The sequence below is a fragment of the Equus asinus genome, chromosome 23, assembly GCF_041296235.1.
Source record: "Equus asinus isolate D_3611 breed Donkey chromosome 23, EquAss-T2T_v2, whole genome shotgun sequence".
Classification (NCBI taxonomy): domain Eukaryota; kingdom Metazoa; phylum Chordata; class Mammalia; order Perissodactyla; family Equidae; genus Equus; species Equus asinus.
Genome location: NC_091812.1, coordinates 23171627 through 23315805, shown reverse-complemented (window position 1 = coordinate 23315805; position 144179 = coordinate 23171627). Strand labels below are relative to the sequence as shown.

At 43.3% G+C, this 144179-nt stretch overlaps 1 protein-coding gene across 3 annotated transcripts; it reads right to left on the bottom strand.

Moving 5' to 3' along the window:
* Positions 1-57230: 57230 nt before the first annotated feature.
* Positions 57231-141308, bottom strand: TLE1 (TLE family member 1, transcriptional corepressor). 3 transcript variants are annotated; one of them, XM_014835886.3, is made up of 20 exons: positions 141166-141308; positions 140285-140385; positions 138764-138827; positions 138608-138652; positions 114888-114950; positions 113198-113302; positions 100859-101063; positions 100108-100124; positions 87979-88095; positions 84343-84396; positions 83750-83902; positions 82257-82401; positions 81028-81218; positions 79620-79696; positions 65572-65821; positions 63630-63877; positions 60423-60570; positions 58933-59083; positions 57979-58055; positions 57231-57837 (listed from the first exon to the last, which is right to left on the bottom strand). In XM_014835886.3, exons 1-20 carry the CDS (start codon positions 141187-141189, stop codon positions 57730-57732), a joined length of 2343 nt encoding a protein of 780 aa, XP_014691372.1. In that variant the 5' UTR covers positions 141190-141308; the 3' UTR covers positions 57231-57729. The 3 variants fall into 3 exon arrangements, with proteins under 3 accessions (XP_014691372.1, XP_014691373.1, XP_044623562.1); XM_014835887.3 differs by having other exon boundaries at positions 113228-113302; XM_044767627.2 differs by lacking the exon at positions 140285-140385 and having other exon boundaries at positions 141166-141303.
* Positions 141309-144179: the final 2871 nt, after the last annotated feature.

Here is a 144179-nt window from a genome sequence, read left to right as displayed (position 1 = left end):
CTCTTGTTGGGAGAAGGCTGAAGACACTGAAAACTTGTAAAGCAGGAGAAAGAGGATTCAAGGAGGAAATCCAGGGGGGATGCTCTCAGCCAGAATCAGGAGCATCCCAAATCCACTAAACTCAGCCCCACCAGCGATCATAACAGAGAAACTACTGTCCGAGTCTCTTGGGCACTCTTGGGATATGTACCATCAGATTTACCTGATTCAACACAGGACTAATATTTTTGCTTGCATGATGATGTCATTTAACATTTTACCATGCTTTCTTTGCCTCTAACAGACAGTTCAGTAAGCCAAGAGATAATTTGGAAAGGGGTGGTCCTTTTCAACATTAAATTAGCCTAACCAATCTCTCAGCAGGTCATCCTTCTCTCCCACAGGTTCTAGAACCAATCAGAGTGAGCAAGGAAGTGGGTCACTCTGGAATCGCCTGAAGTGCCAAAGGCAAGGAATGACCTTGCTAATTAAGGAATTACATTGGCTTCTGTGGCTTCCATGAGGAAATAGAAATCCTCACAAGGGTCCAGACGAAGTCACCTAAAGACCTTTCTCACATCTGAACCAAGAAAACCCGAGTCTTAGTTCTTCCTTTTAACTGTTAAAATTTCAGTAACACCTCCTCAGTTTGGCAAATTTTAATTCAACCTTTGCAATGATTCAAATACACAGGGCTAATGTTGCCCCTTCTACTGCATACCAAGTACGGCAGAAGAAAAATAAACCATCACTCACTAAAGAAATTCACCTGTTCTCAATCACTCTTAAAATTATTCTTGTGCTCTTTTGCCTACAGATAATATTCTAATTCTAAATGTTACATATATAAGAACTAAAGTAGACCCAAGAGAACTTTTACTTAGCAAATTTTAGCATGTATTTGCACCTAGAACTACATGTTTCAAAATACATGTACGTATAGGTATATACGCAAGATCAAGACTTTTGAAATTAATTTAGATGATCTTTCTCTCCTCATTTCTTCTTATTCTAAACAGACAGAGGTATCCTACATATAATATTTCTTCTGTTTTTATATCTGTCTCACCCATAATTCGTTGAGGTGGAATAATAATAATTCTTTAAGAGAAAGAATGGAACCTGAGAAGCGCATGAAGCACCACAGCTTCCAAAATGTCTGTAGAAACATTAAATGTTTCTTGAGGAAATTTCGTAATACATGTGAAAACGTGTCATGGGGCAGGGGCAGGATGGGGATAAGAGCAAGGGAATTAGGCACCCCCCCGACAACATTGTCTAAAATGATACATTTTTAATAATTACAACTATAATAAAAACAGAGAGGAGGGCCAGAATGAGATAGAATCCATTCATTAATCCATTCAACAAATGCCTATGCCAGACATTATTCTCAGGTCTGGGGCACATCCATTAAAAAAAGTTGCTGCCCACTTGGACCTTATGCTATAGTGGAAGAAGACAGACAGTACATAAACCAATGGGAAGAATGAAGCAGGTTAAGGGGAAAGAGGGTAGTGGAAGGAACACACTCTTTAGGTAGAGTGGTTGGGAAAGACTTCAACAATGAAGTGGCATTTGTGTAGAAATCGGAGTGGAGTGAGGGAGGAAACCATGAAAATGGCTTCAAAGAGTACTCCAGGCTGAGAAAATAGTAAGTGCAAAAGCTTCAAGAAAGGCCAGATCTTACAGAGCTTGGTAGGCTACTGTAAGGACGTCCTATTTCATTCCAAGTCTGATGGGAAGCCATCTGAAGGTTTCAAGCAAAATAATAACACAAACAGATTTATGCTTTAAAAGAATCATTCTAGCTGCTAGCCAGAGACCAGTCTGGAAAGTGAGAAGACTGGAAAAGAGAGGCTAGATGAGGTCACTGACATGCCAGAGACTATAGCAACTTGGACTAGAGTGGTAGCAGTGGAGATGGTGATAAATGGTCACTATCTAGATATATTTTTAAGGTAAAAACAACAGATTTGTCAATAGAATGGATGTGGAATATGAAGGTAAAAAAGGAGTCCGGAACGAGCCCTTGGCTTGTGGCCTGAGCAACTGGACAAACAGAAGTGCCATTTATTGAAATGGGGAATACTGGGGTCACAAAGGTTTGGGCTATGGAACTCAAGATTTCAGTTTTACACTTTTTAAAGATTTTATTTTTTTCCTTTTTCTCCCCAAAGCCCCCCGGTACATAGTTGTATATTCTTAGTTGTGGGTCCTTCTAGTTGTGGCATGTGGGACTCCGCCCCAGCATGGCTCGATGAGCAGTGCTATGTCTCGCCCAGGATTCGAACCGACGAAACACTGGGCTGACTGCAGCGGAACGTGCGAACTTAACCACTCGGCCACAGGTCCGGCCCCTCAGTTTTATACTTTTTAAGGAAGAGTTGCAATTCGTTTTCCAAGAGGAACTGCCAAGGAGGCAGATTGGACATGAGAGTTGGAAAGTCAAGGAAAAGATCTGGACTGGAGATATAAATTTGAGAATCATTACATTATAAGTGGTACTTAAAGGTGTGGACTAGATGTGATAACATCTAACAGTAAATAGAAAAAAGCAAAGAAATGTTAAGACTGAACCTTTGGATACACTGACATGTAGAGGTCTGGAAAATGAAGGGTGTCTCACAAAAGAGTGGATAATCAAGGGTTGTCCCTGAAAGCCAAATGAAGAAAGTGTTTCAAGAGGGAGTGATCAACTGTGTCAAATACTCTAAGGGGTAGAGTAAGATGAAGATTGAAAATTAACTATGGAATTTGGCAATGCAGAGTTTTCTGGTGACTTTAATCAGAAGGATTATGGTGGGACAACAAAAAGAAAAATCTGCCTGGAATGGGTCAAGAGGATAGTCAGAACACAATTCCTCTATGTGTTTGTTTACACCACCAACCAAATGTATGGCTCCTACACATATGTATGTGCATGCATGCATGCGTGTGTGCACACACACACACACTCCTGGTCCTGCCTACAGGCTCATTCCCCCTGATGTTAGAATGTAACTCAATTTCTAGGGTCACTAACTGCTTTGTACCATATTTCACATCAACCTACAACTTCACACAGTTACATTTTCATTTGACAATTTGGAATAAGTTCTTAATAAATGGTGTCAGAAGATAAAGAGTCTTGAGGCAACTAGAAAATATAGTTTCCATGGAGGATAATGTTCCCACTAAAATAACTGCTCCATTCAGTGTGGCATGGAGATGACCTCAAAGATCTTAGTGTCATTACCCTGTTGACTTTGCTAATAAGGGTAAACAATTTTCTTTTGCAAGCAGAAACCACAGAAACTTCTCTAGCCACCAAAAGAGAGGCAAGCTGTGCATGCTAAACTAAGCCTGCTCCTGCCTAAACACAGAAGTGATCTATGCATTGGTCTGTGTCTAACTACAGCCAACAAATTAGAGGAGGACATGTAAGTGGACTACTCCTGTTCTTACCAAATGAGTTGTTCAATGTGCTGTCCCTTATTTAGGGTTTCTGAACTCACCAAAGGAAACACACATCAGCTTTCAGCCTTGGGAACAAAAGAATAAAACACACAAGTCATCACTTTACCAAGCGGGATAAGCACTGTTTCAATTAATGTGCTAATCTCTAATGAAGACAGCAGCCATTAGTTAAACAAGCAAACCATTAGAGTAGGAGCGGAAATGCCAGTGCATTCACGGAGCTACTGATGACTGCTAGATATTAGTCACAACCAACAAATCCTGAAAAGAGATTAGTAATGTGGTCTATTTCTAAGACTGAAAGCTCTATTACTACTAAATGAAATTGAACATATCTACATTAAAAGGAATGAACTGGGTCTATCAGTATGGCTGGATCTCAAAAGCATAATGTTGAAGGGACAGGGGCGATGCCTGTGAAAAATGATATAATTTGATACCATTTATGTACATTTCAGAAAGCAATCCCTAAATAATATTATATATTGGTTATGGATATATATAGAGAGAGTTGTTATAGAGGTATATAATGACACACACCAAACTACTGATGGCGGTTGCTTTTGGAGGTGCTGGGAAGGAAAATGGGAGGAAATGATGGCTAAATGGGAAATTAACAGTTAATTCTGGGTGGTGGGAATATGGGTGTTTGTTAAGTTCTCTTTTATACTTTACTATATTTTTTTAATTTTAAAGAATGTTTTTAAATAAATAACAACACTGAGAACCTACATTGTGAAGTTCTCTGGGTAGGAAGGAATTGTGGAGAACCTCAGCCCATGTAGAGAGAGGATCCAGGAGTGGCCACATCATCAGTCGCCAGATTTGCCTGCACATTGCCCTCCACACCGCAATTACTGCCATGCAGCCCGTCATTTCACAATTCACTTATTCTGGGATGAGGTGTTCAGGGAGTTTATGACAGAGTAACAGGTTAACTGTAGAGAACTATTGGTGGTCCAAGTTGTTTATGGCTCTCAACCCAGGCAGTCTTTCACGAGCAGCTTCTCGGCCAATCATTCAACAACTCATCAGGACCCATCCAGCCACCCTTTCGAGCACCAGGGGTGGACCACTCTGACTCCTCATTAAACAAGGATTGCAGGGAAGTCAAGGAAACTTAGCAAGATGAAGACTTTTTGGTGGAATCCAGAAGCAGTCACTGAGTGAAAGCCAAGTAGCAAAGAAACAGCAATGTCTGTTGATAAATCAGACTCAGGAAGAACAGTAAAGTATCAATTATGTTAAAATCCAAATTATCATTTTGGTGAGTGCAATTTGGCATCCAGATGGACCACACAAAACAATTCAACTCTATTTAATTATTTAAATATCATTTTGCAAATCACTTATTTGGCAAGTAGAGCTGTTTAAAATCTAGTGTTTTATAGGAACCACATTACAGTTTTGCTACACAGGGAAAGACATTCTGTAGTCTTTGCATCATTTATAGTAGATAACTCTAACGTTTCACTGGACTTCACATTCCAGCAAGGAGGGAGGAAACTAATATTTGCCAAGCTCCTTATATGTACCAGGCCTTGGACTACATGCTTTCCCCACACCATCTCAATTCATCCTTGCAACTGTATAAGATCAATATCATCTAGAGATTCATTCTAGAATCTAAAGATTCTACCGATGAGAAAACTAGACTTCAACTGTTGAAGTCACTTGCCCAGAGTCATATGGTTGGGAAGTGGCAGATCCAGATTTCAAACCTCCATTGCTCAGCATCATGTGTAGTCATCACAGTAAGTGGAAATGGAAATTCTGTGATATAAATGAGAGGCTTTTATGAGAGAAGCTGTAGAAATTTGAATTCTTTGGCTTGTGAGCCCCTGCCCCCAATACTCTATGGACTGTGGAAATCTCCCTAACTGAGATTTAGGAATCCATGATTAAACTTTAATAAGCACATGAGTCCCCTGGGGATCTTGTTAAAAGGCAGATTCAGATTTAGCAGGTCTCAGATGAAGGTGAGATTCTGCAGGTCCAAAAAGCTCCCTGTGATAATGATCTTGCTGGTTCATGGACCACAGTTTGAGTAACAAGGAGTTGTAGAATATTTACCTATTTTCAGGTGAAGATGCCCTTCAGGGACAACCTTCTGCTGATGAAAGTCATTAAATCTTGTTTTAAATGACAGGATCTCATCTTCCAAAATTAGCCTTTTTTTGAAGTCAGATTTGTATCTTGCAGAACATCCTTAAAGGATGACTTCTCTACAAAAAGGGCTTCCCTCAACTTCCCAAGATTACAGATCTATCATTTCACCAAATATCCACCCAAACTCTGTGTTCTCTTTTTCTTCAATACATCGCACACATTGATTTCTCAGTTAAATCTCCAGCATAAGGAATAAGCTGGTTTCATGATGGACTTTTTACCATTGGTACACTTTGCTTGACGTAATAGAGGGACTGGTTAAAAAGAGCAGCAGGTATTGGACAACTCTAAGCATTTTTTAATAAAATCTGTCTCTATTATCTCAATAAAATGATCCAAGACACTTAAGGATTCTTTATAGACTTTTTTTGCAATATCACTTTAAAAATAACACTGAAGTTTAAGTATTTCAAACAGCATAAAAAAGGACTACATTCCAGCCACTTCTTTTTTAATTTAACGCTGAGCAACTTGATGCAAATCTTTACATACATGCTCTCCTGCAATTAAAAAAAGAATGGTTGTCATTCTTATCCATTCTGAGAACATCATCCTTCTCTAATATCCCAAAGAAGGTAAACATATTGCTTAATTATAATCAGGGAGAAGTGTTAACCTTGATTACAATTAAACCAAATATCATAATTTTTGGCCAACATGCCTCTGCCACAACATGGCGAATGATAAATAATTCTGCTCCTTGAGTTCACCCATTTGATTAATTGGAGTGTATTCTGTGGCTAATGTAATCCTGATAGATCTACCAGAATACCTGCCTCATTAAAATTTAAACTTTTACATTAAGAAATTAAAGAATATTACCTTCAAAATCCTCCAAGAATAGTGAATATTTTGTTTGCCTACAGAATAATCCACTCCCTCTTCTTCTGTTAACTACTCAATTCTCTTTAGATATCCATATCCGGACATAATCACATCCCTTCCTGCCCCATGAAACCAATGTGCTCTGGAGGAAACCGACTCCATCCGTAGCCAGTCAGCCCCAAGCCAGCAGAGCATCTCTTTCCCTGGGCAGAGAAATTAGTTCGGGGATGGACTCCTGATCAAATTGGAGTCAACAACATAGCAGAAACAGGTCGTTGTCACAATCCAGGCAAGAAACTTCCTGACTCCTCAGAAGGAAGATTCAGAAGGAACCCTTTCCCTGTTCATGGCAAGTGTCAATGAAGCCATCTTTTTTTAACCACGAGGGGGAGCCAACCCTTGTGATGAAGCTGACCCCATGACAGGGAGCAAAAGTAGAAACTACATGCAGGTTGTTCCACAGGAACTACCATTCATACACACTTTCCATCTTCTATTCAACCAATATTCCTCTAATTGATCTATGAAGACATTTTGAAAGCCCCTTCAGATGCCTTGCTTTAGTTCAAAGTACGCTCTGCCACATTTCCCCTGGCACCATACTCCAATATATCTGTCAAAGAAGGAAATGAGGTTACTGTAACGATGACCCAAACACTTCCTTTTCTTGGAACTCCAGGAAATAAAATAAAGCTCATAATTCAATAGTTTGCAGAATCTCTCTTCCTCTTTCTGAAAACTGGAATGGCAAAATGGCATTTGCCCATATCTGATCTTCCAGCATACCTCATGTTTGCCAAGATTAGTCAACAATCTCATTTACAAGTTCTTTTTTTCATATGTTGAAATATAATTTAAAGAAAAACATGTATTTACAACAAGGGAGTTCTTCAATCTCCCTTTACAATCTTTTTGCCCATTTTGGCTCTCTCTTCCCCTTTGACCACAATTCTAATTAAGGAAAGATTGTTATTTTCTCTCCTGTGTTAAATTTGATAAAAGTTTCTTTGTCCCAAAAAAGAAGTTCAGAAGTAGCTGGCCCATGACAGGTATGGCAGCTTCATAGTCACCAAGCACTCGAGTTTCTTTTCTCTTACAGCTCAGTAATCTTTAGCAAGTACATCATGGTACAAAGTAGTTAAGAGCACCAACCTTCTTGTCCACATTTCAAGCAGCACAAAGGCGATAAGGGGGACAGAAGAATGTGCCCCTTCCTTTAAAGGGCTGCATTGACTAATTTATGCTAGATTATGTTATGGCAACAAACTCCAAAATATGAGATGCTTAGAACATTTTTTTTCTCTCTCTCCAGTCCTCAGATTCATCTCTCACCACTTAGACTCAATCCCCATGTGGGATTGTACCTCCTCTAATCTGACTCAATCTCCTAGCCCTCCATGACTCCCTAACACCCTGAACTGTGCCCTTTGGAGCTCAAAACCCCCTGAGCTGGTGACCTCTTCTCAGGAAGCTGTCTTCACCCTCTTGCTCTCAGTGGAGCTTGCCGGCACCCTTGAAAAGTAGCCCTTTGAAGCAATGGATGTTTTTATTCTCATACCCAATATTCAACAAGGCTTGAAGATGAGCAGCGTTCCCCCCTTGCTCTTTATCTCTATCTCCAAACTATTATTTCCCCCATCTCTAAAATCTCCCAGTTACATGGAAATGTGTTATCAAATTAGAATATCATGTTAACCTACCCTTGTTGCAACAATCTATCTTCCACTGGCTCCCATATTAATGTCCTAGACTCTGTCATCGCCAACTAACGTACTGCCTCCAAAATTTCCATTTCAAGCGTCTCACTTAGATCACCATCTCTATTCTTCTTGCCATCCTTCCAACCATCCTGATCGAATAATTCTTCAACCTCTCTGGGACCTTCCATCGACTGCCCCAACCACATTTCCCTGTCTGTTACATGCTTATTGCCCCCTCACCATGGTTAGATTCCACAATCCATTATTAGACTGTTTCCCTTGCATAGACCTGCTACGTCCTTATACCTCTCTCCTTCTGTCTTACACACCCAGCAAGATCCCAATCCAACCAGGTGCCTGTATCCCAGCAGCTGAACACGGCAGGAGAAAACCCCTCAACTGCACTGATGGCTCACTGTTGAACGTGTGTGCAAAGCTCAAGCGGGGTCTCAGAATGGCCAGACAAGCCTTAGTCAACAGTTTCTCAAGCAACTTGCTCTCCCACTCTTCAGAAGGCCCACTTCACTACTTCTCCTTTCTCTGCAAAACTCCAACGAGTCCTCCCTAGTCCTTTTCAGCTTGCCATTTTTTTTTTTTTGCTACAAAAATAGAAACAAACCAAAAGGTTAACTGTTATGACAATCCACCCCAAAATTTCATTGAAAAGACCATGAGAGCTCTGGAGTCTGAAAGGAAAGTAGAAACACACGTGGAAAATAAGACAGCATCAGCAACAGACTGTATCTTCTTTATAGCCGTCTCAAAAATCAGGTCTGGGGGCCAGGCCTGGTAGTGTGATAGTTAAGTTCGCCCACTCTACTTCGGCAGCCTAGGGTTTGCGGGTTCGGATCCCAGGTGTGGACCTAGAAGAACTCATCAAGCTATGCTGTGGTGGCATCCCACACAAAATGGAGGAAGATTGGCACAGGTGTTAGCTCAGCAACAATCTTCCTTAAACAAAAAAGGAAGATTGGCAACAGATGTTAGCTCAGGGCCAATCTTCCTCACACACACACAAAAAAACCAAATAAAACACCAGCTCTGGTTCGCTGTGTAGGACTCCTCCCCCGAGCCGGAGGCCCAGGGCATATGGAGATTAACACATGCCTAAAGTTACCAAACCTGGACTCCAGTCTTGCTTCCACCAACCTTATGGCTGCAAAAGCCTCCTACCCAAATGGAGAGGATTATCCACTAAATTCAAGGCATGAAACTGCAGAGACATTATTTTCCTTATAAAATGGTGCAATCAGCTTCTAAGCTTTATTTCTCTTAATGTATGCAAATGAATGGGGAAGTGGGAGTGGTTTAACTCTTCTGTAAATCTATTTGAACTCCTTTGGGGAAAGATGTAAATAAGTAGAGCTACATGTTCATTGTAAAGACACAGACACGATATTATCATCATTAGTAATAATTTAATTATATTAGCTAATCGTTATTAGATTTTTACACATCCACATGAAGGCAAATTTTGTCTTCCTGCTATCTCCCCATTAAAACAAAAGAATAACGCTATCCTGGATGATAAGAATAATGACTTCACCTGTCAAAATAGATTTATATCTTGAGACTCAGACAGACTCTGCAGCATGTTTTTGCCAGGAATATTCATCTGTTCTTTTTCTTAGGGAAGACAGAAAGCAGATTTCCACCTCCACTCTTGAGCCTCCCTCTCCAATGATGCTCGGGGCAACAACCCTTCAAAATTAGGTACCAATCAGTGCCAATTCCTTTGGTAACCATTGTAATAACATTAACATGATGAACTAATGAGATATTAATGCGGTTGTAATAGACATTTCCATAGGAGTTCCATTGTAATTGAGTAGGTTAATAATCTGCCTTAATCTGTGCTTGGCAAGTGTAATGCATGATGAGTAGGGAAAGGCAGAATTTTGATGACTCTCAGCTTGTAAGGTGTTTACTCTTTCAAAATGGAAAAGAAAGATCTGCTTTTAAAAGCAGGTGCAGGAGAGAACATGGGAGAAAACTGAGCCCAGAGCGTCATAACTCTTATTCCTCAAGGCGTCTAAATGCATTTTCTACATTTAACTTTCTAAATGACAATAGGTGTGGGGAATGGATATTTAAGATCTTTATTTGTATTCAATATGCATCTGGTAGTTGATCCTTTATTTGACTTTTAGTCTATCAATACTTAGCAATTATAATTACAGATGGCAGAGCCTTGAGAATTCAACAATGGTACAATCAGCATTGCTTTTAAAGGAAAGAAACACCACACCCACCCTACACACACAGACACAAAGATACATACACTTACACACGCACACACATAAACACAGACACAGAGACACACATACATACACACAAAAATACATGCGTACACTCACACACACACAAAGGAACTTCTATTGTTTGAGAGAAATAAAGAAATACAGTCAAGAACTTAGAAAGAAATAAAAAGGAATGCAGTGATGAAAAAGAAAAAGCAAAAGCAAGATTGAAAAGCCAAGATATTCAGAGTCTTTCAACTGGATTCAAGAGGACACCTGCAAATAACCCTGGTTTGAACTCTGCTGACAGAGAGAGGAGCGAAAAGAGCAAGGCCTTTGTATGATTATTTATTCCAGCAAACAACACCACATGGCAACTCAGAGCCTTTCTATTCCCTGAGCTAATATTTGGAAGGCATTGTATCTCCAGGGCAAATTCTAAGTGCTCCTCCTCTCTCTAAAGTAAAGAGGAAAGGGGGAAAAATCGGAGGTTTCCATCATCCAAGGATAAAAAGAAAATATTGATGAAATTCAATATTGAACATTGTACAAGGAAGGTAAAAAATTAAGAGGAAAATGTGATGACAAGCTTTGCTTAGCAAATACAAATGAAGGCTATGTACACCCATGTGATTTTTTTAAGGCAGACTGTTGTTAAATTAACCAGCAAGATTTCAAAATCTCCTTAACAGTGAATGTTGCTCCCAATTTTATTCAAGTCTTAACCCCCTCTACATGAGATCTACTTTCCTGGACAGCTCCAAATGGTTTCTATTCTACCCAACCCAAATACAAGAAGGAGCTGGCCTTCGGATTCACTAGCTGCCTCACATCTTCCCCAATTCCATTTCCAGCTGATAACTACAACGGCCCCATTTCTCTGCTTCCCTTGGAAGAACTAACTTCCTCAGTGTGACTTAGTACCTTGTGTCTGCCTGGAACACAGCTTCCAGAGTTTTCGCTTTGCTCCCTCATCATAGCCAACCAGCAATTACTAAAGTGGATTGTCCAGGTTCTGCCTCTAGTTTCACCCAGCATTTCACTACTTACTAAACATTTTGACCTGCTTGTAAATCTGACACCAGTAAGAGTTTTCAACACTGAGGCTTTTGGGGAATTAAACAGGCAGAGCAGGTAGGAGAAAGACCATCATCAAGGGAATCAGAGGGCCTGTTTTCAAATTTTGATTTCTCCACTTAATACCTTATGTTACTTCATCTCTCTGCATTTCAGATTCCTCATATGTAAAAATATCTACATCCGTCTCCTAAAGCGCCATAACAAAATAGCACAGACTAGATAGGTTACAACCAAGGTCAATGTGCCAGCAGGATTGGTTTCTGGCAGGACCTCTCCACCTGGCTTACAGATGGCCACCTCCTCACTGTGTCCTCACATGACCTTTCCTTTGTGCGTGTGCAGAGAGAGAGAGTTCTCCAGTGTCTCTTCCTCTTCTTATAATGAAACTAGTCCTATCAGATCAGTCCACACCTTTATGACCTCATTTGATTTTAATTACCTTCTTAAAGGCTCTGTCTCCAAATACAGCCATGTTGAGGGTTAGAGCTTTCAACACATGGATTTGGGGAAAAAGCAATTCAGTCCCTCATAACAACTACCCTGAAGGATTTCAAAAACTCCCAAAGTTTTCACCCTCCATTATGGAAACTCCTGCCCTAAAATATACAGAGTGTGAGAGGAGAAAGAGAAGGCTAAATCAAGGAAGCATTGTTTCAAGGAACACCTTTGTGAAGAAGAAGAATGAAACTTAGCTCGTGTATTTTCACTGGCTCTTATTAGCAAAGATTCTATATTTATCAGAGATAACTAAATAATGGATAATTTTATTCTTTTCTTGTATTAGGAAACATTGGGATAACCATAGTCCATATGGCCAGAATATGCAGAATTATAATTTCTGTCCCTGCCATTGACTAATATGGTCATTTTGAATATTACAATTTCCCTCTATTTTTAGAGGAAATCAAATATTGCGTAATAAACTACAGTGCAAACAAAACTATGTTATGCTTCTTGACAATTATAAATAACCAGATCAACTCTAATCAAATTAAGGGAACATTTAATGTCTACTGAGTCCGTTAGCTGTGGTGTAAGGTAAACAGAATAAATAGAATACTCTTAATGAAAGACACAGACCATTGCTAGCTCTGCCCATACCCTCTTCGGAATGGACATGGTGATGTGAAACAACTTGGGACCCTCAGGAGACTAGACCCAGGGTGGATGCCTAACCCAAAGTTTGCCTAATGCTATGTTAGTCAAGGAAAGGCCATGCTTCCCACATTTTCCCAGCAACAGGGCCCATAAGGCCGATCTGTTAACTCTATTTCCTGACAGACCCACTGAAATCTCATAAGAACCTTCTCCTTCCTTGGGCTCTTGAGTGAGTTTCTATTCCTGCAGTCAAGGGAGCCATCACTACCAATTTTGGGTCTGGGACTACAGCTTTTCTGTGCCTTTCAATGCCACCAAATCTAGGAAAACACTCCAAACCTGAATGTCTCTTAATTCAGTGGCTCCTAAAGGATTATTTGATGGTATTTTGTTTATCAGATGTTACGTTTCTTATTCAATTACTGTTACTCCACAGTCAAAGTGTGTGGAGACATCAGTCAGTATTGAGTCATCATAACAAGATATCTCTATTTGCAAAGAATTTGTGTTAGCATCTGCAGATGAATTCACCTATAAACATTAAAATATACCTTGAGCTAAAGAAAAACACTGGTTAATGTTTCCCAGCAGAGAAAAAGGATCAACAGATGAGTTTAAAAAACAGGGCTCTTATCCTTCATTGCGAAGCTTAATCAAAGGATGCTGAAATGTAGAAGAGGAAAAAACCCAGAGCTCGGAATCCCGAGGGCGAGACGCTGGTGTCTAATCTCGCGATAACTAGCTCTATGACCTTGGGCACTTGTCCACCGGAACTTGCCCTTTCCTTATCTTTCTAATGAGGATAACAACACTTTCCCAAGCTGACCAAGTCATTACTGGAGGTCAGTAAGGCAATAGATGCACAGACGTGCCTGAAGAGTTAGAAGACAACATCAACAGCAGATTTTAAAACATAATATATTATTGATTGGTATGAGTAAAATTCTGCCTTGATTATTTCAAAGCAGTGATTATGCTTCCACTTTGAAATGCAAGGATGTGACTTTAAAATGTATGGAAATGTCCTTTTATCTAACAAGTCTCCACTTTGATATGCAAAATCTACTTATGAGAACCAGCAAGTGAAGTCTTCTTGCAGCTCTCAACCTCAGGCTTGACTTGGACCTGAGTTGGGCATGACTTGGATGTGAAGGCTGACATCAGTTTTCCTTCCTCATCTACACTCTCCTTCCAACCTTCCCATTTCAATCTTAAGCATTATGAGGATAGCAAGTAGACCTACCTTACTTCACATTACACGTTCAGTGCTCAAAAAGTCCTAGGTGTTCAAAAAGTACTGTTGAACAGGTTCGAGATAAATGAATAAAATTTCCCTGAAAATAATTTCTTCTTGTGTGCAGACTATACTATCACAACACAAATTTTCTCTTCCCGTCATTTTTATTTAGGAATCCTCAAAATATCTTTAAAACATATATATAGCATGTGCATTTATTCCTCCAACTTGATTTAAACTGTTGATGTCAGGAAATTGGTGTTTGTTTTTGTACATTCTCTCCATTGTCTTTAATGTAGTATATGCTCAATAAACACTGGCTGATTGGTTGAATGATAACTTGAAAAGTTAGTGAAACAACTGACAATTCATTAAAAAGTGAAGGTCAAATCAGTTGTGTCATGAATTGACTGATCAATGCCTCAATCTTCTAACACCCAAATAAATTCTTCTCATTTTTAAGGAGTAGTGATTTGAACCAATATGTCCATATGGGACATTAGGAGAGTCACAAGGTTTTTAATTCTTAGTCTTCTTGTTTATATGTTACATTATTTTATTACTTACTCTGTATCGTCAAAACCTAATTTGTTTTAGTGGGGAAAGGATAGCAGAAGAGTACGTAAGAGACGCCTTTGGGAAAAGTGGAAGGAATTAACTTTGAGGTTTTCTAGTTTGAAAAGATTAAAAAGTATTCCAAAATAAAACAAGTCAGCATCCTCAATGCTGGAAAATGACAGTGACTAAAAAAGCCTTTCCACCTGTACCAGGCCCGTCCTCAGTCTCTATCCCTAGTGCCGGGTAACTCAGAGATGTAATTTATGATGGATTCACAAACAAAATGGTCAATGGTTCAGCACAAACCAAACATGAGCAGACACATTTCTAAACCCAACCGTCATGCTGCTTACACAATCTGTTGATCCATTGAACAAATATATGTTGAAAGATTAAGCGGGAGTTGACTGCCATTCAGGAAGATAAATGTAGAGTAGACTCATTTTCCGCCTGACTTAATGCCTAAGGATTTGTATTAGAAGGATGTTGGGGAGGGGGATGTCTGCAGGGGACGGGAGGAAGGGAAATTCCAGTCACCCAGATCTTTAGAATGAGATTATCTCGCCAAGGACCTCACACGGAGGCCTTTTCCAGCCATCTTTCACATCCTGGACCTTCTTTTCCCCTTATTCTTTTATTGTGGAAATAAACAAGTACTGCAGGAGCACTTGCCTTGGCTATTCAGGCCTTGCTGATGGAACGATAGGAGACAGAATGTTTTATACAGTGCAGTTTGAGATTTAAAAGGGGAGAAAAGAGTCAGGCTGTCATAAAGGCACATTGTTATCCAGCTGTCTCATAAAAGGGTTGTGAGCCATTAAGCTACAGAGAGAAGTGAAAGCCTGAAGCTAGAAACTCGGTGTTCCTGCTGGTGGGGCCAATGCCATCCCCGGGCAGAGAGTGGGGCCAGCCTTAATTCAGTGCCTACTTGTTGACACCGTCCTCAATTTAGCTAGGAGGCCAGGCTTCTGGAATTGCATTTGTCCAGCTTGGGTGGGCTGAAAAAGATAGCCCTTCGCTGCTGTTGATCCTGTTATAGGTGTTTGAGCTTCACAAGAGAGCTTTGTTAGAAAGAAAAAGAAAGAGACGGGAAGGAAGAGGGAGAGAGAAAGAGGGAAGGAAGGAAAGAAGGAAGGGAGAGAGAGAGGATGGGAAGAAGGGAAGAAGGAATGAAGGAAGGAAGAGGAAAGAAGAACAAAAGAGAAAGAACAACCATTTGTACAACATAAATGGAATTTCCTTGATTTGTAAACCTGGGACATGGCTACAATACAATAATGCAGTCCTGCTGCTTCCCTGTTTAGCAAGCTGTGAACAATTTTCAGAGACATCCAAGAACTCTGGCCTGGTCGGGAATGCATTCAACAAGAAAACCACTGAGCACGGCAAAAAGAGATGGATCTTGACCTACCGAAGTACATGTGCCAATAAATGCACTGGAAAGCAATTCACTTTGATTCAACATTTATTGAGTGCCCATATGGGTCATGACCCGGGAGTAGGAACCACACAAGCTTACAAAAGACCTGGCTCTTGCCCTTGCAAAGTGCATATGCCAACAAAGACCATGTAGACAGGTGCAGAATGGTGCTTAGATGTCCAGGGAGAGGTGTATTTCCTTTTGTATTAAAGAATAAGTTGAATCTTCTAATGGAGAAAAATTTCAGACAGGTGCTAGATTTAAGCAGTGCTGTGAAGAAGTAAAGGGAGATGAGCATAGACAGTTTCACGTACACAGGGTGGACATGAAGGCTAAAGAAGGAACAGCCTTCAAAGTAGGCTAAGAACATCTTTATTTGCCAAGCAAAGTGATGAGTTTGGAAATCAAGAGGGTGTTAGATAAAAATGACTGATGAAAGGTCTTGAAAGTATTTTTAGCTACTTATGAGCCCTTGTTTCCATTTTTAAATGCATTTAGTGCATGATGAAGCATTGCTAAAATATAAATGTACGCACATAGTTCTCTAATTCACATCTTTGAGTTCTCATTCTTTTTACCTTTTAATTGTGTTCCTTCTCATCAGATTTCTTACCAAGTCATCCCAGGCCTCCAGGTTGAAGAGCTTAATGACCAACATCTTCTAGCCCACTGTTTCAGTTTCTTGTTGTTTTTGTTGTTTTATTTCACTGGGAAATTTTGCTGGGATTTAAAATGGTGCCACACAACGGGTGAGTTTGGACCATTCTTACTTTGGACCCCATCTTCTCCTTGGTGACACGGTTATTAGCTTTATCATTCATGAGCACTTGACTTCCAAGTAAAACCAACCATCTAACCGCATAAGTCTCGGTCAACAAATTTTAACTTTTGGACCAGTGAGTCTGCACTCCATTTTATTCCATTTGCTTATTTTAACCAAGTATCGTTAACTTTGAACTGTTTAATCTTAACTATCCGATCTCTCCTCTTCTTGGCTGGCTAGAACACAGCGAGCCAAAATGTTAACTACAAAGATAGAAAGGAACAGACACTGAAACTAATTAATTCACTGGAGATGGTTTGCAGTCTAAAGAAAATATGACCATCTGGGTAAAGTTATTGTAGGTTATGAATTGAGCATTCTGTTTGGTTTGGCTTGGGCTGGGGGGAGTTCTCCCTCTTCTCACCCTTTTACACTTGTGTCTGACAGCACAGCGTCAGAGATTATTATTCTATGAGTAGCTCTAAATCTTCTGCAAGTCTACCCCATTGCACAAGCAAATCCATGTGAATCTTGCACATGACGGAAATTGGAAAGCATTCTCACATATATTCATACAGCTTCCTAAACGTATTTCCCCTCTGCCCTGGAGTGCACAGGGAACATACTGTATGGTCCACTCTCACCAGACCCAATCGCCTCAGGTCTAGGTGAGCAACTCCATCTTAAAGAACCTATGTAGGTGAGGATGAACAAGCTTACAGCTAAGCATAATCTGAGAGAGTCTCTTCACTCAACATGGGCATGGACTAATACAGGCTCTCCTGACTGATTTGTGGCTCTCCCAGGGGAGGGTACAGGATGAATGTGGGCCCAACTCTACTTTGGCAAAAGGTTATACGGCCTGGATGCCCCTCAATAAAGGAGTCCAGAAGGATTAACTGGTCACTGGGGGATTTCAAGGAAAGGAAAAGTTAATGATTCTGCCACAAAATTCTATTCTGGATTGAAAAAAGAACTCTGTTTTTATCCCCTAAACCTAGGAGAAAGTCCTCCAGAATAGCAAAACTAATGGTAGCCAAAGCTAATCGAATGCTCTAGAAAGCATTTTATTCTTTCCTAATGAAGCTCCCTGTGTATGATGACATTTTCAGAAGGAGCTAAAAGCTATTTTGCCAAAATTAAAAGCTCAGTGAGAAAATCTGCTCCAAATACAATGGTCTGCTGGATTTGAAATATTGGTCCAGAGATCAGCCCCAGGGTGCTGGAGAATACCTGAATCAGCAGAAGGCAGGAGCAAGCGTGAGACGGTATTTATTATGTCTCGAGCCGACTCTGTAGGTCACTGCTGACTTCTGTTTACTCTGCGCTGACCCTTCACACTCCAGAGCAGTTTGTTCAGCTGGGTCTACAACCAACAGCACACACAGTATGTCATCTGCTGGGCCCTGCTCTAGCCAACTGGTCTACCCAAGGAAAGAGGCAGTACGTATATATCAAGAAATGTCCATCAACCTGCAGTTCTCTGAACTGTCTGCTTCTTGCTTTGCACTTTTGTACTTAGAAAAATTTACATGTCTTGGGATACTAGTGTAAAGCATGATCCTAACAGACTGGATTTTTAACAAAACGATTATTTCCACTTTACATTATGGTAATTGGAAAATGAGCCTGTAGAAACAACCCTGTCCACAGGTCATTATTTCACCCATCTCAGTTAGGATGTTTTCAAATACTGAAGTGCAACATAATACTTTTTGTAATGGGCTGTGCCAACTCTTTTGCAGAGGATTCTTTGAGGTCACCAAGCTGTGATCGTACAGAAATCACGGGCAGTTCTTTTACTCTCTGAGGTTGAGTCTGTGTTCTGACTTACTGAGGTCTGTTTCTTGATTTTGGACCACCCCAATCATTTTACCCACCCACTCAAAAGCAGAAGATGCCTCCTGTTCTTCCTGAATGTGAGAGTTTAAGGACACTGTCACAAGAACAATGTTTTGTGAATTTTTTAGGCCAAAAACAGTCTCAGACATGTGTAACCTAAGCAATAATAATACAGTTTTTTCCCAGACAAAACTTCAATTCCAGGGGTGGTACTACTTCAGTCAGTCACTTCTGACCCAGAGTATTAGCTTGTGTGGGGTCTCTTAAAGAGGAACGTCCATATACAGATTACCCTTGAGAATGCCCTCTTCTAGAAAACCTTCCACATCTGCCCCTCCCCTGTGTCCACTTAGCATCTTTACTACCTCCTTTCACAGCACTCAACCTTGCACAATCACTCCATACAAATGGCTATTTGAGGGCAGGATCTTACTCATCCATAGAGCCCCAGGGCCTTCACAATACCTACACACACAGTAGGCACTCAATAAATGTTGCTGTATGAATGAATGAGATCAAGTCTAGGGCACCACATCATGGTCTTTTCAGTCTGGTGAGAGTCCACAGTGATAGTGAGCTCATCTCCGTCATCAGCAGTCCTCGGTCTGCTCTTCCTTCCCCTGACCATTAGCTGCCGTTCTGAGCCCAAGGAGCTCAAGGAGCCCAAGGAGAGATGTGCTTAGTAGGTACCATGTGCTTAGTGACCGAACAAGTGTAGAAACTTCTCTGAATTGTAAGGGCTTCAGGGAGGAGGCCATGCCAAGTTTATCTTAGGTCCTCAGTCACTGATTTTTAGCAGATGCTTACTAGAAGTGTATTGAATAAAACTGATCCTTTAATCTGCAAAGTTATGAGACATAGAATGTCTCATAATCCAAATGACTGCAAACTGAGAGTTGACAGTACATTCTTGCCTGGAGGAGTAGACAATGATTCTTTCACTTCTTCCTTAAAACCCACTGGCACTTTGGGCTCTGGCGCCCTGGGTTTCTTTAAAGAAAAGAAAAGAAAAGAAAAGGAGAGGAAGAGAGAGAGAGAAGAGAAGGAGGGGAGGGAGAAGGCGAGGAAAGAATGAGAGAGGAGGAAAGAAAATAAAAGACAAAAAGAAGGAAAGGAAGGAAGAAGAAAGGAAAGAAAGCGACGAAGGGAAACCCAGGCCTCTGTGTGTAACATAAGGAAGGAGGGGCCAACCGAAGAAGGAATGTTGATGAATATAAAGTGATCAAGTAAGCACTGTTTTTTGAAGATGAGACAAAACAGAACTTAGAATACTATTTCCAGCAAAATGGCAGACCAACCCCTCCAGGCATAACTAAAATGTTGAATAAAACATTTAAAATGTGATTTGAATGCACGGCTTGGCTGGTAGGAAAATACAGAGCTGGACTGGAGGCCAAAGAGGAAAAGTGTGAAACTGGAAAGGTAAGCCAGCAGCAGGGGAAGCACCTGTCTTTCTATCTACAAATCCTCAAGAGGCGCAGAGCTTATTTTCACTGGCCTGCACCCAGTACCTCGGAGGCCCCAGCAAAGGAACAGGTCAGATCAAGAAGCTCTGGCACAAAGCCGGCGCCCCCACATATACATGCTCTCAGAGGGGAGGGGAAAGAAAAGTTCCACACACACTACAGAGGGAGATCTTGGGCACCTGTGACTTGTCGGGTTTGGCCTTAGATTTGGGTGAAATAGAAAAGAAAATAAGCCTTGACAATTTCTAACCACAAGCCCCATTTATGTAGGTGTGATGTCAGAATTCCCTCTGTCTGTGTCTTTCGACTCCCACAAAAATACATATGGAAAAAAAATTCTTTAAGTGATCCAGCCATCACATCCACATGCTATGAATGAAAGAGAAAAAAGGAGAAAGACAAGCCACCTCCGTTTCCCTGTAGTACAAACCAATTCTGGCCACAGCTTCCTCACATGTCCATACCTAGGTGTGTGTGCTGCCTTTATTCTGGTCCCAGGGCCCTGTGGATGAAGAGAAGTGGAAGAACGAAGATTGCTGGTGGAGAGTGGGCGTGAGCTCTGCCTTTATCTTCAAATATTGAGATGACCCCCAAGAGAGAATTACGGTAATATTTGTTCCTTAGACATCCTTCTGGTTAATAATAGATAGGATTTGTGAGTTTTGCTGTCGAATAAATCAATTTTGTCTGTCTTCAAATTTCCATTAAAAAAGATAGCTAATAAAAAATATATTTCAAATTGAGAATCAATTTCTTAAATAATAAGAAAAAAGGGGAAAAAAATCCACGAGTAAGAAATTATATAAGCTATAATTAAAGTTCTTTTTCTAGGGGAACTTGAAGTCCCCAGGATAGAAAAAACTGATCACACCTGAAGTGGCCTTATTGTTTCTTCTCTGTATCCTTTCATTTTGCTCCTCATAACACAAATTTCCTCAAAAGAGTTTAGTGGCGTAGTTCTCCTGCTGAGCTGGAAAAGAGGGGAATAACTGAACGGTTTCCTTCAGATGGAATGTCTTACTTAGAGCTTTTTTTTTGTTTCAGGTTTCTGATGAAAACATAGGAAATTGCCATCTTAAATTTTAAAAAGATTTAAAAAGGAACATTTTCTGTAATGATAGCATCTTTAAAAAAAATAACAGCAAATCCACAGCTAATGCTATTAAATGTTCTTGGCAGAAGGGAATTGCAAGTTTCCCTTCATAGGATTAGCTTTACATTAAAAAAAAAAATCACAGCACCAAATCTGAAAATCCACAATAGAGGCCTGTGCAATTTTCCAGAAATAAGGGAGATACTTTATTTCTTGTGTGGTGTTTTCGGCTAGTGTACAAGAAAAATAAAATAGACCGTTGTACAAAGATCAAAATGACAGGAACTGGTGGGAATGATGATGCTGGCTACGTTAAAGAGAGAAATAGATGGTGAGCCAGTTTGGGGATGCAAAGAGGATGCTCTCACACACTCTTGCACGCTCAAACATACACCTACATGCATATACCTATGTGAGTCACAGCAACCGCTATATTAGCGCAAAAGGTTTCCCAATGATTCAGCCCCATCATCTGAATTTTCAGTATCCCTCCTTAGTCCCTGCCTGTGGATAGCAATAAATCTGCTATAATCCCATGCCACAAGAGGGGAGGAAAACAAACAGAAAGCCTCTGCTGAACAGTTGTTGGTTTCTGCAGAGCAGACATGGCAGAGCTGTTCTGTTCTCTAGCATTTGAAATGAATCTAGGTTGTTTGGTAAGTGGATTCCTTGTAGCAGGTCAGGCAGCAATCCTCTGAGTGCCACTCATCTTTCTTTCCCCTCTATTTCTGAGACTCCCTGTGTGCATGATAGTAAGGTACCGAAATGTGTAACTGACCCAATGGGTTTAACTCTCTGAAAGATTGGGATTATGAAAAATATTAAAGATATTTAGCTAGGTCACCATTTAACATGGGTGTATTTTGGAGGATTGTTTTTGGTTCAATGTAACGTAAGTCCACATAAAAAAGCTTAACCAAATAGGGTTTTATTCTTCTCCTGTAATAAGTCTAGGAATAGGCCATCCTGTTCTGACTATTTCTATCTTTTCACTCTGCCATCTTTAGCATTTTGCTTTCATCCTCCTGGTCTCAATAGGGCAGCTATACCTCCAGACATCACATCCACCTTCCAGAGAGGAAGAAGAAACAAGTGATAAAGAGGAAAGAGAAATGTCTGTATCAGAAAAGCAAAACTTTTCCAGATATCCCTAACAGAATTCAAATGATGTCTTGTTGACCAGAATTAAAAGAAAAGCTCCAAGGAAGGCTAGACAATGGGCTGTTTTCACTGGACATATTGCCACCTCAAACAAATCGAGATTCTAATAGGAAGGATAAGAAAGAGTAGTATAATGCCAAAATTCTAGAATTTCAATCCTTGGAGAAAGTAATTAAGCTTCTCAGAGCAAAGTATAATGTCATAGTCACTTCTTGCTCTCCAAATGCTAAGGCACAGTGCAAAATCATTCAGAAACTATTTCGTGAGCTCCCACTGTATGCCAGGTGCTATTTTAGGTGTTTGGGATACACCCAGTTTAAAAATTCTTGTTGCCTTACATCTTAAATTCTAGCAGGCAGAGACAGATAATAAATTGGTCACAATAAATAGAGTCTATAGTTTGTTCAAAGATGATATATTCTACACAACAAAGAAAAAGTGGAGCCGAGCAAGGAGAATTAGGAGTGGCGGGTGGAACGTATGGGTTGTAACAAAAATAACACAAGAATTATGTATTGATTTGTTCTTCTCTCATACCTCAGACCTTTCTAATTTCTGGAATGTACAGGATATTTTATCTTGGAAAACAGAGTTCCTTATTTTTCAACTCCCGTTCTTGAAAGTGCTGAATCCAACTGCTGTTATTTACACAAGAAATGTCAACGATTGGGTCAGGTAGTGCGGTAGGCTAGACATTGCTTCACACAGAGGGAACTGTTTGCAATTTACTTAAAAGGTTTAATTCCATAAGGAAGAGGAAAATCCCGAACAAAAAAAGAGCAATTGACAAAGAGAAATGCTCTCCCAACCTGGTACCTCTTGAGTGTCAGAGCATGGCCTTTCTGGAGGATCTGGCTTTTCAGTGGGCATCGGACAAATGAATTAACTCTCCTCGGCTTTAAGCCATAAAAATAAGAACCCCCCCCACACACACACATACACAGGAAGTTACATTTCAGCGTAAAAAAAAATCCAAAATCAGCATCTCCCAAGGGACTGGGGTTTGATTGATTTTATTTAAAGTCTGGGTGGGTTTCTGACCACTAAATATTTGCTTAATTATCCCAGCAATGAAGAGCGATGCTTTCATTAGCAGGGGTTAGAAGCCTATCTGTGTTCTCTGTCGGTTTTTTGCACAGGATTGTAAACCTGCAAATTGCACGTACAGTTGAGGAGTAGGAAAATTGTAACTGCAGCTCTGATATTCATTATCCCATGAACCTGGGTAAAGCAATTTTTTTCCCTGGGCTTTGGCCTATTTGTGCATAAATTGTAGTTAATAGGACTCCACTGAAATACCCAATTTCAATATTTTATGCTAAGCCAAAAGTCTTGCCATGTGTACTGCTCATTGGCAAAAAGTGATGCCCTCCCAGATCCTGAGGCTCAAGTTATCACACAGAGAGAGCCCAAAGGGACAAGACGGCTGCACAATTAGAAAGCAAGAGGAATCGGATCGCTTTGAAATTTACGAACGCAGAAATCACAAACAGGGCATGACCTGTCCCTGAAGAAAACCCAGAGTGAACGCTTCTCCAGAAAGACGCAAGGCGCTGTGAGGTGAATCCCACGCGTGTTTAGGGCAACGACCCATCCGAAGTCATCTGATAGCTACTCTCAGCAGGGGCAAATCCAGATTTTACAAGGCCTGGAGCTTTTACATTTTTCTCAAGGAGAGTGAGGTGTTCTTAAGTAAAAAGAACACTTAGTGAATGTTTCTGTAGACTGAAGAAAAGTCACAGCACCTTATAAATTTTTTTAAATGGACAATATCACAAAAGTCACAAAATCTGTAAAAATAGTGACATTTGCAACAATCTGACGCACCTCCATATTTTCCTGCATTTTTTGTCTGCGCCCTTGACCATCTCTTCATACAACAACAATTGTGAAAAGCATTTTCAGAGGCAGATTTACCACGAAGTGGATGAAGCTTCAGCTTCAGGGCCCCTCATTGCCATGGGTCCCTTGCCAGGCCCTATACCAATTTTATATTTTCCTCAATTCCCAGCACAAAAGAAAAAGATTATGGTGTTTCTATAACTGTGTGTGTTGCATTATCAGGTTAAATTCCTGAGAGGAAAGAACTGCCATTTACTAGGCATCGATGAGAACCAAATTTTCTACTAAGAGCTAATGACTGGACACATTTCCCATACTAACTTCTGACACTATGCATTTCAAATTTTATTCTTCCTCTACTACTTATATCCTTACAGTGCCGGGCTCTATGAGACATGTTCATAGTGCAGAATAACTCCTTTCCCACACTTTATGGCACAAGACTGAGTCAGTTAGCACAATGGGCAATAGGAGCATTCTGGAAGCCACTCCCACAGCCATTCCCATTCTCTAATTCTCATTCTAAATAAACATTCACATGTACTTCTAGAAGTGACTGAGCCACATAAACAATCTCACTAAACTCAGACTATATGGATCCTCAACTCGACTTCCTCTTAGGTGGTTCCCCAACACTCAAGGCCATTCCAATGCCATTTCTACCCAAGAAAGAATAGTGGAAGGGAAGTTAGAACAGAAAGAGACAATGATCTTAAACAGTACGTTTAAAATGTTTTACTTTTGCAAATTTTATACATATGACCTTTCAAGTGAGTGGCCTTGAAATTTAAGCATCATTCATTCAAAGGTAATTTTTCACTGATTCTGAGTCCTGATGGCTCCACACACATGCTCCCGTGGTGCAGATGATGTCTCAGAGGAAAGAGACGCACAGGTGTACAATATTCTGAGCTGCAAAAATAGCATTTTGGCATTTCCAGCTCGTCTGAATCTGGAGATGCGAATTCTGGCTTGGATTTCAGAGGACACAAATTATTCACTCAGCTGTGCTTCACTCAAGTATCTATGAAGTAACCCAAAAAATACTTATTGAATTCTACCATCATTAAGAGATGATGCTAAAAGTTGTGGCTGATTGAAAAATAACTAAGCCACAGTCCCCGCCTTTAGGGGACTCAGAGTCTAGTGGAGAAGACAAAAACAATACATAAAACAAGGTAGACTGCATTGGAAGAACAAAGCAGGCAATGTCCAAGTTAGAGCCCGAATGGTCAAACTGTGGGCTGCTTCATCTGAATAATTTTATAACCTCTGACCCGCTCTAATCCTGTTTCCGCATCTATAACATGCAGGTAGTAATACTCATGTCACAAGACTAATGTAAGGATTAAAAGAGATAAAATTGTACAAAACTGCCTAAATATAAGGCTTTCTGTAAATATCACTCCCTAGAAGTAAAAAATATCTTATTCTTTTATATATCTGCTTCGGTTCTAATGCTCAATAAATCTCTGTTGGAAGTAGAATAATAAATAACAGGATAAATTAAATAAAAATATAAGAAGAGAAGCGAGGGTTTCCCAGAGAACATTTGATCTTACCCAAGCCTTGAAGGATGTTTTGAACACAGCGAAGACATAACAAGAATGGATGAGACAGGAGTCTTTCAAGGACAAGCAGCAGAAACCCACCTCAAACCGGCTTCAGCAAAAAAGAGGAACAGTTGGCTCATGAAACTGAGAAGTCCAGGGGCAAATTTGGCTCCAGGCCGGCAGAACCCTGGTATCCAAACGATAGTCCCAGAACCATTCTGTCTCCACTGTTGTTTTGCCTTTCTTTGGGTTGGCTTTATTTCAAGGCAAGCTCTTCCACTCCATGGCAAATGGTCACCTCCAGCTCCAGGTTGACGTGGGCCCAAATCTGCAATCTCCATGGAAAGAGTCTCAGATTTGGAAAATGCTGATGATCCCACCCGTGAAGATGGTTGGAGGGGTGGCATACGTCGGGGAGGCGTTCGCCCAACCTGCATTTCAGGGACTGAGAATAGGGAATGGGTTGACCCTTAAAAGACCAGCAGCTAAGGGGCCAGCCCGGTGGCGCAGCAGTTAAGTGTGCACGTTCCGCTTCTCAGCGGCCCAGAGTTTGCCCGTTCAGATCCCAGGTGCGGACATGGCACTGCTTGGCAAAAGCCATGCTGTTGTAGGCGTCCCATGTATAAAGTAGAGGAAGATGGGCATGGATGTTAGCTCAGGGCCAGTCTTCCTCAGCAAAAAGAGGAGGATTGGCAGTAGTTAGTTCAGGGCTAATCTTCCTCAAAAAAAAAAAAAAAAGACCAGCAGCTAAGTAGGAAGGAAAGGATGGCAGTGGAATTCTACAAAGCACATTTCAGGTAGAGAAGAAAACAGGAGCAAAAGCTCAAAGGTTTACTGAGTGCATACTGCCCTGAGTCTAGGAGGATACAAAGGTGAGGAGGATGGGCTTCTCCCTCAAGCAGGGGGGTAAGGCGTGTCTGAAAAATAAGCAAGTATAACCCAAGATAGGAGGTTGAGTAAAGCCCTAAAAGGGTCCATAAATGCCATAAATGTTCAGAGGAAGCAGAGCGATCTCTTTCAGCTGGAAGGAGTGGGAACTTTTTCAGAAAAGACATGGCACCTACACTGGATTTTGAAGCAGCTTGTAGGAAAAATGGTGTTCGTAAATCATCTGAAAATTGAAATTTCTCAAAAGCAGCCTTAGCATTGGCTTTAGAGCTATGAAATTATTTAGAGTTCTGGTACCTCAGAATTTCCAGTCGTTTCTCAAATCGTCATCATGGTCAAAGATTAGAGTGGAAACAAAGACAGATAAGAAAGGGTATAGGTTGGTTTATATTGTGGCAAGAGTTACATTGCCTGAGCTAAAATCTCCCTTTTAAATTTTAAGTGATTACATCTTCCTGCACTTGCTCCTTTATTCATCAATTTAATGAGCTCTCTTTCTTTTATTTGGGTAAAATTCACATAACATAAAATCAACCATTTTCAAGCGTACAATTCAGTGGCATTTAGTACTTCACAACATTGTTCAATCACCATCTCTTTCTAGTTCCAAGACATCCTCATCTCCCCAGAAGGAAGACCCATGCCCATTAAGCTGTCATTCCTCATTACCCTATCCTCCTCATCCCCAAGCCCCAACCACTAACCTGCTTTCTGTCTCTACGGATTTGCCAATTCTGGACATTTCATATAAATGGAGTCATACAATATGTGGCTTTTTGTGTCTGGCTTTTTTTACGTAACATGATGTTTTCAAGGGTAACTGGACCTACTTTGATAAGTCTGTCCACATTCTCAAATGTGGAGATCTCTATGTTAACTCTCTACCTGAATTCCGCAGCCTAGCAGCACTCCTGTGACAGGCCTGCTGCCACACCCAATGTCCTCTCACCCTGCTAGTGGGTATGTCCCCAGGGGTCATGCCTGAGTCATAAGGAAGGGTTCGCTCAATGGACAATGATTGGTAAGCTAGCCAGTTGCACGTGGGGTGCTTGCAGACTCCAAAATACAATCTTTAGCCAAACAGAACCACTCCTCCAAGGACAGTCAGTCAAGGGAAGCCCAGGAGGAAAGCAGGAAGCAGAGTCACAGAGCGTGCCTCTGGGTCACCAGCTCAGCCTTCAATACTACCCGCAGCTTCTTACTGCAGAATTTAAAATCTGGAAGGGTTCTTAGAGAACACCGATTTTTTAGATAATGAACCTGAGGCTCTAGAAGGTTAAAAAAATTACTCAAGATCACACATGTAGACCAGGAGAGCCTATATAAAAGCTCAGAAATTGTCAAGCTGAATTCAGTGCTCTCTCATATGACATCGTGTCCAGTACATTTCCTCTAGAAGCAGGAACCCAACGTAAGAAGGCAATGGGTCTAAAGAAAACCTGTCAACTCTGGAAAAGCTGGGAGGAGTCACGTCCAGCTATTTTTTAATCTGTGCAAATAATAAAGGGGACAACAATGCCATTCATGAGGGAATAGAAGCTGGTGTATCAAAACTGAGAGCAATTCTGATCTTAAATTATGAGCATATGAATGGATGGGCAATGCTTACTATCATGGGTAAATTTGGAGCTACCACTGGAGTTATTTTCCCGAGGGGGGTTTCTCTTTGTCAACATAGCTTATGTCTTACTGTTTTATAGCAATGATGATCTGCGTCCAACCTTCTCATTTCAGATTTGCTCCCAAGGGCACTGACAGTGAATGACCCAGGAGTAGGAGAGAGGGTGTGTTAGAGGACAATGCTGAAGATTCAAAGGCAGTGAGGGCATCTGACTCACTCAGGAGCAGCTAAACTGCTCTTCTCCCTCTCGAAAAACATCGCTTGTAAATGAGAGCTCAGATCCTTCTAGGTAGAAATAAATGCAAGCCTGTAAATACCATGTCAGGATCTTGATTTTTTTGTAACATAAAGTTAATGATGCTTAAAATATGCACAATATGTACCCCTGTGGAACTCTGAATTATCTTGATGTCTGAACTTCTGGGGATGGTCTATAAAGAAAATAATTCCAAAGTGAGTAGAAATAGACAGAATCGTAAAGCGCAATTAGGGAGGGGGGTGGGGAAGCCCCAGATGTGCGTGCAGCAGAACCGAGGGGGGGAACAAAATAACCCTCCGATGTGCTCATCCTTGTTTTTTAATCTCATCTTTGAAAGATTTACTTCCTGGATTTTTGCCTGAGAGATCTGTGAGCATTTCCTTGAAACAATTTACTTTCTCTTTTTAACTCGGGGAAACAGTGCTTTCAAAAACAAGCCAACTGGACCATTTTCTCCCTGCAGAGCACAACACTCAAGCCCTCTGCACCTAAAACAAACAAATAACTCCGCCCCCCCCCAAAAAAATCTTCTAATATTTAGGCTTTCAAAAGCAGGTTGGCTGCGAGCCTTGCTAGGATAATCATTTGCACCCTCCTTCAGCCACACATAATACAGTCTTTATTCAGCAAATAGCAAAGTCGTTTCCCGGCAAGTCAAAGGTCACTTTTTGCTGTATTAATAGCTGCTCTGGGAGGGTCAGTGTTGTGCTATCCACATTTTTTCCAGGGCCTGGAGATGCAATTTCCTACAATCTGCAGGCAATTTCCCACCAATTTTCTTGGGGAGCTAATAGGCTGTGACAGGAGATGGAGCTAGCAAGCAGCAGGCGGCTTCAGAAAAGACAAATTGCATCTCTGCCACCTAACTGGGCAATCTAGATCGACAGAGTTTATAGCTTTGTAGTGTTATTGGGCCCCATGCTAACAGCAAATCATTCACGCTGCTCGCTGAATTTCATATTCCCTTCCTTCTGAATTTGTTATTGCCACATATCACTTTGTAGCACTTTCCCTGGAAATTGCAGTAAAAAGGGGATCACATATATATTAGTGACTTAAACGTCTCCCAAATTGCTTACCAGAAATTATTAGCATTCCATAATTTCTGTTTACGCAGTTAGGGCTGAGCTGGTAATTTTTAAGTGATGAAGTGGGAAGGCTGGAAAGAAGAGGCAGAAAGGGGTGAAGAAGGGACTGTGCAGCGGCTTGCAGCCCTTGGCCAGAACAGTGAGACTATTTCTTCTACCTGGTAGGTCCATGTGCTGGTGCGCCGTCAAACGCATTTCAAAAAATTGTATAAACATTTGCAAAACATGCTCGCAACACTGATTTATGCTTTGCCTAGATTGTTTTTAAAAAGTTAACATTTTAATATAACAGTGAAAATGCTTTCCTAGAATTAAATAGAAACACCTTTATTTTGACTTAAATATTTTTCTTATTATGTAAGTAATACATGTTCCACCTAAAAGAGTTAGAAAGGATAAGTAAGAGAAGGGAAAAAAAGTCTAATTAAAGAAACACCTAGTCATTGTATCAACTCAAGCATTTGTTTAGTTGACTTAAGTTTAAAAACACCTACTCTGTGCCAGGCATGGCACGAAAGTGAATCAGACGGCCTCCTGCTGCTGGGGATTACACAGTCTAGTGGAGGAGACAGGCGTGCAGACAGATAAACAGTAAGACACTGTGGCCCAGCTGTCTGAATGCCACTTTTGAAGAAAAGAGGGACAGACTGGCTGCAAGAGTTAAACTGAGGTGAGAAGCGGAACAGCTCGCATGGAGTTAACCAGCGCAGGTGAGTAAACAGCAGAGATGCAGATTCAGCTCCACCTGCCTAAGCTGGTTCTACTTGAGAGGGTCAATATGGAAGGAGGAACCCATGCAGCCTGTCATCATTCGCATCTAGAGACAGTCACTGGGAGAGCCTAGAAACAGGAATGTTTTGGACAACATGCTCTGCCCGTAATGGCTGTACTAACCTTAGGGGAATTACACCCTCACCCAGGCGTAAGAAGCCTGGAGCCAGCCTTAGGGTGACAGGAGCCCGCACAGGCAAGGGTGTCAAGCAGAATGTGCACTAGAGAGAAAAGCAGAACTCCTAGCCAAGCTTATGAACCTCCTTCCTAAATGATGTCTGTCTCCAAAAGCTTACAGAAGCTTGGGATGGCCAAAAAAATAAGACTCCAGGAAGACTAATGTCTTCCTAAAGATTAGGATGTGCCTGATCTTTACAGATTAGTAAAAACTGAAGCAGAAACACCTTCCATTTCTCTGGGCTTGATTAGGTGGCCACTGGAAGGACTGTGTAGTCTCTGCCATGTTTGCAGATACCGCCATAAAACCTAGCGTTAGGATGCTCTCCTTGTCAGCCCATTATCATACCAGGTATGCGTAAAGGTAGGCAAAAAGGATCACCTCAAAGGGGGAAAAGGAACAAATTTTGGGGTGGAGATTTTTAAACCTTGAGATTTGCGGGGTTGATGTAAGCAGCTGACCCTTGCTTGCTGGTTTTGAGGACAGGCAGCGGAGCAATAGACATGTGAAGGGTTCCAACAAGATCTCTGCTCTAAATGGTCTCTCCCACTTGTGGAGGAGTCGCAAGATCTGAAACGTCATCATCCGTGTTTGTTTCTATCCTGAAGGCTTATTTAGGTGACCAGGAGCCTTAAAGTCAGGGCGCGTTGTTAATGTCAAAGTCTCCAGAGCTAGGCCCATAATAATCCTCCATAGACATGAGTGACTGAACTGAACAGAAGAAGAGTCCCTTAAGTAAAATGCGAATGCTCTCTGGTCTAAAGCAGTCCTTATCCAAGCACCCCCATCCAGGAGGCTCCATTGACCAGGTCTGGGCAAAGGCCCCGCAGATGCATCTTTGATTCTCCTGCAGAGCTAGTTTCGAATGGAATGGACACCAATTGTGTACCCATAAAGAGTCTGTAAGGACAGCCACCACGCACTGTGGGAAAGCATGGGAATGGGCCCTCAACCCAAAGCCGTACTTTAAATCTTATGAGCTATGGGAGCCTAGCCGAGTGACCCGGTCAGAACTCCTTATTCCTTATCTGTTACAGTGCAGTGGTGGTAGGGGTCCCAGGAGATCACGCTTGTGAAACTCACCCTAGTATGGCCAGCACTGGCAGGGCACCCTGCACAGGGGAGGTTTACAGGAAATGGCAGCTCTTTGTCTTCCTCCTCCCTCCCTTCCCTCCTCCTCCTCCTTCTCCCAGGTTGGCAACGGATGTTCTAACCCCCCAGCCAGAGCCATCCCTGACACACGAAGTACAAAGCCTATCCCAGGTCTCAAGTTCCCACACGATTCAGCGCGAGCACTGGGTCATAGTGCTCTCTCTCTGCCCTCCCTCTCCTCCTTCTGTGTCATTGCATTTCTCTTGGGCATAACTTCCAAATGGGTGAGCCATTATAGAATGCCATTGCTCCATGAGTGGATGTCCTTAGTTTCTTCTCGTCATTTTTAGACGTAATGGTTTTTAATCAGATTCTGTACCACTTCCTGCATGCTACATTCACTTCTCTTTTTCCTTAAGTATCAGAAAAGGGATACTCTGAAGTTAATGGCACTGGAACCATAAAGACAGAAAATGGCACCTATGGCTTGGAAAAGTCAAAGGGCTTCACCGAGTATCTCACTCGCTACTTGAAGAATTAGCTAAGGGAGAGAATATAGCTCATTAGATATCTTTCATAGATAAAGACAAGTTAAGGACCTGTCCAAGATCCTTCAATCTCAAAATTAAAAGAAAAATTTATAGACGCATTTTCATGACTTTTGTGGACTTTGATACAAAGGGTTCAGACCCTATGACTTATCTGGGGGCACCTAAGGATTAGGAAAGAACTAACAAAAGTCACTGATGAGACAAAAAATTCCATCTTTCATTTATGCTTAACCTTTAATACTAAATGCATATCAGCTACTGAATCTTAGACTATTTAGAAAGAAATGATGGTGAATAAAATTAGTAAGGCTTGCCATTTTTCATAATATGAATAAATGAGATAGAATTAAAAATATTTCCTACTTAAATTAACACTGTCCAGTGGGAAAGAAAATTAGTTTATACTTAGTAGAAGGATGCATAAAATTTTACTATAATTCAGCCCTAAGGAATTTTTTAATTACCTCAGTAATGAAAAATCTAAAATTACTGTGAGTGAATGTGCTGGGATCATTCAACATCCATTCCTCAGCTTTAAACCACTTGCCATTTTAATATCCAATTTCAGAAATATTATATTTCCAAAATGTTTGGCCCTTCGAAAAACAGGAGTGAATGCAAGATTACATCTAGGAATAACTTGCACTCAACAAGGAGGAAAAAAATGGCAAAATCCGCAGATTGCACGGATCCAACTGAGTTTAAATGCCAGCCAGTCATTTCTTAATCAGGAGCAGTGACAAAAATCACAAATTCCATTGCTGCTCTGTCTTCAGAATTAGGTCCAACAAATCAAAAATAACGACCTTCTCTAGTTTGTGTGGTCTGGCAAAAGATTAAGCAAAAAAATTAAAATATTTTCCCAATCAGCAAATGTTCCTATGAATGGATCGGCCAACAAGCCCAAATGCATTTTTCTGAATTATATCTTGCATGCAATCCCATTTTTCCAATGATCCATTAGTTAACCAGAAATACTGTACATATTTTAATGGGTTAGGAGACCTTAACGGAATTGCTGCATCTCAAATGAATGCCTCAGGGGACTCTGGTTTATTGCATAGAAGATAATTCTTTCCTGAAAAGGAGCAAGCTTCATTTGAATTTAAGATTTGGAGATCATAAACGGAATCAACTGAGCCAAGAAGTCTTTTGTAATGTATGGTGCATGGGAGGCAAATAAGTGTTTGCAGGTTATATGGGGAATGAGAGGAAGGCCTAGCGGAGTGACAAAAACCTTTTCCCCTGCTTGCCTCACTTCAGAGCCTGTAAACAGTATGTTTTGTGAAGGAAACTTAAAGGATTTTCGCGGTCAATGCGCCACACTAAGAAGTTCCTTCTTGACAGAAAGACAGACAGAGAATAAATATTGGTCGTGTTCCAGAATATCTTGACGCAGTTAACCACAAAATAAGTTATTAGCTTATTGCAAGTGCAGCCAGTTTTTAAAGTAATGGAGTAATCCACTGTGGATTGCAGCAAGGAAGTGGAACAAAGGGTGTGAAATGAACAGATGGATTTGATTTTAAACAAATTAGACCCATGACAAGGGATGTAACAAGTCATTTTTCAGTTTTCTATGCTATGGGTTAACTTCCTTTCGTGACCTTTCCAGCCTGCTAGCTCAATTTCCCCTACCAGGAACCAGCCCTTTCTGAAAGAGCAGCTTTTGTGCCTTGCAATTGTAAACTACTGTCCCTTGCTTCTACTAAACTGACGAAACAAGGCACCACAGGGACGGCCACAACGAACGCTTGATTACTTAACCTCCAAACTATTTGTTCTCTTAATCTCGGACTCTTCCTGGACACGTTGATAAATACAAGAACAAACGTTAAGGAGATGACACACCTTTTTAACTCTCGATTCTGAGAGTCAACAATCCCATATTGGCATACCCATCGATGTGGCTGATGCCAACCCCAGGCACGCTCATGACATGGGTCATCTTTGTCCCTTCCACTCTTTCTTTAATCCTACTCCTGCTTCCCTGCCCCAACTTCGTGTGTTCAGTGGCTAAAAGCTGCCAGAGGTGAAGGAACACTTCTCCTCTAACCCTGAACTCCCTAGTAGTATCCGTCACCTCAAAATGTCCCGCTGTCTTCTTTCTGCCTCAGTAACACCCCCATCTCCTTATCGAAGGTGTCAACTAGAGCTTTGGAGGGAAGCAATGGGTGTAAAAATTCATACTGAAAGGTGAATGACTGGCCCCGTTGACCTAAATCGCAAGTCTCCTAATTGACCTTTTCCTCCAGTCCACCTTCATAGAGCTACCAGGGTGATGTGTCTAAAATGAAAACCTGACCAGGTTCTGATGGTTCCCTGTGATCCACAGAAAATGTTGAATCCCCAACCCTCACTCCATCTGCATCCCCTCCCCACCCAAATACTCAGTATTTCTGCCCGGGACTAAAACTCTGCCCCTCCCTCTTCCTGCCTCAGAACCATACTGAAATATTTGTCTTTCCTCTGAACTTTCTTAATTCAACTTAATCCTCCTCAATCACAAGCTTTTAACAAAATCTGAGTTCAAAATCTTCGTTCAAGCATCATCTCCTCTGGAACTTCCCTGACTCACAGTCACCCAGCAAACGTCATGGTTTACTCCTTGGTGTCAAAATCTTCCCTAGTTCATGACAGCTAATCTCAACAACATTCACTTGATTTCTGCAAATCCAACCCTACCAAAATTGTTCCATTAATCAACTATAAAATATGACTAATATGACACTTGTGTATTAAGTACAGAAAAACAAAATAATCCAGTGTGTGAACCAACGTCAAAAAATAAGTGTGGCAGAGAAGAGCCAACCCAAGGAGGAGGCTTGTAGCTTGGTCCCATTCCCAGAATGAGGGACACCAAGGCTGTGCCCTTTGCTCTCATCCCATAGTTAGATGCAAGGCGAACGCCTACTGGGCTGAGGGAGGGGGAAGCCGCCAAGGTTCCAGAGATGATGTCAGCCCCGATAGCCGCTGTGTGAACTGGTGAGGACCGCCTGTCTTCCACTTCTCCCAAACATGCCCTCCAAACCCCTCTTACCTACAGAGAAGTCTGTCTTTCTCAGCCTAGTTCTCGGTTTTGTGGTGATACAGAATCCAGAAGATGTGCGGCAGGAAACAGCACGAGAGGCCACAGGGATGCGAGACGCTCTGGGCCTGCCACCAGTTCTCAGGGACTTGTTTCCACGCGGAGGGAACGTGTCGGGAGGAAAGAAAGCGGAACAAGGAGTGACAGGTGAGCGCAAGGAGGGGGAGAGGAACTGAAAAGGTATGTGAGTTGAGTCCAGGAGATTCTTCAGGTTGAGCAAGTGAGAGGCTTTGAGACCATTCATGAGAGAGAAAAATTGGGCAACAGAGGAAGGCGCTGTTGAGAGGTGTTGCTGTGGATCTTGCGAGAATGTAAAGATGGACTTCATTTAAAATGGTGCTTGCCTTGGGGTGTGGGTATTGACTGAGAAGGGGCACAAAGGGGCCTTCTGTGGTTCTGGAAGCGTTCCATATCTTGATCTGGGTGGTGTAGGTTTGCCAGGTAAAACGCAAGACAAACTAATACAAAATATTTATCTATTGTTTATCTGAAATTCAGATTTCACTGGATGTGTTGTATTTGGATTTGCTAATGTGGCAACCCCAGGGTGGTAGTTACATGGGTGTAGGCCAGTGCTTCTCAGCTGGGGGTGATTTTGCCCCAGCAGACATTTGCAGTGTTGGGAAACATTTTTGGTTGTGATGTTGCGGGTCGGCATGTGACTGGCACCTAGAGGGTAGAGGCCAGGGACGCTGCTAAACATCCTACATTGCACAGAACTGTCCCCACAACAAAAATTATCTAGCGCAACTAGTGTCAATGGAGTACGTCTATATAAAAATTCAGCAGCTGACATTTGCTGATATGTTCTTATTGTAGGCATATCAATAAATAAGTTCATGGGAAAAAATAACTCTGAATCAATAAAATTATTTACTCGGCAATAAACCCCTTAAAATGAGTAGAAACTTTAATTAAGTGGGATACTTCATTTCAACAACATCAGGGGAAAAAACGATTGTTAAATTTTTGAAGGAAACATGGTAGTAGTCAACAACTGCCAGACATTGTACTAACTACTAGCTTGAGCTAGTTTCCAGTTTTAACATTAGATCACAAAAGTCAATAGAGAACAGAAAACGAGGGGTGGTGGTGTTCAATCTACTTCCAAAATTTGAGAAGTTGTGAAGACCCCAACTGGTGCACAATCCATGAGTAAGTGTGGTCATCTAAAAAAATTTTTCTTTCAATTTACGTGTATTTGTTTAAATGGCTACTAAGTTTGTAGGACACAAGTATTAGTAAGTTGTTTGAGCCTAACTACTTAACAAGTAGAACTGTTAGATATTTCCTTCAGCCTGGGTTCCCGTAAACAGGGAAAGTTCGGGAACATCTGCCTAAAAGAACTGAATGATTGTGCAAGTTCAGCAGTATTTGTATAACGTATATCACGCTGTTTTGCAGTTTTTGAAAATAATTGTTTCTCTCCTCCTTAAGGAAAAGGATTGTCTTATTCATCTTTTTTGGCCTAAAGACAAGGAAGTTTTGCTAAATGACTATGATATGAAAGCGGGGAATACCTTTTCATTCATTTATTTTTTAAAGTACTTAAAGCTGTATATATTTAATATAGAGAGACAGATGTGTTTGGAGATAAGGATACACCCTTGAAACGATCCCGACCAAAGAAATATGCCTTCTTAAAAGAGGGAACTCACTACTCCCAGAAGAAGGTAGCTAATGTGATTTCAGTCAAGAAAATCAAATGTGAAAACCCACAAAATGGAGAGGAAAAGCAGGAAGGAAAATTTGGGATCAGAAGATCTGAGGAACAGGGTTTTCTTTCGCTGTGTCTTGACATGACAACACAGGCACAGCGGCCTCCTCTCTTCGCGGGAGAGGCTTGGCCTTAGTTCAAGCACAAAAGGCCCAGATAAAATTCCTCGGGCTGAACATGAGAGCAGCTGATGTCACCACATCTATCTCATAATCAGCAGTGGAAAACAGCCCATTCCTCCTCGAGCTGGCATGGGATTTTTCAGTTGTGTTCAAAGCATTGCCACGGACACGCTCATTTTGTCACCTGCTTCTCACTTAGCAAACAGCACAAACATCACTGGGCCCCCAACCCTGGCCCAGGTTCAAATTCTCTGGCTTTCCAGAAGGCATCCAGGCCTCTCCGCTTTTGCTCAGGGTAGTATCCCCTTGACCGTTTGCCATTTTCCACAGTTGTGTCATATCTAGTCACTTGCAGGCAAGCACAATTAGTTGCACTGCCTAGTAGCAAGGGAGCAAAATCAAGCTGGGGAGGAAATGAATCAAAATGAATTAAGATTACCTGCAGAGAACTGTTGAGGAAGAATCAGGCTGCAGCAAAAATCAATGACTGAAAGAAAATAGTCTGCCCGAGAAAATCAATGAAACGAAAATGGGCTGACCATAGAGAAGAATTCTCTCATACGCACAGGCCAGGCCTGACCTCAGATATGCTCAGCAAGTCCAGCACCTGCCCAGCTTGCTGAAGAGAACATGGCCTGTCTGTCCTCTACGGCACTGCTCCTTAAACTCTAAGGTAGCCATGAGTTCCCGGGGATCTTGTTAACATGGAGAGTCTGGTTCAGTAGGTATGGGGTGGGCCCTGAGAATCTACATTTCTAACAAGCTTCCAGAAGATACTGATACTGCTGGTGTGTGAACCACACTTGCAGTAGCAGGCATCTAGAAGAGTATGCCTTCTCAAAGTTTCTGGTCCCTGGGCCAGCATCATCTGGGAACTTGTTAGAAATGCAAAATTCTTGAACTCCACTCCAGACTGACTGAATCAGAAATTCTGGGGGTAGGTCTAGAAATCTGAGTTTTAACAAGCTTTAGGGGTGATTCTGATGCACTCTAAAGTTTGAGAACCAGAAATATTCTAGATCTGGGCCATGTTTTCATGTAGGTCCATGACCTTTTCTCCCACAAAAACTTATCATGGAAAGCAAACTAAGATACTTGCCTTCCTCTGAAATCACCATCCCTTAAATTTCTATTTCATGTTGTTAACTTTTCACATGCTCTTATTTCTCTCCTAAATTATATCGAGAGCTCTGTGAGAGCAGGCTGTACCTTGCTCAGCTCTCCATCCTCGGCTTAACAGCGTATGCCGTACAGCATGTGATCAATAAACACTTGCTGACAGATTGATGATATTATATGGATTCCCAGTGAAGCCAAATACGGTTAAGTGAGGGGCAGAAATTCAGTTGCTAGTTTGAGAATTCCTTTGCATTGAATAAAATATGGGTATTTGCATTAATTCTCTAATGCTACATAACACCAAAAAACTAAATGGCTGAAAACAACAATATTCATTTATTATCATTTATTATCTCTGATGGTTTCTGTGGATCAGGAATTTGGGGCTGGCTTGGGGGGCAGTTCTGGCTTGTCTTGGGGTGTCTGATGAGGTCGCAGGCAGATATTGGCAGGCTAAAGTCAACCAAAGGCTTAATGGTCCTGAAGGATCTCCCTCTGAGATGGCTCACTCATATGGCTCACGAATTGGTGCTGGTTGCTAGCAGAGGCCTCGGTTCTGGTTCTCCACAGAGCTCCTTGAGTGACCCCACAACATGGCAGCTGGGTTCCCCCAGGGCAGGAAATCCCATGTTGTCACTTTCTCAGTATTCTATTGGTCACACAGGTTAGCCCTAATTCAGTGTAAGAAGAGACTACACACGGCTCTGAATACCAGGAGGCAAGGCTACTTGGAGGCCATCTTGAAGGCTGGCTAACACAGAGCGCTGTTCATGTTGCCTCAGACATCCAGTTTGCTCTCAATGAGTTCACAGTGTTAGGAGGAAAAAAAATAGTAAATAAGTTCACAAATAAGGATTTAAGATAGAAATACATGCATGAAAAAAATAAAATAATAACAGAAGGGTGACTTTAGGACATGAGGTTAAGGACTTTCTGAGGTAATGATATTAGAGCTGAATGATGAGGAGGAACCTCCATGTTGCAACCAGGCAGGGGGAATGGTTTGTACAAAGGCACTGGGCCAACTTGAACAAGCTTGGCATGTTTCAGAAACAGAAAGAAGGCAAGCGTGGCTGGAGTGTAGTAAAGAGACAAGGAGGGACGGTGAGGAGAGGCCAGCATCCAGAGAGGCAGGAGGCAACTTGGAAGAGCCTGGTGTCTCCAAGGCCAAGTAAAGACAGTGTTTCTAGAAGGACAGAGTAATCAACTATTTTAAAAAGCTGCTGAGATGTTGAACAAGAAAAACGTACAGAATTGGCCAGTGGACTTGGCAAGGAGAGCATTGGAAACCTCGTCAAAAGCAGTTTCTGTGGCATGGTTGGGATTAAAAGCCTGATGAGTGTGTTGAACTGAGGCGGAGGTGAAGAAATGGAGGCAACTGGTATAGAAATTATTCTGGAAAGCAGTGATGTGACAAGGAGAAGACAAATAGGGCAGTAGCTCAGGGGCATGGAGTTACAGAAATCTTTTGTTTTGATTTTGGGCTTTGGATTTGGGGTTTAGGGTTTTGGTTTCAAGATGGGAGATAGGAGAGCCTATGTGGACTGAAGTATGCTGAAGGGAATGAGGCAAGATATAGAAGTCTCTGGAACATGGAAGTCAGTCAATACATGCAGTTCCCATTCTTACCCTGCAGCTAAATTTTATTTAGACCCAATGAATTTAAGACAGCTAATTTGGCAAATGGGACATTTTTGCTCCTGACTTAATTGGGAATTGTTCTTCTGTTAGCTCTTGTTTAACCTATGAGTAGCTATTTCGATTTCAGTGTCTAATTTGTAGAGCTTACGGAAGTAATAGAGCCATCTTTGTTTACAATAAGCAATTTCAAATTCGCACTGATTTAGCTTGTCTCCTTTCTCACACTCTTCTGTATATTCCTACTGAGTTTTTGTGACTAAATGTGGCTGGGTGCAGACACTCAGCCCTGGCTGTGCCCGGCCTAGGGTGTCTCCAGGGGTCTGGTGGGGTAGAGAAAATTTTCCTACAGAATATTGAAGTAGTCAACTTTTATGTACTTTAATTACATATATACGCCATAAGAAGAGCACTTTTTTTTTTTTAACAAATAGCCAGAACCTCCCGTAGTTACCTCGGGGCACACTGGGGAACCGACTAGTCTCCTCAGTGGTTGGATACTCAGCATTTTCTCCTATGAATATTTTCCTTTTCCATATGTGCCATGACACGAAGAAGGCTGGGAAATGCTGATTTAAAACACTGAGTGGGAGTCAAAAGTCAGAGCAGGCCTTCTTGCTTTCTTCCTGATGCCTCCTAGATAGGCCTCTGGGCATCCTCCCGCCTCCATCGTCAGCCCTGCCCTTCTCCCTTGGAGAGTTCCATCCCCTTTGAGCTCAGCAGCCATGTCTAGGTAAGTGATATACTTAGGTTAGAGGTTGCTGCCTAGAGAAGGGGGCGAGGGAAGAGGCTTCAACAGAATCAGGGATCCACACGTGCATGTAGGTTAACGTCAATCTCTGGATGCTGTGGGTTAGCAGGAACCCTGCTCAGGCATCCCTACTCCAGGGCAGTTAATTAGGAAACAAAGGACCCTAATCAGGAGTCCATATTCCAGATTCTGCAAATGCTTCCAATATTATCTAAATCAGCACCAAGGGTCTCTTAATTAGCATAGGCATGTTAGCGTTACATTTTTCATTGGGAAAATACATGTTTTTCAAGCTATCCGGTAGGCTAGAATGATTATGCATGTACCACCATCCTGCAGGAAAAAACAATAAACTCCCGGGAGGCCTGCAGCCCAGCAACTTCAGAGCATTCCCCAGCTCCACATGGCCCTGATCGCACCTATTGCCTGATCCGACTAGAAGACTTGATCCTTCCACAGAGGGTTCCCTTCAGAATGCCCACAAAGCTGGAGAACAGGGGCTGCATGAAGCTGAGAGGAAAGGTTGTATGATGTTTTTGAACCTTTTTTTTTTTTTTTGCAAAAGTAGGTATATTCTGTCTGAGATCAGCTTCCATATTTAACAGACCACCTGTTCAGTAGCTGTGTGATGACCCACCCAAACTTAGTGGCTTGAAGCAAGGGTTTATTAATTTTCATCATGTTGGTTGGTGGCCTGAGTCATTGTTCTGCTGGTCTCCTGCAGGTACAGTTGCCTGAAGGGTTGACCAGGCATGTCTTCAATCACACGTCTGGCTGTTGGTGCTGGCTGTCACGGGTGCACCTCCTTATCCTCCATGTGAGCACTGACTCCCCAGGAGGCTAGACTGGACCTCACAGGCGATGATCTCGGGCTTCAGAGAGTGTACGAGTGCATGCTAAAAGGCCTCTAGAGAAACTAGCTTAATGTCACTTCTGCCATGTGCTATTGGTCAAAGGGAGTCACAGGGCCAGCTCAAGTTCAAGGAGGCAGGAAAATAGACTGTGACTCTTGATGCGACTAGCAGCAACAGCACATTGCAAAGGGGCATGGCCACAGGGAGGAGTAATCCCCAGGGGCCATTATTATACTGATCTACCCCCCATCTGGTAGTGAGTGGGGAGAGGAGACAAAGAAATCCCCCCACTGCTAATCATTTAACAAAGAATCCTACACATTAGGTCGACATGCATCTTTAACCAGAGCAGATAGAAACCCCCTTTTTCAAATAGTCTTCTTGATCATCTTGAATTTTCCTTCTGGATAAATTTCTTGGTAGAGCTAATGAAAACCACCGCCCCCCCCTTTTTTTTTGTTTTTCACCTCGTAATTTATCTGATGAAGAGTTCCAAATATTCCAAGCAGGAAAAGGGTCAGGGCTGGCATTTTCGGTTGCTGATGTTTGCATCATTAGAATTATTTTCAACCTCCACCTCCACTGCTGGAAAGTTTTCAGATCATCTGTACAATTGATGAGTGTTAGTTGCTTACAATTAGATACGTTAATACAGAAATCGACTTCACCTGCACATGGCATCTGCAACACATCACAGTCTGATATTAGGACAGCACTGTCCTCCCCCTCCACTGCCCCGGCCATTCCTTGAGGCGCCTGGTGAAGTGAATGGGACAGGTGGCCTGCTGACATGTGGCCCGAGTAGGGGTTCTATCATTAAATCTGCTTTTAAATATCAATAAGCTTTATTTTATTACTTTAGATTACAAATAAACTTACATAAATAAATTGAAGTGTTAATATTTTCTTCCCATGCCTCCAGTGGAACATCTTTCATACCTCTCTTTGGAGACACTAACAATTACCTTAATGGAATGCATAGTTTGTTACCTTATTTTATAATTAGCTGTGCGTGTGGCGTGTGCCATACTCAGGGCTGGAACTAGGGTGAGGTGAGAGAGGCACTCACCGTGAGCACCAACTTTAAGGGGGTGCCAGAAAACTCTGTAATCAACATAAATAATATTTTAAAGCAATATTTAAAAAGAAAACAAATTGATACAAAAATCCATGATGAACACAGAATCAAAATTTTAAGTAAAGGCAGGATCCAACAGGACCAAGATCGGGGCGAGGCGAGGGAGACAGCGTTATGCAAGTGCAGGGTTGGCTATGCCTTTATTTAAAATATTCTTATTGTGTTCATCATAAGTTTTTTTTTAAATAGATTTTATTTTTTAGGACAGTTTTCAGTTCACAGCAAAGTTGAATGGAAGGTACAGAGAGTTCCCATGCGCTGCCTGCCCCAACACAAGCAGTCTCCCCATTGTGACATCCTGCACCCGAGTGGTACATTGGTTGCAATTGATGAACCTACACTGACACATCGTTATCACCCAAAGTCTATAGCTTACATTAGGGTTCATTCTTAGTGATGCACATTCCATGAATTTTAACAAGTGTATAATGACACATATCCACCATTTCAGTTTCAGATAGAATAGTTTCTTTCCCTGCCTGAAAAATCCTCTGCGCTGTGTAGATTCACCCCTCCATCCCCCCTCCCCCCAGGAACCACTGACCTTTTTACTATCTCCATAGTTTTGCCTGTTCCAAATATCATATGGTTGGGATCATACAGTGTGTAGTCTTTTTAGACTGGCTTCTTTCACTTCGTAATATGCATTTAAGGTTCCTCCATGACTTTTCATGGCTTGACAGCTCATTTTTTTTTAGTGCTGAGTGTTCCTTTGTCTGGATGCAGCATAGTTTATTTATCCACTATACTGGTCTGAATTCTCCAAGGCAACAGAACCAATATACATATACATATTATGCAGTATTTATAGAGACAGAGAAAGAGATTTATTATATGGAATTGGCTCTTGTGGTAATGGAGACTGAGAAGCCCCAAGAGCTGCAGTCAGCAGGCTGGAGACCCAGAAGAACCAGTGATGTAGTTCCAGAACAAGTCAGAGTCTGGACAGAAGAACACTGTCCTAGCTGGAAGACAGTCGCGCGGAGAGAGCGAGTTCTCTCTTACTCAGTCTTTTCGTTTTATTCAGGCCTTCAGCTATTGAATGAGGCCCACCCACATTGGGAAGGACAATCTGCTTTACTCAGTCCACCAATTTAAAATTAATCTCATCCAGAAACACCCTCACAAACACATCAGTATAACGTTTGACCAAATATCTGGGCACCTTGGGCCCAGTCAAGTTGACATAAAATTAACCACCACATCCATTCACCTCCTGAAGGACAATTGGTTGCTTCCAAATGTTGACAATTATGAATAAAGCTTCTACAAACATCCATGTGCAGGTTTTTGTGTGGACATAAATCTTCAACTCCTTTGGGTGAATATCGAGGAGCGCAATTACTGGAGCGAATGGTAAAAGAGTATGTTTAGTTTTGTAAGAAGCTGCCTAACTCTCTTCCAAAGTAGCTGCACCATTTTGCATTCCCAGCAGCAATAAATAAGAGTCCCTGTTGCTCCATATCCTCACAGATTTTTGCACTAATTTTTATATTTGAAATATTGCAGTAAAACATTATTTATCTTGATCACTGAGTTTTTGGCATTGCCTTAAACTTTGAGCCCAAGAACTGTGGCTTCCTTATTGCACCCTAGTCTCAGTCCTGGACCCAGCTCCTTCAGGGCAGAAACCTAGTCTAATTATTATTTTTAAACAAAATATGGCAAGTGGGCAAGTGGAGTACTTAGTAAAGTACGTGACATACAGTAAGTACTCAATAAATGTTAACATAGTATTACTATTATGTCCTTCAAATAGCGTCTACCACAGTTACCTGCACATAGTAAATGTCTGTTGAATGAAGTAATAGCTTTTTATACAACTGAAGTGTCCTGGTACCTTCCACACATTTTAAAAGCACGTTATTGTCTGTTTTGTCAGGCTGAGCAAATTTGGTGTTTGGGGCCTGTCCATATCTTTATATTCACTTCTGATACTCTGCATTTTAAAAAGTCAAGTCTAGTGCTTTTAGGTAGGACATGATTCATTCCACTGAGTGCTGGATGGAAAACAGACAAGACTGTCTATTCAGGCTCGAGTGCCTTCCTCGTTATGGAGTGTGATGTGGATATGCATTTGCTCTGGGATTCTACTGGTGATTAAAACAACATTATGATTCAATAAAAAGTGCACCAGTCAGTGTCGCTTAGCCATGACTACATGTCCCTGTGGTTGCTTTCTATTTAAAGTTTAAAAAATAAGTGTAATTCAGCCCTGACTTTAGGGTTTCTCCAATGTGTTTTGTCAACTCCAGTTTTATTTGACTGGCATTTATTTTTTCTATGACTTTCATCACGTTCTAGAATCATTGAAATGTTGATTTGAATGACTTACAAGATTTCAATTACTGGCAAACCATAGAATTGTAATTCCTAAAATTGAAATAACCATAAACAAGAGTAGCTCAGAATATAGACAATGATGACAAGAGAATCTTGTGAAATAGTCTATGGAAATGCTGGCAGAAAAATTTCCCATTCTAACAGGATGGTCACTGATATTTTTGTGACTGTGCCAAGAAGCTATTCCAAAAGTTCTCACAATTATGCAAGGCAAGCCATTTAATAACCTGCTTTCGAACAGCTGTCAATTGCCAACATAAGGAAGCAAACACTACATACAATTAAATTTCTGTTCAAATCAAATCAAAGCTTTTTTATACACATTTCTGCATCTCCCGACCTAAATCAAAGAAATAATATGCACATCAAGGACTTCAGTCAAGCCCAGGTGGGATGTCAGCCTTGTCCATTGCACAACTTAAGGACAGAGAAGAGAAGGAGGAGCAGGGAAAGTGGTAGGTTTAATGTTTTTTGGCTTGTGGAAATATTAGCCAAGTAGTGATTTATCTTAATGTTTCTCTGCCTCCAGGAATGGGGAGAAAGGCCAGCACCAAAATCCATTTCAACACTTTTCTTGTGTGAGTCATTCAACCAACCAACTCTTCATCACCTCGCCCTCAGAAAATGTGTTGAGTTGTGGCTAACGGGAAAGCTTCCCTTGGCTGTGGATGCTAAGAGGAACGTGGCTGACAAGGGCAGTGAGGACGTGGGGCTGAGCTCCTCAGACATGGGTTTTGCTTTACAGCTGTGTTTTATCATATAGGCATGTTTGTGCTGAAAAAATTTAAGAATTTATATATTTCGTACCACCATTCATAGGTAGCAGCTGATATTTACTAAGTGTAAAGAATCCATTGAGGTTTAAAACTCAAACAGTGGACATGTATAGTCGATTTAATCTAAATCATTGAAGTCTAATGTTAGTAAAGGAGCCCAAAGTAGATGGCATGCTGAATTGTGGTTTTATTTATTTATTGCTAAAGAAGATTCACCCTGAGCTAACATCCATTGCCAATCTTACTCTTTTTTTTCTCTTTTTTATGTGAGCCACCACCATAGCATGGCCACTAACAGGTGAGTGGTATAGGTCCACAGCCAGGATCTGAACCCAGGCTGCCAAAGCAGAGTGTGCTGAACGTAACCACTAGCCCACTGGGGCTGGCCCTGAATTGTATTTTTATTTTAACAAACGCCAACTGGAAAGGCAAAAATTCATAATGTGAGTGATCCAGCATCTCTATGCAGCAATGGTAAGAGTTAAAACCCCTTTGAAGAACTCTGTTCCTTTTAGAGTCCCTTCTGCTACTAATTTTTTCATGTTACTGAGGAATAACCATCCCGTGTGGAAATGTCCAATAGAATTATGGCCATGATGACACATTTTTTAACAGTATCTCACTTAATTGTGAGGGATTCAGCTCCAAAGATGCTAAGGACTATCTAGAGTTTTTTTTTTTTTTTAGATGTGTACATTAAGATTCCCAACTATTTCATCCTGAGAGTCCACATCTGGAAAGCAAAACATCTAAAATGGGTTTAAATTAGTAGACAATGTGACCAAATGTTTAGGCCACTACTGCAGAGATTAAAAACAAGACTGACATTTACATTCTATATACTGAAGGTACAGAAAGTCCACATATTCCACATGTCACAATATCTGATACAATAAGTCACAGCCCAGAGGAGATGGTCCTCTTGCTGCTAAGTATTAGTCTAGAAATCAGACAAACATGGTTGACAAGGAGGTTTGCTCATTGACAAAGTGGCTATCATGGAAAGCAATAGTAATCACCTGGACCATATTCCTGAATTATTTGTTTGATAAAACGTTAGAAGGACAGACATCTTGCCTGGGTGGATTCTATTTTATTCACTGTTCAAATAAAGGAGTTTTTCCAGCCTGATGACATGTCACTGGATTGTCCAAATTGGCATTTGCGGATATCAAAAGGATGCCTGCCACCTAGAGAGACACGTGAGTTTACTGTCAGTTGCTGGCTGTCAGCGGCCTTTCTGATCCTGTTTCCATGGAAATTGACATTAGATAGGTGGGGGGAGAGGGTTTATGGGTTGCATTCTTATTTCATTATTTCAAATAAGATGTTTGAAACTTTTACCTTCTTTGCACCCATCTAAAACTGGTTTCCCTGGTAACGGAATCAGGGATGCCGCCCCCCAAGAGCTGAACGCAGAAACTCTTACTTTGCTGATCCCAGAAGACAGCACCGAAGGGGAGAGTCAGCAAGACTACAATTCCTGGGATCCACTGAAGGAGTGTAAGGAAGAAAAGGAATTGGAAGTGACCTGAAACTTCATAACGTTTTTTTAAAAAAAATACAAGGTTTTCTTTAATCCAAAATCTAGTCGTTCAAGTAAAACAAATATAGAGGTGGTGATGGTCTGCCAGGCACCTTAAAAACTGCCATCACATGAGGTAAAAACCTAATCTGCTGGTCTACACAGTTCCTCTCGCTGTGGCTCAGACCACCTGCTCATTCATTTCCTTATACATCACACTCACTTTTCTTAGAGGGGAAAAAAAGAGAAGGGAACATTCCAGACAAGGGCTCATTGGGTCATTTTTTCCCATAGATCAATGTTTTCTCATACTGAGTGATTTGCTTTCTAAGGGAGTATAGTTGTTTTTAAAAGGATTTTCACTGCAGAGTGTATGTTAAATGGAGAAGGTGGTGGCTCTAAAATGGCTGTCTACTTAAAAAAATAATAATAGACAAGAAACCATAGAGGAAAGAAAAGAGTGGCCATTAAACTAAACTATTAAGAATGGTTGCACTTTACACTCCAGATGTGGAGTTATGTATCGGGTCTGTGACAACTGCAGAGTGCCGTGCAGTGGATGCAGTAGAATGGCCATGTAAATTGAAAAGCAAACTAACGTCTCTTCAAACTCTGGAAACCACAGAGGGAATTTGCTCCCATGTGGAAAACTCTCGGCAATCAACCAATGAATCACTCGCCCAAAGAACAAGAGCTTTGTCTTTCTCATCAACTGTCATCTATGCAGAAGTAGAATATGGGTCACTTCATACAATATCAGAAAGAAAACCACAAGGGCATAGGTTTTGGCACATAGACCTTGCTTGAGTGCTGATGGTTTGTATTATGGAAAAGGAAACACTGTGTTCCTTTCTTTAATTTTGCCATATAAAACATTCCCAGGAAACATTACACCCGAAATGCTTGGTAAAAATAGAACTCTTGACTGAGATGCCTGTGTTGGGTGGAGGTAACAGATTTTACTTTTATGCAAACAAAGCCAACTACAGAAATGAAAAATAGGCTTGTAATACATTCACACACTGTGATCTAGCAATCCCATTTGTGAGATTATTCCAAGGAAATAGTTTAGAAGAAGAAAAAAGTTCTCTATATAAATATGCTTAATGTAATAGTAGTCATTAGTTAAAATATGGTAAAAATAATACAACATTGCAGAAGTAGTCTAATAAATGATGGTCTATCATTTGATGGAGGCAATAGAAAGAACTGAAGACTATGCAAAAATATGGGGACAAAAAGGACTTGTGAGAGCTTAATGAGAAAGGCAGAATGCAAAATGGAATGCGTGCTGTGCTTACATATGAATACATGGAGAAAGAGACAACGGAAATACTCCAAAAATAGAAATATTAGAATGGAGATTTGGGGTTTTTTTTTTTTTTTTTTTTTTTTGCTTTGTAGGCCCTTCCTTCAATGATATATATAAAAAATAAGACAGTAATTTGATTTTTGGACCCTTCCTGCCTCACTTTTGCAAGTGACTTTGCATGTTGGCTGTTGCTTACTGCATCTATTTTGGTAGCATACAGTAAAGTTGGTCATTACACCAGTTTCTTCTCTAACTAGATGTAGAGTGAGGAAAATCAAGAAGTACCATGCTGTGCTCACAGCAAGGGCAATGGACATGTGCATCAAAGAACTGCTAGCACCTTGACAGTTAATAGAACAGGCAGAAACTGTGCAAGCTTCATAGCTCACTCCTTTTGAGTGAAACGCGTAGTATAGCCTTTAAAATTGCAAAAGATATATGCCACCCAAACTCTAAGAGATACTGAAACACACATTTTCCTCCTAGAGAGAATGGTCTGAATGATCAGTGTTCTAAGAAATGAAGAGTACCCTCCCAACCTAACCTATTAAGTTAAAATCCATTTACCGACACCGCCCACATCTTTTTCCAGATCCTGAGAGTTGCTATGCAAAGTGGACAAACACCAGTTGTCAGTGGATGGTGTCAGGACTGAAGCAAGTCTGCAGCACCCCTACAATCTGGGCATGCTGCAAGCAATTCCCAGTTTCTTTAGAAACTGCCTTTTGAGAAGGTGACACTTGAGTTTGGTTATTTCGAGGAAAAGATGTCAGTTCAGAGGGTCCTGGACGCAGAGGCCTGACTTCACAAGATCCACAGATGTGCTTGAACAGACTAAACTGGAGTCGCTGACAGTGCCAGTTACTGATGTGCAAGCTTTCATGAAAGCCCACCCTGAGACCATCTACTCCTTGCCCAAGGCATTCACAAGTAACAAGCAGCTGGGAAGTTCAGTGGTCAGCCAAATGGGCCTAAAGTAGCAACTTCTCAAAGAAAAGTGTGAGCAGCACCGTGTTAACTTCCCAAAATTATTAAAGTCTCAAGAAATTGATAAAAACTCTTAAAATTTGTTTAAGAATTCTCAAATTTGTTAAATTCTCAAAAAATGGCATCTCGTTTAATCCCTCAACAGGCCTGTGAGGTAGGTATTTTTATTCCAATTTTGCAGTTGAAAAATGATCCTGAGAGGGGCTAAGGAACTTGCCCAAGGCATACACAATTGATAAATATGTACCTCACCCAGGGTCTGTGCCTGATCTGGAGTTGATTCCACGCAGCATCCTTCCAGCGCACCACAGTGCCCCGTGGGCTCCTTCCAGTCTGTATTCTCATTTCAAGTAGGATATTACTCATGCAACTACAGAAGAACCTTTTATTTTAAACAACAAAAATAATATAGAAGTCTGTTACAGCCTACTTTTAACTCATTACTAAGGTTTACCATCATTGGGGTTTCTAAATTACCTCTCTGAGGCAAGCAATGTATAAGGATGCAAAATAATTAACACACAATTTCTGAAAACTATAGATTCTTAATACTGAAAATAAAACCCACAAGTTTATGCAACAGAAACCTATCTTGAAAAAATTAGACATCCAGTTTAAGTATCTAAAAGGGTCCATCAAGGGTCCATGAAAGATTTTCTAAGAATTGTGAACAGGACAGACATCTTAAGCATGGAGATAGGATGATCAATGAACTGAGCTCCTCAGGGTCCTGTCAAAGACTGAATCTAAGCTAGAGCAAAACTAAGTGGGAAAATGAGATATCATTTCTTGCCTATCATTAGCAAATATTTTTAGAGAAACAACAGTGTGGTTGACCTGAGACATGCTAGCATTGAGCTGGCATTGGTGTGCTTTGCTGAGGGTAGTATAAATGAACCGAATATTTCTGGAAAGCAATTTGGCAGTATGTATCAAAGATCTGAAACACCACTCTATCTTTTGATGCAGTAATTCCATTTCTTGGGATTAATTCTAAGGAAAGGAGCAGAAATAAGGAGAAAAAATGATATATGAGCATTTTGTTTACAAGGATTATAATATCTCAATGTTCAAAATAGCCTACATACTTAACAAATGAGAAATGGGAAATTATAGTAAACTCACTGTAAATTGTTTATGAATAAATTTTAATAATAAAGAAAAATAAAGTCAACTCAATAGCAAAAAAACCAAATAACCCAATTTTAAAATGGGCAAAGGATCTGAATAGACATTTTTCCAAAGAAGACATACAAATGGCCAACAGGTACATGAAAAGGTGCTCAACATCACTAACCGTCATGGAAATGTAAATGAAGACACAAGAGGATATCGCCTCTCACCTGTTAGGATGTCTATTACCGAAAAGACAAGAGATAACAAATGCTCGCAAGGATGTGGAGAAAAGGGAACACTTGTGCCTTGTTGGTGAGAAGGTAAACTGGCGCAGCCACTATGGAGAACACTATGCACATTTCTCAAGAAATTAAAAATAGAACTACCATATGATCCAGCAATACCACTCCTGGGTGTGTATCCAAAGGAAACAAAATCATTATGTCAAATGTTTCCGCTCCCACGTTCATGGCAGTATTATTCACAATAGCCAAGGTATGCAAACAGCCAAAGTGTCCATCAACAAATGAATGAATAAAGGAAATGTGATATATATATGTGTCTATATATATATTTATATATACAGTCATGCCTCTCTTAATGATGGGGATACGTTCTGAGAAATGCAGTTAGGTGATTTTGTTGTTGTGCGAACATTATAGAGTGTATTTACACAAACCTAAATGCTATAGCCTACTACACACTCAGCCTATGTGGTAGTAATCTTATGGGACCATGTAGTGCAGGTGGGCCATTTTTGACCAAAATGTTGTTATGCAGCACATGAGTGTGTGTGCGTGTATATATATATATATATATATATATAATACAATGGAGTATATATATAATGGAATATTATTCAGCCTTTAAAAAGAAGGAAATCCTGCCATTTGCAACAACATGGAGTAACCTGGAGGGCATTATGCTAAATGAAATAAGCCAGGAAGAGAAAGACAAATACTACATTGTATCACTAACATGCGGTTTTTTAAAAAAATTTAAACTCAGAAACAGAGTAGAATAGTGATTGCCAGGGCTTGGGGGGGGGGGGGGGTCGGGGAAACAGGCAGAGGCTGATAAAAGGGTACAAGCTTACGGCTATAAGATGAATAAGGTCTGAGAATAATACTTTATTGTATAACTGAAGTTCTCTAAGAGAGCAGAACTGTGTTCTCACCAAAAAAAGAAAAAATGTAAACATGTGAGGTGATGCACCTGCTAATTAATCCCAGGGGCGGAATTCTTTCACAATGTATACGTGTATCAAATCATCATGCTGGACACTTTAAACATCTTATATTTGTCAATTGTACCTCAAGCTGAAAACAAAAAAGAGAAAAGCAGCTTCTCAAACTACATGGACAAGGAGGTAGAATGGTAGAATTGAGACAACGGGTGTTGGAGCCTGACATGCTGGGTTAAATCTGACTCCACCAATTAGTGTGATCTCAAGCTAGTTATTGAACCTCTGTGCCTCAGTTTTCTCATCTGTTAAATGTGTGTGAAACTAGTAACCAGCTCACTGGGCTGTTGTGAAGATTCAGTGAGGTAACACAAATGCTCAACTGTCCTCGGCACATAGTAAACAGTGAACAATTGCTCACTATTATTAATCACCTGTATTCTATTTGACATAATTGGCATAAAAATGATAATATATTATTTCGAGGTGGTACAATGATTGGTTTTTATTTTCTTTGTACTTTGCCATATTTTCCAAATGGAAAATCAGAGGTGCATGATGCTTTTATGAATTAAAAAAAATTATCATGAGAGAACATCTGGAAGCCTTTGGCCCAGTGCCTGGCACACAACAGTTCTTCCGAAGGCCTGCTGGGACGGCACCATTGGTTGTCCTAGCCACCTAATGTCAATTTAGTAATTCACATCCAAGATTGCTGAGAGCTGCCTGCCCATCCCTTACTGCCCGTTTCCTTAGGGCAGTGCCCCACTCACAGCCCCCTCATCACCATCAGCAGGTTCTTCCTCAGTCCCATCTCACCGGAATAATTTCACCTTAGTCACCAGCCCAGTGGCCACCTTGCCACGTGCTGAGGTCACATCCTCAATAAATGCTGGCTGATTGACCGAATGTGATAATCTGAAGAATCAAAACATTCTATAAAGTCAGCATCCTATTATTCTACACACAGTAAAGATTCCAATTTTCAAAGAATGACTTCTAGCTTTTAATTATGCATCACTACTCCAATTAAACGCTGTGTACATTCTTGAGGCTTCTACATTAGGTCACTATGCTAAGTTTTCAAAGCCTTAGAAGACGCACGTAATTCACTTTAGTTATGGCTACAGAAAAAAGCAACTTTAAGAACTCAGTTTTGGTTTAGACCTACTATAATATTCAACTCCGAGTTAGTTTTACAAACAGAAACTAACGCAAGAACAACTTCAAAACAGTTTGCCTCGCACTATATTGTCACTTTATTGTTAATCCTCAGCCCCAAAGCCTAAAATGTGGGACTGTTCCCTTTTTAAGAGAATACAAACATACTCTACAAGTTTCTGAACACATTGGCAGCCCTACTGTAGAGGTGATCGCTCTTGATTAGCAGTTTTCAAGTGTGGTCTTCAGATCAGCAGGCTCAGGATCCACGGGGAACTTGTTAAAGAAATGCAAATTCTTGGGTCCCACCCTGACCTCCTGCATCAAAAACTCTGAGACTGGGGCCCAGAAATCTGAATTTTTAACTGGTCTTCCTGGTGATTCGGATGCAGACTAAAGGTTTTTTTTGTGTGTGAGGAAGATTAGCCCTGAGCTAACATCTGCCACCAATCCTCGTCTCTTTGCTGAGGAAGACTGGTGCTGAGATAACATCCGTGCCCATCTTCCTCTACTTTATATGTGGGACGCCTACCACAGCACGGCCTGCCAAGCGGTGCCATGTCCGCACCCATGATCTGAACCAGCGAACCCCGGGCCGCCGAAGTGGAACGTGTGCACTTAACCGCTGTGCCACCGGGCCGGCCCCTGATGCAGACTAAAGTTTGAGAACAACTTCCCTAGTAATATGAACCCAATGAAGACCAAATCATGTAACTGTTTAAGTGCTAGGATAAAACACGTAGCCAAAAAGCTTCAAAAGGCTGGGGAGTAAACTCACTGGGTCAGGAGTGACCCTCACACAAGCTTCGTCTTGTTGCGGAAAGCCTGAAACTGCGGTGATCTGAGGATTTCATTGCCAAGTGAAGAGAAGATGTCCTTGAGAAGCAATCAATCCATGGATCCACAGCAGAGTGGAGAGTTCGAAATGCCATCACTCCAGCTCAAGCTGACAACTGAGCCAGCAGTCTCTCGACAGAATTAAATAGTGCACTGAAATTAAGAATTTGATTCCTCTCTGATCTGTTGGAAAACTTCTGGGAAAGTCACAACCTGGATGCACCATTAGCAAAAGTGCAGTTTTTTAAATCCCTGTTTGCATGCTCTACAGCTTTGGAGCCAGCTGCTACTTACCCATTTTGAAATCTTAAAAGAATTAACCCATTAGAACTCCCATCTTTCAGCCACTGTGAGGATGATTTTAATTTGTGTCAAACACTTCCCTATCACCGGGCCAATAACAGAAACTTTAAAAATGTTAATTACCATATTGATGAAATATTTTGTCCTTATTAGAAAACAAGTGCTAGAAACATCTAGTTATGAAAAAGGTATTACAAAGCCAATCTCACTAGGACTTCAATTTTTACCCAGTGAACTTCAATTCCATGGAAGAGCTACATGGTAGAAACCTACATTCAAGGTCTAAGTAAAGACTGTGAGTGATACAAAGCCAAGATTATGATCCAGCTATTCCAATGCTGGGTATTTATCCAAAGAACATGAAAATACGAATGCATAAAGATACAGGCACCCCTATGTTCATTGCAGCATTATTCACAACAGCCAAGACTTGGAGGCAACCGAGGTGCCCATCAAGGACGAATGGATAATGATGTGGTACTTACACACAATGGAATACTATTCAGCCATAAGAAATGATGAAATCCGGTCATGTGTAACAACATGGATGGACCATGACGGTATTATGGTAAGTGAAATAAGTCAGAAGGACAAAGTCAAATACCGTATGATCTCTCTCCTAAGTAGAAGATAAAAACAATGACAAACAATCTCATAGAGACAGAGATTGAATTGGTGGTTATCAGAGGGAAAGGGGGGAGGCAGGAGGGCAAAAGGGGGGATTAGGTACATGTGTGTGGTGATGGATTGTAATTAGTCTTTGGATGGTGAATATGATGTAATCTACACAGAATTAGAAATATATTACGATGTATACCGGAAATTTATATGTTATAAACCAATGTTACCACAATAAACAAACAGAAAAATAACAAGATTAAATATAGATAAGATCTATTTCAAAACCTATTTTCAAAAATGGGGAAAACAATTACTTGCATACATTAAGCATAAACTAGTGAACACAAACCTATTTGCAGACCTATTAATGCTGCCCGGAGTACCTAAGGGAGCTGTGCAATTGGTAAGTATTTCAAATGAAATGAAGAGGAAATGTGGATAGCCAGGAAGAACCAGAGCCCACTCCATGAGATTTGAAAGAACACAGACAGGACTCGTGTAAAACCTTAACTTGGTTCTACCTCCTGTGAGGCCATGGGGACACAGCTTCCCCAAGCCCTGGTTACCTAATTAAGGATAATGACAATCATCTCCTGACATTTTATATGTGAATCTGCCTTGCACGGCTCTTGGCACACCCTGGTGATCAATGTCTAGTTGAATCTGAATTTACTGAACCCACATTTGTAGTCCATATTCAAGGGGAGAGGTATACGAACATTTGGCTTACCCAGCTTTCAACCATCCCATGCTTCCCAGTCTCCTGGGAGAGAGGAGGAGGAGTGGTGGCCCCTAACTTCAGAATTTGGGAAGAAACCCTTCTTCCACTCAAGCCCTGTGTTTGTAGAATGGCTGCCACTCACAGTCCTGCTTCACATATTGCTTCTGATCCTTAGACCCTGAGAGGTCGGCACAACAATCTTAACATTCCCATTTTACAAATGGGGAAATGCTCAACTGTCTAGGCAATTCCCCCAAGTTCCAAACCCCTGAGCAGTGGGACTGGCTCTTGAAAGCCTCTTCCAGGACCAAACTAGCATCTCATCCCAAAGCAAACGGAAGTAGCTTCATCAGACTCCACGTCATCGATGAGTTGCTAACTCCTAGACACTCAGGAAATCCCATTAGAGAAAGAGTATCACCAGCTTGGGAAACCATACAGCATGAAGGGAGAAAATGCACCAGCAGAAAACAGGATGATTTCTTTAACCCAGAATCCTTTCAAAGGTATCCCTCCTCCCCATGGGCACAAGGCTGCACAGCAAGAGACCATGTCGCCCATCTCCCACAGGACTAAGTCCCTGCCAATGGACTGGGAATGGCAGTGATGAACAAATTCCTAGTCAGCTGCTGGAGAGCACATCCCTTTACTGAAATTCCACTCTTTCCCCACTGCCGGGGACACTGGAGTAACCCTGAAAGTGCAGGGCTGCGCTGCTGGCCTGGGTCACTGGGCCTCAGGAAGGCGAGAAACAATCCCTGTCATGTCTAAGCCACTGTGTTGTTGAGTGCTGTCCTAGCAACTTTGCCTCTACCCTACTATCACAGGAAACAGGGAAGCAAGGCGGGGAGGAGAGAGAACGGTAAAGGCACACAGGGCGTTAATAAGCCATCAGAGCCGGTAGGACAGAAACTACTTCATTATACACGGAAGGGAGGAGAGAGAAATCAGCTTCAGTAATTAGGGCTCTGCCATTCGCTTAATGAGAAGAGAAAATATTTAACAAACTCTACACATAAACAAATATTATTTTGGCAAAAAAGCGAACAAAATAATGTTGTTGAATGTATAAAAACAAGAAGGTCTGGATAACAAATGAAAAATATTAAGACAAACTGCCAACAACTCGCTAGATCATAAGAAAACAAGAACACTAAAAATCCCGTAGGTGCTATTTTTAAACAGCTAGGAAACTTGGCTTAAAATTATTGGCCATTATTTTCTAAAACATACCAGTAAATAATATGTATATAAAGAATGAGCCATGTGGCCTTTTTGGGAGGAAATACACATGGTAACTTACTAAAGGCCAGGGTTATAGGTTTCACCTAATTAAATTAGCAAAAGCTTATCCACAAAGATAATGATAAAGCAGTGGCTGGAGCTGCAGGGAGAAGGGGGTTGGTGCTGGGTGTGGTTGGCTTCCATCAATGAATATAATAGATCAAATAAGTCTTAATGAGACAAAGCCAGCTGACATCCCCCCTTTCTTTCACAGGTTAATGAACTCCACAGCTTGGTGAATATCATCAGTCTTAATTAACACTGAACCCAAGTCACCTGCGTTTTCTGTAAGATGAAGCTTGTGAGGGGAGAGAAGATAGATTTGAAAATGCTGGACGTTCCAAGAGAAAGGAATATTCTATCTCCCAATGACTCCCCGAGAAAAAGCAGAGCTTTAATTTGTAACCTCCAATCACAAGAGTATTCTAACAGAAGAATGAATCTGGAAATTATTTTAGCTTCTCAAATAAAACCGTCATTAATAAACCTTCAATTACTCACTCCTCCTAGTCTTGACTTCCTGGTAACTCAGAAGTGTTGATCACGTTCTGGTGCAGCGGGAGGCCATGACCAAATATATTTATAAAATAAGAAGTGCATTTTGAAACTTCCTCTACAAATGTTTGGAGTTTGCTTATAAAGCCCACATCAATGATCCCAAAGTGTTGACAAAAACAATAAAGAAGGAAAAGGAAAACCACTTATTGGTACTAAAGCCTTTACTGTAATAAACCAAATATATTTACAATTTATACAAATGTTTAACCTTCAACAAAAATACAAAAAAACATTTCACAAGATGCAAAACCAGGAAACAAGTTCATTGGAGACACCATTGCTCTACCAAAGACGGGCGTGAGGGGAACCTCGAGGAACAGAAAGGAATCTCAGCGGATCAGACAGAAAGAAAAGCGCGAGCTCTGCCGGGGCAGCGGGCTCCCTCGGTTGCTCAGGCCTACCGCCCCCCGCCCCTCGGTCCACCTCGCCTCGGTGCTCCGTTTGGTCTAGATAGATAGGTGACCACCTGTTGATGGACTCGTCGCCTCCTCTTTATAGACTGAAAGTAGTTTTGTGTCAAGGTTTGGAAACAGGTTTTCATGTTTGGTTTTTTTTTTCTTTTAAAGTTACAACTTTTCTATTTCTACAAATTCAAAACGTTTTGGCCCAATTCAACTATAAACGTTAAACCACATAATGTTTTCAGTAGATGACTTCGTAGACTGTAGCCTTCTTGTCCCCTGAGCCAGTGACTATATACTTATCATCCACAGAGATGTCACAGCTGAGCACGGACGAGGACTCTTTGGACTGGAAGAGAAAACAATGGGCATGTGTTTAATGTGAAACAGATCTTCAGGGGCCCTTCTCCCTCCCAGGCACCCTCACTTCTGGTGTCCCCAGGGACGCCGTGGACACAATGTCATTCTAGGTTAAGAAGCACGGACCTACCTGGAATATACTAGCTCCGTAGGGGGTCCGCCAAGCATTGAGGAGGTTATCCTTTCCAGTACTGACAAACCACTTGCCTAGAATTAGCAAAGGAACATGTAGTTTAACAAGATTTGAATTCCTATATACTATTAGCCACTTGGAACTAATCAAACTTAGGGCATTTTAAATCACAAGCTATCATTCCCAAGGGGTTGTTCTATGACATGAGTGGAAAGAGCAGGTTTTAAATCTGGGTTCCACTGTGAACCATCTGTGATCTGGTAATCAAAGCGGTGGCAGGGGCCGTGTCAGCCCCATTAGCCACCAGTTACACTACAGACAGCGTCACAGCCAGCACACACTGGGTCCTCCAACAGTGAATCAATGAAGTTGTTGAATGGGACTAGGCAGGATTCAACGACAAACCTAAATAAACGCCAGACACGATAGATAGCGCAGAGAACGTGCTCAGTGACTGACGGCTCCTCACCCATCCATCAGTCTCGTGCACAAATATCCGACTCCACAAGAACTTCTTCCCTCTTATCTTCCCTGCAGAGTGTGTCAGTCTGGGCACAGCCAAAGAGCCCCTTCTGTGACTGTGGGCTCCTCATCCTGGTCAGTCCAGACCGACTTCCTCTGCTCCTGCCCCATTCTTCTATAAATTCCCCTCCACCTCTCTTCAGAGTGGTAACTAACTGTCCTCCAGCCCAGAGATTCTCCACTAAAAAGAAATAGGTGTCAAAATCTTGTATTAGGTAATTCACTGCCTGCTGACTTTTCTCAAATTAGGGAAACAGACTGAAACAGACATCACTATGCTCTATGGGACATATTAAGACAACAGAATTATTGCATCCAGCTGCTCAGAGAACAACATTTTTTCCAGATATGATCTCTACTCTATTTTTTTTAGAAGTATTTTCCATTTAAACCATTAATGTCCTCTGGTTTCCGTTTAGTTGAACTCACCACAATAAGCAAATTTCAGGGACAGCACACAGCTCTCGTGGAGATGCAGCTGGTACTTGTCGGGCTTGTTCACGTGGAGAACTTCCACGTTGCTGCTCTCCATGCCCACGGCCAGCCACTCCCCAGTGGGGCAGTACCCCAGGGAGAAGATCTACAAGAGGCAGGACAGGCTCACTGGTTATTCTGCCCAATGAACTTAGGAAGTGACGGGACGACAAGGAAGAGGGGAAAATAGCAAGAAAATGGAGATGTAATTAGCAAACTCCAGACTGTGGTCAAGTCTACAGGATAGGCGACACCAGCCAGATGAACCAAGTGCCAAAAACTTTTATGAAACAATTGGAAAAACTGAAACACCTACGTCCCATGTGATGAAATTAAGAAATTATTCTTATTAATATTGGTATTTTTGTATGTGTGTGTTCTAAATGGGTCCTTGTTTTTTACAGATACTAATTGAAATAGTTATGTATGATGTCCGGGATTTACTTTAAAATAATCCAGTGTTTGGGGTCAAGGATGACAGATGAGACAAGACTGGTCATGTGTTAAGAACTGTTAAAACCGGCTGATGGGCATATGCGGTTTATTGTACAATACTCTGTACTTTCATATATGCTGGAACATTCTCTGTACTATGAGACGTACTTGAAAATTTCCATAAGAAGTTTAAAAAAAAGGCAGACCAAAAATAGTAGCCTACTCATACTGGGAAAAGGGCTGGAACAGGGAAGACTATAAGAAACTCAACAAAATTTTAACAGGGACATGAAATTGAGTAGGATGTATAGTTTTCCATTTTCATCCTATTTTTCTGAGGGGAATTATTTCCGTCATTAAGAAAAAAGAAAGGAAACAAGTAATGATGAAAAGAACAATTCTACCACCAGAAAGCACTTAAAATGGCAGGCATAGTTTTCCCCACAACAGATCTAGATTCAGACAGTCAAGAGCTAAATAATCTTCGCAATCCACAAAATCGCCATCTTTGTATCATTTCAAAACTCTGTAAATCTAGTCAGCGATGAGTCTATTTCCTAAGGGATGAGTAATAAAGTGGGTATCCACTGAGATGCCACTCCATCTTTTTAAGCTCCCTGATAGAAGGGAAATGAATGAATTTTCAGAGTTATTGTGACTTTACTCCTTGTGATATCCTGGCATATTTTTCAAGCTCTATTTATTTGTGAATCATATAATCATCTCTCACCCCTGCCTTGGACGGTGAGAACACGTACAGCAGATCACACACTGCATATTCTTCACAGCACGAATCCCTTAAACGAGCTCATACATACATAAAACAATGTGTCTGAACCTACACCCTTACAGCAACCACTCTACGCGTTTCACAGTGGTTTTGTTGCTTGTCTGTATTTTCTTTTTTAAATCAGTGTCTCAAATTTAAGCCTGGTCTGTCTGTCTCCTGGAGGTAGGAGGGTAGAGGGAGGACACCACCTCACAGAAGCCACCTCGGGAGAGCCTGTCACCTGGGAGGTGAAATCATGCTGCTGCAGCTGCCGCCCCTCGCGCAGGTCCCAGGATCTGACCGTGTTGTCCAGGCCGCCTGTCCAGAGCTTGGTGCCATCATTAGAAATGTCAATACAGCTGGCCCCGTCTGTGTGGCCCTGGAATTGCCTGATAAAACAAACCAGATTGAATAATGATTTCCTGCCAGAGCTCAAGGTAAACACTGTTGTGTTGTTAGTTTTGGACTCGGGGTGTGTATGTCATCTCTTCAGTGTCTGCTGATGTGCAAGATCAAACTAACCTTCCCCCGAGGAGGGGAGGAAACAGCACCTGCAGATTTTCTTTCTTCACGATCCAAGCGTTAAAGAAATGCAATGCCATTTTAGGTCACTACACAGGAGAAGTCAAATACGCTGCTATAGCTGTTCTTACAAATCCGTCTGGAAGGTAAAATTCCTCCCAGGTCTGGAAAAGTGTTTAAGCATTAAAAGAAAATAAAAAAAGGACAAACATACAGAATCCCCAGTGTATTCCTTAATGAAAGATGAAGGCCTGCCCTTTCCTCCTGGGGTCCGCATCACTACATGACCAGCTGGGGGGCCAGGAGCACTCCCGTCTCCATGAGTGAATCCACGCAGCGATGCCCTTCGTGCCAAGCGCGCATGAGCTCGTGTATTTACTCAACCTTGCTTTCTGTATTAGAAAGAGCCCTGTGTTAGGAAATCTGGACTCCCAGAGACAAAGGGTCATGCCAGCCTCCTGACGCAGAGGCGCAGAGCAGAGACAAAGAGAATTGCCGAAGCCGACCCCCGGGGACCTCAGCAAAACCCGACCTTGAAGCTGAGCACAAGGCTGTTTTCTTAAAGGGGAACCTCGTGCTTGAGTCACAAACTACCATCAGGAACAATCGATCAACAGCAATTTGCCGAGCACAGACGCTCTGCCAGGCACCAGGTGGGGCTCGCTGGGTAGGAGGTCAGTGTAAGCCGTGACAGTGCTGGTGGGTTGTGGGTCCCGGACTTGGTTCTGCAGGCCAAGAGGGAGCTGGCAGGGGAGTGACCAGAAGAGGTGAGAGCCGTTCAGAGGCTCAGCCACTATGGTGAACCGGGCAGGATCTATCAGAGAACCGCTTGGGAATTTCGATACCAAGAGGGAAAGCTTCCACGCCTGTTCTTCTCTAGGGCCCCTCACCTTATCATTCCCAAGAACAACAAACCTTTATCTAAAGAGCATGGAAGAGGGGGAGAAAGCACCACTGTTGCCCTGAATTCTGAGATAAGACAGGAACCATCACATCAAAAATCTTTCTGCACAAGCTGTTCTGAACTTCTGTCTTCGTCTTCTCCCCACAAGCACCCCAACGCTCACACCGACTGTCGCCATGCATGTGCCTCAGTCATCGCAGCCTGCCTCCAAGACATCCCCATGCGTCACCCAGAGCTGTCCCTGCGCCAGCTTTTCAAAGTGCTGCTTTGCTCTCCTTCAAACAGCTTCTGGAATCCAGTGGCCTCCCTTCACTCCATCCTCGACTTCTTCCCTCTAGAACTCAGGGAACACTCGTGCTCCTTGACCACAAATGTCTCTCTCTGCTGGCTCACAGTGCTCGGTGGGTGTTCCTCCTCCCTCATCCACATGCCTCAGCCCTGCTCTCAGGCTTCCAGAACGCACAGCCCGGGACTGCTCAGGACGTGCTGGGTCACAGTAGATACAAGATTCAGTAGGCTCCATACTGCCCTGTCTCATGTGGCCAGTCCACAGAGAGAGAGATGTATAAAGCACTACCCATTATATAGATATATATCCAACAGGTACCGACTCCCCGGGGGCCGGCACAGAGCAGGGATGGAGAGCAGACGAGAGCAGAATGCCTGGGCCCCATCACAGCTTCCTCGCACCCGACTGTGTGACCCAAGGCAAGTGAACTTAACCTCTCTGTGCCTCAGGCTCCTCATCTATAAAATCAGGGTAACAGCAGTCCACACATTATGACAATTAAATGGATTAATATTTGAAAAGCGCTTAGAAGTATTTTGAAAGTGCCATATATTAAATTTAAAAAAGAAAAAGAGGAAAAACAATGAACCCTTGCTAGGCTAAAAGTCTGAAGGAAGGGACTGATGACTCTGGGTCCATTTGTCCATTTTGCTCGTTCTGAGCTGCCCAGTGAGTGACAAGAGAAAAATAACTGCCGCACCGTCACCCTAAAGAGCATGGAAGGTGGGGGGAAGCACCACTGTTGCCCTGAATTCTGAGACAAGACAGGAACCATCACATCAAAAATCTTTTGATCAAAAATCAAAAAGCAGGGACAGAGCCTGGCTCCGTGACACTGACTGGATTCCTAGCAGGGAGGTTTGAAGGGAGAGCGAGCTGCAGTAAGGACTTCACATCCCTTCTGACACACGGGCCCAAAAAGCATCAGACGAGCCTGCTAAATAATCCTCAGCCTAAATCGCCCCATAAACAGTGTTTCTGAGCAAAGATGAACTGTGAAACGAAAGGAGAAGTTGCATGCCAGTTTTACCCTGGATGTTTAATTAGTGCTTCCTTTTTTTAAAAGACTTTTCTGTAGCATCTCTGGTGTGAGCACTGACTTCAGCAAGGGAACGAGCTGGCTGGAGCCGAAGAGAGACACAAAGAGGGCAGAACGACAGCTGTCGCTACGGTTCGGAGGGCAGATTCCAGGAAGCTGGGTTTGTCCTGGATGGAACGTCCCGTCAACAGGACTTATTTAGTTATTGGGAAACACAGATACTTCAAAACCATTCTGTGTGTGAGATTCGTGGAATCCCCTCTTCAAATGTCCTTTTGTTGATTTTCTGTTACCCTTTATCAGTTGGCTCCTGTTTGCACAAACAAGGGTCTAGCCAAAGCCAGAACCATGTAGTATTGAGGACCCTTCATACCGTCACGTAGTCCATCGTACACCACCCCAGGAATATTTTTTAAGTAAGTGTGGTTTCTCTAGGTGGTGATAGGAACAGTAGGGAGGTAAATATAAAGCCTGGTGACATCCAAGCACAGCAGCATGACTACAAGACCCCCAAGGGCAGCGACCCCGTTTTGTCTTTGCACTCCCAACACCAAGCTCCATGCCTGGCATACAACAGGCTCTTAATGGGTGCACTGAGGGACTGGGGGCAGCCAGAAAAGCAGGGGTGAGATGAGGCCTTCTGGCACAGGTAATCAAGGAGGGAACCCCCCCTAAGGAAACCATCTGTGCTCACCTCACCAGCGTCTGGTTGTGCAGGTCCCACACAGCGATGTTGCCGTCGCTGCAGCATGAGAAGCAGACCTTGGAGTCGGGGCTGATGGCCAGGGCATAGCAGGCGGGGGCCGAGGATGTCAGCTCTGCCTTGATGCGCGGGGTCGGAGCCGCCAGGTCCCAAATGGACAGGGTACTGGCTTCGCCTCCCACTATGAGAGTGCAGCCATCAGGGAGCAATTTGCAGGAACGGATGTAGTTATCTCTATTCTGTGAAATAAACATAATTCAATTGCTATAATGTATTACTGAGCAGTAACGATGCCATGTTCTCTAACTGCTATCTTGGTTTTTGACTTGAAAAGTGGCATTTCACAGACACTAGCAAAGCAAGAGTTCAGTAGTGAAGATTGGGATCTGATTGTTTTGTAAACAAAACAAACTCATAGGGTTGCTCAGGCAGGCACTAACGCTTTGATAGAACTGTTCCTGACGTCCAATCTCTTGCTGAGTAGACAAGTGAAACAATCAGGAGATGTGAGGTAGAGGCACACGTACTTCTCTATGAAGAAACCACTTTGCAAAGCTACTTTATGAATCTTTGACCTCATCACCCTCCATTATTTACGATTTGGAAACTGCAGACCTGCTGCCTAAGTTTTCGTTACTCTTAACTCTCTATGTAAAGCTTGTTTTCATTCGCCAGATGGATCCTTGTCCAAAAACTTAACAGAGCTGCTTTCTCAAGTTATAACAACACGGCTGTCATACTCAAGCCTCTCAATCCAAAGGGCAAAGAAACTGATAACAGAAGGCATCTCTCCATCAATCAACATGTATTAAAAAGGGAGGTGGGATCTGAAATGGGAGGACCTAAAATGACTCTCCTCTTCGAAAGAAAGAACTGCTATCCTTCAACCCAAACAGATACAGCCGAAGCTTTACGATGCTTTAACCACAGCCTATTTTTCAAACAATAGAGAAACTTTAAGCCTGTAATGAGTGTGACAAAATACTCCTATTACTACAGAACGCTGACCTGTTTAAGTATGTTTAACTATGTTTAAGTTTTCATTCATGGAGATATTTTAAAATTATGTGAGTAAAGAAATAAACCAATAACTACCCTGCAAGAAAGCCTCTGTGCCTCAAAAATACTGCCACCCTTCTTTTTGGAAACACTCCCTCCGGAACCCTTACCATGTGCCAGGCATGTGAACTGCACCACCTGTGACAGGAGAGTGCAGGCGGACACCATACTGGGGGCCGAGGTGCCCTGAGTCTGCTTAAACCACCGGTATGTGGTCTGTAAGTCCTGGGGTGACAGCTCAGAGGTCGGAACATGTCTCGACGTGTTCATGGTCCCGAGACATGTGCAATGGCATTCTCAGCCCACAGGTGAGGGCAGATGCGGTGCCTCTCAGGGCTCCTGAGTGGCTACGGCTGCCCTGGGTCCCTGCCCTGTGATCTAGTAACCCTTTCGTGACGTCAAGGTAATAAAGCCCAGCCAGCCCTCCCAGGTCTCCCTGAAAACACAGACCCTGTTCAGAAGGGTTTTAATGCCACCTTATCAAATGTTTACTCTTCAATATTTATCCAAAGGCTGTAGGGAAATTAAAAGTTGAGTGGGTGCCAGGGCTCAGAGTCCACGGCTGGTTGCGCTTCCATCCATTAAATGGGAACCCCCTGTTGAATACACATTCAAACAAGGACAGCTTCTGTAAACTACTGTAAAACAGTTTTTAAAAGAACTCCATCAACTCTGGGATTTAACCACTGAAACAGCAATAAACGCAACCTTCACATTGAAGGGAGAGGGGTCGGGAGAGCTGAATAGCTAACACAGGAAACAGAATGGGCTTCCATTTCCTCCTAATGCGAATAAAACCCAGGCCTGGACAGCTATTTCCTTATTGAGTCTCCAGGGAGAAATTACCCTTGTGCTCTGGTTCCTGTTCACTCACCAGACAGTCGAGCTGAGAGACGGGGCTCTTGTTGCCGGGGTGGCTGATGTCCCAGACCTTGACGCAGCCCTTCCCACCCGTGTACACATGTCTCGTGGGGTTGCTGATGGTCACTGCACACACCACCTCCCCATGGTTCAGGGTGTTGATTTGGCGAGCGTGTCGGGGGATTCCAGGTCCAATGAGGGCGTCGGGGGGGAAAGGGACGGGCTGCATCTGACCGTCTGCAGTCACGTGGAAGGAGTATGCACTTTTGGAGAGGGGAGGATTAGAGAGAACAGAGAGGGACAGGAGAGAAGACAGAAAAACATTTATCATAAAGCAATTAGTCCTTACTTCAGCACTCTGCTATGAGAAAGAGAAAAGGGAAACCTCTTGTTAGAATTTCCTTTTGAAATCAATATAATATCAAGTACTTACTGATGGAACAAATTTAAAGTAAATAATAGCAGAAGTCTAGGGTATACCAAAAGATACTATATTGAACTGTATTCTCTAAGTTTTTAAGGATTTTTAAATTGTGCTTATCCATTTCATACAGCATTCTTTCAAATCCCATTATAAAACACTAAATGAACATAAAATACCTCCTTCCATGTACCTTATATAATTGTATGACTTCTTAGTATAATTTAAAATGATTATTTTCCATGCTTTAAGATGAAGCCCTTAAGAACTCGTAATAATTACATACAGTAAAGAGTATATTTCAACACTAACAAACAAATCAGATTTCTAAATGTACCAACTAAGGCTTGGACTTCAACTCTGTTTTGCATAACCAAGAGAAAAATAATAGAAGTGATTCTCTTACGTCAAACAGCTTTATAAAGGAGATTAAGTTCCTCCTCAACAACCTCCCATCTACCTTGGCCATGAACCCGAGTTCAATCTAAGGCGGCAAAGCTCCAGCTAAAAGACGCTCTGCAGCCCCCGTTAGCCAGGTGTGCCCACATTCTGACTAGTGAGATGTAAGCAGAAGCCGCTGGGCGGCACTTAGAGGAAGTTCTTAACTTAAAAGAAAGGGGACCCTAGGAGATACAGAAATTCCCTGTACTTTCTACTCAATTTTGCTGTGAACCTAAAACTGCCCTAAAAAATAAGTTTATCAATTAAAAAAAAAAAAGAATTAAAAAGGGGGAGGGAGGACATGTCTGCCCTCTTCTCTTGCTCTTTCCTGAACTATGAGCAAGATGACTGGAGCTCCAGCAGCACTTCTGGGCCACAAGGTGACTTTAAAGATGGAAATCAATTGCTGAGGGAAGTAGAAGAGAAAGACAGGATGCAGAGGCCCTGGCAACGCGATGGGCAAGAGAAATAAACTTCTATGTTACTTAAGCTATTGTTTTCCTCCCCCGTTGAATACAAACAAACCTAATCCTCATGTATACCTCTCTTTCTACACCAAAATCATAAAGCATGGTTTTTCTCTAATGATTAATTAGTCCCTTTACAGATCTAAAAACCATGGGTATTAATACAGAACTTACATTTTCATTTTAATCCTAACTAAAATTTTACAAAACAACAGCAAGCACAAAATTGAAAACTGATACAAGATATCAGGTTTTTACTAGCCTGCATATAAAACCCACTTACTTCCTTAAACTTCAAAACAAAATATATGCTACAATCTTCCCTCTATAAAAGCAAAATATCAAATACATGAAGACTTTTAACAGAACTTCCCCTTTCCCTACCAAAGGACACAATCTTAGATATCTGTTATCTCCTGGCAAATTGGTTCCAATAACTAATATTAAATGGCTATTTGGCCCAAATCCTTAATGTTACTCTTAATTTGAATAATTGAGCACACATAATGGGAGCCACACAGAATGTCCTGGGAAATTAATATGCATATAAAACAACTACAGCTCAAAGCCCTTCAGTCACTAAACCACTAAACCTCCTATTTTTTTATCCAACAGTAGTAATGCATCAGCCTACATGATACTTCAGTATACGCACATGACAGTTAACTGAACCTATGCCGTCGATTATAGGAAATCTGGAGTTGGAATCAAATAGCCCTTTTATTGCCCTTGAAGATTAAGACCACAAGAACTGGTCTATTCACATTCTGGGAGAATTCTTCAAGGTCCAGTAGCAAGTTATGTGACCCACGTATCGGGCACTATGACCTGGGTCTGACAATAACAAACGAACAGCCAGGTGAAGCTGGAGAAATGACCAGTGAGCTTTTATAAAATAAAACAATCGAATTGACTATATTTTGTAAGAACGGTGGCTGACGCGGGGAAAGAACCTGCCTCTCAAAGCCTTCTGTGCCGTGAGAATAACGGCACATGGGAACATTGGTTTCTCTCAGGCTGCCATAAATCGAGGTGGGCAAAGTTTCCATCAGGCACCCTCTTAGCAGTTCTGGATTTTTAGGGGAAGAAAATTTCATCTTGCTTCAGTTGGAACCCAGCTTATTCTAGAGTTAAATGTTCCAGATTAAAATAGATGCACAAAGTACAGACAGAGAGCTGTATGCACGTCTCTGGAAGACACCCACCTCTCTCCCAGGTGTCCTCTTCTTTAAACCACACAGGAGGTCTGTGATCATCATACTGAGGCAATTTAAAATTGATTCACTGTGCAGCAAACTGCTGCCAGAAGCTGTGAACATTCGTCTGTCCGGGGGGAAACCCATATGGATGTTAATACATCAGTCACAGGGGGCCTGAAGGAGGCCGGGGCTGCCCGCTGTGCTGGAGAGCCTGATGAAACGAACAAACCAGGGTGGCACAAAGGGCCGATGGGTCTCAAAGAGGCATCAACCGGAGGGAAAACCCGGGGAACGAACGAGAGTCTGGAAGCAGTCATTCACCTACAGGAAGAGCAGGAAATGTCTCTGAGAAGAGGCCACAGAGATGGCGCATCGGACGGACGTTACAGAGATCTCAGAAGGAAACGTGCCTTCTCTAGTGATTGAGGAACCTGGACAGGTGAGTTTATCTCAACCAGGAAGGTGAGTTCATAAACAGACAGTTGAGCACTAACAAATCTCTCTCAAGTCTGTATTCAGAGAGAGGCCAGCCACAAAAGAATGCAAACGGAAGGAATGGATTTAGAGAAGTTCAAGCATATTGCAGAATTCATCTACAGCATCAGAAGTGGGAGTGGGGGGACCCTCAACAACTAGAAGGGACACAAGTGGGCTTCGTGGGTGCTCTTGGTGAAAGTCACTGAGCTATACACACAATTCGTGTACTTTTCCATATGTGCATATCAATTTTAAAAGCTTAAATTTATTTATTCAAGAAAAAATGGAGAGGAGAGCTCCTGACCAAAGAACACAGCAGACTAGGGCCACAGCCAGGCTGAGAGCGCAGACTCTGGTGTTAATGGACCTGAGATGCAGAGGTCCCCCTGGCCGGGCTCACTAACTGGTCTTCCTCACTGGCCTAACTACCTGCAGCCTATGGTGTGTCCGTTTTCTGAGCCACAGGATAGAAATAATAATAAAATATTAGCATCATAGGGGGTGTTGTAAGAATTAGAAGAGATACCATGCTCGACACCTGCAGGGGCCTTCAGGAAATGACAGCATCAACATTAAACACCCTGACTTCAAAAGAGGAAAGTGAGGATCAGTTGAATCAAGGGCACTTATCTCAACCAGGGGACAAGGATGAGGGCTAGGAATGTGGAAAGAGACAAAGGTGTGGGGTGGAAGTCGGGAAACCCCAGGGCAAGGAGCAGGCAAGGAAAATCAGGAAAATTTGCAAATCCTAACAGGTGATGGGGAAGACCACACTCAGCAAAGAGCAGAAGAGGATGTCTGGATAGGACCATGGCACCCATGGGGCAGAAAGTAGCAGTGCCTGGGGCCACACTGCTGGGGCCCCCCACCCACATCCAAGGATGCCTCAGAGAACTGAGCCCTGCCGCAGCCAGCTTTCTGCATCAGGCAGCTGCAGAGCAGGGTCTAATTCTGAAATCTTGTTGTAGAACTGAAAAGAATCAAGTCCACTAGACATCACAGATGTAAAAACTGAAGGGAATCAAACATCTGTGCAGGGGACTCTTCATGTATTGGGAACACAGCAGAGGCAAAGGAACTCGAAGGAGAGTCCCCATTGGGACCACGAGCTGGAAAACAAGACTGCGTTCCGGGGAAGCAGGTCTTCTTCCCTAGCAGACTGGCTCCTGTTAATAAAACTATGCTGTGTTCTGTGGCCGAAGGAAAACAGGCACTTACACAGTTGTTGATTTGCTGGAAATAGACCAGAACGGCCATGGCAGGATCCAGTAAACAGTAATGAACCACGGACCCTGAAGACAAGGGCTGTGGTCAAGACCCAGCTACGGGAGGGCCTGGCACTCTCGATATGGAATTTCTTGCTGTATTAACAGGTATCAAAAAAAATCCGATCTTGTCAAAACCTTCATTTGCTCTTCAAGCTCTTTGGGGCTCCCAAAGGCTTCACAATTTAGTGTGGATGAACCTTGGTTCACGAGACCTTCCTGTTTCTTAAACTCCCAGCCACGGGGAACAACGGGCCAGTCCCCTAAAATATCTCAGGCTGCCACATCTCCAAGCTGCACACAAACTACTTCCTCCCACCTAGCATAGCACCGTCTCCCTCCCTGGGCCTGCCACAACCTCCCCAGGCGGGATGACTCCTCCCTGGGGTCCTGGTTCATCCTATGCATCTCCACCATGGCACACATCACACCGTGACTACTGCTCGCTTGCATGTTTCTGTTTTTCTCACTCCAGAGTTCTTCAGGGCCGGGGGGATGACTTCTCCAGCTAGCACACAGCTGGCACTCAGGAAATGATTCTGAACACAACCCAAGTCGTTTATTGCTACTTAATCACATATAAATTGAGGCATGAAAGGCTGCCCTGGCGAGGAAAGTCAGCTACAAGAAGGTGGACAGTCCTCTGACTCCAGGGTTAGGCCAGCCGACATTTCCCAAGGAATTCCCAGTAGTACCGAATGTCCCTAAAAGATGGAAGCCACTTTCCCAAAGGGGAGCAGCAGGAGCTACAGAGCTGATGTGGACCAAAACAGAAGGCAAGGAAAGCAACTACAGTAAAGGAGTGAAACCCACGGCCCTTCCCCAAGGCTGCAGGGCCCAGGGGACACGGGAACCTTCCAGAGCAAGCTGCGGCAGAAGTGGCCCCAGGTCAAAGGCAACAAGCCCGAACCTGCATGTGGCCACCGAAAAGCACACAATAAAGTAAAAGACAAGGAGACACAGGTTAGAGTTTCATTGGTCACTAGTAAGATGTGGGGACCATTTCTAACTTATTTGTTCTCATTTCCCTACTTTTACAAGATGCCCTATAGACGTGACTATTGAAGTAAATGAAGAGACGTGGGAAAATACTTCCAGAAAAGTCGGAAGCACAGTACAGATTCAACCTTTGGTTCCCAGGTCACAGGGGAAGCTCACATGCCCTGACTTTGCAGTTAGGGAGAGGGGAGCCATACAGGAGAGGGAACTGGCCCCTTCAGGATTCAAGTCCAGGTCAGGCCAACTACCAGAGCGGGGCTCTAACCTTTACCTTAGCTTCCTCATGGGCACTGCCTTTGACATTCTCACCCCAAGAGGGATGACGGGCCCATCAGGATGGAGAAAGCTGCCCTACACAAAAGAGAACATTGGAAATGTCCATATCCTCTGTGTGCATCATTATGGAGCCCTGGACACCGGAGGCTTTGAGGGCTGGGGCATGTGGCTCATTCTAAGATAGAGGAGAAGAATATACACTGTCATTCTGGAGGATACTCTGAGCCTCAGGAACTAGTATAGTGAAGGTGGTGGCTGGAGGGGCGGGGCAGTAAGTGATGTGGGGTCATCAGAAAATCAGAGCCATATCATTCTAAGATTTCAAGGAAAAAATAGGTCCTCAAGTATATAACATCTACTTAGGGTAAATCTCCTTTTTTGCCATATAACAAGCTTTACCTTCACTATTTTTTAGGGTCTGGACATCTAACCCCTGACATCTATAAAATCCTTTACTTCTTTCTCAGGATTTGTAGAGTCTGCCCTCTTGGCATCCTCCCAAACAGCAAATAAGCAGATCAAGGTGCAATCCCTACCCTGTTCGAAGACAGCACTTCCACATCAACGGAGGGCTTCAGTAACAAGTAAATTGCACAGCTGCGGACTTCCAAGCATTAAGGTGGGAGATGTGTTTCCTTATTTAGTTGAATACATTACTACCCTTATGTTTTTTAAAAGGCAAACGCAGACTTCTTAAAATCGATATGAAAAAGAAAATGACTAGACAAAGAAAACAAGAAGAGACGGCCTAGTTGACAAACTAGGTGGTCCTCTGGCCATTTATGATTCTGAGTTCTCGACCCTACCTGCTCCATCAATTAAACGTTTCCAAATTTGCAAATGTGCTGGGGCAGCACCAAGGCTCCTATGCAGGACAGATGCAAGAAATATATGAACTGCACTTGGATCTGACATGCTCAAAGTCATTTCTGAAGAGGTGACTAGGGAGGGACAACTGTCCAGCAGCTGCATATAATTCACATCACAAGAAAGGGCCTTGCACCTCAATAGAATCTCAAGAAATCCGCTACAGATCATTAAAGGGTGGAAAAACAGAAGTTAAACTAAAACCCACATGGTGATAATAAGGCACAAAACCGGCATGTTACTTTTAGCATTTAATAGATTAAAAAACACCCAAATGACATAGCAAGTAAAAAGAGCAAGTAAAATTTTCAAAATTAATTCCACTACGTAAACCAGTCGTGGAATCTAGACATGGTCGGGAGGAATCAGAGGCAAGATCAGCACCGGGGAAAGTGGGCGGGAGCTCTGGCCACTGAAAGGTCTTTTGGCTGGAAGCCGGGATGGCCCCTATTTACTGCTGCAAAATGTGTTTTCCTAAGAGGCAATTTTACCCCAAATGTAGTTAAGACTTTCTTTTCCCTTTAGGCTTCAACTCCTAAAAGGTACTTTAAAGATTTATTTAAACACTAAACAAGTGGGTGGGAGATTTCTCAATTACATGTCTAGCATTAAAACACAGGGTGAAGGCACCTGGAACTAAGCTGGAATCTTATGCCAAACTATTATTAGTCTGAGTTATTACTGACCTCTAGGTGCGACTATAGGAGGCAGGGAGAGCGCAGCCCCCAGGTATTTACGGGGAGAAAAGCGTGCTACAGGGCCAGAAAAACAGCTCGAGGGGAAGAGTGCGTAAAGTACGACAAGGAGATGTCAGCCTGGCTAAACTTTGGCATTTTTTTCACCAGTGATCACCATAAAGCTCAGGGCAGTAAAGTTCCTAAAACTAAAAATGAGTTCAAGTTAAGCTGACAAAACAATACCAATTAAATCTGGCCTCGAGGGTTTGGAAACACGGTCAGGGTTACCGCTTATAAATCAGCACTCCTTAACTCGGAAAGGCAAATCTGACTCTCCTTTGGCAAGGATGAATCACGGGGTCTTACGCAATCCTGGGGTCGCGCCCACCCAGTCAACACAGCTAACGTTTGTTTACTGGGTATCTGTGCTCCAGGGGACAAGGGGACTTCAGAGGCTCCAATTCTAGTGGGAAGAAGCAGATAGCAGTATGACATGTACACACAATTGTAACTCAAGGCCAAAGTGTGAAAAGTGTCACAAGATGTTACTAGGTGCTACTGGAGAGAGATGACAAATGGGAAGGCACCAGCGAAGGCTTCACGAAGAAGGCAGCTACCGCAGTGGTCTTTGATGGACCAAAAATACTTCCACCGGAAGAGGTGAAGACTGGTGAGAAGGGAAGTTGCTCCAGGTAGGAAGAAGAAGAAAGAGGAAGGAGGAGGGAGGAGGAGGGAGGAGGAGGAGGAGGAGGAGGAGGAGGGAGGAGGAGGACGAGGAGGAGGGGGGAGGAGGAGGAGGAGGAGGACGAGGAGGGAGGAGGGAGGAGGAGGAGGAGGGAGGAGGACGAGGAGGAGGAGGACGAGGAGGGAGGAGGAGGAGGAGGGAGGAGGAGAAGGAGGGAGGAGGAGGAGGAGGGAGGAGGAGGAATCTTCAGGGAGTGGGGCATTATCCCATTTGGCCAGAGCAAACATGCAAAGAACATAGGACATGAGGCTGGAAAAGCAGGCTGGGGTGATATTCCCAGAGGGGCCCTGAAGGCCACATCAGGAGCTGATAGGTAACTTTTGAAGATCTCTGAGCAAGAAATGGACCAGATCAGAGAAATACTTTAAAAGGGGGAAAACTCATCTAGTATGTTATTGACAAAAGTGGATATAAAATAAGAGAGGATTCTAACAAATAAGAAGACTGGGTAAAAATGGGAGTTAAACGAGGAAGAATCAAAGGCTAAAGTTTGCGTCCAGATGTCAGAGAGAATGGGGATAATGCCCTTAACAAAGATGGAGAAGTTAGGAGAGACTGGTGTGGGAGAGAGGGAAAATGACCAGGCTGGTTGGGAAATCCTATTGGGATCTTAGATCATTTTAACACCAAAAACAAGCAGAGAATAGTGACAATGAGTCATCTTGCTCTAGTCCACTTGGATAAAAACATGTAAGGCCACAGGGCTTTTGCATATGCTGGTTCCCCCACCTAGAGGTTTATGCTCTGCCCCTACAGGGTTAATGCAGCTCAGAAAACACTTCACAGAATCCTTCCTTGACCCTCCGAAATGGGATCAGCCCATCATACGCTTTCACTGAACAGTGTTTCTCTCTGCCATAGCTTTTATCTCAGCTATAACTATACATTTATTTTTGTGATTACTTGATTAATGTTGTCTCTCCATCACTAGGCTGTGAGCTCCTAAAAGGTCCCCCTTCTGCCTATGCAGCAGGTCTGGATGAAATCTGTGGAAGAGAGGACAGGAGGGAGGCGACTATCTAGACTGTACTGAGCAGATGGGGGGCTGGGGGGACCTGAAAGCACATCCCACAAGACAGGGCTGAAGCAATGGACCTACGCAGTCAGAAGAGATGCCTCGTGGCGAGATGGTGGTCCCCAGTATCTGCAGAGCTGTCATGAGGATGATGGATTCGCAGCTCCCTGTGTGGTCTCCAGGGGTAGGAAAGAACCAGGATTGATGGGTGAAAGTTCCAGGGAGACAGATCTCTGCTCAAGGGCTGGAAGAGCTTTCATGCAGCCAGGGAAAACAGACTGCTCAGGGAGGCAGCAAGTCCCTGTCACTAAGACAGGATGGGTCAGAGGCAGAGAGCCACGTGGTGAGGCTGTCGTAGGAGACTTGAGCCACAGGTGAGCATTTATATACTAGAGGTGCTTTGAGGTCCCTTGAGCCCCTACTGAACTCTGCTGGCTGTCCCACTCTTAGGAGGCACTCCTCCAGTTTGCATGCGAATCCCTCCAGCTCCCTCTGTGCGCTGGGAACATGCTGTCCCCCTCATCCCCTCTACCTGCAACAGCCCACTCTCACTGCCCGCTCCACCCTGTGGGCTTATTCCTTCCTGCACATGCTCCAGCTGTCAGTGCATCTGCCTCGCCCAAAGGAAGCCTCTCCTTCCTGATTCTGGTCACTCCACATAGCTGCCTAGGATGCACTGCTCTGCCTTCACAGTACTGAGCACTTAGCACAAACTTAACTCCAGTGTTTACTGTTCCTTTCACATTTCCAACAAAGCAGTAGCCTCCCAAAGCGGGGAAGATGAGCATTCTCATTCCCGGAGCATGCCCAGCATCCAGCACACACACTTCTCGCTCAAAAACAGCCAGGAATAGCCATCCGACCGCCCTACCCAAATATTATTTCGATTGGTATTTCTCAGAGAGTGACACTTGCAAAACCTTTACCACCTTGTCTGCCCTCCCCTGGACATACTGGCTTGTCACCATTTCTTTAAGTGCCTCAGCCTGATGCTGTTCAAGTGTGGTCTGCAGACCCCTGCTGCTGTCCGCGGTGAGAGGAGCTCACTCCTCAAGAGTCAGTGTCAAGAAACTTGACACAGCAATCAACAACTACAGCAAAGTAGCAGGGTATAAAATTAATGTGCATAAATCAGTAGCATTTCTATACACTAACAATAAACTAACAGAAAAAGAACTCAAGAACTCTATCCCATTCACAATCGCAACGAAAAGAATAAAATACCTTGGGATAAACTTAACCAAGGAAGTGAAGGATCTATACAATGAAAACTACAAGACTTTCTTGAAAGAAATAGGCGATGACATAAAGAGATGGAAAAACATTCCTTGCATATGGATTGGAAGAATAAACATAGTTAAAATGTCCATACTACCTAAAGCAATATACAGATTCAATGCTATCCCAATCAGAATCCCAAGAACATTCTTCACAGAAATTGAACAAACAATCCTAAAATTCATATGGGGGAACAAAAGACCGCGAATTGCTAAAGCAATCCTGAGCAAGAAAAACAAAGCTGGCGGAATCACAATCCCCGATTTCACTACAAAGCTACAGTGATCAAAACAGCATGGTACTGGTACAAAAACAGGTCCACAGATCAATGGAACAGAATTGAAAGCCCAGAGATAAAACCACACATCTATGGACAGCTAATCTTCGACAAAGGAGCAGAGGGCCTACAATGGAGAAAAGAAAGTCTCTTCAACAAATGGTGCTGGGAAAACTGGACAGCCACATGCAAAAGATTGAAAATTGACCATTCTTTTTCACCACACACCAAAATAAACTCAAAATGGATCAAAGACCTAAAGATTAGGCCTGAGACAATAAGTCTTTTGGAAGAGAATATAGGCAGTACACTCTTTGACATCAGTTTCAAAAGAATCTTTTCGGACACTGTAACTCCTCAGTTGAGGGAAACAATAGAAAGAATAAACAAATGGGACTTCATCAGACTAAAGAGCTTCTTCAAGGCAAGGGAAAACAGGATTGAAACAAAAAAACAGCTCACTAATTGGGAAAAAATATTTACAAGCCACTTATCCGACAAAGGGTTAATCTCCATAATATACAAAGAACTCACACTGCTTAACAACAAAAAAACAAACAACCCGATCAAAAAATGGGCAGAGGACATGAACAGACATTTCTCAAAAGAAGAGATGAATATGGCCAATAGACACATGAAAAGATGTTCATCATCGCTAATCATCAGGGAAATGCAAATCAAAACTACACTAAGATATCACCTTACCCCCGTTAGATTGGCAAAAACATCCAAAACCAAGAACGACAAATGTTGGAGAGGTTGTGGAGAAAGAGGAACCCTCATACACTGTTGGTGGGAATGCAAACTGGTACAGCCACTATGGAAAACAGTATGGAGATTTCTCAAAAAGTTAAAAATAGAAATACCCTATGACCCAGCCATCCCATTACTGGGTATCTATCCTAAGAACCTGATATCAGATATCTCAAGAGTCCGTTGCACCCCTATATTCATCGCAGCATTATTTACAATAGCCAAGACGTGGAACCAGCCTACATGCCCAGAAACTGATGATTGGATAAAGAAGATGTGGTATATATACACAATGGAATACTACTCAGCCATAAAAAAAGACGAAATTGGCCCATTCACAACAACGTGGATGGACCTCGAGGGCATTATGTTAAGCGAAATATGTCAGTCAGAGAAAGACGAACTCTATATGACTCCACTCATAGGTGGAAATTAGTATATTGAGAAGGAGATCTGATCGGTGGTTACCAGGGAAAAGGGGGGGTGGGGGGAGGGTAGGGAGGGGGAAGTGGTGTACCCACAACATGACTAACAAAAATGTACAACTGAAATCTCACAAGGTTGTAATCTATCATAACATTAATAAAAAAAAAAAAAAAAAAAAGAAACTTGACACAGCAGCTTAACGGAGTCAGTCCACGAAGGCTGACTCTTGTAAAAAACAAAAAAATTGGGACTTGCATTTTGTATCTGTCTTCCCCTATTCATCTGTGTTGTATGTAACAAGAGTATCAATCTTTGTCATACTGGGAAAAAACTAGTCTGTCATCATAGATGCTTGAGAAGCCCTGCCTCAGGCAGCATCACTTCACTAACTGGTGAGAACCACGAGTCCTCTCAAACTGATTAACAGATTAACACGCGGCCTAAGACTGTGTAGCCCAGACCCTGGCGACAGTGGGGAAGTTCATTTTACCCTCTGATGTTAATTAATTCCTCACATAATGGGGCTCACCTCAACTTTGAAAGAGAATCCTAAAAAGAGAAATCCAGAAAGAGAACTTCTCCCCCAAGGGGAGAAAAGCACCTCATAGGGGAGTCTCACAACTCTGCCTCTGTGCCCACTGTCCTTGTCCCTTGGCACATTGTATCCTGGTTTATGCAGCTGTGAACGCAAATCCAAGGGGCTCACAAGCCAAGGACATGAATATTTTAGCTCTAATAAGCATGACACCAGCACTGTCATTTACTGGTTTCAAGTTTGTGGCTAATCGCGTTGTTAACATACACAACATATACAAACACACGGACAAATGAAAACATAAGGAACAGGGTCTGCGGTCACTGTCCCTCGAGACCAGCACTGCAGCTCATCCCTCCGCCCGTCTCCCCCCATCTGCCCACATCCCACATTCAAGGTGGAGTCTTGCAGGCTGGACACGCCCCACACCTGACGCTAGAGACTGGCTTTCCCTAATGGTCAGTTGAACTTGGCCTGACTTGCCTATTATTTCCCCCGAAGATTCATCAGTTACTATTAATTATTGCCTCCTGTCACAACATTTCTTGTTTGCCCTGTATCCACTCACCAGTCAGTGGAACACACAACAGCTACACTGCCAGCAACCACATATAAGACAAACCCCAAAGTGCCCTGGGACATCCCGGACTGGACGTGGGGGGCACGCCCAGGAAAACACACGAGACAACAGTTCATGGGAATTTAATCAGAAGAGATCCACTGGGTAAGTAAGCTTTGCGACACTCCCCAATCCTGCTCTTCCCTGGGCCTATGTGTCACCTTAAATCCTTTCTAGCGTAGACAGATGCCTCATTTCATCATGAATCAAATTATGGTAAAATAGACATTATAATGCATGAAAAGTGGAGCGATGGGCATCTGCTTTCCTAAAAGCAGATGATGGGGTAAAGAATTCCATTTTTCCTCATGCTACTGGCTTATTTGAAGCAAGCCTCCAATGAGAAACCACATGAGGATGACCGAGCAGTTGGGTGGACACTCAAAAAAATGCAATAATGCAATATGCCACAGATATACAAATAAAAGCTGAAAGCAACCACACAAAGGAAGAGGATATAACAAAATAAACGGAAGGCCTATGACATACACCTCTATTTAGAAAAATCACAATTGGAAAAGGCTTTCTGCCATCTTTGCTGGGAAGACAGACAGACCCTCGTATTTCAATTTTGCTTTGTACAAAAATTAAGAAATTTACGAATTCTTTGAAAGTACGTTTCTAATTACTACCATTATGGAAAGCAAGTGATTTTAAGCAACCCTGGAAGATTAACTGACAAGGTTTTTCAAATTCTGGATGCTCTTTTGCCCTTGAACATATCTTCTTGCTTCCCCACACAGCCGTTTTGCATTTTGTAATTCTGGACCTCTTAGAGTAAGGCACTCATCAAAACCTGACTTGAGGATGAACCTCAGCTGCTGGCATCCAACAGGGCCTGCCCTTCACACAGGTCTCATTCCCACCGAAAGAAGGCAAAGGTGGCACTGAGCTGGGTAAAGAGACAACACATTTCCAATTTCTGAGATTTCCAGAGTGTGTGACAGCTTACTGCCCACCACACAGTCCTGGTGAAAATCTCCAGCGGCCACCCTCTAGCCAAATGGCGGAGCAGAGCAGCCTTCTGAAGAAGGGTCAGGCAAGGAGGGCCAACCACCCCCGGTTCTTGCCGCCCTCCTCATCCCCGTCTCCAACAGCTTCTCTCCGGAAATAACTAAATGCATGAAATCACCCACAGGGAGAAGACAGAGGCGTGACACCTACAGGGTGCCTATTTATAGAGAGTGTTAACACTCCTCAGGAAAAGACACCAGAAATCTCCTTGGAAACCCCGAGCCTGTGCTCCCTGTGGAATTCGAGTCTGCTAACACCCATGACTAAGAAACCGCCTTTAAAACAAAACCGAAGGGTTAGAGGTACTTACGGTTTCCCCCCTGGGATTCCTGCCAGGTTTGGAGGGATCGTAGGTACTCTCATGTGAGGAGGAGGATCAAACCCGACCTGGGAACAAAAGAAGGCATCGCAGACTCCAGGGACGCAGAGCAGGCCCCTTGTGAACATCTCTAAAGACTTCCCTGGAAACTCACAGATCCCCAAAGCAACAGAAACAGAAACAGAAACAGTAACATGTGCTGGCATTTTTCAGACTGAAAACTTATAAGAAGCAACAGAACCACCTCTAAACACCACAAAACATACTTCTTGCCATGGGCGGAGGGATGGAGTGTGAGCTCTGGCACTGAGGACCCGCTGCCCACGCCAATACTCCCCTGTGCTCAGCATGTTCTGCCTCGCCCGAACAGGTACAGGGCGTACGCTGTCGGACTCAGGATTTCTCAACCCTGGCACTGTCCATGCTTCAGGCGGACAGGTCTTTGGGGGAGGGGCTGTCCTGGGCCTGGTGGGGTGTTTAGCAGCATTCCTGGCCTCCACCCTTAATAGCATCCCCTAGTTGTGAAAAAGTGTCTCCAGCTATCCCCAAATGTCCCTAGGGAGCAAATTTGCCCCCAGTTTCATCCCACTGGTCTAAGTGAATGCTCAAGGCTTCACACTGAGTTTGAGCCCCCTGCTGACGGCATCCAGGCCCTCAGCTGCCCACTTTGCTGTCAACGGTCTTGCCCTCCACTGCACAGCCTTTCTAACCAGTGCAACATAAGGGAAAACAACGAACTGTAGTATCCCACCAAGTGATTGGAGGTAATGCTATCTGAAACTGGGAGAGGACAGAAATGCACGTGACATACTGCAAACAGCGGAGAGAAATGACTGGGGGACTCTCCTTTGCTATGGGTTATGAGTCCTGTCAATTTTACCCTTCCCGTGCAGTTTCATAGCTTCCCCGTCAAAAATGAGGCCATTTCCACAGTGACGGAAGGCAAGGTGAGAAAAGGAGCCCCTGCCCCAAGGTTTCAGCTCCTCTGTGTTCCTGCCTCCTGCACAGAGACCACTTCTCACACCTAAGCCATGCTGCTGGGTTTAAGGAATGCTACAGGCACGAAAAGAAAACTACAGCTCCTCGAATGTTTTCCTAAGAATTAAACAGAATAAAAGAAAACGAATGAAAAAGCTCCTGTGAGCTCCTTGAGTCATTCCATCGCCTCCCCGCACCAAAAAAAATCTGCTTTGGTGGGAGAAAACCAGATGTCCCCCGACCCGCTGAGGTCGCTCCCAAACACTGCCTTTTTTCATCCACACAAAAACAAAAAGCGACTGGCCCCAACTTAATGCGGCGGCATGTGGATGATGGCAGCGGCCAGGGACACCGGGTCGTTGCTCCAAGGCGTGGGGGCTGCCCCCCACCCGCGCCCCGCATCCCCAGCCCGCATCCCTACCATCGGGGAGCGCCCATAGGCCACCACGGCGGCGGCGGCAGCGGCCGCGCTCATCTGCGGGGACATGTTGTGGAGGCTGGCGTAGGCGGCGCCGGGGCTGGTCAGCTCGCCGTTCATGCCGGCGTGGGGCACCATCCCGAAGGGCGCGGGGTACGGGCCGGGCACCGCCAGGGGCGTCCTCAGGCCGGCCGCTGCAAGGAAGCACAAGCCGCACGTGACTCGACTGGCCGCTCAGGTCCACTCTGACCGGCGGTTCCAGGATCATCTTTAGTGCCCTTCTTTAGGGGGGAAGGAGAAAGAGGGGAGGGCTTGGGGGATGGGGGTGTGATCACCTCCAATTCACACAGAGGGTCACTTCTTCCTCATAGCAGAATTCACCTCCATTGGGGAAAGAACAGATCCCAGGGGAGCACTGCCCACACGCTTCCTCCTTGTACACTTGGCGGCCAGGGAAAGCAGGCAGACGCAGGAGCATCACTGTGAGCGACTCACAGAAGGCAAACCAAGGCATAGACACCACCTGCTTACTTTGACAACTTCATAAGCAAGTTTTCTTGATAAAATCCAAGATTCCTCCCTCAGTCTGGACGTTCCATTCCCTGGTACCAATTCCAAATGAAAACCCGAGTGTGGGTTTACTAAAACTAAAGCTCGGGTTTAGGAGGAATATGCTGGGGCCGATTTTCCTCCGGGCCCAGGGAGTTACTTTTTTCCTTTCCCAGGGAGGAAGGTTAAGTGAAACGGTGCGAGTTTATTCACGGGCTGGAGTCTCAGGGAAACCCTCCCAGTTTCTCCTGAAGGAGAGACCCGCAGTTCCTGAGGGATGCGCTGGCAGAAACCCGGCCAACTCAAGGAGGCAAAAGGCTCACTCGGCCGGCCAGACCAGCCGGGTCAGCCAACATTAGTGAACCCAGGCACACAACAATAGTTTGGTAAGGAGCTTACATGCGGAATAATTATCAGAAACTTTATTGAAGTCCCTAGGATTTGGATTATTTGGAAATAAAAGAAAAGCCAAATGTAAATAGTTGGAGACCAAACAGGGTGCAGCTGCCGAAACCCAAGGACAAACATCTGTTTCTTATCATGGCTGCTCGGAGACAGGAAGGAGGGAGACAGGCAGTAAGTGCATTTCGTATTCACGGGGAAACTGCACCACGAGATGAACAGGCGACGAATCAGGCTGGGAAAGGGAAAAACAAAAAGCACAGCAAGAGGCGATGCTCTACCCGCTTGGTTAACGAGGGGGTCCATGGCTGGAGGCTTGCCGAGGCCTGGACGGAGTCCTGGAGTGGCGCTGGTGCCCGGCGTTGGCATGTCGCTCCGAGGCGTCGGTGTGCTGGATTTCAGAACAGGCGTGCTGGCTTTTTCATGCTGGTATCATTAAACAAATTAAATGAGTATTATTTTTAATCCAAGCCATATTACACAATTTATCACAACAGCAGCTGGGACACTGGGCACCTTCTAGCTACTCCCTCAGCCAATTTCCATAAATCCACACAATGTTGACAGCATTAACTTGCGAGCGAGAAATGTTGACCTTTCCTCTTCCTGCCAGAATTAAAACTCGAGCTAGAGACACAGAACATGATCACACTTCTTCCTCCGCAGATTTTATTTTAAAAAGTATTTTTCCATCAGGCTTGTGGACTTTGGATCCAGGCCAAGTTAGGATGATGACCACCCGGAGAAAAGTTCCTGGTCATCAGAAACAAATGTCCCGGGTACCAAGAATGCCAGAGGGAGGCTGCCTTTTCTCATCTTGCCTTTTAGTGGCAGTGGGACTGAGATGCACGGTGAGACAGCTGGGCCATCAATCTGATGAGAAGCAAACCAGCAGCTCAGAGGCCAAAGCCTAAACTAGTCCTATCATTTTGTGAGATGTGTCTGAAAAAAGAACCCTTTGGAGTTAAGTGTCACCACCCACCTGCCTCCATAACCAGTGAGGACCCACTAGTGCAGGGGCCTTCAGGGGTCGAGACAAGGACAGGCCTTCTTCTGCCTCTCGACCTTGCCTGGCCTAGAATCACAGTCAGAAGCGCTGTGGTGTAGCAGAGAGCATGGGCTGGAGAGACCCCAGCTCCTCTGGCCTTGGATCTGACAGGCCGTGGAAACATGGCAAGAACCTTAAGCTTTCCTCGCCATCAGTGAAATGGGATAATGCCTGGGGACTGTGTAAGGACTAACTTATTGGAGTTAAGAGCTGACACATTCTACAGTGTTTGCTGAATGACTGAAAGGATGAACAGGTTCTGAGTCACCCCCCCTCCCTCTACCAGTTCCAGGTTTCCTGGGTGCTGCCTCCAGTAGGTCACCATTCTGACCAGCAACCCAATCACAATCAGCCCCGACAGGAGGGGTCTGCCTAAAGCCAGGTGAAATGGACGCTTAAGACAATGAGGACTTCTCAGGACTTAAGAGGTTTGAACTGTGTGCCAAGTGGGAAGTTCAGAGAGCCTGAGCCAGGAACACATCCCCCAAGTGAGAGGCAACAGACACAGAGGCTTGTTCTCTAATCACAGCCTCAAACAGATGACGGAGGGGGAAAAGTAAACACAGCGTGGGGACAAAGAGCAGAAGGATGAGTTTCACTTTGAAATATTTAAAAATACAACTCTCAATCAGTAAAACCCCCACATCGCAGATATGTTAGGGTCCTGTGGTCCACAAAGGAAAAGAAATACTGCTCAATAGGCAAGTGACAGTTCTTACCACCTACCAAGCTCATTTCTTTGGATTTCAAGGAAGTGGAGCTCCCCGAGGAGGCCGTGGACGCCGGGCTGCTGGAAGCATCCTTCTTTAGCAGGCGGTTTTTGTCGATTCCGTTTTCCCGGGGTGAGTGGGCGGGGCTTGCTCGTGGAGAAGAAGGGTCCTTAACAAGCATAAGCAAAGTTTTCAGGGTTCCGCTTACAGTGCATAGACACTCTACTTCCACACTCCTTCTCTAAATTAAAGGAGCATGCTGAAAGCCTTTTAGATTTGGGGGGCTTGGGGTATACACCCTCACAACACTGTTAGAATGAACAGGATGGTGTTTGCAAACACACCCACGAAGACACCATAAAGAAAAAACCTACAAGTAATCAGATCCCTTCTCATGCTCAAATACTTTGCTTAGAGGGCACACTGGAGAGGACAGGACTAGGGCAACAGATTGGTTTTAAACGAAATAGAAGTTCGAGTCAGGCCATTATTGCTCCGTCCATGAACAACCATTAGGCTCTTAACATACGAAGTCGTAAGAACCCACAACACCATGGCTCCACTTCCTTTCTCGCACAAACTACTCTGAAAATAAAGTTTGATGGTTACCTCATTAGACACATCCACAACTAAGTTGTCATCGCTTTTGTCACCATCGCTGTCCTAGAGAAAAAAAATTTTAACGCCATTTATTAAAGGGTTTGAGGCCCAGTTCAATCTTTTTCTCTAGTTCTTGGTAGCAGACAGGGCAAAAATATGACCTGGGATGGCCTGTGGGCTCCCTTCCAGACTGCCTGGCCCCTTCTCATCTGCCTTGGGGCCATGCAAAGCCTGGGGCAGGAATGCTGCTGCAGTAACATATCAGCTATACAACCCCAACTTGCGTACAGGTGACGTCAAGTTGCAAAACCCTTGGCACGTAGTAAGGACAAGTCGGCAACAGCGCTATCTCTCTTACAATCTGAAGTCCGTAAGTACTTCGAGCAGAGCTCTTTTCCCGCTGGATTTCAAACCAAGTACATAATTTCATGTCACTGCTCTTATGTGTATCACCCTGAAGACAGACAACAAATCTAGTGTTCATAGATAATTCGTAATTATAGAGACAAACTTAAACCATGTTCCCAGGGGGCTGCTAATTACTGCAAAAAATAAAACAGAACAAACAAAAAACTAAACAACAAAGCTAGCTATTGGCTGGAATAAGGTACCAAGGTCTACCCTCACGTTAAGCATAAAGCTCTTCGGCGATCAGCTCGGAATCTTTGGGACAGAGAAACGGAAGACAGGATGGAACCTCTGGAGGGCTCCAGCATCCTGCATCACGGCTTTTACTGTCGCTTCATAAAGCCATAAAATTTGCTAATCAGAGACTCTCTAAAGTTGCATTGAGTTTGAAAAAGGTTCAGAAAAGCTGTTCAATTTAATAATGTCATCAGCCTGCATCCAGTTCAGGGCAGACTGAAAATGTCTAATTTCTCAGCCAAAAGGCCTAGTGTCTTTCAGTGCAGAGTAATACAATGGGCAGGTGGAAAAAGCAGGACAACCCGATGGGCCCGAATTCTCCAAAACAAGCAGGCCCCTAGTTTATGATCTAAACAATCCTTTTCCTGATGTCGTTGTCAAATTACGAATACACATGTGATGTTTGAGAAATATTAGCACAAATGCAAATATTCCTGGTTGGCTTTCCGTGGTCCCCAAGTCCAGCTAGAAAGCTACTCTCAACTTTAAATTCATGTCATGAACGTGTTTTCTAACCATACGAGAGCATTACACGTCGGAGACACAAATTTCTTTCTTCAGTAATGTGTTACTACATGTACTTTTGTCACTGTTATAAAGGCACCATGTAATTCACTAGTAACAGCATAAAATTACAACCAATGAGGAAGCCTGGGTAATTTAAAATACTCTATTCAAAGAAATATTTTCATGCAATAAAAAAATTAATACTAAAGAAAATTTGTTTTCTCTTAGTAAAGCCCATAGAAAAGCATAAATGTTTCCTCCAGGTGTTAGGAACTCAAGGGTGGTGTTGGTGAAATAAATATAAGCTAAAAGGGTTTCTCTGTCAGAAAAAAAAAAAAAAAATTTAATGGTTAATGTAGTGTATTAACCAAACTGGCAAAATGTAGCAAATTTGTTTATTACAATGGAACTATGAAGTGAGTCCTTAAGTATTCTGCAATTTAAATCTTAGCTTAGTAATGGACTCTCCTGCAAATACAAACCCTCAGAGTAGACACCTGTCGTCAAAGATCTAAGGTCTGAGACCTTTGTCCCAGATTCTCCAACATCGTCTCATAGTAGGTCCCCCCCCCTTTTTTGCTTTTCCCCGAGGAAGATTGGTCCTGGGGTAACATCTGTGCCAGTCTTCCTCTATCTTGTATGTGGGTCACCGCCACAGCATGACCACCAACGAGCAGTATATATCTGCACCCGGGAACCTTCAACCACCTTTACAACTAGACGTACCTCGTACAAGCGGGTTACAAAACAGTCACGCAGAGCTATGGAGTATCATCTCTCACCAGTAAGTAACGTATGCCCACGAGCCTCATGCAGAACAACTTGGGATTGTATTATCGGCAAATGTCCAAATTTCTGCATGTCATGACCTTCTGACCAGCTTATTAACAGCTGACACCATCCACACATACCTGTACCTACATGGGAAGTTGGCTCTGGGCAAAAGATAAGAGGCAAATGTCATGTGCTAAAAAGGCTTGGGCAGGGGTGGGGAGAACCAACAAGTGGGGTTCTCAGGATGTTATTACAGTGCAAAAGTGTGGATCAATTTGAGGACCTCTGGCAAAATATCCAGTCCTGGGCCCTCGGCTGGGGAATCCGAGCATGGTGATTAAGAGCGTGGATTCTGCAGTTAGAGTGACACCAGGCTCTGCCATGGACTCTGACTGTGGGCGCATCACTTAGAAGCTCTGTGCTTCAGTTTCTTTATGTATGAAACGGAGGTGATGGTACCAAACTCACAGGGTTGTTTTAAGAGTTACATGAAATAATCCATGTAAAAGCACACAGTACCTGGCACTAATCTGAGTGGCTGCTCAACAAGTGTCACCACTGTTAGCTGCAGGCCTAAGCCAGCCAGCAGGAGGCACAGAGGCCTGCGTTTAAACCTCCACACAGCCTGTACACCAGCCAGCCAGAGGCAGACACTTCTTCCAGGAGCAACAGGAAGTGGCCTAACTCAGCATTCTACTCTCATACTGTTCCTCAGAAGGCATCTATCCTGAAATAGACACTCGGGGACACACAAGGAAACCCCAAGTCATCTGTCAGCTGCAATGTTTACGACCCTGAGACCACAGCCAATGGCCACTTGGCTTGGTTTGCACTCCTCGTGAATATGGTTTTAGCTAGAGCTGAGTCAAGAGTCCTCACTCCATCCACCAGTCGTGTGATCTCATCTGCAGGGTTTAAACCAGATGCCTCCAGTGTTTCTTCCATTTTTACCACAGACTCACAACACTAAACTGCTCTCTATGGAAGAGGATGTACTCTGCTTTAAGAGCTAATACAAGGGGCTGGCCCCTTGGCCTAGTGGTTAAGTTTGGTGCTCTCCACTTCAGCAGCCCGGGTTGGGTTCCCGGGTGCAGATATATACTGCTCGTTGGTGGTCATGCTGTGGCGGCGACCCACATACAAAATAGAGGAAGACTGGCACAGATGTTACCCCAGGACCAATCTTCCTCAGGGAAAAATAAAAAAGGGGGGGACCTAATATGAATTTGAATATATTATCACAATAGCATCCAAAAAGATATTTTGTGACACCTTATTCTTATCCTGATTATTTTAGCAAGACAGGCTACCACACTGGCAAGGCCTGGGACAAAATGAAAATGTAGGCCCTTGTTCAAAAATTGAGAATGTGAACATGGCTGAGAGCAAACCATTAAATCAAGGGTGAGGGGGGTCTTTCTAAGAGCAGGACCTGTGCAAATGTACAAGGTGTGCACCCACAAAGCCAACCCTGCATTTTTGTACCCCTCTTATGAATAAGTAAGCCAGAAAGCCAAAAATTTAATACCGAGCCTGGCAAAAGCATAATTTACAGCTCTAGAGGGAAATAATATCCTACAATGTAAGAATGTATCCTTTTTATAGTATTCTTTTAAAGGATGTGGAATTATCACTAAGATCTCAGAGTACACTTGTATACTCACTCAGAAGGTGAGAAGTAAGCAAGCAAATATTATTTCAAGTCCTTTATTTACTTACATAGTGGCTGGAGTCCTTATCATCCACCTTTCTTTTTTTGATGTCGTTGGAAAATTCAGGCCCATTTCTGCGTTTATCTGTGCCTCTTAGACTGTCTGGGACCAAGAGGGAATTACTCTGCAAGACAAAAAAAAGATTAATCAAAGATTTCTTCCCAAGTCTCTCTGTACACATGAAAACCGAACCTGGGTGTGATAGCTGTTTTAGTAAGGTGATACCTACACAGCCTTTCATTCCATTTAATTCGCCCCGTCTGAAGACTTTGATGGCAAACATTTAGAGAGGTTTAAGCACTTAAAAGGGAGACCCTCACTATGCAATCAAACCGTCCAAAGCCTGGTGGATCCTTCAGGCTCTACTCACTTTCAATCATTCAGCTGTTCTATTTACTGTTAGAGAAATGGTAGCTTGCTGTTTATATGGGGATGTGTTTTCATTCTTTCCCACTGCGCCTTCCTGGTCAGGAATGGAACGGCCTATGAGCAAACCCGAGAGCACTCTATTGGACGTACTCTGTGACTGTAAGAGTCAGCGTGTGCCACTCTAAAAAGACACGAAGTCAGCAGGTGGGATTAACTTTTCCGAAAAGGAAAATCACATTTTCCACCCCGACAATGAAGGAACTCTTTTGAATTCTTTTAATTTATTGTTGAAAATAAGATTTGGGGTTCCTCGCCAACAGCACTGAAATTTAAGACCCAAAGTGGGAATTTCAGCCAGTGAATCTTCAACAGCCAGGCCAGTTCCCACACACAAAAGCAGGAACAAGGACTAATCTTCTCCAAACCACACAGGATACTTTCATTCGCCTGTGCTGAGTACGAACTGTTGACCCAAAGAAAATAGGCATTTTAGATATGTGAGGGTCACATGACATGATCTGACATCCCTTCTTTCCCATCTCCCCTCGGGCTGAAGCATCAGCCCGAGTTACAGTGAGTTCTTTTAAGCGCGGGATTAGCATATGCAAGGGGGCAATTTGTTCAGTGATGTGTTACTGCCTTGAACAATGCTGAATGAGCTGTGCATGGACCTTTCACAAAGCCCAGATAACCCCAATTTCTGAATGATGCTGGAGAACTGAGAGGGGGGCATCCAGAGCCAGGAGACAATGTTACCTTTCCCTGCCACAATTTAAAAAGGAAAGGGCTGGGGTAACGTTCAAGTTAGACCACCTCTAATGCAACGGTATGTATCAGGAGCCAATCTTTTATGGCACATTTTGAAACGCCTTGGGTCTCCCTTCCCAACCAGCCTAAGGTCATCAGCCAGGTGGCCGGCTCTCGAAGCTGCCCCGTGAAAACCATGGACCCCACCGTGGGAGCGTTCCCAGCTCAAGCACACGCAGGAGGAAATCAAAACTGGGGACCAGAGGGTAATCCGAAGCCTCTTTGCCCACTTCAGGGACTGACCAAAGCGAGCTGAGCTTTTCATTCATGACCATTCGAGCTACACAAATGCCAGGAGGCCTCCACAAAGGCAGGGCAGAGGACCAACGCAATCCAATAGAGACGCTCAGAGTGATGTCTTTAGCGCAGCGTGTGGGGCTGAAAGGTGAGCTGGCTGGATCCCTGAACTAATTACCTCGGTAAATGTCTGCTAAAAACTAACCCCTCTGACCCAGACACACTGCGAGACAGGACGCAGGAGACTCAACAAAACTCCTGCAAAGTGCTAACAGCCCCTTGGAAAAGCTGAGCTGGAGGGGAGAGCAGCTGTGCTCAAGTGTAAAAAGTGTCCATGCACACTGGTCTGTGTTACAGATTCTATCAGCTCCACGTCTCCTCCTCCAGACTCGGAGCAGATGCCTTAAGGGCAGGGCCAAGGTGGGCTGTATGGGACTCAGCTTGACATCCGCCCATGTGTCCAGCAGAAGGAATGTGGCGAACAGTCAGGGTCCACTGGCAATTGTAAAGTTAAAGTCTGTCTCCACATAGTCATCTTCGCACCTCCTGGACATCCAGACCACTCAGCCATCAAAGACAGCTTCCCAATGATCTTACTTTGCTAATTATGTCAAGTAATACTATGAACATAAAAGTAAACCAAGCCACTTCTGTTAGAAACAATAACATTTCCACAGCTGGACCTGTAAGCCTGTCAAGCTTTCAGGCCTCCGCACCGAGGTGACAGGAGTCACCACTGTGATTCCCACCGGAGCAGCTTAAATGACGCCTGTAATCTGCATGGGTTTTGAAAAGCCTGGAAAGTTCCTCTAAATTGGACAGGGCTAGTAATCAGCACCTCTGCCTATCTGAAAACTGGCCCCATTCAAATGGCAGGCTTAAGACATGTTATGAACAAAACGTCTCATCTTACCTTTGATGCTGTGAAACGAATTCAAAACAAGGCAGCAAAGAGTGTGGGGCTGGAAGGGCCTCGGAGAGTCTCCACCAGGAGCCAGGCGGTTGCTGGCTCAAGCTGCAGCCTGCCCCACCTAAAATGGACTGCTTCGTCTTACCCTCTTCCCATGGACCCAGTTTTCTGTGTTCAGTGGCCTCCAACATCTTCCAGCCCAGACACTGCTTTCCTTGTTGTTCTTAAGCAGAGTCGCAACCTAATGAACTTCACCATTGGCAACAACCACCATTTTGGTTAATTACTGCCCAGGTGACCCTAATCTTTGTGGTTCCCTCATGTGCTCCCCAGAAACCCAGAAGTGACTTCACAGGTAGTACTGGATATCTGACGGTCCCAGAAGTCTTTCCCTTCGTGCTGTGTGTTTTCCTCACAACCAATTTATATCCCTCATGGCGCAGGGGTGGAATACGTTCATTTTGATGGTCATTATGAGCCATTTTATACATATTTTAAGAATGAAGAGAGGTACTGACTGAATATCCTTTGGATCCTTCAAAATTTAGGATTCTATCTTGATTTGTTAGATTTGGACCAGGATAAGATAGAATCACATCTAACATTAACATTTAAGAAGGTGCCGTTGGTGAAAGAATGAAACTGAGGTTGCTTGGCTTTAAGTTATTGAAAAAAGTCATGCATTGTAAACACAGAAGATAATTAGAACCAAATCTCTGAAGAGACCAAAGTGACTCTACAAGACATTGTTCATCCTCCTCATCCCCCTCATTTTATCTGGAGGATGTCCAGAGAGGGGAGGCGATGTGCCCAGAGTCAAGAAGCTCTTCCGATTAAGTCAAAGTGCCTCCACTCCCAGAAGAGTGGTTTTTAAACTCAGTCCATGTACACTGAAGACTTGTCCCCAAATACTTGGCCCCCAAATACTTGTCACTTAAAAGTCATACTGGCCCCTACTGAGCTTGACATTCTAATGTGACATCATAATGGCTGATGTTTTCTCTGATCCCCCCAACCACAGTCACACACACACATACCTTGATTTACTTGGCTCTATGTCCATCATTCCAAAATCATAAACATTAAAAAAAAAAAATTTTTACAGCCTACCTTAAAATGACCTGAAAACAGTCCCAAATTCCTACCTTTCCAGTCATGAATTCTGCCATTCATCCTCCAAGATTCACACTAAAAAAGAGCTCAGCAGAGAAAAACAAAGCAGACCAGCTGCCTACAGCACTGGTTTCCCGTGATGTCAATCACCGTGGACAGAAGCCACCAGACTTCTCTTCCCCTAGTCCATATTCTGAAAGATCTTAATCTACCAAACAGCATTCATCAAATAAAATTCATTTTTCAAATATTTATTTGCCAAATAAATATTCAATCGTGAATCAGAGTTCTTTGATCAGCCAGAGAACGAGTGTTAGCCCACTGACTGATACACTCTAAGTCTACCCAAGAAACGTGATGTTTTATTTCACCTTGCAGCTGGTAAAATTTAACTATCCGCCAGAATTTTTCAAACCATAATTATTATGCAGACTTCTATTACAAGTGTCCTGAGGACTGGGATTTCCAGACCGTACATAAGTTTTCCTTTGTTTCAAAGTTTTCTTAAGAACTAAACAGGGGCCCGCCCGGTGGCATAGTGGTTAAGTTTGTGCACTCCACTTTGGTGGCCCAAGGTTTGCAGGTTCAGATGCCAGGCGTGGACTTACGCACTGAACTGCTCGTCAAGCCATGCTGTAGCGGTGTGCCATATACAAAATAGAGGAAGAATGGCATAGATATCAGCTCAGGGCCAATCTTCCTCACACACACACATACAAAACCTAAACAAAATCCTCTTATTTGTGTCTTCTACAAGAACTCAAAATAGGAGCTTTATACAGCCCACAGCAGATATTATAAACCTGAGCAAATCAAAACACACTACGTTTTCAAAACAAGACTAAAATTCTAAAACCACAATGATTTTCCACACTTAGGTGTTGCACATGCTTATAGATTCAGAACCAAGTAAAACAATAAAGGGAAAGACATACCTAACCAGTCTCTAAGGAAAAGAAGATGCCCCGGAACGTTCAATATGAAGGACAGAGTGTCTGAAAGACCTGTTAACCCAACCAACACGCCTTCCTCTCCATTTATACGTAGAGACATCACATGGAATGTCCGGATGTGGTGTGAGAACAGAAGAAACATGCTCCACAAGAAGGGGCCTTTTCCTCTTCAGAAAATCCAGGTTCCTTTGAGAACATAAAATCTCAGTGGGCATCTGCACTGACAACAAGTGAATTGTTCGCCATGATTAATATATGCTTCTTGAAGGTCACTTCTCCTTGCACTATCAGTGATGTCATGGTTAACAACCTTATGAGAGGGAGCCAAGGAGCTGGTCAGAAGAGAAAAGAAAAGGTAGATCTTCCAATATCATAACCAGCGTGTGCTCCGTGAGCCATCAAATCCAGAGCAGTTTCCTATGTGGCTGAACCACGTTTTATAAAACCATTCCCTGCTGTAGTTTGATGGGTACAAGTTAACTGGCGAGTTGGCAGTGTTTGAACCTATATTCTCTATAAGTAGAAATAAACTTCCCAATGTAATTATTAAACCATATCTTCATGTAAGAGCTTACCATGCAAGTGAAAGAGCCTGTTGAAGCTCAGAGAGTACTCAGTCAAATCAAAAGAAAACGTCCAGATTTGGACTCTGTATTACCTTTCTTCCAGCCATTCTGGACAATCATGTTTCTTTTCATGCTCTGAATACCCACTCAGGATTGATACAGAGACCCAGCAGCTTCAATACAGATAAAAACAGTCCTCACACCCTTGTTCTAAGAATTTTACTCTTCTTTAGCAATTTAACAGTAACGGCTGTTCGTGTACACTGAGATATTTTGGAAGGTAAACTCCAGAAGATACAACAGAAAGCAAGTTTAATGAAATGTTCCCGTCAGTGCTACCAGAATTCTCGTTACAGAGCCTTCATGGATCCTTCATCTATTCTGAGACCTCAAAGCAACTCTTCTGCCAACCACGTTTAAACCTTGAAGCCACCAGCAGCAAATCTGAAAGGAAAACCTGCCCATGGAGACAGCAAAAGCCAGACAGGTTTCCCTAATGCGAAAATAATGCACATTATTCAAATGGATTTCTTTAGCTGCCAAGCTGATTCCCCTCGGGAACTTCCTCCTCCCCGCAGGAGAAGTGTTTGTGTCAGAGGTACAGATTGGAAACTCGTGACACCTCATTTATCCTGTTACACTAAGGCAGTGGGAACCTAATTTGCTAGCACACTCTACACTGACAATTAACTTCTCGGTGAACATTAAAACAATTAGGTAACGACGCACCCCATCACATCTGCGTGCCTGCTCCATCTACACCTGGTACCAATTAAGCCATCACCCTGCGTTGTACTTTTTGCTGCAGTCCAATTGGTCATTCATACATTCTGCCTGACATTTTGACAAATGCATTTTTAACCCATAAAACTAGCAGGATCCCTACTTGTCCATGGTGAAAAGTGGATGAGAGTGGAGATGTGTGGAAATGTGCCCACTCGGCAAATATCACATCTCATAGCCCTGGCTGGGAAGCGGGTCTGAAGGGAACATGTCTATTTTTCACACAGTTTCAATGCAAAATATGGGAAGAACCAGCGTGGGCTTGCACCTCGATCCAGGAACTCAGCACTCTCAGATACAGACGGGGGACTCAGTCAGAACTCCCGGAAAGAACGTAGCCTTGTAGGAGACGTACAGAGGCAGTGAGCATTTGGGCTGGAAGAAGCATTAAACCACCAGGATGCCTTCAGAGTCACTCACTAAGTTCCTGGATTGCCCTTCCACTCACCTTTTCCAGGTAAAGCAAAATAAAACAAACGCACACTGACAGCTTCATTCCTCCAGTCAGGACCTTGGTCACAGCAAAAATCAAATCTACATTTCAAATAGTTTTTAAAAGCATGTTTTCGACGGGCTCCTTAGCTGTTGCTGTCTCTCTTCGTTCACCAGCCTGATGAACCAGATACTTTCTAGCACAAGAAAGGCCCCGAAATGAGAAATGCTGGGCCAGGCCTCGGCTGTGAGGTGTTCAGTACCAGACAGCACTTACATCTCCTTGTCCCCAGAATGACGGAGACGCGTGCTTACCACGTTTCAGAGGGAATAATAAACATAGTTCTGGTGGGGCAGGCCCGGTGGCGCAGTCGTTAAGTGAGCACGTTTCGCTTCGGAGGCCTGGGGTTCGCCGGGTCGGATCGCGGGTGCAGACATGGCACCGCTTGGCAGGCCATGCTGTCGCAGGCATCCCACATACAAAGTAGAGGAAGATGGGCACGGATATTAGCTCAGGGCCAGGCTTCCTCAGCAAAAAGAGGACGAATGGCAGCAGATGTTAGCTGAGGGCTAATCTTCCTCAGAAAAAAAAAATAAATAAATAATTCTGGGGCCAAAGGAAAATAAAATTTTTAAAAACCTGTTCTAAATGATAAGCATTGAGTTTTCTAATTACAAAACACAAACTGAAATCTGAAAACGGTTTTAGTGGGAGAAAATATTCTCCACATGCTTTTTTGTTTTTTAGGGTAAAAGTACCCTATTTTCACTGTAATCACAGGGAGACAAAACCTGACCATTTTTCTAGTTACACACAAGTCCTGACATCCACCTGCTGAGTTAGGGCGTCCACAACAGACCCCTCCACCCAGGACACTGAGAACTGCCGAGGCTATCCCTCCTTCGGGGGCTCACTCCTCACAGCAGGGACACCCATTTTCCCAGAGGATCTGCTTTTTTAAGCACACAGTTTTAAATTGTGCCAAGAGGGAAATCTGCTGAGGCAACTACCTAAGAAACTTAGTGTTTTCCACTATGCCTAAATATTGAAATTTTAGGTGACTCATCTCAGCTTTGTCCTTTATTACCAGGCAATTCTTTGTCATACACCAAATCAAGATAAAGTCACAAACAGGTGAAAATACCTCCTCCTGGTCCTGGTTTATCTTGGCCAGATTTGATGACTATGAGACTGACCAAGTTCCTAACCAGCTGCAATCAGTGTCATGGTCCCAGCATACTGAGAAACATCAGTAGCTGCTACCCTGTCACATGGGCCCTGGCCTCCACAACTGCCTCACATTTTAAAGAGGCTAGGAAACCACTCGTAACCCCTGGAGTGTGACTAAGAATGCACTTCTTGTAGTCTCTGCAGGTGGAGATGGGGAGGACATTCCTGAGGCTTGCTCTGCTATGACAGATGACTTCCTGGTTGGGGTCCCTCAACCCTCACCTGTGAGGCAGCCACTCTCCCCATTTTACAGATGAGAGTCAGGGAAGGTTCAGAAGGATGAGAAACCTGGCCTGTGCAGCCAGAATTCACGAGGTCTGTCGTTGTCCAAAAGTGGTGTTCTTTCTATCACCCCCATGCTGCCATGTCCTAGAGCCACTGACAATGTGATATTCAAAAAAATTAAATTTCAGAAAAAGGTCAACAGTGAAGCATTCTCCATAGCAAGACGCATGTCTGATATCCTTCTTGTGCTCTATAGTACTGGATCATTTTGAGACAAAATGATGGGTGGTCCTTAACTAGGATCTGGTCCTACCTCTGCCAATTAACTAGTCAAGGAGAACAGCCAGAGAAGAAAAACAAAAGACAGACACCACTTTACATCAAATAAAGTGAAAGTTGTCAACAAACTTTAAATAAGCTCCAAACACAAACCTCTGGTAATTTTAGAAGTTACGAGTAACAACATGGTCCCTCAGAAAGACATGATCTAAGTCTTGACTGCCATTAACCAAGTAACTATATGACCAGGGGCACCCAACCTCCTTGAGCCTGGGATCTTGTTGATAAGATGATGGTGTTGCACCATTATGAGCTCTAAAACAGATGAACAGTGCTTAGACTGCCGGACCAGGAACCCCTTTTGAGAATTTGATCAAAGTCATGATCTCTCCCCCGAATTATGCAAAAGATCATCAACCCACAACACTCTCACACCCTCTGCTCTGAGGTCTCTCCCAGACACCCCCGCCCCCAGGTCTCCTCCCTTTTCCGAATGTTCCAAATAGTAATCACATGGGTTACGCATTCCGGTGATGTCCATTCAAGAAATATCTGACTGTGACACTGAAAGACATCACTGCAAAACGGGAGCAGTCTATGCAGTGCCTCAGACAGTGGGTGGCACACAGTAAGTGCCCAATAAATATTTGTTAAATAAAGAGAATTTAAACACACTTTCTACCATATTTTCTTAAAAGCCATACAACTAGGTTTGTCAATTCTCTAACCCCAGGTCTTTCAAGCAGACTTATTTAAATTATATTCCCTTCAGCCAAAATGTAATGCAATTTCACCTTTAAATTAATCAAAATATCTAAAGTTTTTATTACCATGAAAGAAATAAAGGCCCTTGTTAGGTCATTTCATATATCTCTGCTCAATGGTAGCACTCTGATAAGGAGGCTTATAGTAAAACAAGCAGCTTTTGTGAATTAGAAAAACAGTAGTCAATTCTCAATTTAAAATCAACATCCAAACAACAAAATAAACCTCCTAAAAGTTACTAGCTTTATCATTCACCTCCTGCAGAAACAAGAAACTTGGAACTAGTGTCCGTATTTTCACTCTGTTCTTAGTACTTTCATTTCCTGGGGTTTACATTAAACAGGTCACATTAAGGCTTATGTATTTTCCTGCCATAAAACCTTCAACTAGCAAATGGAATAATTTTGACACTAAATACAAATAAACACCAACTATCTATCAACCAGTTTTAATTAGACTCACAGATTAAAAATTCATACACACCTGCATTCCCTCTGCATCTACTTGATATTTTTGCACTTGATATAAATAATATGTTTGATCAATATAGAAAGAGCAGGAGAAAATAAGACTATACCAGCCTGGAATTTTTCAGAACTCCTTAAGTCTTATACACGGAAGAGTCTGGTACAAGGACCCATTAGGTTCCCAGAGACCCTTACAAAACTCTATGTGGGTAAATTTTCTTTCTACACTTCAACCAAAAGAATGTATTGCAAAGGACAGAACGCAGAAGCTGATGAGAGTCCGGCGACCCACTTTAAGCCACGTATTAAGTTATTTGCAAACGTGCAAAACAAAGTCACTCTTCCCACCGCAATTTTTTGTTTTGGAAAATAGTTATTTTCCATTAATAATATTATTTATGTTAACACAAATTAAGGAGCTCTTTATCTGTTTAAGTGATTTTAAAATCTGTTTTACTTCTAATCCAGGAAAATTTCAAAACATATAACCCACACAACCAAAAGTTCTTTGGGGTCATCAACAATTTTAAAAGATCCTGAGACCATTAGGCTTGAAAACCACCAGCCTGTAGCAAATGCCCCAACCACTTAGTGGGTGAAAAAGGAGCAGCACAGAGCCATCAACTGACTTTATCTGCCAAGTAGAATTTGACTTCATAGTTCAAACCACTTTACTAAATAGATACGCAATATAATATTTTAGGCACTGACAGTACACATCATCTCATTACCTACTGCTTCTCATATTCAGTTTTACCCGAAGTTTGAAGAGCTGCTTAATTCTGTATGACTGCAGCAAAATCCCAGTTATATGGACAGCGAACAATTTAATTCCTCTCTACAGACTGAATTAAATGTTTAGGTCACAAATTGGTGTAGTTTTCCCATTTTATATCATCATCACCGAGAGTTTTCTGTAATAAGCAGGCAGGAAACACAATATATATACTTATTCTGAAAATATCTACTGAAATTTTCCTTAAGGCTTGTCAAAATTTGATGTGAAAAAGGAGACATGCAAATAACACACCGAGTAACCATTCAGTTTACATGATTTTATAGACTGGTTTATGAAATGTAGCCACTGCATTCTGACTTGAAAATTCATCAACTGCTAACTCAACACGTGGACTTAAATACAATCCACAGCGGCCTAAGATTCAAGAACTACTTTGTACTTCTTTAAGGTACAACTCATGGTCCTTCCTCCAGCCCACCCTCACTTGCCCAAGGAATTAAGTTCTTGCTTACATTTTTCACTAAAAACACAAATAGGAGGGTATTAGACTCTCAGAAATACACACAGAGAGGTATGAGCTTAAGCTGTAAACCTCTACTCACTCCAGCCATGGGCATTTCAGAGATACAGGCCATGGCCCCATTCCCACAACTGTCTAGAACGTTTGTCGTCTTTCCTCGGTTCTTGGAGAAAGGTTCTGTGCTATGTGTGCCTGCCTCTCCCTAACTGTAGGTATATTTCCTATGTTGCCTTACATGTAGTAAGTATTCAATAAATACAGAGTGACTTAAGATAGTACTGAGAACAAAAAGTTCAAGTCCCAATCCTAGAGCAAATTCAATAAACTAAAACGTGCAGCTGACTAACAGACATGGGCTTCCCAACACCTTCTCCTGCTGTCTCTGTTCTCTGGTCCAAGATTAGGGTTTTTAACTTGACACTCTACTGAATGAACATGGGAGGAAAGACGACAATCCACAAGGATGCTGAAACAGCAAAACATAAAGATCACCTCCATAATGAAAATCGGTTTTCTTAGGTTCGTGCTTCGGGAGTAGGATCTTTCATTCCCTAGCTATAATCTCTCCTCCCCTTCCTTCTCCTCCCAACCTTTTCCAGGGAAAACTTAAGAGTGCAAGAATTTTAAAACTAGCTACCCTATCCTTTCACCATTACCCATTCCACCCAACACAGCCTGATACAAAGTACTCCAAGATCTGTCTCAAAGAGAATTTAAAATGTAGCCACTATTCTACAGAAGGGGGAGGAGGGTGCACTCAACTTTTCAAACAGAAAAGATTTCCGGATGGACCCCTCAAACTCAGAACTAAAGAGTATCAGACTCATTTAAAAGTTGTGTCCCATTTTTTTTTTTTTTTTTTTTACCATATTTAGATTTAAGATGGTCAAAACACTGCCATGTTCAGAGAGAAAGGAAAAATGAGAGGAGGGAAGGAGGCAGTAGGTTATCCTGGCCGAAAAGGGGCCAGTTTCTCCCTCTACTGCTCCGCCTCATCTGAGAGACGCATTCTAGATACAGATCTCCCACAGCTAACCGGCAGACACATGGACTGACCAGACGTGCAGTCTGTAAAATGGGCAAGCTACAGGCTGGTGAAAAGATGAGCTCTATAAGCACAGAACCCCGATCCACTCAAAGTCCTCATTCTTAAGAGCTTACTCAGACGCTCAGTTCTTTGGTCTAAAATAAATTTAAGTTCAAGTTCACACTCCAAGGACAATTATGAAAAGAAAACTAGATATGGAAACCTAGCAACTAAGATGCCTTCCCAGAGGATAATGAATGGTTTAGGTAGAAGTAACACATTACTAACCAATTTCACATGTGGATCGTGACCTCTTGCCTATAAAACTCACTTAAGATAAAAATGAATACCTCTTAAACTACAGGCAACCTGGACTCAAAATGCAATGATAAACATATTCTTTTAATAAACGTTTTTAAAGTGGGTCTGGGGCACATTCAGATCAAGGTATATTTCCAAAGTGTATAATCACAGTAGACAGGTCTGCCCCCAAATCATGTCCCTCTCATAAAATGAAAGTTTCATGAAATCATCTAACGAAAGTTTTAAAAAAAAGACAAGAGGGGGGTAAATGGTCATATTTTAGAAAAAAGAAAAAGTGAGGTGACAGAGAGAGGGAAGGATCTGCACGACTGAGGCTGTGTTTGAAGGCGGCAGTTGGGGCAGGGCAGGAGGGGGGTGTGTTCATGGACAGCAGGCGGTCGAGTACTTACCGTGCCCGGTTCTCTGTCTGCTCCGAAGTTACCAAGAAACGCACAGACATGCCCGTTCAGACACAGAGGCAAGAACAGAAATAAAAAAAAGGGGGGAATAATTAGAACACAAGCCCCAAACAAGTTTTAAAAATGGCTTTTATTTATATAAGTCATTGCACATTCCTAATACAGTGATTTCCTGAAAATTACAGTATTTTGTAAACATAAAGATTTACAGTTTAACCATACACAAAGCCTATTTTTTTATTTCTTGACAGAATAAATTACTTTTCTTCAAAAAATTAGTCAAGTGCAATTTTGCCCAATATTTAATGCATACTAGAATTAAAGCCTATGGAACTACGTAGTAACAGATGCAATTATCAAACCTTTCATTTGAACACATTCACTTTCAAATTTAACTTCTTATTTCGCCCCATTTAACAACATTACTTTCTTTGAAAATTACCCAATTAAGCAGTTAACAGTTTTCCATAATATAGTACAGGCCACTGGCATTAACTAGGCAGTTGCCAAGATGTCAAGATGACTGGAATCTAAAGAGATCGAGAAATCTACAGATGCCCACGTTAAACCCTGGAGGCTTCCAGGGTGAACTGTGTTTCAGTGGCCCAGCTTTGCGACAGTTCCTCTTAGCTCAGTGTCTGCTCTCTGTATAGGTTGGGGCTTTCCTTAGCGGTGCACACAACTTTGCAGCACTGTATGAGTGTTAGGACAAAGTCCTAATCTGGCTTGCCTGGCCTCTCACCTCTGTGGTGCTCTGCATCATGGTGCTTCTTGTCATCTTTTATTGCCAAGTGAGACTGCCCACTCAGAGCACTAGACAGCGCCAGAAGGCCGGCGCTGCCGCCGAGGGGCGGGATTCCAGGAGGCTGCAGTCCCGAAGGGTGAGGCGTTAGGGGGACTGGAGGTCCGTGGCCATGAGAAAGATGCTGAGCTTGCAACTGCTGCTGCTGTTGGTGGTGGTGGTGGTGAGAGAGGAGGAGGAAGAGAAGGAGGAGGAGGAAGAGGAGGAGGAGATGATGATGGTGGTGGTGGTGATGGTGGCAGTGGCGGTGGCAGCATCCAGGGAAAAGCAGACATGACATGAAAGGATGGAGGAAACAGAACAGGAGGTTCGACATACACACGAAGACAGTGAAGAGAGAGACAGAGGGAGGAAAGAGGGGAGAAAACGTGATTAGCACTTTCAGTTCATCAAAAGCTTTCACCTACTCAGTTACCTGATATAATCTTCCTAAAATATAATCCTCAGATCTACAATGTCACTTTCTGGCATAACTCACCCCCTGAGAGTGTAGCTGTTTATTATTAGCAATCCAGGCTAAGTTAGTAAGCAACTCACATGTTAGTTAGTTCCATCTCTAAGTGCCTCCAGGGATGAACCACAGGTGCCACAGATTTAAGACTCATCCTGATTTCAGAAAGGTTAAAAGAGGGTAGGCGAAGACATGCACCCTACAGACAGTAACTATATTCTCAACGAGTCACTGGTCATCAGGTGACTCCAGTTCACCCCAACATTCTTACATTAACTTACCACAATGGTATGATGAGACAAAACCAAAATATTATCTTTCATTAACAGAATTCAGAAAGCCGGAAGAACTAGCCTCTCTTATGCACCCTACCTCCCCCCCGCCCAGGCACTTCTGTCTTTGTTTCATCAAACCCTCAGAGAACTGTGAGGAAGTACTGATTTTCCCATTTCACAGAAGAAATCAAGGCTTGCAGCGTGGAGTAAATTGCCAAGGTTCTCCCACGAGGCGGGAGGGGAGAGGAGGCAACGTAGGAAAGACCCTTATGGCTGTGCTCCAGTCACTGTCCTGCCACAGGCAGAGGGAGGCCACAGGGAACCCTGTGGGCAAGAGCTGGAAGAAACCTCAGAGATGAAGCTTTGTTTATCCCTGCCTTTCTCCTGAGCCGCACACTCGAAACCCACCTTTTCACTGTCAGAGAGGAACGCCCTGAGACCAGAGAGACCAAGAACCTTGATGACGAAAACACCCACCAGTCATGTGGGACTCTACCACGGTGACCCAAGTCCTTGTTCCCAGGTGCTTTTCCTCTAATCACTTAACCCAAGCCAGAAGTTATAAATCTGTTCACATGAAGAAGGATCGTTGCTCTCATATATTATATTTAAGAGAATGTTGTAGGAAATGAAAAAGTATCCAAGAAATGGCCCCTGCACCATAAATCTGGCCGCATTTCAGCTGTCCAACATAAAACTCATTTTTGATGAGATAGTAAAAACGATTAAAGCTCAATTTCTAAGGTGTAATGTTAGAAAATTCTTAAGATTCTGATTTGTGCTCACTTCCCTGGGACTCAATTACTCTTTTTATTTATTACCCCCTTGCGTGTACTGAATATATTAAATGTTCACGCCAGATCTTCAGTATTTTCCACCAGACCCATGATCTTTAACTGAATCCTCAACATGCTTCCTGCCCTCAACAGCAAGAGAAAACAGCATCTTAAAAGCAGAAATCGGTGTCCATAGTCATTTTACAGTAAATTTTCCACTACTCCCAGCATCTTTTAAAAAATCTTTAGGAGCCAACTTTCCCTTTAAACTTCCATTCCTTCCAAACAGAGCACAGTTCTAATTAGAGAAACTGGAAAAGGGGGCAAGGTCAGAGGGGGCAGCATTAATAGTATTCTTGGAAAGTATTTATCAACTACTCATTCACCACTGGAGATCATAATAACCATTTCTTCATGCATAAAATCACCTTCCTGTCATCCCAAAGACACTAATTCTTGCTCTGTCACCTTTTAAGAGCTCGGCAATAGCAAGACATAAAACTGAAGAAGCTGGCAGCGCCATCACGGTCCACTAGGCATGCTCATTAGCACTTAATTAGGAACTAGACACCTGCCATAAGAAATGTGCAGGGAGAAGGATGAGGAACAGGTCTGCCCTACCAGCAATTACTATCATTACTTGGAGAGTAAGAGCTATGTCCGGCTTCTGGGGGGGAAATGCAATGATGCATACACAAGCAAGCACAGCGGGTAATTATGCACGGCACTGATTAAAAGAAGATGAGAGAGGCTAAGCAGAGGGGAAGGAATTTAACTACAGGGTGGAGGACACCACCCTTTCACCCCTCCCTGAACGCCCCCCCCCCCCACTCACCAAAAAATCAAGAATGGGGTCACCAAAAGATGACTTCAGAGGTGGGACTGTGTGTCAGAGCAAAGGCATACTCAGGTGACATTTCAATACAGAAGAAGGAAGTAGATTTTCTGCCAAACCCGAGTTAGTTTTTAGAAAGATGAACTGGAATGCTTTCTCTGATATATTACTGAAAAGAAAGGCTAGTTTATATAGTAAAAGGGCTTTGCCACAGCTGTGAAGTGGACCTGCAGTTAAACTCAACATTTACGCTAATAACGATCAATAGGGATATCCAACAGCCTAACTGGTCACGGGTAACTCCCACCTCTACCCTGCTCTAGCTTTCCAGGCCCCCTGAAGATTACTAGAGGCAACTGGGTTCCTCCATCCTTAGCTCGGCCATCTTGAAAGCTGCTTCTCTTTTTAAAGCAAAATCCTATCAAAATGGAAGGAGCAGTAGGTAGCAGGATGGATCACAACTATTGAAGATGCTGTGGATCCAGGAAACGGTGGATTTCGCTGCCTCCTATTCTACTTCTTTATCTTGCCACGCAGAGCTCCTAGAAAATATTTTCATGTCCATTATCTGGCCTCAGCTCAGAACACACCAGAGGCAGGGAGGGTGGGCATCAGAGCTCTCATTTCACAGATGAGAGAGTGGCTTGCCATGGGACTCACAGCTAGAAGGATGACTGCAAATCTTTTGCTAGCTAGAACAGCATTTCTCCTGAGACCCCAGCAGCCCAGTCATCTTCCCAAGGAGTTACAGACTGAGTGCTCCCACGTCTGGGGAAGGAAGAGGGCAATCTCCTTCTCCACCCAAGACCTCACGTCTCTCTCCCTTCTCAGGCTACGAGTTGCTCTGAAGGGCATGCAATACCACATATCTAGACAATCCACCTTCACATTGGGACGTTTTCCCAGAGACAACCCACCTTCACCATGCAACCTTAGCAGCAGTGACAGATGGGAATCTCTTCTTAAATTTACAACTGATGGTTGCTATCTCCACATCCCCACTTCCCGATACCGTTGTGCCTACATCTGAAAAAGGAGGATATCTTTAGCTTCATCTCTCTTCCAAGGAAGCTCATAAAGAAGAATCAAGCCTAAAAAGAGGTAGCTCTGGCTTCTCTGAGAAGATGCTTAACAATAAGAACAGTCATTTCTAAGACAAAACATTTACTGAAATGAATAGAGGACCCACATCCAGGGGAGTTGAACAACTGACTCCAAAGGCAGCCCGCCTGCCCATGTGTGAAGAGTATTTTTTCTCAACAAGGCTTATCTAAGACAATCTAGTACTCACCACCCTCACCAAAAGAAAAAACAAGAATGCTCCTTTAAAACATATCTTAGGATAAAAGAGATATTGACATTACTATACAGCCAGCAAAACCTCAAAAAACCCCATGGCTCTGCCAGTTACGTGACTTCCCATGCATCTGTCCTCTGTTATCATCGGGGAAACCATAAAACGTTTCTCAACATGACAGCCAAGGGTGGGAAAATTCAACCATCCACCCATCCATGAGCTTACACTAATTAGCAAACTTTTGTTTTATTAAGTTAAGCCTTGTAGATTGATACAGCACGGAACGCACAAGCAAAACAGCTTATAAAGCTATCAGAAAAGGCATTTTTGATGAGCAATGGTGGTTTAAAGCAATATAGCTGGTGTCTCAAGCTATCGCTCTAGATCAGTGGTTCTCATATAGAGCAATTCTGACATTCCCCTTTCCCCACCCCTGAGACATCTGGCAATGTCCATACATTTATGGTTGTCACACCTGGGGTGTGAGGGGGAGGTACTGTTAAGCACCATACAATGCACAGGACAGTACCCCACCACAGAAAATTAATGAGCCCAAAATGTCAATAGCATTGAGGTTGAGAAATTTCAGTCCGGATCGAAGCTGGAATTCCATCCCATTATATTAGGATTCATGTTAGTATACACCAAGTGACTTGCCAAATTGTTACTTAAAAAATAGAAACACTTTTCAACATTCAACTGTTCACTGTCCCTTTATCACCATCGAGTATTTTGTCACGACCCAAAAAATGAGCATCTGCTTCCTAGAGCTGACTCCACTGACAATGTCAAAATCAAACAAAGAGAAACTTCCTATTTTACAAAACAATTTGGGAAAGGGTGACACAGGTAACTTTTACATAGTGGTGCTGTGGCGCCTCAAAGGTGACCCGGAAGGGTCGAGGCTGGGGAGGAGATTAATGTGCTTGCTCTAACGCAGACGATGTGAACAGGCTGGGAGTGAGACTAGTCAGAGAAACACCAAACCCTGAGTTAATGATACCGAAAACCCACAAGGAATAACGTCACCTCATCCGTGTCAAACAGCAGCCACGCATTTAGAATTTTAATTCACATTTCACCTGGCACTGCCTGGGTCAATGACGTTACTATAATGAAACTGACTTTGCTGGTAACATTCAGAGCTTTAACATAAGAATGTACCGGTTTCTACATTTTTGTTTCTAAAACAGGCAAAGCACATGGTTCATCAGCCCGGCGCTGCCCATGCAACTGGAAAGGACACCCAGAATAAAAACGAAGACTGATGCCCACCTTATCCTAGAGTGCTGAGGTCTTTATCACCAACCACTGAATCGACCTGAATTTCTGAATTTAATCCACTTCATAACCTATGTCACACAGACCACAAACTGAACTCAACCAGAACTAAAACCATGCCCCAAAATAGTCTCTCTAAAGCTAAAAGCATGACAGTAAGTGACATTTATAGCACCTGGTATTTAAACACTTTTAAGGGAAAAAGTCTATGAAAAATTTGCTGACAGTTCTCTCCAAATCACTCTTCCTTGATTTCTGTTATTTCTCTGTTCTTCCAAACACTCAATTCTTATCTTCAGAGGGTGCAGAAAAAGAAAATTGTTATGCTACGATAAACAATTGGGAAAAGCTGGAAAGCGCTGTGTGGCAGCAGAAACATCAGGGACGCTACTCTGGGAGTTGTCTGAAACCACCCATTGAGTGAATGGCCTCTCCTGTGAAGAGGGGCAAGGGGGATAAAGAGGCAGAAAACACTTCCTGGGGCCAAGAATTCTCAAGCTACTTGAAGACAATTAAAAAAAAAAATCCATTGAAAGGCCCCATCTCAATGCAGAAGTGCACAGAAAATGACACACAGAGGCCAAAGTGATGGCCTGTATGTAGGCAAGCACCAGGATGAAGGCCTAACATTTTGACAAGGATCTGAACTCATCTTTACTCTTTCTGCGTTTCAGCTAATCCACACATGCCAACTCATTCTTTATCATCACTCTGACTTGCTCGTTCCACCTGCCTTGGATGACAATTTCAGTTGTGACAACAATCACAGCCCCGGGACTTAACGGCCTGAATTAGAGTACATTTTTAAAAGCTATGTTTATTTAGGTAGATTCACTCTAAAACCACAGAAGGTTTTGATGAAAAGATGCTCAACATCATTAGCCGTAAGGGAAATGCAAATCAAAACCACAATGAGATACCACTGCACACTCACTAGGATGGCTACAATCAAAAAGATGGGATAATAACAAGTACTGGAGAAGAAGTGGAGATTGGAATTCTCATTGACTGCTAGTGGGAATATAAAATGGTGCAGCCGCTTTGGAAAACAGTCTGGCAATTGCTCAAAAAGTTAAACAGAGAGTTACCATATGACCCAGCAACTGCATAAACAAGTGTGGTATATTAATGCCGCGGAATGTTATTCATCAATAGAAAGGACTGGAGTAAATGCTACAAGATGAATAAACCTTGAAGATGTTACACTGAGTGAAATAAACTAGACACAAAAGGCCACATATAACATGATTTCATTTATAAAATGTTCAGAATAGGCAAATCCAGACACAGAAAGATTGGCGGTTGCCAGGGGTTGCAGGGATGAAGAAAGAGGACTGACTGCTAATGGCTCTGGGTTTCCTTGTGGAGTGATAAAAATGTTCTATAATTAGATAGTGGTGATGGCTGCACAAGTTTGTGAATATAAAATACCATTGAGGGGGCCAGCCCTGTGGCCTAGTGGTTAAGTTTGGTGTGCTCTAGGGGTTCGGTTCCAACGCACAGACATATACCACTCATTGGTAGCCATGCTGTGGCGGTGGCCCACATCAAAAAGAGAAGATGGGCACAGATGTTAGCTCAGGGTGAATCTTCCTCAAGCAAAAAGAGGAAGATTAGCAAGAGACATTAGCTTAGGGCCAACCTTCCTCAACAAACAAATAAAAACCCAATGAGTTGTGTGCTGTAAGAGTGAATTTTATGGTATTTATATATCAATTAAAAAAAAGAAAAAACACACAGATGTAACTCCTAAAACAAGGTACTCTACTGTCTCCTCTGAAGATTTTTCTTCTCCCTCTGAAAAGAGAACATTATTATCATGCCCTCCTCCTAGGAATCAAGTAAAGCTCATATGAAAATACATGGGGAAATTTAAAAGTGTACGATGCTTGAGCAAGTTTTCTAATAACTCAAAAGCACACTGACTATTCAGAAAAACACAGACATTGAAGGAAGCCAAACTCTGAGTTTGTCAGAGATGCCTAGCTGTCCTCTCAGTAAAAAACTAACTCAAACCAAAGGAGAAGTAGGATGCATGACAGGCTTCTCTGCAGCACTGCCCCATTCCTTTGGAAAATTAATAAAAGGGTGGACTACTGAATTTAAGTGGAGGGTATGTCACTAAATAAAAGCTAGCGGAGCTAGAAGGCCCATGTTTGTTGTAGCCATTTGGTTTTCTTCTCTTAGTAGCAGGCTATGCATTATTCTCCCAGGGCAAATTTGTTTTATAAAGAAACTTACAGCTGGGTTATTGATGGGCTTTCCAGGGATTAACTGCATACTCATAAGAATAAGAGGCTAACCTCATCCTCTTAAACTTCACACACTACAATCCTATAGATGGCTGACAGCTACAGCCAGAGGAGAAAAATAATCCAACATTTTGCTAATCCTTAAACCAATCATCTCACACAACAATGCAGAGCCTTTTAGGTCTACAATTCAATCTCTTAAAGACAGAAAGGCTCCTTCTAGAGACACACCAGGAGTTTGTATTCACAGCTATGCCCTACACAAACATACACAGCCAGACATCACAAAAGACCCAGGCTTCTTTTATTTCACATTAAATTGTTTTAAAGCACAGGGAATTATAAATCTGCCTATGAAGCAGGAATATACAAACCCGACCAATAACTGGAACCCCAAAACTCAGCCCCACAAACCTTAACAGAAATTATATTCACGAAAAATAATTCAGATTATGCCAATATAAACGAGAAAGGAAAAATAAGGTTGCCTATATTAACCTCAAATTTCTTGAGTTCCTCAAGTTCACAGCATTGCTATGGGGAACAGCTCAAATTTTCTTACATCCTCTGAGAAATCTGGAATTTTGTGATATGGGAAGGACAACCCCCACTGGGCATCTGGCATCTCTTCTAACTCTGCTCTCTCCTTCCAGTGCTATCACAATGGTCCTTGCCACCTCTCCATACCAGCAAAGGCCTCGTTCCCCTTCCCCTTTATATTGAGTAAGGAAGCCAATGATGCCTTGTCCTCCCATTTTTGCTTCTCAATTCTCTCTCCATCTGTTCCCAAAACTTAACTTTATCCCCTTGGTTTTAACTCTCAGTTTTTTTCATCAAAAGTTAAATGGCAGTGCTTTTGCACTGCTGTGTCCCTATTCAAAGTCACTCATGCACGACAACTTAATGGTGGGAGCAGAGCATCTGGCTAGGCCTTGTCTCAAACACTGACATCCATGTAACCACCAGAGAAGACCAAGGAGGAGATGATCCACTGCTAGCAGCAATCACCTCTCACAGGCAATTGGCCAACGGGGCCCCCAGACCTGCTACAGGCACTTGGAGAAAGCAGGCGGACAACACTGCAGTTCACAGAGCCAGGACCATGTGCTGGGGGGAAGCTGCCAGCCAAGGTCTTATCCCTACAAAAGCTGGCGCAAGGTGGATGGTATTATCCGTCTACAGAGGGGGACACTGATTGTACAAGGTCGCAAAGCTACAAAGCGGCAGCACCAAGTGTTCCCACTCAAGTCCATCTGACCCTAGGCCCATGCTCTGCCCGAGGTTACACAACATGACGCTCTCAGAAAGAAGAGCACAAAATACCATGAAGCTGAGCCGCAGACATGAGGTGAGAACCAGATGTACAACTACGCAACTGTTTTCTTTAAAAAACAAAACTGCACTCAGGTAAGTATTTTTTACTTTTAAATCAACAAACAAACATCTTTCTGGGTAGGGATGTTAGCTCAGGGCTAATCTCCCCCCCACCCAAAAACGGTGACAAAAACACTCTGTACCCTGAGAGGAGAGTGGGTTACAGGGTGTGTGCATGCGCCCAAAGTGATCAAACTGTTCCTTTAAGATCTGTGCGCTTCACTACATATAAGCTATACTCCAATTTAAAAAATCTGTGTGTACAGATATGTATGTATCTAAATTGACATCTATGATATACATTAATTATATGTGATATAAACCTGATTAAAAGATAACACTAGTTATTTAGAATCCCAATTTCAACTAAAATCAATTATTTAGTATGAGAGCAGATAGAAGAGAGTTCTTAGTTCCAAACTCCCCAAGTAATATAGTGGGGGCGATCTTGAAGAGTCCTTCAGTCACTGTTCCCTGCCTTCAGCTATTAGCTGTCCCACAAATAGAGTGTCACATCATTGAATAATCTATTTTGTTTTGACAATTTTAATAGAATTCCAAATTTTAAAAAAATCTTTAGGAAATACCACTGAAATTGTGAAGAGCATCCTGATGTAAATGAAAAGAAAATCAAGGTCTCAAATGAGTAAGTTGCCTTCACTCACTGAATTTGTTCCCTAAAGCATGAGAGCTGTGTCAGCCCAAATATCCGTGTGCCTATTAAGATATCTGCATTATTAAATACTTTCTATTGTTTCAAGAACATGTTTAATAGCAAAAGAGCTTATGAAAAGCAAAATTCAAAAAGTGAGGTTGTAGCTATTATTCTGCCAATTACCAAATTTGCCATCAGTCAAAGCTATTTAAAAAATAGTCTAACGAAAATATTTCAACAGTTTCTCCAAATATGAAATACTTAAACTCATTTTCCTATTTACCAATAGCCTATCTAAGTTGGAGGCAGCTGCCGTGGCGAAAAAGATTTAAAATTCAGTATTTTCCGTCCAATATGAGAACTAAGTTTTTTGTGCTGGTGAGAAATGGGCACCATTAACTCACTCAACAAGGAAGAAAGAAAACAACAACCTCTCTCTTCATCCTAAAAAAGCACCCACGATCCCAGGACACAAGCTGAGCTTACGTAGAAGCTTGGTGTCCTTGAGAAGATTTAACTTTTTCCTGGTTGGCTAAAGAGAAATATCTTTAGCCCTGTCAAGCAAGCAGTAAGCTCCTTGATTGTACCTTAAAGGGAATGAGAATGTTTCGGCTCATTTGCATTTTAAAGGGTACTCTTTCATGATCTTTCACACTTGTAATAGATGTCTAAACCGTTAAATTACTATTTCTTTTCTTAGCCTGAAAGTCGATGCAGACGAAGAGCGTGGCCTCTTCCATTGTTCTTTACCCTAAGTCGGTCCCTGAACAATACTGACAGCTGCTATCAAACCGGGCGGCATTTCTCTGTGCGCAGCTGCTGCTTGTAGGAACAGACAGCCTCCCGGAGCCTCCTCCCCTCTGGGGAGACAGGTTGACACACTGCATGTTCAATGAAGGGGTGCAAAGGTCCACTGAATTGTCAACCCAATTTTATGCTACTTCGATTTTCCAAGACGTGCACAATTGCTTTCAGGCAAAAATCAGGCATATGCCAGAGCATGAAACTTATGGTGCGGGATAATTATTAATCACCACAAACTTTAAAAGAGCCCTCTGACATAAATTAATATACCGATCCAAAAACTACAATTATAAAAACCGCACATGCCAGGATGCTGAAGACATGCAACTGGCGGTAAGTCTGGTGCTGGGCCCGATTCACGGATGTGGGTTATTGTTGCTAGCTATCAGAGCTAATCTGCCTTTATAATCTCAACAACATGTTTCCTGGACGCAAGCCATTCATAAAAGTAGTGATTCATCGGCCCTTCTAAAACGACCTGCTATTTTTATTTTCCGATTCAACTCAAGATAAGTATTACCTATAAACATCGAGTTAACACAATTTCCTTTCTAATGTGTAGGACTGGGCAGTGCCTTTGAGAATCTAAAAGTACCAGAGTTTCACCATCAAGAAATGATATGTAAAAATTTAGAGCCTAGCAGAAAACAAACATGTTCCACCAAGTTGAACTGGGTCCTTGAGAACTGCTTTGCATATGTTTCCTTTTAATCAAAACAGGCTTTTCCATCCTCATTCATTTGGGTTAAAAAATTCTGCGCTTGAGCTACAAGTACAATTTGCTATTAGTCTTTGCTAATCAAACACGGTACATGCAAAAGCACCAGTGAATATTTGATTTGATCTCTGAAATAAAGCAATTCATTACACAAGAAAAGGGTACAGAAAGCAGCCGACAAATGCAGATGTAATTGTGTTTTTTGTTGAATGTGATTAGAGAGCCCACTAAGTAACAGTCAAAAATGTGATACTAAAGGGGGAGAGATGCAGAGCCTGGATCCGGGGAAAGGGGGAGGAGGAGAGAATTGTTTATGCAGAGCTAAGCTGTCAAGTGTAATAAAGCAGCTTGAATAAAATTTAAGCTGAAAATCCACTGAAGCTCCCCATTTCAGGGAGGAAAAAGCTATTAAAAGGAAATGAAGGTCACCCTCCCAGTTTATTTCACCTAATTGACTGCCAATAGCTTACCACAGGCAACCCAACTGAGGATCTGCAATTGAGAAACTGATGAAAGGAGAGTTTTCAAGCTGAGGCTCATTCTTTAATCCTCCTTGGCTCTTATGTTTTTTCTCCATCTCCAGTTGGGATGTAATTTTAAACCCTGATGGATTAAACTGGTTCCATTGTCTGTGGCCGTCATTGGACTATGGCACTCTTAATCCGTACAGCAGCATGTCTAATTATCATTACAAAGTGTCTGAGGGAACTATAAAGACCAGCAGGGCATCTTCTCACAAGCAATTAACATAAATTGATAAATGAGTGATTTGAATCCGCTCAAGGCACTCACATATGAATAAAATCAGAAAGGACGGTCCCTTGTTTCAGCTACTTCTTTTGCTCAGTGTGGAAGGGCAGAAAACATGAGAAACGTCCCGGAACCTGCAGCGGGGGGATGAACTCACACAGCGGAGGGACCGCACGGTCCACCAGCCTCATTAATGCAAAGCAAATGACTTGTGATTGACAACCAGTTGCTAGCAAAGAGCACTAACTGAATTTGACACAAGAGGGCAGAAACCTGGTGAAAGGCTGGAGGGGGCAGCAGGGCAGACAACCATCACTCCTTCCACAGCAAGAGAGCATGCTTTTCACTGGTGTGCCATTTAAAAATTCAAGCAAGAGGCCCAAGAAAGAGAAAGAGCAGTTATATCGGTTCTAAAACTCTAGAAAGCAAAAGGCAAAAGCAAAGATAACTAAATGCAATGAACATTCGGAGACCTGCCTTGACCTCACTGTGATCTAAAGTTACAAGACAGAAGTAAGGAAAGTATTTAAAACTCTAACCCAAAGCTTTTACCTGACTAATGGAGCAAGGGACGTTTAAGTCTCACCAGACAAATGACATTTATTTTCCCATTAAAAAGATTTTTCTTCCCCTCCTAAAAATGTTTCCTATCATCTTCTTTATGCTAATTTCTCTTCCCCTAAATACCTCAGCATACCCGACACCCCCTCCGCCCACCCTTATCAAAAAAGTCAGTGTGAAACTACACAACATTATAGAGAATAGAGATTAGCCATCACATTAATAAGAAATGAAAGCTGGTTATACACACTGTAGGAGGTAGACCTGGTAGGCCACGTACCCCGATGATGGCATTCAACTCTGCCATGGTCACCTGTTTGGCACGTTCGACAGCCTGGGCCACCTGTTGTTGATGCTTTGAAAACAAGAAGAAAAAAGTGTTAGCAAGATGGCTAAGAACCTCACTGTACCTTCCAACAACAACAAAAAGACAAATGCCACATGTAGTGCAGACTGAAGTATAACATGGATTTAAACGCGAAGTTTCTGGAGCACACGTTATTTCACAGAACACATGCACGACGGGAAAAGGAAAACACCGTGGTGCTCCCCTCATTTCTAACCAAGCCCAGCCGACACTGAACTCTGATGGGGATGCTTGGCTTGTCAAATGTCAAATGTCAAAAAGGACACTAAAAATGGTAAGCTGAGGCCTTAGAAAATAAATAGTATGGAATCTGGAAAGTCACTCTGGTTCGCAGGAGGGGTTCGCTGTGGTAAGTCTGAGGGCAGGTAAAAGTTGACAGCCATTTTAAAACCCCCATTTTGATACTTAAAATGTAAATATTAAATCTGTGATGACTTCTCTGGTCAACAAATCTCCATCCACCAGTAGTTTTTGGAAACTCTAGAATTCCTTTCCTTTGGCCTTTAGATTTTTCACCCTTCACAGGGGAAGGAAAGGAAGGAGCCCCCCCAAGAGACACATACACACACTGAGTTCAAAGGCTGTAAACTGACTGCACAGCTCCCAATTCCACTCACAATAAAAACTAAACCACACCTTTGCTTTGGGAGGCGTGAGTCTATAGCAGAGACCAGGATTACTGAAGTTTAACAAACACCACAATTTCAAAAGGCCAACAACTCTAAATTGGGACATCAAACAAATGTTATGCCAGATATGGTTGGTAATAAAGGTAGAGATGGTGCTATCCAGCATGGACCAGTAGGTGCCAACTAGAACAGACACTCAGTACTCCAGCTCCCAGGGCAATGAGCTTTTCACTCTGCCTCAAGATATATGCTTCCTGTACACACTTAAAACACAGCTGAGCATCCATTCGCTTGTATCCAAAAGTAAGATAAACTTTAAGTGAAAACTAAAATACATTGGATTTGAGTCAATTTCATAGATTACTCATATAAAGAGCTTTTCTCTCTCAAAATACGAAGGTTAAACCTCTATGATTTTGTAACTTAATAAATTATAGATGTAAATGACTCCATAAGTTAGGGTAACATGAACACTTTTTTCATCCTTAAGAATTAGTAGCATCCACTCCGTCCATGGACAGTGTCAAGTCAACCTGACTAGACGTGCATGAACAAATGAACAGCTGCTGCCATGGTCAAGTCAAAACCCTGATGGAACCATTTTTAAAATGCAGTATAAGAAAAGCTCTCTAGAGAAAGGACACTGGAATCACCAGCAACTATTAAGCCTATACTATTCCTCAAAGAAAAGAAAAGCTTTATGCTTGATAGTCATTTTGCAGGTTTCCTCAGAAAAAAATTAATTTGAGGTTGAGCTCCTGTCACCACTTCTACAGCGTGCCCTCGGATCTGTTAGATGGAATCACAGGGGGTTTACACACTTCAGCTGTAACAGATGTTCTTCACACTTGTTCCTTGTGATAAAATTAACATCTTAAAACTAGCTAATTTGCAAACAGAGAAGCAACATAATTGCACTTTAACAGCTGAACAGTTTTACTTACTTCCTGAGACAGAAATGGGATGACTTGTGCACAAATTGTATTCAATCTCTTGGCGATTTCAGTCTATAAAGACAAAGCCATATAAATGTTTAGCATACTTCATAATCAGTTCAGAAAGATAAAACTTCATGCCCGACACTTCAGCCTTCCACTACTTCAATCTGGAGAGCATAAAATCGCTTTCCCAGGCTATGTTACTAATATTTATCTTGAGATAAACAGTAGATATTAATCCCACTTGCAAAGTAAGACATAATCACATGCTTTATTGGTCACTTAAATTAAGAGATAATGGGTAATTTAACTGAGTTGGAAAATCTACGTGGTTTAAGGCTATATGACCATCTAACCTGGTGATTGCAAACCCTTTCATATAGTTATTCAATTATGGTGTACCACGGCACATTTACGTAGTTACAGCAAGTTCATTCAAACTGGTGTCAAAAACCAGTGGAGCAGTCTAACTTTCAAGATAAGGTCTACAGTGAGAGCAGAAGAAAGGAGCCCATGGACCTCCTTCCCATGTGTCCCCTTACAAAATTCAAACAGGACTTTAATGTTAGTAGCCTTCAGTAAGCTTCAAAATTTCAAACACACCAAGAAAACACTGAGGAAACAGAACCCAGGTCCAGAGTGACAGTCAAGTCGAGATGTGCTGGGTATTTGTAAAGTTTCACCACAATTCAGCATCAAACGGGAAGACCTCACTGAAGGTTCAGTTGAACACAAGACATGTGCTGAGTGTGTGCGGCACACGCTGCTCTAAAGAAAGGAAGCGAAGTCCCTGCTCAGGTTCAGATCCACAGCAGTCCCTCTGCTACAAGGGGCAAACTGGTAAGGAGGGAATAAAGGCTGCTCTGCCTCCAGCCTGAGTAGGAGCCACCTGCCAGCCCTCCCCACCACCCGCCCCACTTCCAACACCCTACAGCAATGCAAAACAGCTCTGCATTCCTCTAACTCCGAAGAACCAGTTCTGCTTTAAAAGAAAAAAGGAAGTCATCTGAAAAGAGTCCCAGCATTGACCTTATTTATTTCATCATTTTCTGTCAATGCTTACTAATGCCACCTCTATTACTGAATTAGGCAATGAAAGGGATCATGAGAAGAAAATTATGAAGTGCACAGCCCACAGCCTTGAGAAATAGAGAATATAAGTAAGATAAAGCAGAAACTTCAGGAAGTGTATAATCACGTGCATTTAAAAAGCTGCCTTTTGTCCTCTGAGATGACTCCAGTTAACTGAGAAACAAGGCCTTTGGTTTTATGGGATTGGATTTAGGCCAACCCAACTCGATTCTCCCTGACCACCAATGGGTTACAGTCATGCCCTGGAAGAAATGTAGTAGAGTAGAAGGAAATGACTGGTATAAGAGAGCAAACCCATGACCTTGCTTTAACCAGTGGGGCAAGAAGATACATGCAAAAAGGGTGCAGCTGTACCAGGTGCAAAACCAGAACTGGGTCAGCCCCACCCAGTTCATTTGATCACAGCCACCCACTCAAGCTAACTCAAGGTCATGGCTCTCCTCGAAAGCAGGCTTCCCTCTCCTTTGCAACAGGACTCTGCATTATACATTTGGGTACAGGAGCAGGGATGCCCTTTATGGACTCTTTTGGTCCTTGTTTCCCACTCTCTACACACGATACATTCCAACAGCATTCTGACCTTTCTCTTTCTCCAAAATTCACACTTAAGGTTTTCCACTTTTGAAAATATCTGCTTATTTTCAGCACACCACAAGCACACACAGAGATGTATATATGAAAATATAAAAGCAAGTTAAAATAACCCTAAGTCCATCATCCAGGGATAACCATGAGTAACATTTTAGTGATTCTGGGAAACATCATTCTAGGCTCTCCTAACGTATGTATGCAGAAACCCAGAGTGGAGAAAGACACTTTTAATACCAAGGGGTCCCATTACATATACCGCTTTTCCTATAATTTGTTATTTCCACTCAAAAAATGTGTCATGGGCACCCTCCCACTCAAGAAATAGATATGAATAAGAACATCATCAATATATTCCACTACCCAGGCATACTGGTGTTTAAGCACTCCCCATACCTGTGGATACTTTTCATCTAATTTTCCACAATAACAAACTGTGTCGAATAGCCCTCTTCATAGATCTCTAAAAGCAATCCCTAGAGTGAAATGGCCAGGTCAAAATATATGCATATTCTATATTGTAATGCATGCCATTAACTGCCCAGCAGAGAAGCTCACCACTTTACTCGAGCCCCAGTCTATGAGGGTGGCTGCTCTCCCACCCAGTGTCAATATTAGGTTTTCTTGACCTTTTTTGTAATCTTTATCCATCTAACAGATTAAAAAATGACCTTTTATTTGCATTGCTTGGATTCTTCCTGAAGTTAAACATCTTTTCATATATGTATTGGCCCACCGTATTTTTTCTTTTATTTTTCTTTGAGTATTTATTCATCATTGTCTTTTTGTAGCAGTTCTTTCCATGACAAACATTGATTTTTTTTCCCATAGTTTTTCCAGCTTGCCACCTGCCTTTCAATTTTGCTTACTATGGATTTTTTCCTGTGAGTAACTTTTATGTGGTCAAACTAAAGAACATTCTTCTTATGTTCCTGGCCTTTGGGTCAGGATTAGAACACCCCAAAACTACAGAAGCCGTTCTTAATTTTCTTCTAGTGCTGCTATGGCTGTACTTTCTATACTTAATTACTTGACCTGGAGGGAATTTATTTTGGTTTAAGAAGACAAGATGATCTCCTCTTTAATTATTAATAATAATTGTATGTGTTAGTACATAGAATGGCTTCAAGGCAGAACTGAACTTAGCTGTCAGAGGACAGTTAAGACCCAGTGTGAATGGAATGAACTCGTAAACCTTTAATAACATTAAAATTATTAAAAACAAAATAAAAGAAGTACAGACAACATAAATCAGGTTAGAGTAGGTAACACTGGAACAGGAAGAAAGTTAAAGATCAAAGCTCAAGCTGAAGAAGGAGCATCAAAAGCCCTCCCATTTGTCCTGGGAATTCTAAGTCACTGGTCTGAAGAAATGGAAGTAAGAACAACAGAGGAGGATCTTGTTCCCGCTGTCTCCTACCTCAGCCAGGTCTCTAAATCCTAATCTTAAGCTATCCTCTGACAAGTGAGCTTGGCTTTGAGTCAGGAAGCCTAAATTCAAGTCTCACCTCTGGTTTACCGTGAAAGTCTCCACATTGCTCTGGCTTCTCAATGACAAGTACCTCCTGGCAGTGTGGGCATGCAACTGGTTTCCCCGGGAGCGCTGTGTGAGTTCCAAAACATCGCCACCCCCCAGGAAGGCTTCCTAAACAGTTGTCCTCAGCCTTGAAAGTCGTCTGGATGGCAGCATAAAAACCTACAATCATTCTTTAGTATCACGTCTCGCTTCAAAATTGTGATAAGACCTTTAATCGAGCACAAATTAACAAATCGCAATGTTTTCCACTGTCCTTCTGTTACAGACCAGAGTTTACAAGCAGGTTAAACTGGATATTTTACCCTGCTTAAGTAGCTATTAAGAAAGTTCTGGAACCTTTTCAGACTACCTTCTTCCTCTTCCGAAGGCTAGACAACTCCAAAAAAAAAAACCTTCAGGCTCACTGTATTTTCTGCTTAGAAATCATTTTACTTCCCCAAATAAAGACATATTTGGTACCTGCTAATAGCCTTAATATTTATAAATAAACTTTTCCTGTGCCCTTATTTCTGACACCAGAGAAGGCAACAACAGTCAGCGCTCCCCAAACCAGATGAGCACGGAACATTCGTGCCCAGAAACTTAACTAGCTGGGTAAAAGCCCCAGCATCAGGCCTGACTTCACGGATAGCCACCACTGACTGAGGCAACAGGAAGCAGGAGTCCAAATTAACTGTCCAGACCATCTTTTCATTCTCCTTGTCAATGCCAACTCCTCTCACTGATCTGCTTATGATAACAGAGTTGGCACTCATAATCCAAAAACATAGGTTTGCATCTCAGCAAAGTGGTACTAGGGGTTCTTAGTTAAGTCACTTCAACTGCTGGGGCCCAAGTCTGTTATCACCAATCGACTTCAGTGTTCATCACATTCAAGTAAGCCAACACGTCAACGTCAACTACAGCTATAGTATTGCAAAGTGCCATACTCTCCTCCCAGTGCTTCGAGGCCTGCCTCAAATCCACTTAGAAGCTGCCCTTCCCTGTAACTCCAATAGACAAACGCTCCTCTAGGCCCTCCAAGATCCTCCAAAGCATCTCCTGTCATTTGGTAAACTAAACCTACACGTTTAAAATCACATCTTACATGAAGCTGCTGCACAGTTTCCTAACAGCTTCCAGCACAGGAGTCTTCAACAAAACAAGACAGAAAGCATGAGAGCCAGACTCCCACTAACCCCTTGCACACAGCTCCTTGCCAAAGAAACTGACTTCCCCCAATGAAAGTGACCACAGGGGACACAGTCGTCACACTTGCAAAGGAATGCTTCACTGAACTAAAATGGTAACCCTGCACACCCTTAACTCGATGACCAAGACACAGCCAGACACATGGCTACTAAAAGTGTTAGAATACGGCTCTGTTTAGTGAGAAATCATATCTTAGTAGGTTTAAGATTCATGTACAGGTATATTTTAACCAAGTAAAATATGGTCAAATACCTCAAAGGCCAGCAACGAGCCAAACCCCGGTGTATTCTGCAGGGCTCTTAAACTGAAGACGTTCCTCTAGGCATCAGAACTTAAGTTTCAGAAGTTCATGATTCTGAAAAGCACGACTCCCCATCTTTTCATACTCCTTACACCTTGTCTAATTACTAGACTGAACAGCCCACTCCCCAGTGTCTGCCCACTTTTCCACTACACACAGAGTAATATATAATGAGTGTTGTTTGAAGCTCAAAACAGGGCGAAGACGGCTTACGAGTAATTGCCCACCGTCTCAAAGCAATCCAATGGCACCTTGCCCAAAGTCGGCTTAGGGAGGGGAAACTCCACCACCATTAAATTGCAAATTGATGGATCATAAAAAGCGCTACTTATGCTGAGGGCTGGCAAACTAATCTTTTGGTTTCCGTGAACCAAGCCGGAAGCCAAGAGAAAAACACAGTGGAGTGCTGGTAAGAAGTGTCTGGCAACAGATAAACGGGCAAGAACATGAAAACAAAGCACACAAAAGGAAATAAATAGGTAATCTCTAAATCCCTTCTGACTTGAAGTTTCTGAGTCTGTGAAACGACAGCCTTAAATACAGAAAAAAATGTTCAACCTCACCAGCAACCAAATAAAATGCAAATTTTGTTCTAAGTAAGATGGGTCATTCTGCACCAGTTTAGTTTATAAAAAAAAAATAAAATCTAATGATGACGAGTCCTCTGGGAAACTGGAACAATCGTACGTTACTGATGACAGAGTAAATTGGTGCAGTCATCTTGGAAGGCAACTGGGCAATGTGTTTCAAGAGCATGAAATTATTCAAACCCTTTGGTAAGGCTTCCTACGGCTAAGAATTTATCCTAAGGAAATAGTTCAGATGAAAAGCATGCCATGCATGAAGCTGTTCACTGTAGCACAAGTTTCAAAGCAAAAGAGAAAAGGCCAAGTAAAGACAGAATGGCAGTTCAACCCACCACAACTGTCCAGAGTGTTTGAAAAACTTAACATTTGCCCTCCTGATAAATCAGTTGTCTAATACTAGCAGAACAGTTAAATACACTCCATCAACCCAAAGGCACGGCAAGTCATCATTAAAGTCATATTTATGATAATGACGCTTAAATGGGCAACACATTTACTAGACGAAGCAGGAGGGGAAGAACAAAGATGTGGTGTCAGTGTGCCTCTGTTTTTTAAAACATATGCATGTGGCCAAGTGCTGTAATTTGATACCCAAAATAAAAACAGTGATTATGCTGGGGTGGCAGGGTTATCAGTAACTTTTTTTTCCCCTCCAGAGACCTGTGAATACAGCCCGTCATTTACTGTTTAAATGTATGATTAAACTGGGAAGAGAGAAAAGGGCCGTTAGGCCCACCACGCCTGTGATCGACAGCAGCACTGAGTCACAACACTGCTGGAAAACCCTGAAACCCTTTGGGTGCCCGGCCCCCGTACAATCCTCATATCGCACGTGGAGAAATCAATGCCTAAAAGAAATGATCTGCCCAGGATCATAAGGGAAGATTAGAAGCCCCATTCTCTGCCCAGTCCTTTCTCCAGGAAGAAGTGGGAAACTAGAACATACTCAAGACCAGAAACAAAGCTGATAAAGCCAGCCTTGTTTGCAAAGCAATACAGCCCAAACAGGACCACAGCAGCACAAGGCCATGGCCATGTCATCCCTCAGCCAAGAATGGCACCACAAGAAGTGGCCCCCAGTCTGTCAGCGACAGTCATTGCAGAGAATTAATGCATCAGCCCTACTATCAGATGATCTGGCCCACTAATAGAGCAAAATCGACAAAAACACATCCACAAATACATCTCTATTTCCTGAAGATGACATCTGATATACTTAAAGAAAATTCAAGATCAAGTAAAAATTGCATACCCAAAATAATATATGCAAAACCCTGCAAATAATCTTCCGATGCTCCCCTTCCCTTTAATAGCAGGAGAAAGGTTCCTCGCCCTAAGGACCTCCTTCAGAACACTGGCTATCACTCGACTATCTCCCATCACAGCACCTGGCTTCACCAGTACACTCACAAAAAGGAAATTTTATATTCAATTCTAACGCATCAGAGTAACTTTCTGCTTAAAATATAATTAAATCCATAAACAACTGGCCACATTTTGGGGAAATCCAAAGGACTTGGGATCTCTAAGTTGAGGTTGTTAATGGTTAATGAGGTTATCAGTGGTTTTCAAACTTAAGAGTGCATCAGGATCACGTGGAAGGCTTGTGAGAAAAGACGGCTGGGCCCCCCACCCAAAGCTTCTGAGTTAGCAGGTGCAGGGCCTGAGCATCTGCCTTTCTAACAGGTTCCCAGGTGATCTGTGGCTGTTGGGCCCACACTTTGCGAACCACTACCACTGATTCAGTGGCAGCATCTACGCTTAGCACACGTCTCTTACATCTAGTCTCTAATCTTCAATCTGCGCAGGTCCCCTGTGAGAATGGGCTAAAAGGTTACAATAACTTGCCCAGGGTCAGAAACAAGCAGGCCAGATCAGGCCTGCCTCTCTCCAAGCCTTGCCACAATGCAATGGCCCCATTCTCCACTCATTTTTACAAAGTAAGAACACAATCTGGGGGTGTAGGAACACATTGCCTCCTGTGGAAAACCTCAACAATATTCATTTAACTGACTGCACCCACGGCAATATAATCTCGCCCCTTCTTAAACCTTATGATTAAAACAAAACAAAGAGTACCAGATGACAGAACCCTTTAGTGGCTCAATTAATCAGAACATAAGTCACCAATTACTGGCAGATAATAACTTTGGTGTTCCATCTCCCCCTCATTTGGCAGCTCCTACAGCATTCTAAATCTGAGCCCATTCCAACCAGCACAGACTCTATCCTTTCACTGCTCATCTTTCACACTTGCAGCTTCTCTGAAAACATGGAGGAGTTCAAAGAAAGGGGGAGAAAAACCTGCTGAAGGCTGCCGGGGCGGAGAGAGCAACACTAATTGCTCCCATTCTCTGGCTCCTCACAAGGCAGATTGCAGGGGCCTGCATCTCCAGAGAAAGCTCTCGTGTCTTCGCAGCAGCTCTCAGCAGAGCAACTCAAGTGCCCTTAATTGTTTATGTTCTTAATGCAGAGCCTCTTGAATGCATTCATTTTTAATAGCAGGCTTGAGTGTGGGGCCCATCAAAGAATGACAAAGCAACTCTATTCATTGGTTCTCCGTCCTGCAATGATGGTCTTTTGATTTATTTGCAAATGATGAGCTTGGCAGGCCCTACTTGAGGGCTGCCCTCGCTGTTGTTGCGTGTGGTTTCTTTTTTTAAGAATTCAGTTGCATTTTCCAAGATGAAATTGAGTCTGCAACGCTGTGTATGTGTGTAAATTTTTCCCCCTTCAGTTCCTTCTAATTAATGACTTAAATGTTTTGACCCAACTGTTGCCAAGCAGAGCATTTGGGCTTTAATTTGTCATTTTGGTAAAGATGCATCCTCGACAAAAGCATCACAGCTGTCTGGGTGCCTAAAGAACACATTTCCATTATTCAGAAACCCTTGTTCTGGAGTTCAGAAAGTGCTGTTCACATGAAATTGTACTGACTTGTCCCATGATGGAAAAAAGACAGCTTTTGGTGGCCCTCAAGGAAAATGCACTCTGTTAAGCCACAGAAGGTTTTCAAGCCAAACTCTGTAGGGTGAATCCCAAGCACACCACTTTGTCCAGGGCACGGAAAGACAGCAAGCCTACACCTTTCGCCCTCTTCCCAGGTCTTAGTCACCAGCAGGGGGCTCATGAGAACTTATGCAATATGACACAATAGCGGGATTCGTGGAAGGAAAAGCCCACTACATCATCGTGGCATGAAGGCTAAAATTACGATTACGAAAACAAAATATACCTCTGTAAAGACAAAGACTGCATGACAATATGCAAAAGTCAAGTTACCTCTGAAAACTGGGTTTATGAGACTGTTCTTTTTCCAAAATGAGTAACATTGTTTTCCTTGTAATAAAATTTTAAACACTTCTTTTTAGTTATTGCTAACTTTTGGGCCTGTGTAACCTGTCTTTGGTTAGTACTGACTGCCAACAGTCCCCCATCACTATCTCCAAGCCTTCCATCAGGACAAGGCAAACACCCAGGGCACACGACTATGAAGCACTGTCTATCATCAGCTTTCCCATTTGCCATCAGCCCCCTCCCCTCTTCTTGTTTGGAGACGGCTGCATAAGCAGTTTGGTGTCAATGTTTCCCTAAGAGGTTGGAATCTTTAGCCAATCCAGATAACTGGAGAGCAATTTACTGCCGGAGGAGAACACAGAATAGTGGTTTTCTAACTTTAAAAGCATGCTACAATGGAATGACCCACACATAGGAGTGACCTCTACACAGGAATGACCTCCACATAAGAGTGACGGCTGCCACTCTTCTTCCAGAGCAACTTCCTAGGGAAAGCAGCCATTTCACCAGAAGAACTATATGGCATGGCAGCAGAACGGCTGCAAGTTACCTATAAAATGTGTTGGTAAGGCCTCAGGGCAAAGCCAGCCAAGTCCCAAACTCAGTCTCTCCCCTGGGCCTTACTTACTCCCCCCAGGCTGAGCTGCTGGAGAGTGGTCCTTCAGGAAGGAAGACAAGGTTCCCGCCCTTCCCAGTTGGAACCTGGGATTCTCTTTTCATTTTTTTTGAGGAAGATGAGCCCTGAGCTAACTGCTGCCAATCCTCCTCTTTTTGCTGAGGAAGACTGGCCCTGAGCTAACATCCATGCCCATCTTCCTCCACTTTACATGTGGGATGCCTACTACAGCTTGGCTTGCCAAGTGGAGCCATGTCCGCACCCAGGATCTGACCCGGCGAACTCCAGGCTGCCAAAGCAGAACATGCAAACTTAGCCACTGTGCCACCAGGGCAGCCCCATGGGATTCTCTTTTCAATCAGCATCACGTAGCCAAGAAACTTGCAAAGCTCCAGAAAGCAATTTACCCTCAGCGCGGCCAGAAGATGGATTTGTAGGAAGGGAGGGGGCTCTGTGGCAAATTGGTGTGGAGGCCTACCTCTGCCTTAGGGATGGTGCCCTGCCGTACCCACCAAGTGCTGGGGCATCAAGGGTGTGGAGCCCCTGAGACAGAAAAGGAACTTGCACACACAGAGTGAAGTCATCAGTTGAGAAAAAAATTATTTCCTCAAAGCATTTTAGATCATGATTAAAATGAAATCTTGAGATGCTGGCAAAATTTTCAAAGCACAACCTTTTGTAAAAGCTTTCAAGTATTCAGAAGATGGTAAGTACAAGGATGTTAGATGACAGACTTCACTGGTGTGTTAAGGATTCACATAATGTTAACTCAGCTATGCAGGCAGAGGCAAACAAGAACAAGATTATTATTTCAAATACAAATTAATTTTAAAAAAAAAACAAAACCGGGCCAGCCCTGATGGTCTGTCAAGTGGGTAAAGTTCCACACTCTCCACCTCGGCGGCTGGGGTTCACTTCCAGTCATGGAACCACACCACCCATCTCTCAGCTGCCATGCTGTGGTGGCAGCTCACGTAGAAGAACTAGAAGAACTTATAACGAAGATATACAACCATGCACTTGGGCTTTGGGGAAAAGAAAAAGAAAATTTTTTTTAAAAGCCTCAAAAAAAACCCCTGACCATTGCATCACAATACAATCCACTGAGAAATCTAAGCAAGGGACAAATAATAGCCATTTCTCCAAGATAACAATCAAGCTACTTTCAGAAAAAAAGAGAGTGCTGCATGAGAATCTATTCAAGGTTACATGGATTGACCAAAAATACATATAACTAAAAGTATCTCAAAGAAAAGTCCCAAGTCCCCTTTGCCCACTCATGTCAACTGATAATTTTAAAATGATGCAGTTATGATGTGAGTGTGTTGTGCAAGATATACCAGGGGGAAGCATTAAGCAAGACGAGGAGAACAACTGAGGGTCACGGAAGTGAGAACAATTGATAAACCAGGGGCCACCACAAGCTACCACTCCTCTAACTCACCAGTCATTTTACAAGTGGACAAATCAATTTATGTGCTCGTGTGTGTTTTTAGAAAGCATTCTAGATATTCTTCCATTAATTATGTGGGTTCGGGACATGTCAATTCTTGTTTCCCAGAGCACCAGAAACCAAATTTAACCCACATAGTCCATTACACGGGTCTGCACTCGCATGGTTCCCACAGGGCTGGGCTGGTTCAATAATGCTGAGCTCCTTCTGGAAGAACAGAATAGACTTCCTGCCATTTGGACTGTGAAACACAGTAATCCACCAGGGAATAAAGGTCAATGTTGCACTTTTGGTCATTACTGAATCATTTGAGATGATCTGTGGTGAGGATGAGAGGAAAATCGAAGGCTGCGAGAACGCGGCAAATGGCTTGACCTCGGACCAATTTTCATCTCCATCTGTCTAATAGACATGTGGATAAAAAGCCCTCCCTCCTCCTGGGCCACTCGGCTGTTTTCAAATCCACAGCACAAGCCAGGAGCCAGTTAAACAACACATTAATAAGGGGAAATAACCTCCTGAGCTCCAGCCTGACGCTTCCTCAGGTTTAGGTCATCAGCTAAAGTTTGGAATGTAATTTTCCTGTCTGCAAGCAGTACTGCAAAGTAGAAATTTTAACAAATACGTAAAATTATCTGCAGTGCAGGGCCATGTGCCAAAACCTCCTTATTTGTACATGCAAATATATGCATACTTACACCTCCACCCCCACCAAAAGACATCCACACAATTTCTATTATGTCTGCTAACACACACACAAAGAAGAGCAGCTCCCAAAATTGCATGCTGATGTGAAATAAATCTGTTTTTTTGTGTGTCCAATTAATGCTGCTTAATCATTATTAAGGCATTTCAATCCTTAAATACAAAATATTTCTGGGAACCCAAAGCCTAATTATCATTTAAGCCATGGAATAAATGTTAATGTCCCAACTTTATCCTAACACTCCCTTCACCGGTTTGGCAGAGCCACTTTTGTAAGGTAATGTTGTGCCATATATAAGTTTAGGCCCCCACAGTATATCAATGTCAAACAACATCGTGTCAAGCTAAGATTCAATTCAGGTAAGTGCCACTGCCAAATTTTCTTGTTCCCAGACGGGCTTTAAGATTATTTTATTGCTTAAAATTTAATTTGTTCCAACTCGTGTCTCCATGACAACGTTGGCTAACCCTGCAAATCATTTGGGTAATTGGATATCTTATCTTTCTATTGCTCTCAAATCGAATGATTCTGCTAGAATTGTAACAGCCAATCAAATTTACAGTCCTCCTGAGTAATAGACTTGGAAAAGTAGCCACATTCATCTCCTCTTTACAGCCATATTAACCAGGATGCGACAAACAGTAGAATCTGGTCTTCAAACTATACTCCAAATTGTAAATGGTGTCAATACCAATACCCTCACAGTGCAAAGTCTAGTCAAAAGCCCCTTCCCTTTTATATTGTTTTAATTTGAGAAGCAACAATTGGTACTCATTCCATATAAATCTTGAACAATTCCAGTACTTTGAAGGAAACTGACCAATAATTCCACAAGCTGATCAGAAAAATAAAATAAAAATCACAGCTTTTTTGGAGTATTTGACCTCGTGATAAAATAAAGCCCAAAACAATGGCTGCCCAAGATTATTATCGTAGTGCACTGACATTGATTTGTCTGGGGCTCTTTAGATGGGTAACCCATATTTGATACATTAGTCAAGAAATAAGAATGAATATAGATTTAACAACCAGTTCAAAAATCTCTGTATCGTTAGAGAAATCCATGTAGTCAAAATGTGACACCTCCTTCTACTTCATTTAATCCATGAATATCACAGCATCCAGAGTAGTCAATTATGAAATACAGCTTTCTTATAAGATTCCAAAGTCAGCAGTTCCCCTCTTGAGTTAGTGGTATGATTTTGGCCTTTGGTCAGCTCAAAAGTACAGAAGTTGGATACATTTCAATGGTCCAATTCCAATCTTCTCAGTAGCTGTGCAAGGAGATTGGCTCGGCAGGAGCTCAAGGTCCAGGCACTGTAAAAGAGCCAGCCAGCTTATAAATGGAAAAGGCTCCAGAACCCAGGCCAACTGGCAGGCTGACGGGGTTGTCAAGAACCTCCTTCTTCCCTCAACACTCAGGAATTCAGGACCACTTCTCAAGCTAAACACAAGGAGTCAGCAACGTGAAGCATCTCAGCACACCGATGTCGGCAGGCCACCGAGCTTTTAAGCAAGTGTGAGAGCAGGTATTGGTACAATTTTAACACAACTTGTCTGAGTTGTGCCCTCCTTTATCTCAAACACTTAGAGGGACACCCAAAAAGTTTCTACTGCATTGTGCATGGCAATAAGAATCGACAGCCTCAACTTCCCGTATGGCCAATCCCAAAGGCCCTTTTCTCCTTTGTGTGTGTGATTTTTTTCTGCTTCCCCAAATATTAGCACATAAGTAGGAGCTGTGAATGTGACCGTCTACAAAAATCTGAAGCCCATGGAGTGCTTAGAGAATATAACAACACAACTATTTACTCAAGCTTCTGCATTGCACAAGTTTCCATAGCAAAAATGAAGAACTATGTATTTGTATATACCTCATCAAGACTGATGATTCTTTCTTCCTCTTAATTAAACAACAACTTGACCTTGTAATTCTGCACCCCTGCCTTTTTTTCCAGGACGACAAATCCTCTCTTCAAACTAAGAGTTGGATTTTCCATGTTACGTTAAAAAGAAAAAAATTGAAAACGCACCTCCCATCCTTTATTTTGCCAAAACTCATTTCAGTAAAATGAACCAAATCCTCTTTGTTGCTCATCCATCCTCTTAAATAAAAAAAACTCAACACAACTTTATTCTCACTGGTAGTTGTATTAACTACTTAAGGCTATTGCTGCCTTCCAAGGGCACATTTTTGCTGTTTGGCCTAAATAAGGCATTTTAATTCCTCTAGATTCCTTAGACAACAGAGGCTGCCAACAGGCGCTTTATTTAAAAAAAGAAAAAAAAACGTTTCCTTTTGAGCCTAAAGATACATGTTTCTGAGCTCAGAAGAAAACCAATAAAAAGTTTTGTAATTGAGGAGGAACAATGAAAAGTGAGTAACTCAGATGCGGGAAAGAAGGAAGCTGGGCTTAGAAAAACAAGATGGGGGAGCATGGCCTAGAATTCCAACAGCAGGGTACAGTTTTAAAGGATCAATAACAGATTTAGATAATAGATTTTGAGAATAGTTATCCTTCAGAGTGCCCAAGTGCCAGGCACCAATGTAACTCTTCCTCACATGGAAACTCACTTAATCCAGAAGACTACCCCATGAGGTAGGTGCTACTGTCATCCCCAACCTACTATCCTGTTTCTCTTTTTTAAGAAGGAATAATTAATATCCACACAAAGGGAGGCTGGAAAGACTTACAGAGAGCTCCTACAGCACAATTCCTAGGGCACGTGGGAGCTCCAGGGATGGGGGCCATGACTGTTCACTCCAACGTCTCAAATAAGCTTCCTCTACAATAATAGACCCAAGACACGGACTTTTGAAAGCCAAAGAGCTGAAGAAGACAACCAAGTGGCACCCGTTGCCACATGCTACACAGGGAGCCAACACCCTTCCTTCATCTGGGTGGCCCATCCTTCATTCTCTCCAGACCAGACCAAGATGCAGATCAATGTTAAGACCCCCTTCCCTAAACCAAAAGCGACCTTTTTATTTTCACTCACTAATCCACAGAAGCCTTTCAAAGGGCACAAATAAAGGCGGCTGCATTTTGTTCTCTAAATCAATTTTCTCCCCAGCCATCAACTAGATGTTCCCGCACAGAGAAAGAACAGCCCTTCCCTTCTAATTCAAAAATCCATACTGCCATTGCCCTTGCAAACTGCTAAACAAGCAGTATCGGCAAGTCACTTGTGTTCTGTAATATATTTACTGCAAATCCCAATGGCTCGCCCCCTAATGCAGTTTTCTATTGTGTCTGTGCGTGTCAATACACTGGCTGGTCACCTTACTTGTAAGAGGCTCTGACCAGCTGTTTGCTCAAGGCATCAAGAGAGCGCAGAGGAGGGACAAAGGCTGTGCTCCCGGAGGCCCCAGCCCTGGAGAGCCTCCTCCACATGCTGGGGTCCTCAAAGAGGTTTTGTTTCTGGCACTTCACTCCCCTGTACCACCCACAGCCTCTGAGGCCTACTTAAATTCTTCATGAGGACAGCTTCCATCCACATAAAGTTCAAAATCAAAGTCCTTTTGCACAATTATTTCCTGGGTTCCTGCCTATCAACACTAAAGCTATTTCCCCCAGTGAATATGCTGCTGGCGTCTTAAAGGGGCATTCTAAAGGGCCAAAAGGTAGGAGGCCTGGGAAGGGGAGTCTGGCTTTTCTGTTGTGGCATGTGGGAAGTACAACTCCTGGCTTTCAGGCGACAGGTGATGAAGAAAGCACCCTGACACCACATATTGCTGGACCACCTAACCCAGCCATGCCAAAAACACAAAGGGCAAGACCAGCAGGAAAACGTTATGTTATAAGCACCTGCTAAGATGGAATTCTTAAAACATACTTGGGGAAAATCCCTCCTTCACGTGTCAGTCTAAAACGGGGAAGGTAGCTCAAGGAAGGCCTGGCCCTACAGCAAACCTTTTCAAGTTTTCCAGAATTATTTACTTATTTAGCTAATGGGGGGGGTGGAGGGCTGCAAAAGCTCAATGTAAGGCAGGTGACAGGCAGTTACTACAAAATGTTAATTCGTAGACTCCTTGTATCATATAGGTGGATATAAAATGGGTGTTCACCATATATTTCTTTCTCCTTTTCCGTATATTTGAAATTATTCATAACAAAATGTTTGGAGAGGGGCTAGCCCCGTGGCAGAGTGGTTGGGTTCACATGCTCTGCTTTGGCGGCCCAGGGTTTCACCAGTTCGAATCCTGGGTGCGGACATGGAACTGCCCGTCAAGCCATGCTGAAGCAGCATCCCACATGCCACAACTAGAAGGACCCACAACTAAAAACACACAACTATGTACCAGGGGGCTTTGAGAGAAAAAGGAAAAATAAAATCTTAAAAAAAAAAATGTTTGGAGAACAAAGAAGCCATGTAAAGACTATAAGTAAATAACCAATGAGTGCATGACTAAGTCAAGTTTAATGCCGTGGGAGAAGCTTGTAATGCAACTTATCCACAACTCTATTACTGGCTAGATGGTCATCCTTAGGATCAGCAGTGATTCCAGGGGCGGGGGTGCATGCACACACTCAATGCACGCGGAAACCCAGGCCTCAGCAACACACTACTTCTGTTTTCTCTCTCTTTTTTTTTAGTACAAACTCAAACATATTACTATAATTAAACTCCCCATTAGGAAGCCTCAATGGGTATTCTGACTATAAATCACTTTTCCAAAAGCAAAACAAATGGGCAAAAGTGGTTAGGTGAGATTATCAGAACTCAGGTCCTAGAAAACACCTAGTGAAATCAAACAGCTTTCATTCTTAGTTACAGCAGAAGGACCCACCCTGCTACTCTCAATTCAAGTTCTTAATCTGGGTTCTGTGGACTTACTGAAGAATCCTAACATGCACAAACAGCCAAAGTTGGTTGGCAAGGCTATCTTGTGTATAAAAATGCGTACAATGACTTTTTGCTAAGTAGCTTTCACCTGATTTTCAAAGGGCTTCAGGATCCCAAACGGCTACAGCCCCCACTCTACATAAGCAGCATATTAAACATGCTACTACTTAACAAGTGCCCACTCTGTACTACTCACTGGGAAGGGCAGGCGTAAGACTCAAACTCAAGCTTCAAGCACACTGCAACCTAGCCGGAGCAACAAGAGTCACAGGAAAAAACACTATTACAGAAAACAGCAGGAGTAAGTGGAGTGACAGCTCCTGCTGGAGCAGTCCCAGAAGGGCTTGAAGTAAACAGGCAGCGTTGTTATTTGAACGGGACCTTGAAGGAAACTGAGGAAGGCCTTGTGAAGTTTGACAAGAAGGTCCAGACCTTTTGTAAAGAAAATAGAAAAATACAAAACATATTTTAGGGACGAAGAGGAGGTCCATTTGGCTGGAGGGAAGAGGAAGGAGGTGGCCAAGTAAGACTGGAGGGGACGGTAACCAGGGGTCGATGCTGAAGCCTGCAAGTGACAGCAAAGAAGCAATTACGGAGTGGGTAGTCAAAATTAGGAAGAACAGACATACCGAGGAGGCCAAAGACCCAAGTCCCTAAAAGTGTTTTACACTCACCATCTTAAAGATGCTCCCTTTCCAGCCCTCGAGTTCCAAGGGCGTTTGAAACGCAGGGTAGTGGTCTCCAAAGTAAGAGTGAGTGGGCCTACCCTAGGGGCCACAGAGGGCAAGCCAATCGGGTGCACTGAGAACATGAGAACTTTTATTCTAATCCCTCTGATTAAAATTTCCACTTATTATAAAAGTAAACAATACATTAGTGCCATAATATATTTATATAACTTATAAATTTATAAGTAAACAAGTCTGGTAATATATTTTCAAACTTTTTACTGACAGGCTGCACAAAACACCGCAGACTAATAATCCAGTTCGATCAGCAATGCCACTAATATCGAACCCAGTCTAGTACTGCACTTATTTCCGCAGTTTAACAAGTTGCATGATTAGGACACGCAAGTTCAAATGCACCTCCATTCTCAAAAATAACTGATTCCACTTCATCAAGTGAAACATGAATACCCAATGAATATGTACCAGTACACTGGGAATGGCTGCATATACAACTCTACCCCTCCCGGTGTGCAGTGATGTACATCCATCACCCTTAACAGGAGTTTTTCTCTACTTGGCAGATAAAGAAACTAATTCAATGGACAGAATTCTCCATTTGCTTTTTTCCTCCCAGTTTTTTCCTTATACCCCAAATGACCCTTACCCCACCCTCTTTCAGCTAACGTATTAGTGGTGAAAGAATGACTAAGTAGCAAATAATAGTACAAAAAAGCCTAAAAACTGTGTTTGTTATACCTAGTGTGAGAACGTGTGGGGAAAGAGGCTAAACAACGTGCTCACGGTTAGGATTTCATGTTACTTCAAAGCAGGCGAACAGAACTACTAAGTTTATTAGTAATTATTAAAAATTGAAATGTAAAGGGCTGGCCCCGTGGCTGAGTGGTTAAGTTCGCGCGCTCTGCTCCAGGAGGCCCAGTGTTTCCTTGGTTCGAATGCTGGGTGCGGACATGGCACTGCTCATCAAACCACACTGAGGCAGTGTCCCACATGCCACAACTAGAAGGACCTACAACGAAGAATATACAACTATGTACCGGGGGGCTTTGGGGAGAAAAAGAAAAAATAAAATCTTTAAAAAAAAAAAAATGAAATGTAACATAAAATAAAGATTTGTATAAAACCACAAAAATATTTGACAAAACTTTGTGCCAATATTTCTTGGAGTTTCATAAAAAGCATTATGGCGACTGGGTGGTCTCCAAACAGAGCAATTCTGTAGTCATTAACCAAGTGACAGGGGATACATGAATATCTTCATTTATGTTAAATTTTCAGTGTAAATCTTTCCCATTTCTCAGATCAAACCATGCTTCAGAAAATAATCAGGAAATCTCTCTCACACCTGTGTGCTCACACCCACCTACACACACACACACACACACACACACACACACACACACTCTCTACTTGAAACACAGACCATATTCTTGCAACAATCCTAGGACACATTTCTTACTACAGAACTCACCAATCCCATCAGTGAGGACTACTTTAAAGATATAAATGCCTAATCTTGTCAAATAAGCCACACAACAAAATGGTTGTTTAAAATTTAACTGAAACCAACCATACCAAGCACACTGCATTAAAGGTACTAGTTGGGTGGGGGGGGGGAGTGGAGTTGACTGAGTCCATCAAAGTCTTAAAGAGAGCCTGGTCAGTTTCTGAGTTTCCTCCAATTTAATCCACTTTTGGAGACCACAAAAGTTTAAATCATGTAAGAGCAGATACTCAGATCTGTAGAACCATAAAATGGTTCATGAGCCAGTAACCAAATACATCTTTAGTTTAACACAAGATTATTTATGTAAATATCTGCTAAAAGAATAGATTTTCTTTCTGTGTTTCTTAATAAACACTATTTGGAGGAACATCTTAAGCCCTCTGGCCAAAGATGCTGCTCATCTGACACACGCGAGGTGCTGCATTCGGAACACCTCAGGGCTATGGTGTGAGGGGTGACTCCCATACCATGAGATGCACCAGACTTTACAACCTGTCCTGTCCCACCCCCCTCATGTTAGAGAGGAAAAGTGCAGCCCAGTCACTAATCAAAGTCCCTAGTAACTAAGGGACCTCATCTTACACCAAGGCAGATCCTACAGACCACAGCAGCTCCCAATGGGATATTCCACCTCTTGTCTGCTCTCTGACCCTACACTTGCCTCCCTCACCTCACTCTATTCCCCACCCCGCTGAATCCTGACTTCATATAAAATTTTGGTATTTTGTTCTTTGTGGAGTTTTTTGGCATTCATTTTCAATGTTAAAAATATTATTTATCTTGAGGACTAAGCTTTTTGACATCTCCCTTAAATTCTGTGCCTGAGGCAAGTGCCTTACCAGCCTCACCCTAGTCCAGGTCCTGGATAGAAACCAGCAACTAGCTCAACTGTCAGAAGGAGTCGGGGAAATGCCAGTTAAGTAGTGAGGAATCCGCCCTGCTTGCCGATAAAAACAAAGGCTAATCTTGCACCTCGGAATCTGGGCTCTCAAAACACAAGGAGCTTTATCTCTTGTAACTTTGGCTTGTGAAGAACAGGCCTGGCTGATCAAAATGAAGTCAGGGACCACTCCAATCCTGATGACAGCTACCCTCTTTGTAGTACAGGGTTATTAACACCTGGTGGAGCTTAACTCTAAGTGCCTATACTCCAGTTGGTTATTTCCCATCCTGAGACATCGACTTTGAAAAAAACATCTGAAAGTCAGAAACTGTAGACAGAAAACACACACGGTTGAAAAACAGGAAGAAAGGTAAAACTTTCAGACAAATAGTAAAAGAGTCACATCTAAGCAATCAACCCACAAATGAATCCCTAACAGTTCCACCTAAACACTACTAAGGAACAATTTATTTTTTTAAGAGAAACTTTAAGAGAAAGCATACATCAAAATTGTGAACGCAGTTTCACTCTAAAATTTACATGGTCTGAGAGACACTGTGTTCGCTGAAACAGTGCATGGAACTTGGGAAGGTGGAACTCTCATCTGCTTTTTTCTCTTTCTCCTCTCCTCCTCTATCCCACAACCAGGACTGCAGACTGTCTTTCCTGCCAGAGCTAGTCCTTTCATTTATTTTTAAATTCTTCAGAACAGAGGCGCAGAGGGATAAAGCGACTGATCAAACCCACTGCATCGCTGGGTCTCAACCAGGAATCCTGACAACATGTTTTAAATTGTCTTATGTTCTTAGATCTATTTTAACCTGCAGGAGTGTTGCTCGGTTGTTTACAACTTTCTACCTACCCATGGCTGTGGCCCCTACAGACCACTCAGTTCTGCTGATTTTCCTAACTTCTAGAACGTGTACCTAGCCCTGACATGTCTTGTAAATCGTGAAGTTGGTCAGCACAGACGGAAAAAAAGAACAGGAGAGACAGGGAGCTCAGCACACTCAGGTCACTACACAGAAGCTCAAGGGTGATTCCACTACTGGCCTCACCATCCGATGGCAGCAAGGTGGGTACAGGGAAGAAACAATGAATTGGGGACCAGGTGACCCAAACTCAAGCTTCAAGAGATGCTCAGCTTGGTAAGTCCCAGACTCTGTGACACATGCCCACAGCTGTAGGCAGACAAAACACCTCCCCAGTCTACTTCAGAGGATGAGGCAAATCACTTTTGAAAACTGTTAAGTGCTGTACAAATTCAAGCCACTAATGACAACTTATGGCATGGCTTCATCAGCATGTTGAAAAGACACACAAGTGGAATGAATAAGGCTTATGTATGTATTTACAGTGCATCTTGTTCCCAAAAATATCAAATGAGGTCATATCTTGCCACATGACAGAAAAAAAAACTTCAAGATCACACTACCAAACACGCTAGGCACAGACCTCAAACCAGATTCACATTAACCTGCTATTTTTACTGCACCCTAACACTTCAGTGGTATCAGAATTGCCTCAATTTTTCATGAGAAATCTCCACCTCTCTTCCATAGAGACATCTAGAATTTAAGATCTACCCAGAGAGATGGACAGGCAGAGTCTATAAAAGGCTCAAAGGGGAAAGAAAAAAAAGTGTGTTAATGCTACAATAAAAGATGTAAGTATCCATGACATTCCTGTTCCGCGGACTTTTTGGTAACCAGCCACAACTGGGAGCAGAGCAAGTCAGAGGAAGGCTTATCAGGAAGTGTTGACACAACATAAACACGGACCGTGGGCACCACACCAAGTAAGGAAACCACAATTATACCATTCTCGATTTGGATGTACTTCCACTTTAAGACTTCCAGACGGAAAAGTCAGCAGTGAGATATGACAAGAAAGCTCTCAAACTCACTCCACCGACAAAGCCGCTGAAAGGTGGAAGGGAGAGCGGTCGTCACACTGGAGACAAACCTTAACAACATTAAAGCTCTCTCCGCAGAAAGTTTCCCCATCACAGCACTTTTTCAGTAACAAAGATGTTGTCAGAAATGACAATTTTTTGTGTCCCCTGATGATGCCTTGCTAGCATTTGGTTATACGCCATAAAGCAGGACTAATTTCAGCCTGTCAGGAGTCTTGCTAATGCCCAGTTTCCCCCTAGAGAGAATTCCTGTCAAATCTAATGAGAGCTCCAAAGGCCCTCTCTACAATATAATGAGCACTTAGGCCATGCCGGTGATCAGGCGGCAAAAAGCATCAATTTGAGCCTGGCTACACCCTGGGGGCCAGACGTCACCAGTTTTAATAAGAATTATGATTACTAGCTGCACCAAAAGCCTCCTCAGAACTTATTATTAATGTGTGACATTCAGAAGGATGTTTTTCAAATGTAAGGCCACTTTAAACTGAATTATAGCACTGCTTTCCACACCACTCTAGTTAAGGGTCTGTCAGCATTTACAATATAAACTAAATTTCAGGGGGCTTAATACGCTCCTATGAAAAACATGGCATCTCCCAGCTTTTTGCATTTTTTAAATTACTGAGCCAATTATACACAGCATATTATTAATGCATACTGCCTCATGGCCAGACAACATATACCCACAAACACCCGATGGAGTACAGAAACTCATCTGAAAACTATTTTCACACCGTGGGGGTTCCTGACCATTTTTGCCCCTTCTTCCTAAACAATAAAGAAGAGGTCACTCTGCCATGTAACCTACAGGAACCCAGAAGAATTACACACCTCCTTAGGCCCCCCAGTAAATCCAGCACCAGCATCCAACATCACACAGAGGTGGAGTTCCCTTGTAAAAAAAAGAGTCGGTGAGGTTAGCAAATCCCGAGTTTACGAGTTTAAGAAAAAGCTCAGTCTTCTCTTACTCTTCCAGAATACTTGTTAGCAAAAAGTATGTGCCTTTAGGGTTAACTTAAAAAAAAAAAGTGGCAGGTTAGAACTCCTTGAAAAGTTTATTTGCATAATTCATTCACATGACCATAGATCTTCTGGCCCAATTACTATCAACAAGTTACAACTGCCTCAATCAGGCATTAGCCATTTAAACACACAAAAACAAAGGCACAAACTCAACATAAACTAGGCTACCAGCTTTGCAGATCTGAATAAAATCAGTATTTTTAAAGGCCCGATTATATTATTAATGAAAGGCCTTGAACTTCACTCTCTCTTTCCAAACACAAATCTGAGAACAGATCTAATGTACACGATGATAACTTAACATTATGAAATCTATGATGAATTAAAAATCAAAGAGTGCAGAGTTACAAAAGCAGAATTCAACTCTGAAACACACTTGCTTAATGAAAGTCTTTGAATATAAGGAAGATCTGAAGGCTGAACTAATCAATTTCTCCACTGTGCCCCAGCCGGTCAGCCATGCTCTTTAATTTAATGAAACAAGAGTTTGAGATGAAATAGCACATATACATCAAGTAAGAATTGTATTGTTGCACTTTGAAATGTGTCCAACTGTGCAACCTCATCTGATGATAATTTTTTAAGAGGCAATCGATTTCTAAAAGACTTATTGTACCAGCGTCTTGATGAAAAAGTGAATGTCAGCATATCTCCAGCACACTTACACCCTGCCATTAATGCTTTCTTTGGCAGACAATGACTACTCAATTGAGGGTCCTTTGGGCTGAGCAATCATTTAGCTTTTCTTCTCTTATGAGGTCCTTAGTGCCTTGTTCCAGCTCAATACTCTTTTTATACACCATTATAGTAGCCATAAGTGTGAATTTTATGGGAACTTGCAAACTCATAGTCATAGCTAGAGGTTTCCAGTCACTAATCTTTTCATGCTTTTAAAACCACTAGGACTGAAGCAACTCCTGACATATGCTGTGGCCATAAAAGAATGCTTTTTTCACCTCCAAACCTGCATCAACTGAGAAATTTTTTTTTAAACGTGTTTGCTAATAGGCCACTAATCCTGAGTGTCATTTTATGCAGCCCCAAAGCATAAAGAAAACTCTGTAGTTATATACCTTGTTTAACCTGATTTAAAGACACACCCAAATATCTTTCTTTCCCCTACAGGTCCCCACTTCTTTTCAAACCAGAACAAAACATTAGCTCTTCAGAACTTCAGCAACTCTACAGGACACCCAGATCTTTCAAGAGGAGAATAAACCCATCCAGGTGGAAAAGTAAACCCAGAGTCTCAATTCCTATCTGCCTGTAAACAGGCTGGTTTACATTTCCAAAGCACCTCTCACCTAGTCACTGAAACATTCTGTAATTGTCAAGAAGCGACTTTTGCTGCAGAACACTACCACCAACTCAGAGAAAGGGAAACCGAGGCAGGAAAATGGCATACGTTCACCCCACTACTGAGGACAAAGCCAGTATTACACAATTTTAATGACTGATTTCTCATTTTAGCTTGAGATTTAACTAAAGCTTACCTGTTTATGCATTTCTATGTTTAATCCATATGACATTTCATAATACTGTAAAAAGAAGAGAATCAAGCATTTCATTAGCTCACATTTTGTAATGCTAACAACATATATTTGCTAATATTACATGAAAAGGGAAAAAGTCTAATCTTTGATACCTACCATCACATAGTGCCTCTGCATTTCTGTCTTTTCACTTGCCAGTTTCTCACATTCCAATTTAAGGCTACGAAAACAAAACAGGCAACTTAATGTAAACATTATGTCACTTGTTTTAACATCTGCCTCACATATTTGCACTTCAAGTAAAAACACAGACCAATTTGCAAAAGTCATAAACTATCGAGGTAAACACCCAAAAGCTTTGTCCTTGGATTTAAGAGGAAAAAGGAATAAGGTGGACACTACTGGGTATCCATTCAGCTCCTGTTCTCTTTCTTCTTGGTGCACACCTGGTCAGATGCCAAGAATGAGAAATGTGTCAAACCCTCTGATGTCCCCAGAAGACTGATTCCTCCTCCTGGTGATCTGCTCACTCCTACTTCCCTGCACAGAAGTTCACTTCTCTGGACTCCACCAAAATCTGGCCTTTGCACAATCTGCAGTCGCAGACATATGCTATTCTATCTTTGCCAACTCAAGTCCGTGGGTTTGAAAATTGTACCTGTAAAGTTACTTCCACAGTTCTTGGTCCCTCTTAGGACATTTTAAATTGTTGGTTTTTAAATTCCTGCCAAAACATGGCAAGTAGCTACTGCAATTAAGTGGGCTGAAGTCCTCCCTGCCTGGTAAATGGGGTGTGGGCAGGTACGCCTCAAGCTTAGAGCGTATCATCCTCAAGGAGACAAAAAGTCAACAATCAGAAAGCCTCTGCCAAAATAAGAACCTTCACACTCAAATATCCGTGCTTTTTCTCAAGCATGACAAAAATAAAAACCGTCATTACACAGTTATTTCTTAGCTCTAATCAGCTAAGATTTCAAAAGAGCAAAGGAAAAAACTAACGTTTCTGGAAAGTCCACTGCAGTGGGTACTTTTCACATAGTTTTCATTTATAAATCTTTTTAAGTAGGTGTCATTAGATGAAAAAACTAAAGCTGAGATGAATGTAAATGTGAGTTAAGTCTCTTGTTCTACCCAAACCAATCCAGAATGACGCCAAAGCAGGTAGCTGTCCCCTACACACTATCCACTCCCCTCATCACCACCAATGAAGGGCACCGCTAAAAGCATGGAGCCTTCCATAATGGACTTTGCCTCAGACAACCCAATTCTCTAGTATGGCAAACAGCGATTTCAACACTGGCTTTGCCTCCCTGAACCCGCACTCCGGGGCTGGGGCATCGATTGAACCAAGGTTTCAGCTCAGCCTGTTGCAAAATAAATAAATGAAGTGCAAATATTGACGGTTCTCATGCAACTCCAAATACACGAAAATAGACTCCCTGGGACAGCAGCAAACGCGCAAAAGGAAACAATGGGAGAAGGAGGAGACAAGAGAAGAGGCGGCCCGGGAAGAGCCAGGAGAGGGGGTAACGTGAATGACAGGTCTTAACTGCGACTCCACACGCCACCGCCTGGACGCAAGCACTAAGTACAGCCGCCGCCGCCGCCACCAGGCTGGGCGAAGAGGGCCACGAGACTGCCCGGGCGACCACTGGCCCGGCGCGGCCGGACACGCACCTGTGATACTGCGCCTGCAGGAACTGGAATTCCTCTTTAATCCGGTCCAGGGACTCCGGGATAGTAAACTTGAAGGGCTGGCCTGCAGCCTGGTGCGGCGTCTGGGGGTGACCGGCGAGGGGCACAAGGGACGGGGATGCGGGCGGATGGATAAAGCAATAAGTCCGAGGACGCAAGAGTGGGTGGGACAAACAAAAAATAAAGTTAGAAATGGAGGAAAACGCAGCCCGGAACTCGAGTTTGCGCTTCACTTTGGGGAGAGGTAAACTGGATCCTCCCCCGACCCCTAAAGGGGCTTGGAGCCTCTTCTGGCATCCTGGGCAGGTCGCGGTAAGTGCGCCCGGGTCACCTGGCTGGAGGTAAAAGGGCTTCCGGGCAGCCCGAGAGGACCAGGTCAGACTATCATCGCTGTCGCCGCACCCTCCCCCCATGGGGGCGATAATGACCCCGGAGACCGGACGAGAAAAACAACTCCCTTACGATCCCCGTTCCCAGAGTCGCCGGGGCCACCTCCAGGCGCGCCGGAACGGGGGCCGCATTGACATGCAAATCGGCGAGACGAAAGGCAAAGGGGGGAGCGCCCTACCCGCCTCGAGGAAGGAGGAGAATGTGGCTGCGGGAGAGAAACCCCAGCCTCCCCGGGCGCGCCCGCCCGCCCTGTCTAGACGTCAAGTAGGAGGGAGCCCGGAGGAAAGGATGGAAATTGAGTTTCAGTCCACTCCCCACCCCACGAGGAGAGGGCCCAGGGCCTCCCCACCCTTGCACCCCTGGGGGCAAGAGGGTCCTCCAGAATGTAGTAGCCACCCGTCCCCCTACGTCAAAGGGAGAGTGCCCCCCCACATCACTACCCTGCCCCCATCAGCCACCGGGCCGCGCCTCACCGGGTGCCGGCTCTGCGGGAACATCGCTCTGGCGGCGGCCGCGGCTCTGTTCCCGGGCAACTCAATTCTCCGCTCAATTTCCAACTTTAATCCCGCCGAGGAAAATTAAGCCGAGAAGCCAGGCAGAAACGGGGAGCGCGGGGGGCGCGCTGGCCACGCACGCAGGCGCGCTCGGCGGGGCGCACCGGCCACTCGGCGCCCGGCTGCCGCTGCTCCCGCCGCTGCGGGCTCCCGCGCTCAGGGCCACATCGCGGGGCAGCCCGGGCCCGGCTGCACCAAGGACCGGAGCGGCGACGCCGGCGCCCAGGAAGACGGCGCGGGGGCTGCGCTCCAAGCCGCGGGCCTCGGCCGCCCGGGCGGGGAGGTGGAGTGAGGTGACTCCGGCCGCTCTCCCCTCGGAGATCCGCGCGCGCGGCACCGTCCCGGGCAAACAGATCCAGGCGGGCCGCCTTCCTCCGCTCTGCTCCGGTCCGCCTCTTCTCCGAGTTTTTCCCGCGGCGCCGGCGGCGGGCGAGGTGCAGGTGGCGCGAGGCCCCCGGCTAACCCCACACAAACAAACCTGAGGCCGTTCGAGGCCGACCCCCGCGGGGCCGGGCAGCGCCTTCGGCAGGGCGCTCGCGGGCCCCCGGGAGGCGGCGGGGAGCGGGGGCCGGGCCGCGGTGGAGGCTCCGCGCCCGGCGCTCCGCAGCCTCAGCCCGAGCCGAGGAGCGCGGGATGACGCCGAGGCGGGGAAAGTGCGGAGGGCGCGCCGGGAGGCGGCTCGGCACGCCCCGCGCCGCCGGCACTCGCTGTTCTCCGCGCTCGCACAAACCCGCCCGGCCCGACGGGGCTAATCGGCGGAGGGCAGTCCCGCAGCCGCCCGCTGCTCCGCCAGCCAGGGGCGCATCAGGGCGCCGCGCCCGCGCGCACTCGCCCCGCAAGACCGGCCCGGCCCCTTTCTGCGAGCCCCTTCCTCGGTCCTTTCTTTCCTCCCCTTCGTCTGCCTCTCCGCGAAGGGCGCTCCAGCCCGCTGCAAAGTTCTCTCACGACCCGGGGGACGACATCCACGAGACGGTGGGGAGAGGAGCAGGAGTGCGCTCCGCCGCACGGCCTCCCTCCCGGGCGGGCAAACTCGGCGGGCGAGTCCAGAGTAGTCGCGGCGGCGGCAGCCGGCGGGGGTTAAGTCGCCGCGGGCCGACAGAGGTCCCGGCTGGTGGCGCGGGTCCCGCCCGGCCGTGAGAGGGTGGGGGTGGCGCAATCGGCTGCCTCGGGGACGCGGAGCACAGGGTATCCGCCGCCGCTGCTGCGCCTGCAGCCGCCGCTCCCGCCGCCGCCGCCCGCGCCTCTCGCGCCGGTTACATTAACACGCGGTTTCACACTCCAGAGCTAACCAGCGCGGGCCCCGCCCAGCCCGGCGCGGGCGGGGGCGCGAGCGGAGCCGGCGGGGGACGTGGGCCAGCCGCTAGGAGGGGGCCAGGGGCGGCCCGCGTCAGCCAATCGAGGGCGCCGCGCCCAACGTGGGGTGGTGACGTAACGCATCCCTGGAGCCTATGGCAGCGCAGCACCGGACGGGCCGTCCTCCCTCCCACCGCCTCTCGCGCCCTACTCGCTTCCATCTCCGCCGTCTCCCCCGTCTCCCCTCCCACCCCACCCCCACCCCTCCTCCGCCAGCCGCGTCCTCCCGGGCTCGGTGAGGAACTGTTCCTGGAGGAGCCGCGGGACGCCGAAACCAGCCAATGGGAAGCGGCGAGGCGCGGAGATTGGCACCGTGGATGGGAAGGTCGGTGGGAAGGAGAGCGGCGGGGCCGGACTGTCAATCAAAGTAACGTGGGCTGGCGAGGGAGCGCGCGGGTGCGCGCGAGCGGGAGGGACCGGCGAGCGTGGAGCCGCGGCAGCTGGGGGCTCGAGTTTGCAAAAATCCTGCCACTCGTTCACTTTTCCCTTTAGTGAAAATCCTCAGATCTCAGTGAAAGTAACTCATAGCCTAACCGAGGAGTTTCTTGAGGGGGGAGCTTTTTGGTACTTCAAGCCAAACGCGTCTTTTGGTGCTGGCCCCTTGTTTGATGCTATTATTCTGAAAGTGAGGTCACATTCCAAAATTTCTCTGAGGTTTGTTTTTCCTTGAGCTACCTTTTTGCGGATGCACAAGAAGGAGTGGACTGTGCACTTGGTGGAAGATGCATAAAGGGGCAGCGCGTTGACTGGTGTACGTATACCAGTCGCGTCAGACTAGGCTTTTAAGGCTCTCACCCGCTTTGCACCCAAGGAAATAGGATTGGGGTTTTATTGGAGGATTTCAAACCACTTTGCAAAAAAGTCGGCCCGCCTTCGTTTGGCGGGAAGGATACCCAAAGTGCTGCCAGGGTTAGGCACGCGTGTCCCAATAGCAGATGCGATGCTTCGCCCGTGGCGCGAAATTTCAGGTTCTTGTCTTAAAAGTCCGGATTTCGCTGTATTAGGGGGTAGGGGACTACTGAGAGTCTTAGGGGCCTCTCAGCAACATGACCAAGAGTCTGTTTCCAGTTCCTGGAAACAAAGAGAGACAATGGGATAAGCCATTATCAAGACCTGAAAAACCTGTGCTGCCCACCCCACCCCCATAGCTGGGGTGGTACCCCAGGCTGAGCTGCGTAAAGAGCTAAATGGGAAGCGATGGGTGAATGACATGGCTAACATTCTTAGGAGGCAGACCTTGACTTAAAAGGGATTTTGAGATTTTAAACAAACAGGGCATACTGTGTAAGTCTCCAGTTTTTGCATGTTTCTTTAAATACACTACACAGCAGAAAAACTTTAATATTGCCGTACTTATATTTTTGTTTAAAGAACAGTTCAGTTGAGCTATTTCCACATGACTGGTGAGTGAATAATGCTATTTTAGCCAAATGGTGGTGAATTCTTCCATGAGAGGACACATCTTTGACAAGCTTTCATCTTGTGTTGGAACCTACTTAAGATTTTGGTATTAACCTCCGCTTATCCCGTTATTTTGCTTTCAAGAGACTTACGGAAAGGCACTTATTTAAATAGAAATA

Bases quoted from the DNA above. Each gene is read 5' to 3' on its own strand.
- TLE1 (XM_014835886.3), bottom strand. From the start codon at position 141,189: ATGTTCCCGCAGAGCCGGCACCCG. The intron at 101,064-113,197 runs GTGTGTATAACC...CACCACCAACAG, and splicing joins TACCAGGTCTACCTCCTACA to CAGCAGCAGTTGCAAGCTCA. The intron at 60,571-63,629 runs GTGAGCACAGAT...TTGTTTTATCAG, and splicing joins CACAACCAGACGCTGGTGAG to GCAATTCCAGGGCCACACAG.